Here is a 144,179-nt window from a genome sequence, read left to right as displayed (position 1 = left end):
GGTTTCCTCCGGGTGCTCCGGTTTCCTCCCACAGTCCAAAGACGTGCAGGTTAGGTGGATTGGCCATGATAAATTGCCCTTAGTGTCCAAAAAGGTTAGATGGGGTCATTGGGTGACTGGGATAGGGTGGGAGTGAGAGCTTTAGTGGGTCGGTGCAGACTCGGTGGGCCGAATGGCCTCCTTCTGCACTGTATGTTTTATGTTCTAGAGGCCCCCCCTCGTGGAGAGGACCCCCTCGAGTACTGGACCCTCCTCGTGCCCAGGCCCACCCCCCCCCCCCCCCCCTGTACAGGACCCCCCCCTGTACAGGACTCCCCCCCCCCCTGTACAGGACTCCCCCCCCCCCCCTGTACAGGACTCCCCCCCCCCTGTAACAGGACTCCCCCCCCCTGTACAGGACTCCCCCCCCCTGTACAGGACTCCCCCCCCCTGTACAGGACTCCCCCCCCCCCCTGTACAGGACCACTCCCCTGTACAGGACCACTCCCCTGTACAGGACCCCCCCCTGTACAGGACCCCCCCCCCCCCTGTACAGGACCCCCCCCCCCTGTACAGGACCCCCCCCCTGTACAGGACCCCCCCCCCTGTACAGGACCCCCCCCCCTGTACAGGACCCCCCCCCCTGTACAGGACCCCCCCCCCTGTACAGGACTCTCCCCCCTGTACAGGACCACTCCCCTGTACAGGACCACCTCCCCTGTACAGGACCACTCCCCTGTACAGGACACCCACCTCATGTAAAGGACCCCCTCGAGGACAGAACACTGCCCTTTGAGGACAGGACCCCCCTCTTATGTACAGCACCCTCTATGTGGAGAGCACCCCACTCACTCACGTACTGGACAGCCCCCCATGTACATGAGCCCCCTCCGGTACAGGGTCCCCCCTCGGTGTACTGGACCCTCCTCGTGTCCAGGACCCCCGTGAGCCTCATGTACTGGCCCTACACCCCCTTGTGTACAGGAACAACCCCCCCCCCTCCCGTGTGCAGGTCCCCCTCTTCGAGAAGAGGACCCCCCCATCGAGTACAGGATCCCCCTCGTGTACAGGACCCTTTCTAGAGTACAGGAATCTCCTCCGCTGTCTAGAGGCCACTCACTCCTGTAGAGGACCCCCCTCTCGTGTCATTATCCCCCCTTCATATACAGGCCCCACACCCCTTGTGTACAGGAATCTCCTCCTGTAGAGAACGCTCCTCGTGTAGGGCCCCCCCCCCATCATGTACAGGACACCCCCCCCCCTCGTGTATAGGACCCTGCTTGTGTAGAGGATCACCTTTGGGTAGGACCCTCCTCGTGTACAGGACCCTCCTCGTATAGGGCCCCAACTCATTTACAGGCCCCACATCCCCTCGTGTAGAGTACTCTCCTCGTGTACAGGACCCCCCTCGTGTACAGGAACCCCCCCCACCCCCCCCCCCCCCCGCGTGCAGAGGACCCTCTCGCGTGTAGAGGACCCTCCCGCGTGTAGAGGACCCTCTCGCGTGGAGAGGACCCTCATCGTGGAGAAGACCCTCCTCGTGTACGGGAGCATCTTCATGTACATGCCCCACATCCCCTCATGCACAGGGGCCCCCTCGTGCACAGGGGCCCCCTCGTGCGCAGGGGCCCCCTCGTGCACAGGGGCCCCCTCGTGCACAGGGCCCCCTCCCATATGTACAGGACCACCCCTCATGTACAGGACCCTCCCGGATGTTCAGGACACCCCCCCCTCATGCATGGACCCCCCCCACTCGTGTACAGGACTCTCCTCGTGTAGAAGACCCCCCCCATGTGCATGACCTCCCCTCATGTGCAGGACCCTCCCTCGGAGGAGGACCCCACCCATCGAGTACAGGACCTCCCTCGTGTAGCGAACACCCCCCTCTCCTGTACAGGACCCCTTCTTCATGTACAAGCCACTCCCTCATGTACATGACCCCCCCTTCATGTACATGACCCCCCCTTCATGTACATGACCCCCCTTCATGTACATGGACCCCCCCTTCATGTACATGACCCCCCTTCATGTACATGACCCCCCTTCATGTACATGACCCCCCTTCATGTACATGACCCCCCTTCATGTACATGACCCCCCTTCATGTACATGACCCCCCCCTTCATGTACATGACCCCCCCTTCATGTACATGACCCCCCTTCATGTACATGACCCCCCTTCATGTACATGACCCCCCTTCATGTACATGACCCCCCCTTCATGTACATGACCCCCCCCCTTCATGTACATGACCCCCCTTCATGTACAGGCCCCACACACCCGCATGTACAGGACCATCCTCGTGTCGAGGAGGTCAGCACGGTAGCACAAGTGGTTAGCACTGTGGCTTCACAGCTCCAGGGTCCCAGGTTCGATTCCCCGCTGGGTCCACTGTCTGTGCGGAGTCTGCACATCCTCCCCAGTGTGGGCGTGGGTTTCCTCCGGGTGCTCCGGTTTCCTCCCACAGTCCAAAGACGTACAGGTTAGGTGGATTGGCCGTGATAAATTGCCCTTAGTGTCCAAAAAGGTTAGGAGGGGTTATTGGGTTACGGGGATAGGGTGGAAGTGAGGGCTTAAGTGGGTCGGTGCAGACTCGATGGGCCGAATGGCCTCCTTCTGCACTATGTTTTATGTTCTAGGGGCCCTCCTTGTGTACAGAACCCCCCCCCCCCTCCACATGTACAGGACCCTCCCCCCCCTCGTGTACAGGACTCTTCTCGTGTAGAGGACCCGCCCCATGTGCATGACCTCCTCTCATGTGCAGGACCCCCCCCTCGGGAAGAGGACCCTCCCCCCATCTAGTACAGGACCCCTCATGTACAGGACCCTTTCTCGAGTACAGGAACCTCCTCCGTCGTGTAGCGAACCCCCCTCTCCTGTACAGGACCCCCCTCTTCATGTACAAGACCACCCCCTCTTGTACAGGACCCCCCCCTCGTGTACAGGACCCCCCCCTCGTGTACAGGACCCCCCCCCTCGTGTACAGGACCCCCCCCCTCGTGTACAGGACCCCCCCCCCTCGTGTACAGGACCCCCCCCTCGTGTACAGGACCCCCTCCTCGTGTACAGGACCCCCCCCTCGTGTACAGGACTCCCCCTCGTGTACAGGACCCCCCCCTCGTGTACAGGACTCCCCCCTCGTGTACAGGACTCCCCCCTCGTGTACAGGACTCCCCCCTCGTGTACAGGACTCCCCCCCTCGTGTACAGGACTCCCCCCCTCGTGTACAGGACTCCCCCCTCGTGTACAGGACTCCCCCCTCGTGTACAGGACTCCCCCCTCGTGTACAGGACTCCCCCCTCGTGTACAGGACTCCCCCCTCGTGTACAGGACTCCCCCCTCGTGTACAGGACTCCCCCCTCGTGTACAGGACTCCCCCCTCGTGTACAGGACTCCCCCCTCGTGTACAGGACTCCCCCTCGTGTACAGGACTCCCCCCTCGTGTACAGGACTCCCCCCTCGTGTACAGGACTCCCCCCTCGTGTACAGGACTCCCCCTCGTGTACAGGACTCCCCCCTCGTGTACAGGACTCCCCCCTCGTGTACAGGACTCCCCCCTCGTGTACAGGACTCCCCCTCGTGTACAGGACTCCCCCCCTCGTGTACAGGACTCCCCCCTCGTGTACAGGACTCCCCCCTCGTGTAGAGGGACTCCCCCCTCGTGTACAGGGACTCCCCCCTCGTGTACAGGACTCCCCCCTCGTGTACAGGACTCCCCCCTCGTGTACAGGACTCCCCCCTCGTGTACAGGTCCCTCCTCGTGTACAGGTCCCTCCTCGTGTACAGGTCCCTCCTCGTGTACAGGACCCACCTCGAGTATAGGATCTCCCTCGTGTCCAGGACACACTTGGGCCTCGTGTACAGGCCCCACACCCCCTCGTGTACAGGGCCCACACCCCCTCGTGTACAGGGCCCACACCCCCTCGTGTACAGGGCCCACACCCCCTCGTGTACAGGGCCCACACCCCCCTCGTGTACAGGGCCCACACCCCCCTCGTGTACAGGGCCCACACCCCCTCGTGTACAGGCCCCACACCCCCTCGTGTACAGGCCCCACACCCCATCGTGTACAGGCCCCACACCCCCTCGTGTACAGGCCCCACACCCCCCTCGTGTACAGGCCCCACACCCCCTCGTGTACAGGCCCCACACCCCCTCGTGTACAGGCCCCACACCCCCTCGTGTACAGGCCCCACACCCCCCTCGTGTACAGGGCCCCAAAACCCCTCGTGTACAGGCCCCAAAACCCCTCGTGTACAGGCCCCACACACACTCGTGTACAGGCCCCACACACACTCGTGTACAGGCCCCACACTCCCCCCTGGTGTACAGGGCTCCCCCCCTGGTGTACAGGGCTCCCCCTTGGTGTACAGGTTCAACCCCCTCGTGTACAGGTTCAACCCCCTCGTGTACCGGTCCCTCCTCGTGTACCGGTCCCTCCTCGTGTACCGGTCCCTCCTCGTGTACCGGTCCCTCTCGTGTACCGGTCCTCCTCGTGTACCGGTCCCCTCCTCGTGTACCGGTCCCCTCCTCGTGTACCGGTCCCTCCTCGTGTACCGGTCCCTCCTCGTGTACCGGTCCCTCCTCGTGTACAGGTCCCTCCTCGTGTACAGGTCCCTCCTCGTGTACAGGTCCCTCCTCGTGTACAGGTCCCTCCTCGTGTACAGGTCCCTCCTCGTGTACAGGTCCCTCCTCGTGTACAGGTCCCCTCCTCGTGTACAGGTCTCCCCCCTCGTGTACAGGTCTCCCCCCTCGTGTACAGGTCTATCCCCCTCGTGTACAGGTCTATCCCCCTCGTGTACAGGTCTCCCCCCTCGTGTACAGGTCCTCCCCCCTCGTGTACAGGGTCTCCCCCCTCGTGTACAGGTCTCCCCCTCGTGTACAGGATCATCCCCTCGTGTACAGGATCATCCCCTCGTGTACAGGATCACCCCCTCGTGTACCGTCCCTCCTCGTGTACCGGTCCCTCCACGTGTACCGGTCCCTCCTCGTGTACAGGTCCTCCTCGTGTACAGCACCCTCCTCGTGTACAGCACCCTCCTCGTGTACAGCACCCTCCTCGTGTACAGCACCCTCCTCGTGTACAGCACCCCTCCTCGTGTACAGCACCCTCCTCGTGTACAGGACCCACCTCGAGTATAGGATCTCCCTCGTGTCCAGGACACCCTTGGGTCTCGTGTACAGGCCCCACACCCCCTCGTGTACAGGCCCCACACCCCCTCGTGTACAGGGCCCACACCCCCTCGTGTACAGGGCCCACACCCCCCTCGTGTACAGGGCCCACACCCCCTCGTGTACAGGGCCCACACCCCCTCGTGTACAGGGCCCACACCCCTCGTGTACAGGGCCCACACCCCCTCGTGTACAGGGCCCACACCCCCTCGTGTACAGGGCCCACACCCCCCTCGTGTACAGGCCCCACACCCCCTCGTGTACAGGGCCCACACCCCCCTCGTGTACAGGGCCCACACCCCCTCGTGTACAGGCCCCACACCCCCTCGTGTACAGGCCCCACACCCCCTCGTGTACAGGCCCCACACCCCCTCGTGTACAGGCCCCACACCCCCTCGTGTACAGGCCCCCACACCCCCTCGTGTACAGGCCCCACACCCCCTCGTGTACAGGGCCCACACCCCCTCGTGTACAGGGCCCACACCCCTTTGTGTACAGGCCCCACACCCCCTCGTGTACAGGCCCCACACCCCCTCGTGTACAGGCCCCACACCCCCTCGTGTACAGGCCCCACACCCCCTCGTGTACAGGCCCCACACCCCCTCGTGTACAGGCCCCACACCCCCTCGTGTACAGGCCCCACACCCCCTCGTGTACAGGCCCCACACCCCCTCGTGTACAGGGCCCCGACACCCTCTCGTGTACAGGCCCCACACCCTCTCGTGTACAGGCCCCACACCCTCTCGTGTACAGGCCCCACACCCCCCCTCGTGTACAGGCCCCACACCCCCCTCGTGTACAGGCCCCCACACCCCCTCGTGTACAGGCCCCACACCCCCTCGTGTACAGGTCCCACACCCCCTCGTGTACAGGTCCCACACCCCCCTCGTGTACAGGCCCCACACCCCCTCGTGTACAGGGCCCCACACCCCCCTCGTGTACAGGCCCCACACCCCCTCGTGTACAGGCCCCACACCCCCTCGTGTACAGGCCCCACACCCCCTCGTGTACAGGCCCCACACCCCCTCGTGTACAGGGCCCACTTCCCCTCGTGTACAGGCCCCACACCCCCCTCGTGTACAGGCCCCACACCCCCTCGTGTACAGGCCCCACACCCCCCTCGTGTACAGGCCCCACATCCCCTCGTGAACAGGCCCCACACCCCCTCGTGTACAGGGCCCACACCCCCTCGTGTACAGGCCCCACACCCCCCTCGTGTACAGGCCCCACACCCCCTCGTGAACAGGCCTCACACCCCCTCGTGTACAGGCCCCACACCCCCTCGTGAACAGGCCTCACACCCCCTCGTGTACAGGCCCCACACCCCCTCGTGAACAGGCCCACACCCCCTCGTGTACAGTCCCCCACACCCCCTCGTGTACAGGCCCCACACCCCCTCGTGAACAGGCCCCACACCCCCTCGTGTACAGGGCCCACACCCCCTCGTGTACAGGGCCCACTCCCCCTCGTGTACAGGGCCCCACTCCCCCTCGTGAACAGGCCCCACACCCCCTCGTGAACAGGCCCCACACCCCCCCGTACCCTTTCTCGAGAACAGGAACATCCTCTGTTGTGTAAAGCCCCTCCCCCCTTGTGTAGAGGACCCCCCCCTCTCGTGTACAGGACCACCCCCCATCATGTAGAGGACCCCATCTCTCATGTGCAGGGCTCTCCCCTCATGTACATGACCCCTCCCCCTCATGTACAGGCTCCACACCCCCTCATGTACAGTCCTCACATCCCCTCGTGTACAGGACCCCCACTCATGCACAGGATCCCCCCACATGTACAGGACCTCCCTCATCTACATGACACTCCCCTCATGCACGGACCCTCCCCTCGTGTGCAGGACTCTCCTCGTATAGAGGACCACCCCATGTGCAGGACCCCCCTCGGGAAGAGGAACCCCCCAGCGAGTACTGGACCGCCCTTGTGTACAGGATCCTTTCTCGAGTACAGGAACCTCTTCCGTCGTGTAGATGCCCCCCCCCCCTCATGTAGCGAACCCCCTCTCATATACATGACCTCCCCCCCTTCATGTACAGGCCCCACATCCCCTCGTGAACAGGCCCCACACCCCCTCGTGTAGAGGTCAGCACAGTAGCACAAGCGGACAGCACTGTGGCTTCAACACCGCCAGTGTCCCAGGTTCGATTCTCGCTGGGTCACTGTCTATGCGGAGTCTGCACGTTCTCCCCGTGTCTGTGTGGGTTTCCTCCAGGCGCTCCAGTATTCTCCTACAGACGTGCAGGTTAGGTGGATTGGCCGTGATAAATTGCCCTTAGTGACCAAAAGGTTAGGAGGGGTTATTGGGTTGCGGGGATAGGGTGGAAGTGAGGGCTTAAGTGGGTCTGTGCAGACTCGATGGGCCGAATGGCCTCCTTCTGCACTGTATGTTCTATGTTCTAGAGGCCCTCCTCGTGTACAGGACCGTCCTCGTGTAGGACCCCACATCCAATCATAGACAGGACACCCACCTCGTATATAGGACACTCTTCATGTGGGGGACCCCCCTCGGGTAGGACCCTCCTTGTGTAGGACCCCCCTCATGTACAGGACAACCCACTAGTGTACAGGACCCTCCTCGTGTAGGGCCCCACCTCATGTACAGGCCCCAATCTCCTCGTGTACAGGACTCCCCTCGTGTAGAGGACCCCCCTCACTCGTGTACTGGACCCCCCCCAAATGTACATGACCCCCCTCGAGTACGGGACCCCCTCCCCATGTGCAGTACCCCTTCTCGTGTACAGGACCCCCCTCTCTCGTGTACAGGACCCCCCTCTCTCGTTTACTGGACCCCCCTCATGTACAGACCCCACATCCCCTCGTGGACAGGACACCCCCCTCGTGTAGAGACACCCCCCCTCGTGTACAGGACCCCTCCATCATGTAGAGAACCCCCCCCCCCACCCTCAACTCCTGTTGAGGACCCCCCTCACTAGTGTAAAGGACCACCCTTTCATGTACAGGACCCAACCCTCATGTACAGGACCCTCCCACTCGAGTACTCAGGATTTTCCCCCCAGGGTAGCCATGCCCAGCACCCAAGCTGAGCACAGAAGCTGTCCTGGCTCAGCACTGGCATCTACAGCTCGGGTATTAGTCCTGGGCCACAGAGAGATCTTTCCAAACGGAATGTTCCCCACTGCCCCGTACGATCCAACTCTGATCTCCAATTTATAATATTACTGAGACTGCTCCATCCTCTCCAACATGTGGCAGGACCTCGCATCACTGCTCACAATTCACAGAATCCCTACAGTGCAGAAGGAGGCCATTCAGCCCATCAAATCTACGCCGACCCTCCGAAAGAGCACCCTACCTCGGCCCACTCCCTCACCCTGTAACCCCACGAACCTGCACATTTTGGGCTGTGGGAGGAAACTGGAGCACCCAGAGGAACCCCACGCAGCCACGGGGAGAAAGTGCAAACTCTACACAGACAGTGACCCAAGGTCTGAATTGAACCCGGGTCCCTGGCGCTGAGGCAGCAGTGCTAACCACTGTGCCACCCGGGTCCCTGGCGCTGAGGCAGCAGTGCTAACCACTGTGCCACCCGGGTCCCTGGCGCTGTGAGGCGGCGGTGCTAACCGCTGTGCCACCCGGGTCCCTGGCGCTGTGAGGCAGCAGTGCTAACCGCTGTGCCACCCGGGTCCCTGGCGCTGTGAGGCGGCGGTGCTAACCGCTGTGCCACACGGGTCCCTGGCGCTGAGGCAGCAGTGCTAACCGCTGTGCCACCCGGGTCCCTGGCGCTGTGAGGCGGCGGTGCTAACCGCTGTGCCACCCGGGTCCCTGGCGCTGAGGCAGCAGTGCTAACCGCTGTGCCACCCGGGTCCCTGGCGCTGTGTGTTGGAGTTGTTAAAACAAACCTGTCTGGTCTCTGAAGATGGAACTTCAGCCTCTCACTTGTCTCAGTCATTCTCTAAATGAAACTGGATTATTACATATATTCATTGAAATACAATATATTCCTCATGTCATTATAAACTGCAGCATTTCAAACTGCCCTGGTCCAGCCAGAGTGGAGAGAGGTCACTCCTCAATTGTCAATCTGCAGCCCCAACAACCGGTTCAGAGCAGAGGGGGAAGAGTTCACACTGGGCCCACACCCTGCCAGCGAGGGAGTCTGCAGCTACTTCAGTCCCCAGTTGTGACCTACTGGTTGACTGTAGGGGGTTAAGATCATCTAACAACCTCCCACCCACAAAACATCTTACACCACAAGTCATTTTACTCAGAAACATAATGACTCTAATCAACTTCAGCCTGTTCCACAGTTTGAAATGAAAAAAGTTTATACTGTACCTGGCCACTGGGCTTTGGCTGAATGAGCGCCTGGTGCTGTATGGACTGACCGATCGCCTCCTGCTGTATGGACTTGGTGATCTCCCACTATAGTCATACGAGCTGCTGTGTCTGTCGTAGCTGGGTGATCGGTGCCTACTGTAGGGGCTTGAAGACCGTTGCCTCCTGGCATAAGGACTCGGTGATCGCATGTTATACCCGCTTTGGTATGCAGCGGGCTCCCTGGAACCATAATATGGCGGACTTGCCGACTGCTTCCGGCCGGAATCACCAGGACTTCGCCGGTAGCCATCATAATTACTAGACGTCCGTGACCTGTAAACAGGACTGGCATCGTACCCTTTGCTGTACGTCCCAATGGGGCTGTCCTCCCTGTTCGGGCTTGATGAGCGTTTCCGTCTCGGACTTCCGCTTTTCTTTTTTGGACTGGCGGATGTTCGATAACCTCGTGGAGTTTCCTTACTTTTCTTTTGACTCTTCGGTCGTTCCTTATGTGTCAAACGGTCCTCTTTCTCTCGCTTACCCCTCTCTTTGTACGATTTGGCAGACTTTAAATCCTTGCTGCTGTGCTTCAAGAATGGCGACGTGTGCTCCTTCTTCCCACAGTCCTCATCCTCCATCACCTGCCTTTTGGAAGAAGTCCTTTCTCTGCTGGTGCTGGACTTGCCAGATTCTGGCCTCCTGCCCCGGTCTTTAACCCGTTCTGTCTCCTTTGACTTGTGATGCTCCTTAACTCGTTTGTGTGGGTGGTGATGGTGATGTTTGTGAACTTTAACCGATTTGTCCGAACTCATTCGCTCTTCCTTGTCCCTCCGTTCAGAGCGGACAGTGACCTCGGAGAAAGTGTCGGAGTCCGAGCTGATGTCATCGTACTCCACCAGAGACTTCACCTTGGTGAGCGGCGTGTGCACGGTGGCCGGGGAGTCTCTGCTGTGCTTGGCTCGGTGTCGCTTGTGCCTGGATGCTGCTTTCCGCCGTTCTCTGCCGCTGCTGGAGCCGGGCTGCAGGGAGCCCAGACCACCGCCTCCGTCCACTTTAGTCCCGGCTCTCTCCGAGCCTGGCATCCCCCAGGAAACACAGCCAAACGCCAGCGGAACGCCCGGATCCCCCGATCCTCTCCGCAGTCACCTCAACTTCATCGGCATCGCTCCAGGGGGAGGGGGCCCTGCCCCCGAGTGGGTGTCACTCACTGCCCGGGGGGGGGGTTGGGGTGAGGGTCTGGCCGGAGGATCCGGCCGGGTGGGGTCTGGCCAGAGGGTCCGGCCCGGGGGGGGGGGGGGGGGGGGTCTGGCCAGGGGTTCTAGCTGGTGGGTCTGGCCAGAGGGTCCGCCAGGGGGAGGGGGCCCTGCCCCCGAGTGGGTGTCACTCACTGCCCGGGGGGGTTGGGGTGAGGGTCTGGCCGGGGGATCCGGCCGGGTGGGGTCTGGCCAGAGGGTCCGGCCGGGGGGGGGGGGGGTCTGGCCAGGGGTTCTAGCTGGTGGGTCTGGCCAGAGGGTCCGCCGGGGGGGGGGGGGGGGGGGGGGGGGGGGGGGGGTCTGGCCAGAGGATTCCGGCCGGCGGGATGGGGGGGGGTCTAACCGGTGGGTCTCTGGCCAGAGGGTCCGGCCCGGGGGGGGGGAGGGGGAGGGCCAGGGGGGGGGGTCTGGCCGGGGGGGGGGGGTCTGGTCCTGTGGGTCTGGCCAGGCAGGGGGCCAGGCAGGGGGCGGCTCCTGGAGGGTTTTACTGGGTGGGCGCCGTTTCCAACATTAAAAAGTTATTTTATTGGTTTTGAGCTGATTTGGGATCCGGAAAATTGGAGGTAAAAAACTTGTCTGAGGTTTCTAAGTTTTGCTGGAGGATCTGGCGGTGACTCGGGGCCTGGGCCTGTCAGCGGCTCCCGCACACATCCGCTGCCGCCTCACTCGGCTTGGGGCCCGCTCCGTCCGCCGCTCAGCCCGATGGCGGCGGATTCCCGGCGGCTGTCCGCCTTCAGATCGCAAAACACCGGCGCCATTGCGGCTTCAGCACCGGAAACACAGCTCGCAGGTCAAACATCCACTTCCGGGCCCCTGTAGTACCTCCTTCTGGACACCGTGTGGCGCTGTCCGCGCCTGCAGTACCTCCTCCGGGACACCGTGTGGCGCTGTCCGCGCCCGCAGTACCTCCTCCGGGACACCGGGTGGCGCTGTCCGCTCCTGCAGTACCTCCTCCGGGATACCGGGTGGCGCTCCCCTACTGCAGTGTCTGCTGCTGGACACCGGGTGGCGCTCCCCCGCTGCAATACCTGCTGCTGGACACCGGGTGGCGCTCCCCCGCTGCAATACCTGCTGCTGGACACCGGGTGACGCTCCCCCGCTGCAGTACCTGCTACTGGACACCGGGTGACGCTCGCCCCCTGCAATACCTGCTACTGGACACCGGGTGACGCTCCCCCCTGCAATACCTGCTACTGGACACCAGGTGGCGCTCCCCCGTTGCAATACCAGCTGCTGGACACCGGGCGGCGCTCCCCCGCTGCAGTACCTGCTGCTGGACACCGGGTGACGCTCGCCCCCTGCAATACCTGCTACTGGACATCAGATGGCGCTCCCCCGCTGCAGTACCTGCTGCTGGACACCGGGAGGCGCTCCGCTGCCAGTCTCAGTCAGTCTGGATTAAACATTCCAGAAATTGTTCCTTTTTCAATCAAATTCTGGAAATAAAGACAAAAAAAATCTGATACACGAGGAGTCTGAACAACAACAATGTTTATTTATAAAGCAACTTGAATTAAAAATAGAACATAGAAAATACAGCACAGAACAGGCCCTTCGGCCCATGATGTTGTGCCGAACCTTTGTCCTAGATTAATCATAGATTATCATTGAATTTACAGTGCAGAAGGAGGCCATTCGGCCCTTTGAGTCTGCACCAGCTCTTGGAAAGAGCACCCTACCCAAACTCAACACCTCCACCCAACACCAAGGGTAATTTGGACATTAAGGGCAATTTATCATGGCCAATCCACCTAACCCGCACATCTTTGGACTGTGGGAGGAAACCGGAGCACCCGGAGGAAACCCACGCAGACACGGGGAGGACGTGCAGACTCCGCACAGAGAGTGACCCAAGCCGGAATCGAACCTGGGACCATGGATCTGTGAAGCAATTGTGCTATCCACAATGCTACCCGTGCTGCCCTTAAGAACAAATAAATCTACACTATATCATTTTACCGTAATCCATGTACCTATCCAATAGCTGCTTGAAGGTCCCTAATGTTTCCGACTCAACTACTTCCACAGGCAGTGCATTCCAGGATGAAGGCCAAATACCCTCGGCCTTCATCCTGGACAAATCCAGGAAAAGTGCAGGGAGCAGTATCAACCTCTGTCCATGGTGACCTTCTTCAATCTCAACCGTGAGGGATTGTGGAACAACCTCCAAGCGGGAAACTGTTCAACCTCCGATGCCTCCAGGCCAGAACCAAGGCCACCTCAGCCTCTGTCATTGAGCTGCAGTACGCAGACCATCGTTGACACATTCACCGACAGATATGAGAGAATGGGCCTTGGACTAAACATCTGGAAAACAAAGGTTCTCTACCAGTCCGCTCCTGCCACACAAAACTGACCCCTGACCATCAAGACCCACGGTGAGCACTTTGAACAATGCGGATCGTTTCCCAGGCCTCAGGAGCCTCGTCTCAGTGCGGGCAGACATTAATGATCAAATCGAACATCGACTCCAATGCGCCAGTGCAGTCTTCCGATGCCTGAGGAACAGAGTGTTCGAAGACCGAGACCTCAAACCCAGCATCAAGCTCATGGTGTACAGAGCAGCCGTGGTCCCCGCCCTCCTGTGTGCATCAGAAAGATGGACAATGTACAGCAGACACCTCAGATCCTTGCAGAGAAATCACCAACGCTGCCTCCGTAAAATCCTGCAAATCCACTGGCAGGACAGGTGTACCAACGCGAGTGTCCTCTCCCAGGCCAATATCCCCAGTCTCGAGGCAGTGGTCACACTCAACCAGCTGCGATGGGTGGGTCACATTGTCCACGTGCCCAAGATTTCTGAAACAGGTGCTCCACTCTGAGCTCCGCAGTGGCGATCACTAGGAGGGCAGAGGAAACTCTATGAGGACACGCTTTTTTAAAAAGTACTTTTATGCAACAAATTTTCAACATTTTCACAATACAAAAACAACCCCAAACAAAAGAAACAACTAACTCTTCCCCTCAGCAGTCAATGGTAACCAACTCCCGAAAGTGCAGGATGAACAAACCCCAACGATTGTAGAACCCCTCATTAGCCCCCCCCCCTCAGAGCAAACTTCACCTTTTCCAGGGTCAGAAATTCCAGCAAGCCCCCCCCCCACCCCCACCGAGGCATAGGGTGGAGAAGCTGACCTTCACCCCAACAAGCGAGCGACCAGCGAGGCGAAGGCGAAGACATCTTCCCCCGCTCCCACCTGCAGCTCCGGCTGCTCCGACACCCCGAATATGGCTTCTAGTGATATGGTTCCACATCCCCCAAGATTGCACTGAACACCACCCTCCAAAACCTTCCCGCTTTCCAGGACCAAAACATTTGAACCTGGTTCGCAGGGCACCTCCCACATCGCTCACAGACATTCTCCACCCCCTCGAACAGCCAGTTCATCCTCGCCCTAGTCAGGTGCACCCTTTACACTACATTTGGCTGCATCAGTCCCAACCTCGCACATGAAGTCGAGGCATTCACCCTCCGCAGCACCTCACACCGCAGTCCCGCATCTAACCCCAACTTCTCCTCCCATTTCACCTTAATCCCCCCCATCGACACGTTATCATCCTCGAGAATCCCCCTGTAGATCACCGTATGACCCCCCCTCTCAATGCCACCCCCCCCCCCCCCCCCCCCCCCCCCCCTGCTGACATCACTGTCTCCAGCAAAGAGGCTCTGTTGGGAAGGTTGGGGAAACCTTCTCTTGCGGAGTCATGAACCTGCATGTACCTCGGTAGCACAGTGGTTAGTACTATGGTTTCACAGCACCAGGGTCCCAGGTTCGATTTCCGGCTGGGTCACTGTCTGTGCGGAGTCTGCACGTTCTCCCCGTGTCTGCGTGGGTTTCCTCCGGGTGCTCCAGTTTCCTCCCACAAGTCCCGAAAGACGTGCTGTTAGGTGAATTGGACATTCTGAATTCACCCTAAGTGTACCCGAACAGGCGCCGGAATGTGGCGACTAGGAGATTTTCACAGTAGCTTCATAATAATAATAATAATCGCTTATGGGACTTCCGGTGGCGGCTCTGAGGGAGCAGGTCGCACATTTGGTGGCTCCCATTTTGGTCGGACTTTTGGACCTTTTCCCCCGACTTTTCTGTGCTTTTGAGCGCGGAACTGGAAAGCAATAGTACTCAGGCACAGGACCCATACAGAATTGTCTGGACCTAAGAAGCCGGAGGGACCGTAAACAGCAGAGGAAGTGGTTGAGTAAGGGCACAGAGGAGGCTGTGAGAGCGAGCAGCATGGCTGGTGTTCAGAGCGAGGAGCCGACAGCCCAGCCCACAATGCAGCAGCTGCTGCAGACGATGCAGGAGGGCCTTTTGGCTCTGAAGCTTGACAACTTGGAGCCGCTTCAGAAGTCGATTGATCGGATGGGAAAAAGGCTGGATGATCAGGCTGAGAAGCTCCAGCAGTTGGAGAAGTCAGTGGAGGAGCAGGCTGACTTTCAAACAGTGGCGGATGTGGAAATTCGGAGATTGAGGGACCAGCAAAAAGTGCTTCTGGAAAGGCTGGAGGACCTGGACAACAGATCTCGTCAGCAGAACATGAGAACCGTGGGCCTCCCGGAGGGGGCAGAGGGGCAGGACGCTGCGGCATATGTGGCGGGTCTGTTTCAGAAGTTGCTGGGGGACGAGGTGTTCCCGCGCCCGCCGGTGGTGGACGGGGCACACAGAGTGCAGGTGAGGCAGCCGCGACGAGGGGGTCCCCCACGAGCGATGGTGGTACGCTTTCACAGGTACCTGGACAAGGAGCGGGTGCTGCAATGGGCAAAGAGCACACAAAGCTGTATTTGGGACAATGCCACCCTGCGTGTTTACCAAGCGCAGAGCGCGGAGGTCGCCAGGAGGAGGGGAGGCTACAGGCAGGTGAAGGAGATACTGTATAAAAACAAGGAGAAATTCGGGCTGCTTTTTCCGGCGCGACTGTGGGTTACGGATGAGGGTCAGCACCACTATTTCGAGGAATCCGAAGAGGCGATGGACTTGGTTAAGAAGCAAGGCCCTGAGCTGAGGACGTTTGGACTCATGTTAGAGCTTTTCAGTATATGTGGTGTCTCTCCCGTTTTGGGATGTATCTTTTTTGGGGGGGTTTTTGCGTGTTTTTTGCGTGGCTTACCTGAATGTTTCCTGTTTGGGCTCTTTGCTTAGTTGGAGTTTGGCTGGGGGGGTAATTAATAAAGAAAACAGTTAAAAGGGTTGGGTTAAAATGGATGCTTCAAGGGAACTTTGTGCAATTTGTTTTCCTGTGTCTCTTTGGGAAGAGCTGAAGAGGGCCGGTTATTTCTTATCTCTTTTTTTCTTGTTTAACTTGAATTGTGCTGTTGTGGGGGTTGTTTCTGACTTGTACAGAGTGTTTGCTTAGGTAGGGCTGATCTGGGGAAGTGGTGTGGAGGGGTCGGGGGAGGGGTGACTGGGAACAATGGCTGGGAGACGCGCTGGCGCCGAGGCTGGGAGCACCAGGCTAGCTGAGTGCAGCGAGTCAACGGTAGCCGAGGTGGGGGGTGTGCATATAGTTAGATTAGAGCAGGGGTTAGGTGATAGGAGGGTGTTGCTGGGGGGGGGGGAGGGGAGTTGTTCTGCAGACGGGGATGGAAACTGGGCATGGTAACAGTGAGGAGGTCATGGGTGGAGCCAGCCAGGGGGCGGGCCAGAGGAAGCGCGACACATGGCTGGGGAGCTGGCTAAGGAAAGGGGATGGCTGATCGGCAAAGGGGCGGGGTGAAGTGCCCCCCCAACCAGGCTGATCACCTGGAATGTTAGAGGGTTAAACGGGCCAGTGAAGAGGGCGCGTGTGTTTGCGCATCTGCGGGTTCTGAAGGCGGACAGAGTCTTTGTTATAACCTGCCTACTGACGATTGGCTGGGGACTAATGACTATCCCACAATCCTATGGGAGTATGAACTTCCCCAATGAGGGGGGCGGAGAAACTCCTACTATAAATAAGCTGGCCAGTCCAGGAACCAGGAGGAAGGAGAAGGTAGCAAGGGAAGTTACTGCTACTGTTATGTATATATTGTTATAGTAAATAAACGTTATTATTTTGTATCCTTAAAACTCGTGCTGGATTCTTCGGGGCCCTCACAAAACTGGCGATGAGGGTTAAAGTGAATAGCTGTCTACACTGCTGAAGCCACCTCCCTGGATTTTTGTTGGATACAGGTTGGAAGTTGTTTTCTATTACACCATGCCTCTGTACGGACGTTTGGATGTTTTTGATGCTGCGCTGGAAAGCTGGAACCAGTACACACAACGGATGCGTTACTATTTCCGGGCAAACAATATCACCGAAAACGAGCGCCAGGTGGTCATATTGCTCACCGCCTGCGGGCCGCATACGTTTGGGGTGATTAGGAGCCTTACGTACCCAGCTGCGCCGGACACCAAAACGTTTGATGAACGTGTGAATATAGTGGGGCAACATTTTAACCCAACCCCGTCCATGATAGTCCAGCGTTACCGGTTTAATACCGCTGAGAGGACCCCTGGAGAATCCCTTGCCGATTTTTTATCCAGGCTACGCGGGATTGCGGAGTACTGTGACTATGGTGAGACCTTGTCAGAAATGTTACGCGACCGTTTGGTTTGCGGTATTAACAATGCGGCCACCCAGAGAAAGTTGTTAGCGGAGCCAACGTTGACTTTTCAACAGGCAATACAAATAGTATTGTCCCGAGAGAGCGCAGAGCGAGGAGTACAGGAGCGACAGGGAATGGAAGTGCATGCCTTGGGGCGCAACCCTTTCCGCCCAAAACCGTCCCCCCGCACTCCTGCGGTACCTTGGGCGAGGCAACGACCAGACCGACGCCAGTGGCCGTCGGACATTCCTCCCCGAAGGGAGCCTTCTCCAGAACCAATGGATGAGGAGCCATGTCCGTGTCAGACTTGTGGGCGCCGACCCCGTCGCGGACGGCGGTCCTGGGGATGCCAGAGGCGTCGTCGTTCCGACCGAAACTGGGACCAGCCCAGGGGCCGTAACTGGGACCAGCCCAGAGGCCGTACCTTCCATGTGGATGAACCTGCGGCGACCACTCCTGAGGACGTGGAGACGGAGGACGACTGCCTGCAGCTGCATTGTGTGGCAGCTCCCCGTGTGGCCCCCATTAAGGTGACAGTACGGGTCAATGGCCACCCGCTGGAGATGGAGTTGGATACTGGCGCAGCGGTCTCCGTGATCGCCCAGAGGACATTCGACCGCATCAAGCAGGGTATACAGACCCTTACATTAACCGACTCACAGGCCAGGTTGGCCACCTACACGGGGGAACCACTGGACATTGCAGGAACTACAATGACCCCTGTTGTCTATGGACGCCAGGAGGGGCGTTTCCCACTTATCGTAGTGCGTGGCCATGGGCCCAGCCTGTTGGGTCGGGACTGGTTGCGCCATTTGTGGTTGCAATGGCAGCACATCCTCCGAACAGTTTCTGGAGGGTTGACTGAGGTGCTAGGACGATACCCAGAGGTATTCCAGCCTGGTTTGGGGAAAATAAAAGGGGCCGTAACCCGTATCCAAGTTGAACCAGGAGCCACGCCGCGCTATTTCCGGGCGCGCCCAGTGCTTTACGCTTTGCTCGAGAAGGTAGATGGGGAGCTCACTCGTTTGGAGAGTTTGGGTATTATCAGGCCCATCCGTTTTGCTGACTGGGCAGCACCAATTGTACCAGTAATGAAGCCAGATGCCACAGTTCGCTTGTGTGGCGACTATAAACTTACAGTGAATACAGTTTCCCGACTCGACCGATACCCAATGCCTCGCATAGAGGATCTCTACGCGAAACTTGCAGGTGGACTCTCATTCACAAAATTAGATATGAGTCACGCCTACCTGCAGTTGGAGCTGGACCCTGCCTCCCGACCATATGTAACGATTAATACACACCGGGGCCTGTATGAATATACACGGTTGCCCTTTGGAGTATCCTCTGCCTGCGCAATTTTTCAACGTGTTATGGAGGGCATTTTGAGAGGTTTACCACGTGTGGCTGTCTACCTAGATGACGTGTTGATTACAGGGACGTCGGAGCAAGAGCATTTGGAAAATCTGGATGCTGTCCTTAGACGCTTTTCAGAGGCTGGAGTCCGTTTACGTCACACAAAGTGCGTATTTCAGGCAAAAGAAGTAGTCTACCTAGGTTATCGGGTGGACCGCGAGGGTCTGCACCCCGTCGCAGAGAAGGTGCGTGCGATTCAACATGCCCACACCCCGACTGACACTTCGCATCTTCGTTCTTTTCTCGGTCTCGTAAACTATTACGGGAAGTTCCTCCCCAATCTGGCAACTACGCTGGCCCCCTTACACCTGCTGCTAAAGAAAAATCACACCTGGGTTTGGGGTCAGCCGCAAGAAACCGCTTTCCGGCGGGTAAAGCAACAATTGTCGTCGTCCGGGTTACTAACCCACTATGATCCTGGAAAGCCTTTGCTCGTCACATGTGATGCATCCCCGTATGGTATTGGGGCCGTCCTGTCCCACAAGATGGAGAACGGGGCCGAGCGACCGATAGCTTTCGCCTCCCGCACATTGACTGCAGCGGAGAAAAAGTACGCGCAGATCAAGAAGGAGGGCCTGGCAGTGGTTTTTGCGGTGATACGCTTCCACCAGTATGTGTACGGCCGCCATTTCATTATCGTGACTGATCATAAGCGCCTGCTGGGACTCGTCAGAGAGGATAAGCCAATACCGCCCATTGCTTCTGCACGGATCCAGCGCTGGGCTTTGTTGCTTGCTGCATATGAGTATTCTCTGGAGCACAAACCAGGTACACAGATAGCAAATGCCGACGCACTGAGCCGATTGCCTTTATCGACCGGCCCCATGTCGACCCCCACGACCGGTGAGGTGGTCGCAACCCTAAATTTTATGGACACCTTGCCTGTCACGGCATCTTAGATCCGTGAGTAGACCCAGACGGAGCCAGTCTTGTCAAAGGTTCGGCACATAGTCCTGTATGGTGGGCAGCATAGACAGCTCCCAGGCGAGTTGCGGGCATTTTCCTCCAAGCTGTCAGAGTTCAGCGTGGAAGACGGCATCCTCTTGTGGGGGACGCGTGTGATTGTCCCGGAAAAAGGCCAGGAGCTGATATTATCAGACTTGCACAATGGGCATCCGGGCGTGACCAAGATGAAAATGTTGGCCCGGAGTTATGTCTGGTGGCCAGGCCTCAACACCGACATTGAGAAGGTGGCCCAAAACTGCTCCATTTGCCAGGAGCATCAGAAGCTTCCGCCCGCCGCGCCCCTACATCACTGGGAATGGCCAGGGCGGCCTTGGGCACGCTTACATGCAGATTTCGCAGGCCCTTTTCAGGGATCCATGTTCCTTCTACTAATTGACGCCCAGTCCAAATGGCTGGAGGTGCATAAGATGCAGGGGACAACATCCTGCGCAACAATTGAAAAAATGCGTTTATCATTTAGTACGCATGGCCTCCCCGAGGTGCTGGTCACGGATAATGGCACTCCATTCACGAGTGAGGAGTTTGCTAGATTTACAAAGATGAACGGCATCCGCCATATCCGCACTGCCCCTTACCACCCGGCTTCAAATGGGTTGGCAGAGCGCGCAGTGCAGACATTCAAAAGAGGCCTAAAGAAGCAGTCTTCCGGATCAATGGACACGAGACTGGCTCGCTTTTTGTTTACGTACAGGACCACCCCCCATGCGGTGACTGGGGTAGCTCCCGCAGAACTCCTCATGGGCCGAAGACTTCGCACCCGCCTTAGTATGGTCTTCCCGGACATTGGCGCAAAAGTACGCCGCACACAAGAACGACAGGGACCGGGATTGTCTCGGCATCGGCCGATTCGGCAGTTTGCGCCCGGTGACCCAGTGTTCGTTCGGAATTTTGCTGGTGGTGCCCAATGGGTTCCTGGTGTAATCTTTCGCCAAACGGGCCCTATATCGTACCAAGTGCAAGCCCAGGGTCGTCTCCAGCGAAAACATGTAGACCACGTCCGGTCCAGAAGATCATCCCCGCAAAAGATTCCCCGCCCCCGGAGCTCAGTTCAACAGCGGCAAAGACCAGAAACAAGGGAAGGTAGTCCTCCAAATCTTCCACTGGTGCCTCACTCGAAGCCTGCGCAGGTCGTGACGGGACCGAATGGGGTTGGAGACGCTGACATGACGGAGGCAGCAGACTCTGACTCCGAGATGGAGACACAGGATGAATCAGAGGGGGAATCCTCGGGTCCACAGGCCGTGGATGTACAACCGCGCCGTTCATCACGGAAGCGCCGGTCTCCGTCTCGTTATACGCCGCCTGATCCAGCGCCGCGTGCAAATGGCGTCCGGCCTGCGGCCAAACGAGTTTGACGCCTTCCTTCGCCAGGGCCTACGGTGGATTCCTTGGACTTTGGGGGGGAGGGATGTTATAACCTGCCTACTGACGATTGGCTGGGGACTAATGACTATCCCACAATCCTATGGGAGTATGAACTTCCCCAATGAGGGGGGCGGAGAAACTCCTACTATAAATAAGCTGGCCAGTCCAGGAACCAGGAGGAAGGAGAAGGTAGCAAGGGAAGTTACTGCTACTGTTATGTATATATTGTTATAGTAAATAAATGTTATTATTTTGTATCCTTAAAACTCGTGCTCGATTCTTCGGGGCCCTTACAAAAGTCTTATTGCAGGAGACGCACCTGAAAGTGGCAGACCAGGTTAGGTTAAGGAAGGGCTGGGTCAGTCAGGTCTTTCATTCGGGGCTGGATTCTAAGACGAGGGGGGTTGCGATCCTGATTAATAAAAGGGTACAATTTGAGGCGGAGGGCACAGTCGTGGATGGGGGTGGCAGGTTTGTTATGGTGAGGGGTAAGCTCGAAGGGGTGAGAGTAGTCCTGGTTAGTGTGTATGTCCCTAATTGGGACGATGTGGATTTTATTAGGACGATGCTGGGGAAGATCCCCGACTTGGACTCGGGTAAGCTGATCATGGGCGGGGACTTTAATACAGTCCTGGACCCGAGCCTGGACCGGTCATGCTCAAGAACGGGCAGGTTGCCGGCGATGGCAAAGGAACTGAGAGGGTTCATGGAGCAAATGGGGGGAGCAGATCCGTGGAGACTTAGCCGGTCAACGGCGAGGGAGTCCTCGTACTACTCCCACGTCCACAAGGTGTATTCCCGAATTGACTACTTTGTTGTGAGTCGGGACCTGCTGGCCGGAATGGTGGGGGCAGAATATTCGGCAATTGCCATATCGGACCCTGCTCCGTACTGGGTAGACCTGCAGTTTTGTAAGGACAGCTTTCAGCGCCCACCATGGAGGCTGGAAGTTGGATTACTCGCGGGCGAGGCGGTGTGCGAGAGGCTGAGAATTACCTGCAGGTGAACGATACTGGAGAAGTCTCGGCAGCGGTGCTCTGGGAGGCACTGAAGGCAGTGGTGAGAGGGGAGCTGATTTCAATCCGGGCGTACAGGGACAGGACAGATAGGGCAGAGACAGACCGACTGATTAAGGAAATTCTACGGACGGACAGGAGTTACGCGGAATACCTGAGGCCAGATTTACTCAGGAAACGACAGAGGCTGCAGGCCGAATTTGGGGTGCTGACTACAGGCAAGGCTGTAGAGCAGCTTAGAAAGGTAAAAGGTGCGATTTGTGAGTATGGGGAGAAGGCCAGTAGAATGCTTGCACAGCAATTGAGCAAGAGGGAAGCGGCCAGGGAAATAGGGAGGGTAGTGGATGGGGAGGGTAATCTAGTGGGTGACCCGGCAGGGCTGAACAAGGTCTTTAGGGACTTTTATAGGAAGCTGTACACTTCGGAACCACCCGGGGGACCGGGGGCGATGAGGCGATTCTTGGACGGACTGACCTTCCCAAGAGTGGGGAGGGGGTTGATGGACGGACAGGGGGCCCTGGTCAGGATTGAAGAGGTATTGGGGGGGGCCTGAAGGTCATGCAGCCGGGTAAAGCCCCAGGGCCGGACGGGTATCCGGTGGAGTTTTACAAAATATTTGCTGGGATAGTGGGGCCGGTGCTGGTCAGGATCTTCAACGAGGCAAGAGACAGAGGGAGTTTACCCCCGATGATGTCGCAGGCCACCATCTTGCTCATTCTGAAACGGGATAAGGACCCGGAGGCCTGTGGGTCACACAGGCCGATCTCTTTGATCAACGTAGACTCCAAGTTACTGGGCAAGATCTTGGTGACTAGAATTGAGGACTGTGTCCCGGATGTAATTGTGGAGGATCAAACCGGGTTTGTAAAGGGGAGGCAGCTGGTGGCCAACCTAAGAAGGCTGCTCAACGTGATTATGATGCTCCCGGAGAGGAGGGAGGTAGAGATAGTGGTAGCCATGGATGCTGAAAAGGCTTTTGACCGGGTCGAGTGGGATTATCTGTGGGAGGTACTAGGACAGTTCGGGTTCGGGGCGGGGTTCATCGACTGGGTTAGGCTATTGTATCAGGCCCCGGAGGCGAGTGTAAGGACGAACAGGACGACATCGGACTACTTTAGACTGCACCGTGGGACAAGACAGGGCTGCCCGCTCTCCCCACTGCTGTTTGCGCTGGCCATAGAGCCGCTGGCAATTGCACTGAGAGCTTCTAGGGGCTGGAAAGGGCTGGTCCGGGGGGGGGGCGAGTGGAACATAGAGTCTCGTTATACGCGGATGATCTGCTGTTATATATATATCGGACCCAATGGTGGGAATGGACGGTATTATGGCAACCCTGAGGGAGTTTGGCCGGTTCTCTGGATACAAACTGAACATGGCTAAGAGGGAGTTGTTTGTAATTCAGGCGAGGGGGCAGGAGAGTGGGCTGAAGGGGTTGCCGTTCAGGCTAGTGGGGGAGAGTTTCCGATGTTTGGGGATTCAGGTGGCACGGGACTGGGGCAGGTTGCATAAGCTTAACCTGTCCCGACTGGTGGAACGAGTGAGGGAGGAGTCCGGAGGTGGGATGCGCTCCCGCTGTCATTGGCAGGGAGGGTGCAGACTGTTAAGGTGACGATTCTCCCGCGGTTCTTGTTTGTTTTTCAGGGTCTCACAATCTTTATCCCGCGGTCCTTCTTTAAGAGGCTGAATAAAATTATTCTGGGATTTGTATGGGATGGGAAGTCCCCGCGGGTGATGCTTGAAAGAAACAGAGGAGAAGGGGGGCTGGCGTTGCCGAACTTCAGCAACCATTACTGGGCGGCCAACATAGCGATGATAAGGAAATGGATGGTGGGTGCGGGGTCGGTTTGGGAGCGGATGGGGGCCGCTTCGTGCAGGGGCACTAGCTTAGCAGCCCTGGTCACGGCGCCACTCCCGCTTTCGCCGGCACGGTACTCCACCAGCCCGATAGTGGTGGCGGCTCTTCGGATCTGGGGCCAGTGGAGGAGGCATGTCGGGGAGGTAAGAGCATCGGTGTGGACCCCAATCTGCGGCAACCACCGATTTGCCCCGGGGAACATGGGCGGGGGGTATCGACTGTGGAGGAGGGCGGGGATTGTGAGGATTTGGGATCTGTTCCTGGAAGGGAGCTTTCCGAGCATGAGGGCGCTGGAGGAGAAGTTTGGGCTGACGAGAGGGAACGACTTTAGATACTTGCAGGTGAGGGATTTTGTACGCAGACTGGTGTCGTTCTTCCCACGTCTCCCGCCGAAGGGGAGGCAGGACAGGGTAGTTTCTGGGGGAGAGGTGGGAGAGGGTAGAGTTTCAGATGTCTACAAGGAACTAATGAGAGCTGAGGATACGAGGACCTGAAGCTTAAGTGGGAGGAGGAGCTCGGGGGAGAGATGGAGGACGGTATCTGGGCAGAAGCCCTGAGCAGAGTAAACACAACCGCAACATGCACCAGACTCAGCCTGATCCAGTTTAAGGTCGTGCACCGGGCCCACATGACGGTGGCCCGGATGAGCAGATTCTTCGGGCTGGAGGACAAGTGTGCGAGATGCTCCGGAGGGCCGGCTAACCATGTACACATGTTCTGGTCGTGCCCTAAACTCGGGGTATTGGCAGGGATTCGCAGATGTCATGTCCCGGGTATTGAAAACTGGGGTGGTAATGAGCCCGGGGGTGGCAATCTTTGGGGTTTCGGAGGACCCGGGAGTCCAGGAAGGGAGGCCGACGTTCTGGCCTTTGCTCCCCTGGTAGCCCGGCGACGTATACTGTTAGCATGGAGGGACTCAGTGCCCCTGAGGGCTGAGGTATGGCTCTCGGACATGGCGAGCTTTCTTGGCCGAGAGAAAGTCAAGTTCGCCTTGAGAGGTTCGCTACTAGGGTTCGCCCGAAGGTGGCAGCCATTTATTGACTTCTTCGCAGAGGAGTAAGCGTCAGCGGGGGCGGTGGGGGTGGGGGGTGCTAGGGTAGGGTAGAGTAGAGTAGAGTAGGGGGATATTGAGGCAGGTCCGTGCGTGAACAGAGCCGTGGTTTGCATTATGTTTAATGTGTAATTTCTTTTTTTGTTTGTACTGTACAATGTCATCTTTTCTATATGCCTAAAATACCCTCAATAAAATTGTTTGTTAAAAAAAAAGAAGATTCACTTATTGTCACAAGTCGGCTTCAATGAAGTGACTGTGAAAAGCCCCTAGTCGCCACATTCCGCCGCCTGTTCGGGGAGGCTGGTCCGGGTTGCAGTGTTAATGTGCCCGAATTCTCTCCCAACTTCTCTAAACTCGCAAATTACTCCCCGAGGAACAAATCCTTCTTTTCCTCAAACGAAACCTCGCATTATCCTCCCGGCTCAAACCCATCATTCGCTACAAGGACACTCTGAAAGCCTCCCTAAAGAAATAAAACATCCCCATCGGCTCATGGCAACCGTCTGGCGGACAACACAAACTGGAGACGGACCATCCGCGTTGGTGCCAATCACCTCCGGCGTCGCGGGGTGGACCATGTGGCGGGTAATCAGCGGAGAGCCTCCACCCACCTCATCCCGGATTGGACTATTCAGCCTCCGGAGGACCCACCTCCCCGCAGGGGAAGCACGTTACCCTCCACCCTGAGGGACTGCCCAAGAGAGAAGAGAAGACCTCACCCGACACACAGGGCGGCGCTCCGCCGCTGCAGTACCTCCTAGGAACACCGGGTGGCGCTCCGCCGCTGCAGTACCTGCTGTTGGTCACTGTGTGGCGCTCCACCATTGCAGTACCTCCTCGTGGACTCCGGGTGGCGCACTGCCGCTGCAGTACCTCCTCTGGGACACTGGGTGGCGCTCCGCCACTGCAGTACGTCGTCCTGGACTCCGGGTCGCGCTGTCCATGCCTGCAGTACCTCCTCCGGGTGGCGCTCCGCCGCTGCAGTAACTCCTCCCGGACACCGGGTGGCGCAGTCTGTGCCAGCAGTACTCTTCCGGAACACCGGGTGGCGCTCCACCATTGCAGTACCTTCTCCTGCACTCCGGATGGCGCTCCGCTGCTGCAGTACCTCCTCCGGGACACTGTGTGGCGCTCTGCCGCTGCAGTACCTGCTGTTGGTCACTGTGTGGCGCTGTCCGTGCCGTCACTACCTCCTCCTGGACACCTGGTGGCGCTCCGCTGCTACAGCACTTCCTCCGGGACACTGTGGCGCTCTGCTGCCAGTCACAGGTCAAACATCCACTTCCAGGTCCCCCTGCAGTACCTCCTCCTGGACACCGGGTGGCACTCCGCAGCTGCAGTATCGGCTGCTGGACACCGGGTGGCGCTGTCCGCACCTGCAGTACCTCCTCCGGGACACATGGTGGCGCTCCGTCGCTGCAGGGCCTCCTCCGGGACACCGGGTGGCGCTGTCCCACTGTAATACCTCCTCCGGGGCAGGGGTGGCGCTCCCTCACTGCAGTACCTCCTCCTGGACACCGGGTGGCGCTCCGCCGCTGCAGTACCTCCTCCTGATCACCGGGTGGTGCTGTCCACTGCTGCAGTACCTGCTGCTGGACACCGGACGGCGCTCTCCCGCTGCAGTACCTGCTGCTGGACACCAGGCGGCGCTACCCCGCTGCAGTACCTGCTGCTGGACACCGGGCGGCGCTCCCCCGCTGCAATACCTGCTGCTGGACACCGGGCGGCGCTCCCTCGCTGCAATACCTGCTGCTGGACACCGGGCGGCGCTCCCCCGTTGCAATACCAGCTGCTGGACACTGGGCGGCGCTCCCCCGCTGCAATACCTGCTACTGGACACCGGGCGGCGCTCCCCCGCTGCAGTACCTGCTGCTGGACATCGGGAGGCGCTCCCCCGCTGCAATACCTGCTGCTGGACACCGGGTGGCGCTCCCCCGCTGCAGTACCTGCTGCTGGACACCGGGTGACGCTCCCCCTGCAATACCTGCTACTGGACACCAGGTGGCGCTCCCCCGCTGCAGTACCTGCTGCTGGACACCGGGTGACGCTCGCCCCCTGCAATACCTGCTACTGGACACCAGGTGGCGCTCCCCCGCTGCAGTACCTGCTGCTGGACACCGGGAGGCGCTCCGCTGCCAGTCTCAGTCAGTCTGGATTAAACATTCCAGAAATTGTTCCTTTTTCAATCAAATTCTGGAAATAAAGACAAAAAAAATCTGATACACGAGGAGTCTGAACAACAACAATGTTTATTTATAAAGCAACTTGAATTAAAAATACCCCCGGTCTTCATCCTGGAGTGAAGGAATGAAGTGATTGAAAAACCCAAAGTCAAACACAAAGAAACTCTGAATACGTCCGGTTATAACGTACATCATGGTGCATATACACACTGATGGACAGGGCGGCAAGGTGTGTCCGGCCTGCCGCCACTGAGCCCCCGAGGATGCCCGCCAGGGGCACCAAAGGCCACGGGACGAGGTAAGCAGCTGGCTAATTAACTACGATTGCTAATTCCCTATTAGCACCCGAGGCCTCGGCAGTCAGTGGGGGTTATGGGTGGTGGGTGGGGTGGGTGGGCAGGGACAGGTGTTTCCCCCGGGACGGGTACACACGATCGAGGAGGTGGCATGGTGGTGCCGTGAGCGGTTGCCCCCCCCCCAGCACCTCCCCCCTGTATTCCCACGGTGGCCCACCCTTGTGGAGGGTCCCCCACCCCTAGCTGGGGCCAGGCCCCACCACCCCCCTCCCCCCAGCCGAGAGGGCCCCACCCTCAGCTGAGCACTGGGGCAGCAAGTCCAGTGCCCCCGGGCTCTTTGCCCGCGAGCAAAGATGGCCACTCCCACCTCGGCTCCCCACAGAAGCCCTTCCGCCAGGTCCATGTTTTCCAAAAGCAGTATTAATTGGCGGCAGCGTGAGCACTCGCTGGGGAGGCGGCTGAATGACGGGAGGCCGCTGGATATGGGGCGGCTCCCGTTAATTGTATGGAAAAGGAAGTGATGATGATTGTTTTCTCGCCCCGCTACAGCGAGATCCTGATTTGGCCAATGGGAGCGGCCGGTTACATCGCTAACTGTTTGGTGACCAGTGCGGTTCTCGTTTTTTCCTCTCTCGCTATTCACCGGCCACATATTGTTCGAGCGAGAGGGCAACAAGGCCAGAGAATCGCACCAACACGCTCACCACACCCATACCCTCCCCCACTCATACCCCCTCCTCTACCCCCACTCACATAATGGACGCAAGCATGAAACACGAACACACAAAACACACAGAGACTGACGCCTCCGGCCAACACACAGATAAACAAATGGATATAAATGGTGCACACAAACTGACAAACACCGTGCTGGTCTCCACAGGGGGACCAACACTCCCAGGAAGTCAGACATGTTCTCTGTGTTTTACTGTCCAATCATCACTTGATTTGGCACCAAAGAGGTTAAACTGGCTCGTTCTCAGTCCCTGATTCTAATCCTAAACAGGAGGAAGGAAGCAACTGCCGCCCCGGTTGGACAGTTCCGGATCTTACTCAGCAATTTGTACCGTCCCTTTCCTGCTGTTTTTCCTGCTTCATCAGAATGTCAGCAGTTAGCAAATCTGTCCCAACTGGGAAGTGTTCGGAGAGATTTGGATCTGCAGTTGAAGTATCTCATGGTCTTTTCCTCCCACAACTTGCATCAGCTCTTCAAGTCTATAAAAACCCAAGTCAGACACAATCAGCATTCAAAATCTTTCATTCAAACTGGAGCAGCGGGTGATGGGACTGGGTGTTTGAGAGAAATCATCCCCCCCAATGCTGGAGGGGAACTCACCATTGCCAAACAAGGCAGCTTCAACCTGTGTCTAACCCCGTGCTGTAACTGTCCTGGGAGTGTTTGATGGGGACAGTGTAGAGGGAACTTTACTCTGTATCTAACCCCGTGCTGTACCTGTCCTGGGAGTGTTTGATGGGGACAGTGTCGAGGGAGCTTTACTCTGTATCTAACCCCGTGCTGTAACTGTCCTGGGAGTGTTTGATGGGGACAGTGTAGAGGGAGCTTTACTCTGTATCTAACCCCGTGCTGTACCTGTCCTGGGAGTGTTTGATGGGGACAGTGTCGAGGGAGCTTTACTCTGTATCTAACTCCGTGCTGTAACTGTCCTGGGAGTGTTTGATGGGGACAGTGTAGAGGGAGCTTTACTCTGTATCTAACCCCGTGCTGTACCTGTCCAGGGAGTGTTTGATGGGGACAGTGTAGAGGGAGCTTTACTCTGTATCTAACCCCATGCTGTGCCTGTCCTGGGAGTGTTTGATGGGGACAGTGTAGAGGGAGCTTCACTCTGATTTGGAGGAAAATGTAACTGGTCTGATTAGTAAGTTTGCAGACGACACAAAGGTTGGTGGAATTGCGGATAGCGATGAGGACTGTCAGAGGATACAGCAGGATTTAGATCGTTTGGAGATTTGGGCAGAGAGATGGCAGATGGAGTTTAATCCGGACAAATGTGTGGTAATGCATTTTGGAAGGTCTAATGCAGGTAGGGAATATACAGTGAAGGTAGAACCCTCAAGAGTATTGAAAGTAGAGAGATCTAGGTGTACATGTCCACAGGTCACTGAAAGGGGCAACACAGGTGGAGAAGGTAGTCAAGAAGGCATACGGCATGCTTGCCTTCATTGGCCGGGGCATTGAGTATAAGAATTGGCAAGTCATGTTGCAGCTGTGTAGAACCTTAGTTAGGCCACACTTGGAGTATAGTGTTCAATTCTGGTCGCCACACTACCAGAAGGATGTGGAGGCTTTAGAGAGGGTGCAGAAGAGATTTATCAGGATGTTGCCTGGTATGGAGGGCATTAGCTATGAGGAGCGGTTGAATAAACTCGGTTTGTTCTCACTGGAATGACAGAGGTTGAGGGGCGACCTGATAGAGGTATACAAAATTATGAGGGGCATAGACAGAGTGGATAGTCAGAGGCTTTACCCCAGGGTAGAGGGGTCAATTACTAGGGGGCATAGGTTTAAGGTGAGAGGAGCAAGGTTTAGAGTAGATGTACGAGGCAAGTTTTTTACACAGAGGGTAGTGGGTGCCTGGAACTCGCTACCGGAGGAGGGGGTGGAAGCAGGGATGATAGTGACATTCAAGGGGCATCTTGACAAATACATGAATAGGATGGGAATAGAAGGATACGGACCCAGGAAGTGTAGAAGATTGTAGTTTAGTCGGGCAGTATGGTCGGCGCGGGCTTGGAGGGCCGAAGGGCCTGTTCCTGTGCTGTACATTTCTTTGTTCTTTGTTCTTTGTTCTGTATCTAACCCCGTGCTGTAGGGGGGAGATTTGGGCCGAGGGGGGCATTTGGGCTGGGGGTGGGGGGTGGAGGGGGGGGGATTTGGGGCGGGATGGGATCCCCTAATTCAACTGGTCAGCTGGAACGTAAGGGGATTGGTTGGCCCAGTGAAGAAATGAGAGTCTTTTCCCATCTAAAGAATGTAAACGCTGATGTTGTTTCTGCAGGAGATCCATTTGTGGGTGCGGGACCAGACCAATCGCGGGAAGGGGGTGGGCGGGGCACCTGCTCCTTTCGGCCTTCAAGTTAGAGCCCAAGCGATTTTGATTAATAAGCGAGTGTCTTTTTCGACCACTGGGATTGCGGCTGACCGTAACGGCAGCAATGTAACAGTGAGTGGGTACTTGGCAGGTACTCTGGGAGTTATGGTGAGTGTCTCTGCCCTGAACTGGGGCAATGTAGCAATTATCAAGGATTTGCTAGCCTCCAACCCTGATTTGGCCACACATCGGATGATCTTGGGCGGGGACTTTAACTGTGTTTTGGACCAAAATGGACCAATGGAAACCCAAATCTTTTGGGGAACTGTCTGTCCAACATGGCACCGGCCCGGCAAAACCTGCCCCCCTGTAACACCCCTCGTCACCCCAGGACCACCCCCAGCAGTGCCCCAGCCCCCACCAAAGCTCCCCTCCGGCTGGTGGTGCTGGACTCAGTCCGCACTCTGCAGGCGAGGTTCCCGAACGTTGTACGGCCACATGTCTCATGTCGGGGAAGTCGGCCCATTGGGGGAAAGCCTCAGGTGACGCGCTGAGGCCGTCCGTACTGTGCGGCGGACTCCCCAGGAACGCTGTGTTTGAGGGGGCGAAGCATCACAAAAGTGGCGCTGACCCCGATTTCGGCCCAAACAGAGATTTTCCGGCCAATCGGCAATCGTGATTTCGGCGTCGGAGATTGGAGAACCCAGCCCTTCCCATTGGCTGAGAAGGGGTTCTGCGATCACATTGCCACGCCCATTGAGGAGTGTGTCAGGTTTAACAGCAATAGATCGAACTGTCCCTCCTCACAATGGGAGGCTCTTAAACAGGTGATCTCATATAAAACACACTTAGACCAGGCAGTGAGGGAGGAACGGCAGCATTGAGTCGGGGAGATCCTGGAAACAGACCCTCGCTGCTCAGAGGCTCCTCTCCCGGAGCTGTTTGCAACCAGGAAGCGGCTCCAGCTGTAGTTTGACGGGATGTCGACTGGAAGGCGGTGAAGCAGCTACGACACGCGAGGGGCGTAGCACATGAGCACGGGGAGAAGGCAGGCCATTTGTTGGCACATCAGCTGAGGCGGCAGGTGGCCTTGTGGGACATGGTGCAGGTCAGGTGGTTTAGTGACTGCGCTGAGAGACGTCAGTGCAGCTTTCTACAGAGATCTGCACAGGTCGGAGCGACTGGAGGGGTGTCAGATATGATGGAGTTTCCGGAATTGGGGACCAAATGCAATGTGTCCAAGTTTGCAGACGACACTAAGATAAGTGGTAAAGCAAAAAGTGCAGAGGATACCGGAAGTCTGCAGAAGGATTTGGATAGGTTAGGTGAATGGGCTAGGGTCTGGCAGATGGAATTCAATGTTGCCAAGTGTGAGGCTGTCCATTTTGGGAGGAATAACAGCAGAATGGATTATTATTTAAACGGTAAGATGTTAAAACATGCTGCTGTGCAGAGGGATCTGGGTGTGCTGGTGCACGAGTCGCAAAAAGTTGGTGTGCAGGTGCAACAGGTGATTAAGAAGGCTAATCGAGTTTTGTCTTTCAATGCTAGAGGGATGGAGTTTAAGACTAGGGAGGTTATGCTGCAATTGTATAAGGTGTTGGTGAGGCCGCATCTGGAGTATTGTGTTCAGTTTTGGTCTCTTTACCTGAGAAAGGACATATTGGCACTGGAGGGAGTGCAGAGGAGATTCACTAGGTTAATCCCAGAGTTGAGGGGATTAGATTATGATGAGAGGTTGAGTAGACTGGGACTGTACTCATTGGAGTTCAGAAGGATGCGGGGAGATCTTATAGAAACATATAAAATTATGAAGGGAATAGATAGGATAGATGCGGGCAGGTTGTTTCCACTGGTCTGGGAAAGCAGAACTAGGGGGCATAGCCTCAAAATAAGGGGAAGTAGATTTAGGACTGAATTTAGGAGGAACTTCTTCACCCAAAGGGTTGTGAATCTCTGGAATTCCTTGCCCGGTGAAGCAGTTGAGGCTCCTTCTTTAAACATTTTTAAGAAAAAGATAGATACCTGTAGCGCACAAAGACTCACGAGAGACGAATAGAGATGAAGTCGATGAGGCTTTATTAAGCGTGACTTGTTCCCCTCAGTTCAGCAACAGACTGGCCTGCGGGGGAGAACTCCTGGTTTTTATACTCCGCCTTCAGGGCGGAGCTAGAGATCAACAGCCAACCAGGACCCGGGATCTGTCAGCCAATGACATCACGGCTTCACAGTCCCACATGACCCCTAATGCATACTACCACATTCACCCCTTGTTAAAAATGAACCCGGCGGGGTGGTGCTTCGCATGGTGGTAGGGGTTTACAAGGCTGGTCCTGGGAGGAAAAAAAAACTTTTGCATGTCATCACAGTGCCCTACACTGGGCTATGTACAGGGTTTTTTTGTTTTGAACTATTTACAGTATTCGTAAGAGGGAAAAAGGAAAAAAAATTCTCGTTAAAGTCCACAACATTCTATTGTTACACCGATGCCACGAGTCGGTCGGGCGGTCTGGTCGTCCTTGTCGATCGCCTCAGCCCCGGTGGTGGTGGTGCTTGTTCCAGTGTTGTCGTCTCCGGGAGCTTTATGGTTTCTGCTTCAGCTTCACTTCTGGTCGGACCTGGGAGGAGGACCGATCCTCCCGGGAAGGGGGCGGTCGCGGGGTGCGCCGGTGGCAGGGAGGGGGTGATTGGTGTCGGGGGGGGGTGTGCGTGTTGCCGGCGGGCGCCAGGTCTCGCAGGGAGACCGTGTCCTGTCGGCCGTCGGGGTACTCCACGTAGGCGTACTGCGGGTTCGCGTGGAGGAGGTGAACCCTCTCGACCAACGGGTCCGACTTGTGCGCCCGCACATGTTTCCGGAGCAAGATGGGTCCTGGGGCCGCCAGCCAGGTCGGCAGCGACGTTCCAGAGGAGGACTTCCTGGGGAAGACAAGGGGGCGCTCATGAGGCGTTTGGTTAGTGGTGGTACACAGCAGCGACCGGATGGAGTGGAGGGCGTCCGGGAGGACCTCCTGCCACCGTGAAACTGGGAGATCCCTGGACCGTAGGGCCAGTAGGACGGTCTTCCAGACCGTGCCGTTCTCCCTCTCTACTTGCCCGTTCCCCCGGGGGTTGTAGCTGGTCGTCCTGCTCGAGGCTATACCCTTGCTGAGCAGGAACTGGCGCAGCTCGTCACTCATGAAGGAGGACCCCCTGTCGCTGTGGACGTATGCGGGGCAACCGAACAGTGTGAATATGGTGTTAAGGGCTTTAATGACTATGGCCGCTGTCATGTCAGGGCAGGGGATGGCGAAGGGGAAACGGTAGTACTCGTCCACCACATTCAGGAAGTATGTGTTGCGGTCGGTGGAGGGGAGGGGCCCTTTGAAATCCAGACTGAGGCGTTCAAAGGGACGGGAAGCCTTGATCAGGTGCGCACTATCCGGCCTGAAAAAATGCGGTTTGCACTCTGCGCAGATGTGGCAGTTCCTTGTGACTGTACGGACCTCCTCCACGGAGTAGGGGAGGTTGCGGGACTTTATAAAATGATAGAACCGAGTGACCCCCGGGTGGCAGAGGTCCTCGTGGAGGGCTTGGAGGCGGTCAATTTGTGCGTTGGCACATGTGCCGCGGGATAGGGCATCGGACGGCTCGTTCAGCTTTCCGGGACGGTACAAGATCTCGTAGTTGAAGGTGGAGAGCTCGATCCTCCACCTTAAGATCTTGTCATTTTTAATTTTGCCCCGCTGTGCATTATCGAACATGAAGGCTACCGACCGTTGGTCAGTGAGGAGAGTGAATCTCCTGCCGGCCAGGTAATGCCTCCAATGTCGCACAGCTTCCACTATGGCTTGGGCTTCCTTTTCCACTGAGGAGTGGCGGATTTCTGAGGCGTGGAGGGTTCGGGAGAAAAAGGCCACGGGTCTGCCCGCTTGGTTAAGGGTGGCCGCTAGAGCTACATCGGATGCGTCGCTCTCGACCTGGAAGGGGAGGGACTCGTCGATGGCGCGCATCGTGGCCTTTGCGATATCCGCTTTGATGCGGCTGAAGTCCTGGCAAGCCTCTGTCGACAGGGGGAAGGTCGTGGTCTGTATTAGGGGGCGGGCCTTGTCTGCGTACTGGGGGACCCACTGGGCGTAATATGAAAAGAACCCCAGGCAGCGTTTTAGGGCTTTGGAGCAGTGCGGTCGGGGAAATTCCATGAGGGGCGCATACGTTCGAGGTCGGGGCCTATTATCCCATTGCGCACTACATATCCCAAGGTGGCTAGCCGGTTTGTGCTGAAAACGCACTTGTCCTCGTTGTATGTGAGGTTCAAGGCTTTAGCGATCTGGAGGAATTTTTGGAGGTTGGCGTCGTGGTCCTGCTGATCGTGGCCGCAGATGGTTACGTTGTCGAGATACGGGAACGTGGCCTGCAACCCGTGTTGATCAACCATTCGGTCCATCTCTCGTTGGAAGACCGAGACCCCGTTTGTGACGCCAAATGGGACCCTTAGGAAGTGGTATAGACGCCCGTCTGCCTCGAAGGCTGTGTACTTGCGGTCACTTGGGCGGATGGGGAGCTGATGGTAGGCGGACTTGAGGTCCACGGTGGAGAAGACCTTATATTGGGCAATCCGATTGACCATGTCGGATATGCGGGGGAGAGGGTACGCATCTAGCTGTGTGTACCTGTTGATGGTCTGGCTATAGTCTATGACCATCCTTTGCTTCTCCCCTGTCTTTACTACTACCACCTGTGCTCTCCAGGGACTAATACTGGCCTGGATTATGCCTTCCTTCAGTAGCCGCTGGACTTCGGACCGAATGAATGTCCGGTCCTGGGCGCTGTACCGTCTGCTCCTAGTGGCGACGGGTTTGCAATCCAGGGTGAGGTTTGCAAACAAGGATGGGGGCTCAACCTTGAGGGTTGCGAGGCCGCAGATAGTGAGTGGGGGTATTGGGCCGCCGAATTGGAAAGTTAGGCTCTGCAGATTGCACTGGAAGTCTAATCCCAGTAATGTGGGGGCGCAGAGTTGGGGAAGGACGTAGAGCCTGTAGTTTTTGAACTCCCTCCTTTGCACCGTTAGGGTAACTATGCAGAAGCCTTTGATCTGTACGGAGTGGGATCCTGCAGCTAGGGAAATCTTTTGCGCGCTGGGACGGATGGTCAAAAAACAGCGTCTTACCGTGTCGGGGTGGATGAAGCTTGCTGTGCTCCCGGAGTCGACCAGGCATGGTGTCTCGTGCCCGTTGATCAGCACCGTTGTTGTCGTCGTCTGGAGCGTCCGGGGCCGTGCTTGGTCCAGCGTCATTGAGGCCAGACGTGGTCGTAGTGCTTGAGCGTCTTCCTCGAACCCCGTGGAGCCGTCGTCGATGCTGGGGTCCATTGTTGCCGTCCAAGATGGCGGCAGGGGTGAACAAAATGGCCGCCCCCATGCATCGCACATGGCTGGGGGGTCACAAGATGGCGGCGGGGGTGGACAAAATGGCCGCCCCCATGCGTCGCACAGGGCTGGGGGTCCCAAGATTGCGGCGCCCCTCCTCCCCTCGTGGTGGCCGGGACCCAAAATGGCGGCGCCTGCGGATCGCACATAGGGCGCTGGGGGGGTTGGGGAGCGTTTGAAACGCGCAGGACTCCTTCTTCTCCGGGGACAGCGGCGACCCCCCGGGACCAGCACACAGCCGCGAAATGGCCCTTTTTCCCGCAGCTCTTGCAAATCGCTGCGCGGGCCGGGCAGCGCTGCCGGGGGTGTTTCGCCTGGCCGCAGAAATAGCAGCGGGCTCGACTTGGTGTCTGAACCGCGCAAGCCTGTGGGGGGGGGGGGGGTTTGTCGCGACGGGGGTCCACGGAGCCAAGGGGCTGCCGCGCGGTCGGGGCCGTAGGCGCGGGCGTTTCGCGCGGCCACATCTAGGGAGGCTGCGAGGGTCCGTGCCTCTGAGAGTCCTAGTGACTCTTTTTCTAAAAGTCTTTGGTGGATTTGGGGAGAGTTCATACCAGTCACAAACGCATCGCGAATTAACATGTCCGTGTGTTCAATCGCGTTTACCGGCGGGCAGCTGCAGGCCCGTCCCAAAATTAGCAGCGCGGCGTAGAATTCGTCTAGCGATTCTCTGGGACTTTGCCGTCTCGTTGCGAGTTGGTAGCGTGCGTAGATCTGGTTCACTGGGCGAACATAGATGCTCTTTAGTGCTGCGAACGCCGTCTGGAAATCCTCTGCGTCTTCTATGAGAGGGTAAATTTCCGGGTTTACCCTCGAGTGCAGGACCTGTAGTTTCTGGTCTTCTGTGACCCGGCCGGGGGCCGTTCTGAGGTAGGCCTCGAAACAAGTCTGCCAGTGTTTAAAAACTGCTGCTGAGTTCACTGCGTGGGGGCTGATCCTCAGGCATTCCGGGACGATCCTGAGCTCCATAGTCCTTTAAGGACGCTTAATAAATTGTAGCGCACAAAGACTCACGAGAGACGAATAGAGATGAAGTCGATGAGGTTTTATTAAGCGTGACTTGTTCCCCGCAGTTCAGCAACAGACTGGCCTGCGGGGGAGAACTCCTGGTTCTTATACTCCGCCTTCAGGGCGGAGCTAGAGATCAACAGCCAACCAGGACCCGGGATCTGTCAGCCAATGACATCACGGCTTCACAGCCCCACATGACCCCTAATGCATACTACCACAATACCTTTCTAAAGAATAAAGGGATTCGGGGATATGGTGTACGGGCCGGAGAGTGGAGCTGAGTCCACAAAGATCAGCCATGATCTCATTGAATGGTGGAGCAGGGGTGGGGGGGCGGGCGAAGGAACATAGGGTGTCGTTTTATGCTGACGACCTGCTCCTGTATGTCACAGATCCGGTCTCCTCTATCGATGAAGTGAAATGAAATGAAAATCGCTTATTGTCACAAGTCGGCTTCAATGAAGTTACTGTGAAAAGCCCCTAGTCGCCACATTCCGGCGCCTGTTCGGGGAGGCTGGTACGGGAATTGAACCGTGCTGCTGGTCTGCTTTAAAAGCCAGCGATTTAGCCCAGTGTGCTAAACCAGCCCCTGAGATTATAAGACTGCTGAGGGACTTTCCCTTCTTCTCGGACTGTAAGTTAAATCTGGGGAAGAGTCAGTACTTACTGGTTAATCCCGCAGGGAGGGGGGGCAATCGGGGGTATTACCCTTTCACTGGGTCAGAGCTCGCTGCCAGTATCTGGGTATCCAAGTGACATATGATTGGAATAGGCTTTCAGAAGTTAAACTTTCTGTTTGTTAGACAAGGTGAGAGTTGATTTGCAGAGATGGAGCCTACTTCCTGGCAGAGTTCAAATCATCCAAATGAACATTCTGCCGAGGTTTCTATTTTTGTTCCAATGCTTTCTTATTTTTCTCATTAAATCGTTCTTTTCCAGGAAGAACAAGTTAGTGAATTTCTGTATATGGGGGGTAGGGGGCCAAGAATTCTCAAGGAGTACCTCCAGAGGGGCTTGGCGCTACCCAATGTCCTCATGTATTACTGGACGGCCGAGGTGGAGAAGGTGTTGGGGTGGTGCAAAGAATCAGACACCATATGGGGAGGGTGGAGGCACATTTCTGTCAAGGGTCGAGCCTGTGGGTCCCCGTAACCTTTCCCACTCTCTCCAACCCAGTGCTGATCTCCACCTTGAAGATATGGAGGCAGCTCAGAAAACATGACAAGCTGATGGCCATGTCATTATTGCTCCTATAAATGTTAACTATTTGTTTGTTCCATCGGGTTTGGATTGAAATTTAGAGGTTGATGCACGCTCAATTGCACAAAGACTCAAGTTGGGTACAACTATGGCTTTATTACAGTCAGATGCGTGGCCTCCTGCTCCAGCTGGCGAAATGGCAGGGCACTGGAGGTCATGCATATTTATACAATTCTCCGTGGGCAGAGCCAGCCGGCAGGACCAACCGGCGAACCTGTAGTGCAGGTCCTACCTTACATCTCCTATTACAGTGGTTCACCACATTCACCCCCTGTTAAAAATGAGTCCGGCGGGGGTGACGTGAAACTATATACAATTAGTGGAATTATGTACAGTGGTAGGGAAAGAAAAGTCCATGTTGACGGTTCGGAGTCCGTCAAAGGTTCAGCCGGTCCGGTGCTTTGGTGCTTCGTTGGGAGCGGCGTAACGGTGGCGCCGAAGTCGGTGCTGGCGGTGGTGGAGGTGGCACCGATGGCGGTGGTGGCGGTGCTGATGTTGGCCAGTCATCGGGGAACTCCGGGAGCATGCCGAAGTCCTCTTTGTCCTCTTGTGCGGAAAAGGGGAGGGGGGGGTGGTCTGGCGGGGTCAATATTGGCGGCGCGGTGGAAGGTGAGAGGTGGGGGGGGGGCGCATGGGTGGGGGGGGGGTGTTGGGGTGGAACCTGACGGTGCCAGGTCCCTGAGTGAGGCAGTATCTTGGCGGCCGTCGGGGAACTCAACGTAGGCATATTGGGGGTTGGCGTGGAGCAGGTGAACCCAGTCCACCTAGGGGTCCGCCTTGTGAAGTCGGACGTGCCTACGGAGAATGACCGGTCCTGGAGCAGGGAGCCAAGTCGGGAGCAACATCCCGGACGTGGACTTCCTGGGGGAAGGTAAAAACACGTTCATGGGGTGTGTTATTAGTGGCGGTGCACAATAGTGACCGGATGGAGTGTAGAGCGTCAGGGAGGACCTCCTGCCAGCGAGAGGCTGGGAGGTTCCTGGACCGTAGGGCCAGCTGGACGGCCCTCCAAACCGTCCCATTCTCCCATTCTACTTGCCCGTTTCCCCGGGGGTTGTAGCTGGTCGTCCTGCTGGAGGCTATACCCCTGCTGAGCAGGAACTGACGCAGCTCATCGCTCATGAATGAGGATCCCCTGTCACTGTGGATGTAGGCGGGGAAACCGAACAGAGCGAAGATGGTGCTGAGGGCCTTGATGACGGTGGCAGACGTCATATCGGGGCATGGGATGGCAAAGGGGAATCTGGAGTACTCGTCGACCACACTGAGAATGTACGTGTTACGGTCGGTGGAGGGGAGGGGCCCTTTGAAATCCACGCTGAGGCGTTCAAAGGGGTGGGAAGCCTTCACCAGGCGCACACGGTCCGGCCGGTAGAAGTGCGGCTTGCACTCCGCACAGACCTGGCAGTCCCTGGTGACTGTCCTTACTTCCTCGACGGAGTAGGGCAGATTGCGAGCTTTGACCAGATGGTACAATCGAGTGACCCCCGGGTGACAAATGCTGTCGTATAGGGCCCGGAGTTAGTCCACTTGTGCGCTGGCACATGTACCTCGGGAGAGGGCGTCTGGGGGCTCGTTGAGTTTGCCAGGGCGATACAAGATCTCGTAATTATAGGTGGAGAGCTCGATCCTCCACCGCAAGATTTGATCATTTTTGATCTTGCCCCGCTGTGTGTTGTTGAACATGAAGGCTACCGACTGTTGGTCCGTAAGGAGAGTGAATCTCTTACCGGCCAGGTAATGTCTCCAATGCCGCACAGCTTCAACGATAGCTTGGGCCTCCTTCTCGACGGATGAGTGTCGAATTTCCGAGGCATGAAGGGTGCGGGAAAAGAATGCCACGGGTCTGCCTGCCTGGTTTAGTGTGGCGGCAAGGGCGACGTCTGAAGCGTCGCTTTCTACTTGGAAAGGCAGTGACTTGTCCACTGCGCGCATCCCGGCCTTGGCGATGTCTGCTCTGAGGCGGGCGAAAGCGTGTTGTGCCTCGGCCGCGAGGGGGAATTGGGTGGACTGGATGAGTTCGGGCCTTGTCCGCATAGTTTGGGACCCACTGGGCGTAGTAGGAAAAGAACCCCAGGCAGCGTTTGAGGGCCTTTGGGCAGTGGGGGAGGGGAAGTTCCATGAGGGGGCGCGTGCGGTCGGGGTCAGGCCCGAGAAGTCCGTTTTGGACTATATAGCCGAGAATGGCTAACCGGGTCATGCTGAACACACACTTCTCTTTGTTATAGGTCAGGTTGTGAAGAGTGGCAGTGCGGAGGAATTTATCGAGGTTGGCATCGTGGTCCTGCTGGTCATGGCCGCAGATGGTAACATTATCTAAATGCGGAAAGGTGGCCGCAAACCGTACTGGGAAGACCACGCATCTGACTGTAATAAATTGAGGCACGATCCATTGCACAAAGACTAAAGTTGGGTACAACTGTGGCTTTATTCCAGTCAGATGCGTGGCCTCCTGCTGCAGCTGGCGAAATGGCAGGGCACTGGAGGTCATGCATATTTATACAGTTCTCCGTGGGCGGAGCCAGCCGGCAGGAGCTACCGGCGAACCTGTAGTGCAGGCCCGACCTTACATTTCCTATTACAGTGGTTCACCACAGAGGTGTGGGAAGGGAAGGAGCGAGACGGCTTCAGAGACCGGTTTATAGGGAAGGGAAGGGGCGAGGGGCTTCAGAGACCGGTTTATAGGGAAGGGAAGGGGCGAGGGTGCTTCAGAGACCGGTTTATAGGGAAGGGAAGGGGCGAGGGGCTTCAGAGACAGGTTTATAGACGGATGGTTCGCCAGTTGGAAGGAGTTCTTGGCAAAATCTCAACTATCAGGGTCATACCTATTTCGATATTTTCAATTGTGCAACTTAGTCCGTGGGGCTTGCCCTGCGCTTCCCTCGACATCGCAGCTTTCCTATTGGAGGAAATCATACTGTTGGCGAGGACTGGGGGTGGGGGAGGATCTCAAACAGCCGTGAGAGGAACATCTCATTGGAATCTGTGTCACTTCATCGGGTAAAGGTGAAATGGGAGGAGGAGGAGTTGGGACCCCTCCAAGATGAGGATGTGTGGAATGAGGCCCTCTATAGGATGAATTCCACCTCATCCTGCACGTGGCTCCGCCTAATCCAACTCAAGGATGTTCACAGAGCTCATCTCACCAAAACTAGCATGAGCGGGTTCTTTGCCAAAGTGGAGGACAGGTGTGAGCGATGTTCCCGTGGGCCCGCCAACCATACCACATGTTCTGGTCCTGTCCAAAGATGGTGAGCTTTTGGGTCTCATTCTTTAGCACCATGTCAGCGGTTCCTAACATTGATCTGGAGGCTTGTCCATTGGTGGCCATTTTCAGGGTGTCAGACTCGGCGGGGCTGCAGACGGGGGTGGGGGTGGACGTGCTCACATTTGCCTCTCTGATAATCGAAGGCGGGTTCTGCTGGGATTGGAGAACGTCCTCTCCACCCAGTGCCTGGGCCTGGTTTGACGACCTTACGGACTTTTTGTACCTGGAAAAGGTCAAGTACACCGTCAGGGGGATCGGTGCAGAGATTCTCCCTGAGAGGGACGGTATTTATCTCTACTTTAAAGAGTTAATTACCAGCAGCTGCTGAGAGGGAGGTAGGGATATGGGAGGGGTTATGGGGATACGGGGGGTAGCTTTTGTTGTGCATTTTTCTATATCTCTGATTTATTGTGTTGTTAACACAACAACTGGGCCTTGTATGAATAATTTTTATAGTTCTATTGTAGTTTAGTTCATGTTTCATCATAGAATTTACAGTGCAGAAGGAGGCCATTCGGCCCATTGACTCTGCACCGGCCCTTGGAAAGTGCACCCTACTGAAGCCCACGCCTCCACCCCATCCCCATAACCCAGTGACTCCACCTAACCTTTGGACACTAAGGGCAATTTATCATGGCCAATCCACCTAACCTGCACATCTTTGGACTGTGGGAGGAAACCGGAGCACCCGGAGGAAACCCACACAGACTCCGCACAGACTGTGAGCCAGCGGGGAATCGAACCTGGGACCTGGAGCTGTGTGGCAGCAGTGCTAACCACTGTGCTACCGTGCTGCCTGTCTGTTAAATATGAAACCGTTAATAAAATTTAATTAAAAAAAAATTAGTAGGGAAAAAGTCTTACTATTGTTACCAATGTTAGGTGAACCATTAAAAGCAAGATTTTGTGGGCCTTATCAAATTGAAAGGGATTTGAGTGAGGTGCATTATTTGATAAGAATGCCAGACAGAAGGAAAACTCACAGTGTGTCATTTTAATATGTTCAAAATGTATTTTGACAGTGAAGGTAAGAATGAGGATATGTTTGTCATTGTAGCTCAGGGAGAAGAGATAAATCCAGATGATTTTGAAATTGATTGAATAATGAGGAAGTATTAAGAAATTGGGAAAAAAGTTTGAGTTACCTTCCGGATGAAAATCAAAATGACCTGAAAGAGTTATTCCAGTCACATAGAGCTGTATGTGGGAATAAATTAGGAAATACAAAAGTAATTATGGATAATGTAAATGTAGGAAATGCTATTCCCGTTAAACAACATCCATACAGGCTCAATCAACTAAAGTTGGCACAGGTACAAAAGGAGATTGAAGCATGCTTAAGAATGATATCATTGAAGTGAGTTGCAGCGATTGGAGCTCACCTATTGTGATGGTACTAAAACTGGATGGAACACAACGATTGTCTGTGGACTGTAGAAAAGTCAACGCAGTTACAAAGTTAGATTTGTATTCTATTCCTTGTCTGGACACCTGCCCAAGGTGTCTCTCCAAAAACCCTGCTTCCGGTGAGTTCTGTATTTTCAAAACGACAGAGAACCTGAAAGAATGAATCTCCTGAGAAGGCTAAAGACTAAGACTTTAATCTGCAAGTTTGCTGTAAAATAAAGTGAGCTAAAAGAACCATCACCTGAAGCAGAGACTCTTGGGCGGTATTCTCTGGTCCGCCAGCCATGTGTTCCTCGGTGCCGAATCCTCGCCAGCAGTGGGATTCTCCATTCCTGCCACCTGCCACCTGCCAATGGAATTTCCCATCCCACCCCACACCGCTGGGAAACCCAGGAGCGTGGGTGTGCTGCCGACACAACGGAGAATCCTGCTGGCAGAGAATCCCGCTCCTTATCATTTGACTTTTATCCTTATTATATTTCACCCCTTCCCCCCCTCTGTGTTTATAATGATAATCTTTATTGTCACAAGTAGGCTTACATTAACATTGCAATGATGTTACTGTGAAAATCCCCCCGTCGCCACATTCCAGCTCCTGTTCGGGTACACAGAGGGAGAATTCAGAATGTCCAATTCACCTAACAGCACGTCTTTCGGGACTTGTGGGAGGAAACCGGAGCTCCCGGAGGAAACCCACGCAGACACGGGGAGAACATGCAGACTCCGCACAGACAGTGACCCAAGCCAGGAATCGAACCTGGGACCCTGGCGCTGTGAAGCAACTATGCTAACTACTGTGCTAGCATGTTGCTGTCTGTCTTGTGTATGTGGGTAGAGGGAGGGACTGGTGAAGGGGGCAGTAGGTATTAGCTTGTTGCTATCTAGTTGTATTTACTGTATATTTCACTATAGTTCTTGTTATAAACAAACAGTAATTGTGTTTACATTTACAAACCTGGTGACTGTAATTATTGGGCAGCCAAGGGCTGAAGCCTTCGGGTATTTTTCTAAGAATTATTGGCCAATTCACTCGTGTTGTGACCCTGGGGCAAGTGGGGCAGGAATTGACCGCACACTAGCCCAGGGTGTCGTAACAATATAGAGGCAAGTGGACTTCCAATGGTGGCCATGAGCTGATTGGTCCCCTTGAGAACTTCAATTCAGGCCCTTTTAACCCGTTGATTGGATACAAAAAATAACAAACTTTCCCCCATCCTCACCCCCAAACTAACAACCAATCAAAGAAATACCTCTCATGGATTGAGCAGTTGGTGGAGCTTCTTTCAAAGACCTACAGAAACAGAGGGGCTCGTGAAGGAGGACCTCTTGGTGGCCATGAGGGCAGCCACGGAAACTGCTCCAGCCCCCATTCACAAAGCGTTGGACAGAATGGAGAGGAGACTGGAGGCCCAGGAAGTGACGGTGCGGGACCTGGAGAAAGCAGCCACTGACCAGAAGGAGTGGATCGCCTCGCTTGAGGCCGAGGTGGCAATGTTGGTAACAACCCAGAGAGCACTTACGGGGAAGTTTGATGATTAGAAGAACGGGTCCTGCCGGCAGAACCTGAGGATCGTCGGGCTACCGAAGGGCACAGAGGACAGAAACCTGACCGAGTTTGTCGTGAGGATGCTCAGGAAGCTGGTCTGAGGGGAAGGCTTCACCAAACCCCCAATGGTGGACCAGGCCCACAGGCTGTTCCGACAGAGGCCCAAATCAGGAGATCCACCGCTGGCAATTATAGCAAAACTACACATATTTCATAGAATTTACAGTGCAGAAGGAGGCCATTCGGCCCATCGAGTCTGCACCGGCCCTTGGAAAGAGCACCCTCCCCAAGCCCACACCTCCACCCTATCCCCATAACCCAGTAACCCCACCCAACACTAAGGGCAATTTTGGACACTAAGGGCAATTTATCACGGTCAATCCACCTAACCGGCACATCTTTGGACTGTGGGAGGAAACCGGAGCACCCGGAGGAAATCCACGCACACACGGGGAGGATGTGCAGACTCCGCACAGACAGTGACCCAAGCTGGAATCGAACCTGGGACCCTGGAGCGGTGAAGCAATTGTGCTAACCACAAGGCTACCGTGCTGCCCACTTTCAGGACAAAGAGTAGGTGCTGAACTGGGTGAGGAACACACGCTCATGGAGATGGGAGGAACATACAATCTGCATCTACCAGGACAAATTCATCCAGAAAACGGGCAGGGAAGGCAGCAAAAATGGACAAGGGTGAGGGGCGGGGAGGGGGAGGGGGGAGGGCGCGGGGGTGTGGGGGTGCAGGGGCGGGGAGAAGTACACTGAAATGAGAAGGGAGGTGGGGGAGGACAAAATGGGCTGAGGGAAAAACAGCTGCTCCGGGGGGAGCCACCACACTGGCTAGTGAATAAAAAGAGGGGGGGGGGCGGGACGCAGGGCCCAAAAGTGAAGGAGTGCCTGGCAGAGGAGGGGGGGGGGGGTTGCAAAACTGCGAGCCGGGGAGAGGGGGTGGCAAGGGGTAAAGGGGGTTATGTAAGGGGGAGGAAATAGAGTTACAGGAAAAGAGAAGGTGGTATGACAAGGGTAGATGGGCCGGGGGGGGGGGGGGGGGGGGGGTCTCAGGGATTAAGTGGGGGGAGGGGCAGAATGCTGGTTACAATGGGGCAGTTAGGGGCGGCTGGAATAAAGGAGACAATGGCAGCCATCTTGGATCGCCCTCAAACAAAGGGGACCCCCAGTGTGCAGGGGCATGTCCACGTGATGAGTATGGCTGACCCCACAGAGTGGGAGGACCAGAAACCCCCCATCAGAATAGTCTTCTGGGGTGTCAGGGGACTCAACAGTGCAAAGATCCAGAGCCTTCGCCCATCTGAAAAGCCTGAGGGCCGACAGTGTTCCTTCAAGCCACATGCCTGAGGGAGGAGGACCGAGGATGTGGGTGGCACCGGCTGTGTCAGCATTTATTGCCCATCCCTAATTACCCTTGAGGAGACAGTTATGGGTCAACCCCATTGCTGTGGGTCTGGAGTCACGTGTAGGCCAGGCCAGGTAAGGACGGCAGATTTCCTTCCCTAAAGGACATTAGTGAACCTGGTGGATTTTTACGACAATCCACAATGGTTTCGTGGTCACCTTTTAGATTTTTATTTCCTCATTTTTATTGAATTTTATTGAATTCAAATTACATTATCTGCCAGGACGGGATTCGAACCTGTATCCCCAGATCATTACCCTGGGTGTCTGGATTACTAGACCAGGGACAATATCACTACGCCACTGCCTCCCCATACATGTGCTACGGGATGAGGGCGAGAGGGGTGGTCATACTGTTTCAAAAAGGGATGACATTTACAGTGACCGACACGGTGATGGGCCCAGGGGGTTGGTAGGCAATGGTTAGCGGCGCTCTGAAAGGGACATCAGTGCTTCTTGTAAACATGTCCACTCCTAACAATAGCATGGTAGAGATCCCTGAGCTAGACTCCCACCATGTCATCATGGGGGGGATACAACGCTTCACAAGACTCAACGACGGACAAATCAGGGAAACAATCAGCTACGGCAAAGGAACTGAACAGCTTTGTGCAGCAGATGGGAGGGAGTTAACCTATAGAGGCTCAACCATCCGAGGGAGCAGGAGATCTCCTTCTTATCCTAGCTTCAGAGAGTATCTTCCAGCATCAACTTCTTTGTAATGGGTAAATCAATGCTTCCAGGGGTGGTAGGGGCAGAATATTCCGCAATAGTAATCTTGGACCATGCTCCACACTACATGAACAAAGAACAAAGAAAAGTACAGCACAGGAACAGGCCCTTCGGCCCTCCAAGCCCGTGCCGACCATGCTGCCCGACTAAACTACAATCTTCTACACTTCCTGGGTCCGTATCCCTCTATTCCCATCCTATTCATGTATTTGTCAAGATGCCCCTCAAATGTCACTATCGTTCCTGCTTCCACCACCTCCTCCGGCAGCGAGTTCCAGGCACCCACTACCCTCTGTGTAAAAAACTTGCCTCGTACATCTCCTCTAAACCTTGCCCCTCGCACCTTAAACCTATGCCCCCTAGTAATTGACCCCTCTACCCTGGGGCAAAGCCTCTGACTATCCACTCTGTCTATGCCCCTCATAATTCTGTAGACCTCTATCAGGTCGCCCCTCACTCTCTGTCGTTCCAGTGAGAACAAACCGAGTTTATTCAGCCGCTCCTCATAGCTAATGCCCTCCATACCAGGCAACATTCTGGTAAATCTCTTCTGCACCCTCTCTAAAGCCTCCACATCCTTCTGGTAGTGTGGCGACCAGAATTGAACACTATACTCCAAGTGTGGCCTAACTAAGGTTCTATACAGCTGCAGCATGGCTGTGAGGTTGGAGACTGGCCGGGCCCAGCGCCCCCCATGGAGGCTGGACACAGCGCTCCACGCCAACAAGGGGTTCTGTGAAAAAATGTCACAAGCCATTGATGGGTATGCAACCTGCAACCAGAATGGGGAGGTGTCACCCTCCACAACCTGGGAGGACTGAAGACGGTGATTAGGGGGAAACAATAGAGTAGAGGGCACTGGGAGACAGGAAGAAGAGGGCGGCCAGGCAGCAGCTGGTCAACTCCATATTGGAAGTGGATCTGCTGGCGGAGAAGAAAAAACTACAATTGGAAAGCAGTGAACCAGCTCCACCAGACACAGGGGCCTTCTACAAGCACAGAGACAAGGCTAGCCACCTACTGGCACACCAGCTAACGAAGCAGGCAGCCACGAGGTAGATAGTGCAGGAACAGTAACAAGTCACAACGCCAGATAAAATCAATGAGGCCTTTGTGACCTTTTACTGGGAACTGTTCACCTGGAGGTTGACTTGAGGGTGAAACGGTTTCTCGACGGGCTGGAGCAGCCGTGGTGGAGGAATTGAAACAAGGTCTGGAAACACCATTAAACTGGGGGAAGCCATGTAGAGAATCCACTCCATACAGTTGGGGAAGGCACCGGGTTGCCCAGGTTGGCACAGGTCTCGATATCACTGATCCCTAAAACAGGCAAAAACGCAATGGAGTCGTGGCCATACAGACCCATCTCTCTCCTGAACACTCACGCCAAGGTCCTGACGAAGTGACGAGAGCTGCTTGCCAGAAGTAATTGAGAAATTACGGGGTTTGTCAAGGGCAGGCAGCTAACGGCAAAGATCAGAAACCTGCTGAATGTGACTATGCCCCCACCCGGGAGAGGAAACCAGGAGTGATCATCTCCCTGGACGTAGAGAAGGTCTTTGAGAGAGCAAATTAAGGTACCTCACTGGAATGGTTTGGGTTTGGGACTGGGTTCACCTTCTGGGTGAAACTATTTGCAGCGCTCCCATGGTGAGCAAAGAATCAAACACCAGCAGCTCTGAATACTTTCAGCTGCCCAGCGGCATGATGCAGGGCTGCCCACTGTTCCCACTGCTGTTTGAGCAATTGAGCCACTGACTATCGGGTCAACAAAGGGTGGAGAGGCATCCAGAGAGGAGACAGTGAGAACAGAGTCTCACCATGTAGATGACCTGCTCCTCTACGTCTCAAACCCCCTGGCCTGCGTGGAACCCTTGAGGCGGTTCGGAGCCTGCTCAGGATACAAACTCAACCTTAGCAAGAACGCACCCTTCCCTGTGAAGTGGAGGAATCAAAGCTGGCGAAGCTGCTGTTGAAGCTGGCCCAAACCATATTGCGATAGCTGGGGATCCAGATAGCCCACTACTGGACAAGGATCCGTAAGTGGAACCTATCAAGTCTGGTGGGAGAGGTAAAGAGAGACCTGCGGAGGGGGACTCGCTGCCATTCTCCCTGGCAGGAAGAATGGAGACAATTAGAACAAACGCACTGCCAAGATTTCTCCCAATCTTCTTCCCCAACGTATTCTTCACCAAAGTAGACAAACTAATCATGACTTTTGTGTGGCCTGGGGGGACCTGAGGAACCAGAAGAGCATCCTACAAAGATGGGGGAATATGGGGGGCCTGGCCCTCCTGAACCTTCTATTCTACCACTGGGCGGCTAACGCAGAAAGAGTACGGGGATGAATCAGAGAGCCGGAGGGGGAATGGGTGTGAATGGAGGAGAGCTCTCACACGGGGACATTCCCCCGAGCACTGTCCACAGCCCCACTCCCATTTCCCCAGCCAAGTACTGGAGAGGTCCGGTGGTGGTGGCCACACTAAGGACTTGGATTGCGATCAGGCACCGTTTCAACCTGGGTGCAATGTCCACTATGGCCCCCTTCTGCAAAAACCATAAATTCACCTCGGCAACGATAGACGTCTCCTTTAAAAAGTGGAGGCAGGACAATGGGGTACTGACGGCAGGTGGCCTTTATGTGGACGGCAGAGTAGCGACCCTAGGGGAAAATTACAGACAAGCTCCAGCTCCTGAATGGGAACGGGGTGCGGTACATGCAACTAAGAAGCTTCCTCCGAACGGAGACCGAGACATTCTCCCAACTACCCAGACACACGCTACTGGACAGACGTCTAACATAGAACATAGAACAGTACAGCACAGAATGAACTAGGGCACGGTAACTACACTGACATGTACGGGCAGCCCTCGAGGAGGTAAGGACCCTGCTGGACGAGACCAGGGAAAAGTGGGAGGAGGAGCTGGGCATGGCGATAGGGGAGGACTCTGGATCGAAGCATTGCACAGGGCTGAGCCTAACGCAGCTAAAGGTGGTGCACAGGGCACACTTGACCAGAACACGCATGAGCGGGTTCTTCCTGGAGGTGGAAGAGAAATGTGAACAGTGCCAGGGAGGCCCGGCCAACCACACCCACATGTTCTGGTTCTGTCCCAGACTTGTCAGGTGAGGCACGATCAATTTGGCTGGAGACGAAGTTGAATTCAAACTGAGGCTTTATTAGTATCAGATGTGTGGCCTCCCACAGCAGCTGACGAAATGGCTGCGTGCTGGAGGCCACACATATTTATAACCTGGCTCTTGGGCGGAGCTAGCATGCAGGGGCCCAGGTGAACCTGTAGTGCAGGTTCTACCGTACAACCCTTAATATCAGAGCACAGTGGTTTACCACATTCACCCCCTGTTAAAATTGAGTCCGGCGGGGGTGGTGGATAACTATATACAATTCGCAATCTTTAATAATTACAGAACGGTAAAAAAAAATGTCTCTGGTCACCCGGTGGGCCGGTCAGAGGTTCAGCCGGTCCGGCGCCTTGATCGTCCTCTGGGATCGACGAAGTGGAGCCGGCGATGTTGGTGCTGTCGTGGTCGAAGTTGACTCTGGGAGCGTGCCAAAATCTTCATCAACGGGGGTGGGCAGGGGGAGGACGGACGGTCCTCAGGGGGGTGATGGGGGTGGCGGGGGAGGAGAGGGTAGCGCTGGGGGTGACGGGGGTGGTGTGGGGGTGGAACCTGCTGGTGCCAGGTCTCTGAGGGAGATGGTATCCTGGCGGCCGTCGGGGAACGCCACGTAGGCGCACTGGGGGTTTGCGTGGAGCAGGTGCACCCTTTCCACCAACGAATCCGCCTTGTGGAGCTGCACATGTTTACGGAGAAGCACGGTTCCCGGAGCTGTGAGCCAAGTTGGGAGCGATACCCCGGATGTGGACTTCCTGGGGAAGGCAAAAAGACGTTTGTGTGGTGTACTGTTAGTGGCAGTGCAGAGCAATGAGCGAATGGAATGTAGTGCATCAGGGAGGACCTCTTGCCAGCGGGAGGCCGGGAGATTTCTGGACCGTAGGGCCAGCTGGACGGCCCTCCATACCGTCCCATTCTCCCTTTCTACCTGTCCGTTTCCCCGGGGGTTGTAGCTCCACGTTCTGCTGGAGGCGATACCCCTGCTGAGCAGGAACTGACGTAGCTCATCACTCATGAATGAGGATCCCCTGTCATTGTGGATGTAGGTGGGGGAAGCCAAACAGAGTGAAGATAGAATTAAGGGCTTTAATGACGGTGGCAGACGTCATGTCGGGGCATGGGATGGCGAAGGGAAAACGGAAGTATTCATCGATCACACTGAGGAAATACGTGTGTCGGTCGGAGGAGGGGACGGGCCCTTTGAAATCCCCGCTGAGGCGTTCAAAGGAGCGGGAGGCCTTCACCAGGCGCGCGCGGTCCGGCCGGTAGAAGTGCGGCTTGCACTCCGCACAGACCTGGTAGTCCTTGGTAATTGTCCTCACTTCCTCGACGGAGTAGGGCAAATGTTGTGCCTTAATGAAATGGTACAACCGAGTGACCTCTGGGTGACAAAGGCTGTCGTGCAGGGCCCGGAGTCTGGGGGCTCGTTGAGTTTGCCGGGGCGATGCTTAATCTCATAGTTATAGGTGGAGAGCTCGATTCTCCACCGCAAGATTTTATCATTTTTGATCTTGCCCCGCTGTGTGTTGTTGAACATGAAAGCTACCAACCGTTGGTCAGTGAGGAGAGTGAATCTCCTGCCGGCCAGGTAATGTCTCCAATGTCGCACAGCCTCAACGATAGCCTGGGCCTTCTTTTCGACGGATGAGTGCCGAATTTCAGAGGCGTGGAGGGTGCGAGAAAAGAATGCCATGGGCCTGCCTGCTTGGTTGAGGGTGGCGGCAAGGGCGACGTCTGATGCGTCGGTTTCTACTTGGAAAGGAAGTGTTTCGTCTACAGCGTGCATTCCAGCTTTGGCAATATCAGCTCTGATCCGGGCGAAAGCCTGTTGGGCCTCGGCCGTCAGGGGGAAATGAGTGGACTGTATGAGTGGGCGGGCCTTGTCCGCAACGTTTTGGACCCACTGCGCGTAATACGAGAAGTACCCCAGGCAGCGTTTGAGGGCCTTGGGGCAGTGGGGGAGGGGAAGCTCCATGAGGGGGCGCATGCGGTCGGGATCGGGCCCCAGAACTCCGTTCTGGACCACGTAGCCGAGGATGTCTAAGCGGTTTGTACGGAACACACACTTCTTGTTATACGTGAGGTTGAGGAGAGTGACGGTGCGGAGAAATTTAGCGAGGTTGGCGTCGTGGTCCTGCTGATCATGGCCGCAGATGGCCACATTGTCTAGGTACGGAAACGTGGCCCGCAAGCCGTACCGGTCGACCATTCGGTCCATCTCCCTTTGGAAGACCGAAACCCCGTTGGTGACGCCGAAGGGGACCCTGAGGAAGTGATATAGCCAGCCGTCTGCCTCGAAGGCGGTGTATGGACGGTCGATTTACAGATGGGGAACTGGTGGTAAGCGGATTTCAGGTCCACCGTTGAGAAGACCCGGTACTGTGCAATCTGCTTAACCATGTCAGATATGCGTGGGAGGGGGTACGCGTCGAGCTGTGTGTACCTGTTGATGGTCTGGCTGTAGTCCACGACCATTCGGTTTTTCTCCCCAGACTTAACCACTACCACTTGAGCTCTCTAGGGGCTGTTGCTGGCCTCGATGACTCCCTCCCGAAGCAACCGCTGGACCTCGGATGAAGGCCTTATCCTGGGTGCTGTACCGTCTGCCCCTGGTGGCGACGGGTTTGCAATCTGGAGTTAGTTTGGCAAAGAGGGAAGGAGGATCGACCTTTAGGGTCGTAAGGGTCCACCAAATTTAAGGGTCAGGCTCTGGAGGTTGCACTGAAAATCCAGGCCGAGGATAACTGCAGCGCAGAGGTTAGGGAGGACGTAGAGGCGAAAACCGTGGAACTCTACGCCTTGGACAGTGCAGTACCCCCGGATCACTACGTGATGGGATCCGGAGGCCAGGGAGATACTTTGATTGGGAGGGTGTACCTTAAGGGAGAAGCGCCTTACCGTATTTGGATGTACAAAGCTCTCGGTGCTCCCGGAGACCAATAGGCATGAGGTCACATGACCGTTGACTTTCACGCTGGTGGATGCGTTGGTCAGAGTGTGTGGTCAGGACTGGTCGATTGCCATGGATGCGAGTCGTGGTTGATCGTCGGATAGTGAGGTGGTCGTTGAATTGAGGTCCTGAAACGCCGTTGGTCTCCATGTGCTGGGGGGTGGACAAGATGGCGGCGCCCGGAGGTCCTGGGGATCACAAAATGGCGGCGCCCATGGAACGCACATTGCGGGGGTGGAGCAAGATGGCGGCACCCATGAAACGCACGTGTTGTGCGGGGGAGAAGATGGCGGCGCCCATTGCTCGCACATGGCCTGGGGAGGAGGGGAGGATAGCGGCGCCCATTGCCCGTGACCGGGGGGGGGGGGGGTGCGCGACTGCTGCCGCTGAGCGGGCCTGGCACACCGATGCGTAGTGGCCCTTCTTCCCGCAGGCCTTACAGAGGGCAGCGCGGGCCGGGCAGCATTGGCGGGGGTATCTTTGTTGGCCGCAATAATAGCATCGGGGCCCCCCGGAGATCACTGGTTGGCGCGTACGCAGGCGTATTGGGTGGGTAGCGCCCCCGCTGTGGCGGCTGCGTGTGGGGCCCATGAAGCGTAGGAGGAGGGGGCCGCGCGGTTGGGGGCGTAGGACTGGACATTGCGCAGGGCGACCGTCATGGAAAGCGCTAGTGTTTTAGTCTCTGCGAGGTCGCGCGTGGCCCCTTCTAGGAGCCGCTGCCTGGTAACATCAGACCCAATCCCAGTTACAAAAGCGTCCCGCATAAGGAGATCTGAGTGCTGCTTAGCTGTAACGTCCTGGCAGTCACAGTCCCGAACTAGTGGGATCAGGGCCCTGCAGAAGTCCTCGATTGACTCACCAGGTAGTTGAGTACGCGTTGCAAGCGCGTGTCTGGCAAAGAGCGTGTTCGTCTTCTGCTCATAATTTCCTTTGAGTCGAGTCATGGCATCAGCGTAATTGGGCGCATCCTGGATCAGCGGGAAGATTTTAGAGTTGAGTCTGGAGAACAATATTTGAATCTTCTGAGCCTCTGGAACAGGGGTTGGCGCCCCGTTGATATACGCTTCAAAACAAGCGAGCCAGTGCTGGAAGTCCTTTCTGGCGTCGCTTGCGTGTGGATCCAGCTGCAGGCGATCTGGTTTAATCCGGAGGTCCATCTTCTGAATCTGATACTAATAAATTGAGGCACGATCAATTTGACTGGAGACGAAGTTGAATTCAAACTGAGGCTTTATTAGTATCAGATGTGTGGCCTCCCACAGCAGCTGACGAAATGGCTGCGAGCTGAAGGCCACGCATATTTATAACCCTGCTCCTGGGCGGAGCTAGCATGCAGGGGCCCAGGCGAACCTGTAGTGCAGTTTCTACCGTACAACCCTTAATATCAGAGCACAGTGGTTTACCACACCGGGAACTGAACCGCCTTTTTTGAGGCCATGTGGAAGATTATAACGGTGCGGATGGAGTCATGCCTCCTAGTGGCCGTCTTTGGGGTGTTGGAACAGCCAGAAGTTTCTGGGAGAGGGGAAGCTGCTCTAACCTTTGCCTCTCTGATCGCCCACTGGAGAATCCTGCAGGCTGGCTGGCCGACTGAGCAGAATCTCTCAAAAGGAGAAGATAAAATTCGCCACTCAAGGATCGGAAGATGCCGGCCAGAATATACGGCAGCAATTTAACAATCTGCTCGAGGACCTGGAACCAATAAGGGAGGTGAGGGGGAGCAAGGAGGGAATGAAGGTGAGGGGGAAATGAACCAGACAAAGGGAACAAAAAGAGGGAGGGAGGTGAGGGAAGGGAGGAGGGGCACCATCCAGAGAGCAAAGAAAGTAGGTGCGGAGAAACTCAGGGAAAGAAAGTCGGAAACCCCCCCCCCCCCCCCCCGGTATGGGGGCAACATGTAGATAGTTAATAATAGTTGTAACAACCGATTAACATTAATATGTCTGGTCCGTGTACATGTGTCTGTGTGTACAAACATGTTTATTCTCCTTTTTTTCTTGTGTCCCTTTCCTTGTACAAATACATACAAAAATCATTAAAAATATTTTACAAAATACATATACAAGTATGCTACATTACGTCAGCCACACAGGCAGATAAAGGAATAATCGCTTATTGTCACAAGTAGGCTTCAATGAAGTTACTGTGAAAAGCTCCTAGTTGCCACATTCCGGCGCCTGTTCGGGGAGGCTGGTACGGGAATTGAACCCACGCTGCTGGCCTTGTTCTGCATTACAAGCCAGCTGGTATGTGATAGAATACGCCGCCCCCTCAGAACGCAGGGCCTGAGGCTGAGCCTGGGGTGTTGATTTCCTGCCAAATCCATGTTCAGCAGCACCAGGCCTAATCAAACCGTCATCACAGACAATAAGGAAATAAAACAATGAGAGTTTGAGGGAAAGTTTCCATTTATTCTGTTCAGACAAAGTCTCCAGATCCACTGCTGATTGATCTCACTCTTCTTCATGGATCAGGGCATGAGATCCCAACAATAATAAAATTCCATTTTCCCCAAGATTCACAGGAACAACAACATTTGAATTTATACAGTTTTTAAATGGAGAAAAGCTTGATGTGCCGCAGAGTCAGGAAAAATGGACAAGGGTCTAAAGAACAGGACATTCGGCCAAGTGATAAACGGCTTGATCAAAAAGAAGGATTATAAGAGAGGAGACAGCGATCGAGAGACACATGAGTTCAAGGAGAGTTTCCCAGATGTTTGAAGGCACAGGGTGAGAGATGGAGGATGGACAAGAGGCAAGTCACACAAAACAGATTTTAGAAAGGGGGCAGTTTCATAGGTTGGAACACAGAACAGAGATAAGGAACAACAAGACCAAGGAGAGATTTAAACGCAAAGATGAGAATTTTAAAATTGAAGTATGAGGAGGTGAGGACCAGGACAGTATAAGTCAGCAACGACTGGGGCGCTGATGAATAGGACTTGGTTAGTTGGTAAACTGTTGGATGAGCTGAAGTTGATGGTGAAAGATGTAAAAGCAGCCAGAAATGCAGTGGAATTGACAAGTCTGGAAATGGCAAGACATGGGTGGTGTTCGTAATGGAGTGAATATGCAATCAGAAGGTCATCATGGATTCAGGTAGAATATGGTTGCAAAAGGTCTGGTGGAGTTTGGACAGTCGCCTGAGCGAGGAAAGGAGTCAGTGACGAGCTCACACAGCTTCTGGCAGGGACTAAATTCAATGACTTCAGTCTTTCCAATATTTAATTGGCAAAATTGCAGCTCACCCAAGAATGGACATGAGATAAATGGTGACAGCAAGAGGTGATGGGGTGGTGAAGCTGGATGTTGACAGCATAAATGAGGCTGGTGTCTCGAATCAGCAGTTGATGCTGCAGAGGGTAAGTTTCCTGGTGATGCAGGAGATGGCTAAAGTAGGTGAAAGAGGAGGGTTATGACTGGATGGGTAACATTGAATCCCAAAGCATTTTATTCATATGTAAAAAGCTAGAGGGTGACCAGGGAAAGGATTGGACCACTTAAGGACAGTGGGGGGAATCTATGTGTTGAGCCAGAGGAAATGGGAGAGGTACTAAATGAGTACTTTGCATCAGTGTTCACCAAAGAAAAGGACTTTGTGGAAGATGATTCTTGGGTAGGGTGTGTGGACCGTCTGGATCATGTTGACATTGAAAAGGAGGAGGTATTGGGTCTTTTAAAAGATATTAAGGTAGATAAATCTCCTGGGCCGAATGGGATTTACCCCAGAACACTGAGGGAAGCAAGGGAGGAAATTGCTGGGGCCTTGACTGACATCTTTCTATCCTCATTGGCTACAGGTGAGATCCTAGAGGACTGGAGAATAGTGAATGTGGTCCCGCTGTTTAAGAAAGGTAGCAGGGATAATCCTGGAAGCTATAGGCCGGTGAGCCTCACGTCGGAGTAAGTAAATTATTGGAGAGAATTCTCAGGGTCAGGATTTATACCCATTGGAAACAAATGGACTGATTAGCGATAGACAGCTTGGTTTTGTGAAGGGGAGGTCGTGCTTCACTAACTTGATCAAGTTTTTTGAGGAGGTGACAAAGATGATTGATGAGGGGAGGGCAGTGGATGTTGTTTACATGGACTTCTGTAAAGCCTTTGACAAGGTGCCTCATGGCAGACTGGTACAAAAGGTGAAGTCACGCGGGATCAGAGGTGAGGTGGTAAGATGGATACAGAACTGGCTCGGTCACAGAAGGCAAAGGGTAGCAGTAGAAGGGTGATTTTCTGAATGGAAGGTTGTGACCAGTGGTGTTCCACAGGGATCTGTGCTGGGACCTCTGTTGTTTGTAGTGTACATAATGATTTGGAGGGAAATGTAGCGGTCTGATCAGTAAGTTTGCGGATAACACCAAGGTTGGTGGAGCGGCAGATAGTGTTGAGGATTGTCAGAGGATACAGCAAGACATAGATAGGTTGGAGATTTGGGCAGAAAAATAGTAAATGTTTAATCGGGACAAATGTGAGGAAATGCATTTTGGGAGGTCCAACATAGAGGGGAAATATACCGTAAATGGCAAAACTCTTAGGAATATAGAAAGTCAGAGAGATCTGGGTGTGAAGGTCCACAGATCTTTGAAGGCGGCAGCACAAGTGGATGAGGTCGTCAAGAAAGCAGGCGGAATGCTCGCCTTCATTGGACGGGGCATCGAGTATAAAAACTGGCAAGTCATGCTATAGAACCTTGGTAAGGCGGCACTTGGAATATTGCGCACAATTCTGGTCGCCACACTACCAGAAGGATGTGGAGGCTTTGGAGAGGGTGCAGAGGAGGTTCACCAGAATGGTGCCTGGTCTGGAGGGTGTTAGCTATGCGGAGAGGCTGAATAGACTCGAAAGAAAGACAGAGGTTGAGGGGTGTCCTGATAGAGGTCTACAAGATGGGCAGTCTAGTGGGCAGCATGGTAGCACAGTGGTTAGCATTGTGGCTTCACAGCACCAGGGCCCCAGGTTCGATTCCCTGCTAGGTCACTGTCTGTGTGGAGTCTGCACGTTCTCCCCGTGTCTGCGTGGGTTTCCTCCGGGTGCTCCGGTTTCCTCCCACAGTCCAAAGACGTGCAGGTTAGGTGGATTGGCCCTGAGTGACCAAAAAGGTTAGATGGGGTTATTGGGTTACGGGGATAGGGTGGAAGTGAGGGCTGAAGTGGGTCGGTGCAGACTCGATGGGCCGAATGGCCTCCTTCTGCACTGTATGTTCTATGTTCTATGTTCTAAGATTATGAGGGGCATGGAGAGAGTGGATGGGCAGGCACTCTTTCCCAGGGTGGAGGGGTCAGTCACCAGGGGGAATAGGTTTAAGGTCCGTGGGGCAAAGTTTAGAGAAGATGTGCGAGGCAGGTTTTTTACGCACGGGGTGGTGAGTGCCTGGAACGCGTTGCCAGGGGAGGTTGTGGAAACAGATACATTAACGGCGTTCAAAAGGCATCTTGACAAACACATGGACAGGATGGGTATAGAGGGATACGGCACAAGGAAGTGCGGAAGGTTTTGGCAAAGGTTGGTATCATGACCGGTACAAGCTTGGAGGGCCGAAGGGCCTGTTCCTGTGCTGCATTGTTCTTCGTTCTTTGAAAGTATTTGAGCGAAGACTCACTCAGATGATAAATGGCGGAGAGGCATTGGAGAGAAGGATGTAGTTAAAAATGTCCAAGGTTTCAGAGAGTTTCAGAAGATGGAAGGAAAGTGCAATAGGCTACAGAGTAACAGAATGAGCAGAGAGGCAGCGCATCAGGAGGAATATTGGGAAATATAAACAGATTGGATATTGCAATAGAAATGAGGGCGGGATACAGGGCTGATAAAAATGGCTCACATTAATGGGCCACATCTATTTTTTGGCATTAGCTTCAGTGTTCTTGCTGCACCAAACGACCATCATCACCATGATGGGAATGATGCAGATTGGAGCAATTACCAGCCCCAGCACAACGCTTTCCGGAGGGTCAATCAATGCCTGATTCTCCAACATGTAGCAATCCTTAAAGTAATGACTGTGCACCAGAATGAAGAAACTTTCACCAACTTCATTGGGCCAATAGGATCGAGCATATTCCATCACATGTTCCGAGCAGGATGTCAGATCACTGTAAAAACTGAAGAAAAGAGACGGGGTTCATTAATAAACTTGTCCAGTTACACAGTGAGTGATCCACACCCTGAATAAACCGTAACTCTGTACAGTTACACAGTGAGTGATCCACACCCTGAATAAACAGTGACTCTGTACTGTTACACAGTGAGTGATCCTCACCCTGAATAAACAGTGACTCTGTACAGTTACACAGTGAGTGATCCTCACCCTGAATAAACAGTGACTCTGTACAGTTACACAGTGAGTGATCCTCACCCTGAATAAACAGTGACTCTGTACAGTTACACAGTGAGTGATCCTCACCCTGAATAAACAGTGACTCTGTACAGTTACACAGTGAGTGATCCTCACTCTGAATAAACTGTGACTCTGTACAGTTACACAGTGAGTGATCCTCACCCTGAATAAACAGTGACTCTGTACAGTTACACAGTGAGTGATCCTCACCCTGAATAAACAGTGACTCTGTACAGTTACACAGTGAGTGATCCTCACACTGAATAAACAGTGACTCTGTACAGTTACACAGTGAGTGATCCTCACCCTGAATAAACAGTGATTCTGTACAGTTACACAGTGAGTGATCCTCACCCTGAATAAACAGTGACTCTGTACAGTTACACAGTGAGTGATCCTCACACTGAATAAACAGTGACTCTGTACAGTTACACAGTGAGTGATCCTCACCCTGAATAAACAGTGACTCTGTACAGTTACACAGTGAGTGATCCTCACCCTGAATAAACAGTGACTCTGTACAGTTACACAGTGAGTGATCCTCACCCTGAATAAACAGTGACTCTGTACAGTTACTCAGTGAGTGATCCTCACCCTGAATAAACAGTGATTCTGTACAGTTACACAGTGAGTGATCCTCACCCTGAATAAACAGTGACTCTGTACAGTTACACAGTGAGTGATCCTCACCCTGCTGAATAAACAGTGACTCTGTACAGTTACACAGTGAGTGATCCTCACCCTGAATAAACAGTGACTCTGTACAGTTACACAGTGAGTGATCCTCACCCTGAATAAACAGTGACTCTGTACAGTTACACAGTGAGTGATCCTCACACTGAATAAACAGTGACTCTGTACAGTTACACAGTGAGTGACCCTTATGCTGAATAAACATCGACTCTGTACAGTTACACAGTGAGTTATCCTTACCCTGAATAAACAGTGACTCTGTACAGTTACACAGTGAGTGATCCTCACCCTGAATAAACAGTGACTCTGTACAGTTACACAGTGAGTGATCCTCACCCTGCTGAATAAACAGTGACTCTGTACAGTTACACAGTGAGTGATCCTCACCCTGAATAAACAGTGACTCTGTACAGTTACACAGTGAGTGATCCTCACCCTGAATAAACAGTGACTCTGTACAGTTACACAGCAAGTGATCCTCACCCTGCTGAATAAACAGTGACTCTGTACAGTTACACAGTGAGTGATCCTCACCCTGCTGAATAGACAGTGACTCTGTACAGTTACACAGTGAGTGATCCTTACCCTGAATAAACAGTGACTCTGTACAGTTACACAGTGAGTGATCCTCACCCTGCTGAATAAACAGTGACTCTGTACAGTTACGCAGTGAGTGATCCGTACCCTGAATAAACAGTGACTCTGACAGTTACACAGTGAGTGATCATTACCCTGAATAAACAGTGACTCTGTACAGTTACAGAGTGAGTGATCCTCACCCTGAATAAACAGTGACTCTGTACAGTTACACAGTGAGTGATCCTCACCCTGAATAAACAGTGACTCTGTACAGTTACAGTGAGTGATCCTTACCCTGAATAAACAGTGACTCTGTACAGTTACACAGTGAGTGATCCTTACCCTGAATAAACAGTGACTGTACAGTTACACAGCGAGTAATCCTCACACTGAATAAAGAGTGACTCTGTACAGTTATACAGCGAGTGGTCCTCACCCTGAATAAACAGTGACTCTGTACAGTTACACAGTGAGTGATCCTCACCCTGTATAAACAGTGCCCCTGTACAGTTATACAGCGAGTGACCCTCACCCTGAATAAACAGTGACTGTACCGTTACACAGTGAGTGACCCTCACTCTGAATAAACAGTGACTCTGTACAGTTACACAGTGAGTGATCCTTACCCTGAATAAACAGTGACTGTACAGTTACACAGCGAGTGATCCTCACACTGAATAAACAGTGACTCTGTACAGTTATACAGCGAGTGATCCTCACCATGAATAAAAAGTGACTGTACAGTTACACAGCGAGTGATCCTTACCCTGAATAAACAGTGACTCTGTACAGTTACACAGTGAGTGATCCTCACCCTGAATAAACAGTGACTCTGTACAGTTACACAGTGAGTGATCCTCACCCTGTATAAACAGTGTCCCTGTACAGTTATACAGCGAGTGATCCTCACCCTGAATAAACAGTGACTGTACCGTTACACAGTGAGTGACCCTCACTCTGAATAAACAGTGACTCTGTAGTTACACAGTGAGTGATCCTCAACCTGTATAAACAGTGACCCTGTACAATTATACAGCGAGTGATCCTCACCCTGAATAAACAGTGACTCTGTACAGTTACACAGTGAGTGATCCTCACCCTGAATAAACAATGACTCTGTACAGTTACACAGTGAGTGATCCTCACCCTGAATAAACAGTGACTCTGTACAGTTACACAGTGAGTGATCCTCACACTGAATAAACAGTGACTCTGTACAGTTACACAGTGAGTGATCCTCACTCTGAATAAACAGTGACTCTGTACAGTTACTCAGTGAGTGATCCTCACCCTGAATAAACAGTGATTCTGTACAGTTACACAGTGAGTGATCCTCACCCTGAATCAACAGTGACTCTGTACAGTTACACAGTGAGTGATCCTCACCCTGCTGAATAAACAGTGACTCTGTAAGTTTCACAGTGAGTGATCCTCACCCTGAATAAACAGTGACTCTGTACAGTTACACAGTGAGTGATCCTCACCCTGAATAAACAGTGACTCTTCACAGTTACACAGTGAGTGATCCTCACACTGAATAAACAGTGACTCTGTACAGTTACACAGTGAGTGATCCTTATGCTGAATAAACATCGACTCTGTACGGTTACACAGTGAGTGATCCTTACCCTGAATAAACAGTGACTCTGTACAGTTACACAGTGAGTGAACCTTACCCTGAATAAACAGTGACTCTGTACAGTTACACAGTGAGTGATCCTCACCCTGAATAAACAGTGACTCTGTACAGTTACACAGTGAGTGATCCTCACCCTGCTGAATAAACAGTGACTCTGTACAGTTACACAGTGAGTGATCCTCACCCTGAATAAACAGTGACTCTGTACAGTTACACAGCGAGTGATCCTCACCCTGCTGAATAAACAGTGACTCTGTACAGTTACACAGTGAGTGATCCTCACCCTGCTGAATAGACAGTGACTCTGTACAGTTACACAGTGAGTGATCCCCACCCTGAATAAACAGTGACTCTGTACAGTTACACAGCGAGTGATCCTCACCCTGCTGAATAAACAGTGACTCTGTACAGTTACACAGCGAGTGATCCTCACCCTGCTGAATAAACAGTGACTCTGTACAGTTACACAGTGAGTGATCCTCACCCTGCTGAATAGACAGTGACTCTGTACAGTTACACAGTGAGTGATCCTCACCCTGAATAAACAGTGACTCTGTACAGTTACACAGTGAGTGATCCTCACCCTGCTGAATAAAAAGTGACTCTGTACAGTTACGCAGTGAGTGATCCGTACCCTGAATAAACAGTGATTCTGACAGTTACACAGTGAGTGATCCTTACCCTGAATAAACAGTGACTCTGTACAGTTACACAGTGAGTGATCCTCACCCTGAATAAACAGTGACTCTGTACAGTTACACAGTGAGTGATCCTCACCCTGAATAAACAGTGACTCTGTACAGTTACAGTGAGTGATCCTTACCCTGAATAAACACTGACTCTGTACAGTTACACCGTGAGTGATCCTCACCCTGATTAAACAGTGACTCTGTACAGTTACACAGTGAGTGATCCTCACCCTAAATAAACAGTGACTCTGTACAGTTACTCAGTGAGTGATCCTCACCCTGAATAAACAGTGATTCTGTACAGTTACACAGTGAGTGATCCTCACCCTGAATAAACAGTGACTCTGTACAGTTACACAGTGAGTGATCCTCACCCTGCTGAATAAACAGTGACTCTGTAAGTTTCACAGTGAGTGATCCTCACCCTGAATAAACAGTGACTCTGTACAGTTACACAGTGAGTGATCCTCACCCTGAATAAACAGTGACTCTGTACAGTTACACAGTGAGTGATCCTCACGCTGAATAAACAGTGACTCTGTACAGTTACACAGTGAGTGATCCTTATGCTGAATAAACATCGACTCTGTACGGTTACACAGTGAGTGATCCTTACCCTGAATAAACAGTGACTCTGTACAGTTACACAGTGAGTGAACCTTACCCTGAATAAACAGTGACTCTGTACAGTTACACAGTGAGTGATCCTCACCCTGAATAAACAGTGACTCTGTACAGTTACACAGTGAGTGATCCTCACCCTGCTGAATAAACAGTGACTCTGTACAGTTACACAGTGAGTGATCCTCACCCTGAATAAACAGTGACTCTGTACAGTTACACAGCGAGTGATCCTCACCCTGCTGAATAAACAGTGACTCTGTACAGTTACACAGTGAGTGATTCTCACCCTGCTGAATAGACAGTGACTCTGTACAGTTACACAGTGAGTGATCCCCACCCTGAATAAACAGTGACTCTGTACAGTTACACAGTGAGTGATCCTCACCCTGCTGAATAGACAGTGACTCTGTACAGTTACACAGTGAGTGATCCTCACCCTGCTGAATAAACAGTGACTCTGTACAGTTACACAGTGAGTGATCCTTACCCTGAATAAACAGTGACTCTGTACAGTTACACAGTGAGTGATCCTCACCCTGAATAAACAGTGACTGTGTACAGTTACACAGTGAGTGATCCTCACCCTGAATAAACAGTGACTCTGTACAGTTACAGTGAGTGATCCTTACCCTGAATAAACACTGACTCTGTACAGTTACACCGTGAGTGATCCTCACCCTGATTAAACAGTGACTCTGTACAGTTACACAGTGAGTGATCCTCACCCTAAATAAACAGTGACTCTGTACAGTTACACAGTGAGTGATCCTTACCCTGAATAAACAGTGACTGTACAGTTACACAGCGAGTAATCCTCACACTGAATAAACAGTGACTCTGTACTGTTATACAGCGAGTGATCCTCACCATGAATAAACAGTGACTCTGTACAGTTACACAGTGAGTGATCCTCTCCCTGAATAAACAGTGACTCTGTACAGTTACACAGTGAGTGATCCTCACCCTGAATAAACAGTGACTCTGTACAGTTACACAGTGAGTGATCCTCACACTGAATAAACAGTGACTCTGTACCGTTACACAGTGAGTGATCCTCACCCTGAATAAACAGTGACTGTACCGTTACACAGTGAGTGATCCTCACCCTGCTGAATAGACAGTGACTCTGTACAGTTACACAGTGAGTGATCCTCACCCTGAATAAACAGTGACTCTGTACAGTTACACAGCGAGTAATCCTCACCCTGCTGAATAAACAGTGACTCTGTACAGTTACACAGTGAGTGATCCTCACCCTGAATAAACAGTGACTCTGTACAGTTACACAGTGAGTGATCCTCACCCTGAATAAACAGTGACTCTGTACAGTTACACAGTGAGTGATCCTCACACTGAATGAACAGTGACTCTGTACAGTTACACAGTGAGTGATCCTTATGCTGAATAAACATCGACTCTGTACAGTTACACAGTGAGTGATCCTTACCCTGAATAAACAGTGACTCTGTACAGTTACACAGTGAGTGAACCTTACCCTGAATAAACAGTGACTCTGTACAGTTACACAGTGAGTGATCCTCACCCTGAATAAACAGTGACTCTGTACAGTTACACAGTGAGTGATCCTCACACTGAATGAACAGTGACTCTGTACAGTTACACAGTGAGTGATCCTTATGCTGAATAAACATCGACTCTGTACAGTTACACAGTGAGTGATCCTTACCCTGAAGAAACAGTGACTCTGTACAGTTACACAGTGAGTGAACCTTACCCTGAATAAACAGTGACTCTGTACAGTTACACAGTGAGTGATCCTCACCCTGAATAAACAGTGACACTGTACAGTTACACAGTGAGTGATCCTCACCCTGCTGAATAAACAGTGACTCTGTACAGTTACACAGTGAGTGATCCTCACCCTGAATAAACAGTGACTCTGTACAGTTACACAGTGAGTGATCCTCACCCTGAATAAACAGTGACTCTGTACAGTTCCACAGTGAGTGATCCTCACCCTGAATAAACAGTGACTCTGTACAGTTACACAGCGAGTGATCCTCACCCTGCTGAATAAACAGTGACTCTGTACAGTTACACAGTGAGTGATCCTCACCCTGCTGAATAGACAGTGACTCTGTACAGTTACACAGTGAGTGATCCTCACCCTGAATAAACAGCGACTCTGTACAGTTACACAGTGAGTGATCCACACCCTGAATAAACAGTGACTCTGTACAGTTACACAGTGAGTGATCCTCACACTGAATAAACAGTGACTCTGTACAGTTACACAGTGAGTGATCCTTATGCTGAATAAACATCGACTCTATACAGTTACACAGTGAGTGATCCTTACCCTGAATAAACAGTGACTCTGTACAGTTACACAGTGAGTGAACCTTACCCTGAATAAACAGTGACTCTGTACAGTTACACAGTGAGTGATCCTCACCCTGAATAAACAGTGACTCTGTACAGTTACACAGTGAGTGATCCTCACCCTGCTGAATAAACAGTGACTCTGTACAGTTACACAGTGAGTGATCCTCACCCTGAATAAACAGTGACTCTGTACAGTTACACAGTGAGTGATCCTCACCCTGAATAAACAGTGACTCTGTACAGTTACACAGTGAGTGATCCTCACCCTGAATAAACAGTGACTCTGTACAGTTACACAGCGAGTGATCCTCACCCTGCTGAATAGACAGTGACTCTGTACAGTTACACAGTGAGTGATCCTCACCCTGCTGAATAGACAGTGACTCTGTACAGTTACACAGTGAGTGATCCTCACCCTGAATAAACAGTGACTCTGTACAGTTACACAGCGAGTGATCCTCACCCTGCTGAATAAACAGTGACTCTGTACAGTTACGCAGTGAGTGATCCGTACCCTGAATAAACAGTGACTCTGACAGTTACACAGTGAGTGATCCTTACCCTGAATAAACAGTGACTCTGTACAGTTACACAGTGAGTGATCCTCACCCTGAATAAACAGTGACTCTGTACAGTTACACAGTGAGTGATCCTCACCCTGAATAAACAGTGACTCTGTACAGTTACAGTGAGTGATCCTTACCCTGAATAAACAGTGACTCTCTACAGTTACACCGTGAGTGATCCTCACCCTGATTAAACAGTGACTCTGTACAGTTACACAGTGAGTGATCCTCACCCTAAATAAACAGTGACTCTGTACAGTTACACAGTGAGTGATCCTTACCCTGAATAAACAGTGACTGTACAGTTACACAGCGAGTAATCCTCACACTGAATAAACAGTGACTCTGTACAGTTATACAGCGAGTGATCCTCACCATGAATAAACAGTGACTCGGTACAGTTACACAGTGAGTGATCCTCACCCTGAATAAACAGTGACTCTGTACAGTTACACAGTGAGTGATCCTCACCCTGTATAAACAGTGCCCCTGTACAGTTATACAGCGAGTGACCCTCACCCTGAATAAACAGTGACTGTACCGTTACACAGTGAGTGACCCTCACTCTGAATAAACAGTGACTCTGTACAGTTACACAGAGAGTGATCCTTACCCTGAATAAACAGTGACTGTACAGTTACACAGCGAGTGATCCTCACACTGAATAAACAGTGACTCTGTACAGTTATACAGCGAGTGATCCTCACCATGAATAAACAGTGACTGTACAGTTACACAGCGAGTGATCCTTACCCTGAATAAACAGTGACTCTGTACAGTTACACAGTGAGTGATCCTCACCCTGAATAAACTGTGACCCTGTACAGTTATACAGCGAGTGATCCTCACCCTGAATAAACAGTGACTGTACCGTTACACAGTGAGTGACCCTCACTCTGAATAAACAGTGACTCTGTACAGTTACACAGTGAGTGATCCTCAACCTGTATAAACAGTGACCCTGTACAATTGTACAGCGAGTGATCCTCACCCTGAATAAACAGTGACTGTACCGTTACACAGTGAGTGATCCTCACCCTGCTGAATAGACAGTGACTCTGTACAGTTACACAGTGAGTGATCCTCACCCTGAATAAACAGTGACTCTGTACAGTTACACAGCGAGTGATCCTCACCCTGCTGAATAAACAGTGACTCTGTACAGTTACACAGTGAGTGAACCTCACCCTGCTGAATAGACAGTGACTCTGTACAGTTACACAGTGAGTGATCCTTACCCTGAATAAACAGTGACTCTGTACAGTTACACAGTGAGTGATCCTCACCCTGCTGAATAAACAGTGACTCTGTACAGTTACGCAGTGAGTGATCCGTACCCTGAATAAACAGTGACTCTGACAGTTACACAGTGAGTGATCCTTACCCTGAATAAACAGTGACTCTGTACAGTTACACAGTGAGTGATCCTCACCCTGAATAAACAGTGACTCTGTACAGTTACACAGTGAGTGATCCTCACCCTGAATAAACAGTGACTCTGTACAGTTACAGTGAGTGATCCTTACCCTGAATAAACAGTGACTGTACAGTTACACCGTGAGTGATCCTCACCCTGATTAAACAGTGACTCTGTACAGTTACACAGTGAGTGATCCTCACCCTAAATAAACAGTGACTCTGTACAGTTACACAGTGAGTGATCCTTACCCTGAATAAACAGTGACTGTACAGTTACACAGCGAGTAATCCTCACACTGAATAAACAGTGACTCTGAACTGTTATACAGCGAGTGATCCTCACCATGAATAAACAGTGACTCTGTACAGTTACACAGTGAGTGATCCTCTCCCTGAATAAACAGTGACTCTGTACAGTTACACAGTGAGGGATCCTCACCCTGAATCAACAGTGACTCTGTACAGTTACACAGTGAGTGATCCTCACACTGAATAAACAGTGACTCTGTACAGTTACACAGTGAGTGATCCTCACCCTGAATAAACAGTGACTCTGTACAGTTACTCAGTGAGTGATCCTCACCCTGAATAAACAGTGATTCTGTACAGTTACACAGTGAGTGATCCTCACCCTGAATAAACAGTGACTCTGTACAGTTACACAGTGAGTGATCCTCACACTGAATAAACAGTGACTCTGTACAGTTACACAGTGAGTGATCCTCACCCTGAATAAACAGTGACTGTACCGTTACACAGTGAGTGATCCTCACCCTGCTGAATAGACAGTGACTCTGTACAGTTACACAGTGAGTGATCCTCACCCTGAATAAACAGTGACTCTGTACAGTTACACAGCGAGTGATCCTCACCCTGCTGAATAAACAGTGACTCTGTACAGTTACACAGTGAATGATCCTCACCCTGACTAAACAGTGACTCTGTACAGTTACACAGTGAGTGATCCTTATGCTGAATAAACAGTGACTCTGTACAGTTACACAGTGAGTGATCCTCACACTGAATAAACAGTGACTCTGTACAGTTACACAGTGAGTGATCCTTATGCTGAATAAACATCGACTCTGTACAGTTACACAGTGAGTGATCCTTACCCTGAATAAACAGTGACTCTGTACAGTTACACAGTGAGTGAACCTTACCCTGAATAAACAGAGACTCTGTACAGTTACACAGTGAGTGATCCTCACCCTGAATAAACAGTGACTCTGTACAGTTACACAGTGAGTGATCCTCACCCTGCTGAATAAACAGTGACTCTGTACAGTTACACAGTGAGTGATCCTCACCCTGAATAAACAGTGACTCTGTACAGTTACACAGTGCGTGATCCTCACCCTGAATAAACAGTGACTCTGTACAGTTACACAGTGAGTGATCCTCACCCTGAATAAACAGTGACTCTGTACAGTTACACAGCGAGTGATCCTCACCCTGCTGAATAAACTGTGACTCTGTACAGTTACACAGTGAGTGATCCTCACCCTGCTGAATAGACAGTGAATCTGTACAGTTACACAGCGAGTGATCCTCACCCTGCTGAATAAACAGTGACTCTGTACAGTTACACAGTGAGTGATCCTCACCCTGAATAAACAGTGACTCTGTACAGTTACACAGTGAGTGATCCTCACCCTGAATTAACAGTGACTCTGTACAGTTACAGTGAGTGATCCTTACCCTGAATAAACAGTGACTCTGTACAGTTACACCGTGAGTGATCCTCACCCTGATTAAACAGTGACTCTGTACAGTTACACAGTGAGTGATCCTCACCCTAAATAAACAGTGACTCTGTACAGTTACACAGTGAGTGATCCTTACCCTGAATAAACAGTGACTGTACAGTTACACAGCGAGTAATCCTCACACTGAATAAACAGTGACTCTGTACAGTTATACAGCGAGTGATCCTCACCATGAATAAACAGTGACTCTGTACAGTTACACAGTGAGTGATCCTCACCCTGAATAAACAGTGACTCTGTACAGTTACACAGTGAGTGATCCTCACCCTGTATAAACAGTGCCCCTGTACAGTTATACAGCGAGTGACCCTCACCCTGAATAAACAGTGACTGTACCGTTACACAGTGAGTGACCCTCACTCTGAATAAACAGTGACTCTGTACAGTTACACAGTGAGTGATCCTCAACCTGTATAAACAGTGACCCTGTACAATTGTACAGCGAGTGATCCTCACCCTGAATAAACAGTGACTGTACCGTTACACAGTGAGTGATCCTCACCCTGCTGAATAGACAGTGACTCTGTACAGTTACACAGTGAGTGATCCTCACCCTGAATAAACAGTGACTCTGTACAGTTACACAGCGAGTGATCCTCACCCTGCTGAATAAACAGTGACTCTGTACAGTTACACAGTGAGTGAACCTCACCCTGCTGAATAGACAGTGACTCTGTACAGTTACACAGTGAGTGATCCTTACCCTGAATAAACAGTGACTCTGTACAGTTACACAGTGAGTGATCCTCACCCTGCTGAATAAACAGTGACTCTGTACAGTTACGCAGTGAGTGATCCGTACCCTGAATAAACAGTGACTCTGACAGTTACACAGTGAGTGATCCTTACCCTGAATAAACAGTGACTCTGTACAGTTACACAGTGAGTGATCCTCACCCTGAATAAACAGTGACTCTGTACAGTTACACAGTGAGTGATCCTCACCCTGAATAAACAGTGACTCTGTACAGTTACAGTGAGTGATCCTTACCCTGAATAAACAGTGACTCTGTACAGTTACACCGTGAGTGATCCTCATCCTGATTAAACAGTGACTCTGTACAGTTACACAGTGAGTGATCCTCACCCTAAATAAACAGTGACTCTGTACAGTTACACAGTGAGTGATCCTTACCCTGAATAAACAGTGACTGTACAGTTACACAGCGAGTAATCCTCACACTGAATAAACAGTGACTCTGTACAGTTATACAGCGAGTGATCCTCACCATGAATAAACAGTGACTCTGTACAGTTACACAGTGAGTGATCCTCACCCTGAATAAACAGTGACTCTGTACAGTTACACAGTGAGTGATCCTCACCCTGTATAAACAGTGCCCCTGTACAGTTATACAGCGAGTGACCCTCACCCTGAATAAACAGTGACTGTACCGTTACACAGTGAGTGACCCTCACTCTGAATAAACAGTGACTCTGTACAGTTACACAGAGAGTGATCCTTACCCTGAATAAACAGTGACTGTACAGTTACACAGCGAGTGATCCTCACACTGAATAAACAGTGACTCTGTACAGTTATACAGCGAGTGATCCTCACCATGAATAAACAGTGACTGTACAGTTACACAGCGAGTGATCCTTACCCTGAATAAACAGTGACTCTGTACAGTTACACAGTGAGTGATCCTCACCCTGAATAAACTGTGACCCTGTACAGTTATACAGCGAGTGATCCTCACCCTGAATAAACAGTGACTGTACTGTTACACAGTGAGTGAACCTCACTCTGAATAAACAGTGACTCTGTACAGTTACACAGTGAGTGATCCTTACCCTGAATAAACAGTGACTGTACAGTTACACAGCGAGTGATCCTCACACTGAATAAACAGTGACTCTGTACAGTTACACAGTGAGTGATCCTCACCCTGAATAAACTGTGACCCTGTACAGTTATACAGCGAGTGATCCTCACCCTGAATAAACAGTGACTGTACCGTTACACAGTGAGTGACCCTCACTCTGAATAAACAGTGACTCTGTAGTTACACAGTGAGTGATCCTCAACCTGTATAAACAGTGACCCTGTACAATTATACAGCGAGTGATCCTCACCCTGAATAAACAGTGACTCTGTACAGTTACACAGTGAGTGATCCTCACCCTGAATAAACAATGACTCTGTACAGTTACACAGTGAGTGATCCTCACCCTGAATAAACAGTGACTCTGTACAGTTACACAGTGAGTGATCCTCACACTGAATAAACAGTGACTCTGTACAGTTACACAGTGAGTGATCCTCACTCTGAATAAACAGTGACTCTGTACAGTTACTCAGTGAGTGATCCTCACCCTGAATAAACAGTGATTCTGTACAGTTACACAGTGAGTGATCCTCACCCTGAATCAACAGTGACTCTGTACAGTTACACAGTGAGTGATCCTCACCCTGCTGAATAAACAGTGACTCTGTAAGTTTCACAGTGAGTGATCCTCACCCTGAATAAACAGTGACTCTGTACAGTTACACAGTGAGTGATCCTCACCCTGAATAAACAGTGACTCTTCACAGTTACACAGTGAGTGATCCTCACACTGAATAAACAGTGACTCTGTACAGTTACACAGTGAGTGATCCTTATGCTGAATAAACATCGACTCTGTACGGTTACACAGTGAGTGATCCTTACCCTGAATAAACAGTGACTCTGTACAGTTACACAGTGAGTGAACCTTACCCTGAATAAACAGTGACTCTGTACAGTTACACAGTGAGTGATCCTCACCCTGAATAAACAGTGACTCTGTACAGTTACACAGTGAGTGATCCTCACCCTGCTGAATAAACAGTGACTCTGTACAGTTACACAGTGAGTGATCCTCACCCTGAATAAACAGTGACTCTGTACAGTTACACAGCGAGTGATCCTCACCCTGCTGAATAAACAGTGACTCTGTACAGTTACACAGTGAGTGATCCTCACCCTGCTGAATAGACAGTGACTCTGTACAGTTACACAGTGAGTGATCCCCACCCTGAATAAACAGTGACTCTGTACAGTTACACAGCGAGTGATCCTCACCCTGCTGAATAAACAGTGACTCTGTACAGTTACACAGCGAGTGATCCTCACCCTGCTGAATAAACAGTGACTCTGTACAGTTACACAGTGAGTGATCCTCACCCTGCTGAATAGACAGTGACTCTGTACAGTTACACAGTGAGTGATCCTCACCCTGAATAAACAGTGACTCTGTACAGTTACACAGTGAGTGATCCTCACCCTGCTGAATAAAAAGTGACTCTGTACAGTTACGCAGTGAGTGATCCGTACCCTGAATAAACAGTGATTCTGACAGTTACACAGTGAGTGATCCTTACCCTGAATAAACAGTGACTCTGTACAGTTACACAGTGAGTGATCCTCACCCTGAATAAACAGTGACTCTGTACAGTTACACAGTGAGTGATCCTCACCCTGAATAAACAGTGACTCTGTACAGTTACAGTGAGTGATCCTTACCCTGAATAAACACTGACTCTGTACAGTTACACCGTGAGTGATCCTCACCCTGATTAAACAGTGACTCTGTACAGTTACACAGTGAGTGATCCTCACCCTAAATAAACAGTGACTCTGTACAGTTACTCAGTGAGTGATCCTCACCCTGAATAAACAGTGATTCTGTACAGTTACACAGTGAGTGATCCTCACCCTGAATAAACAGTGACTCTGTACAGTTACACAGTGAGTGATCCTCACCCTGCTGAATAAACAGTGACTCTGTAAGTTTCACAGTGAGTGATCCTCACCCTGAATAAACAGTGACTCTGTACAGTTACACAGTGAGTGATCCTCACCCTGAATAAACAGTGACTCTGTACAGTTACACAGTGAGTGATCCTCACGCTGAATAAACAGTGACTCTGTACAGTTACACAGTGAGTGATCCTTATGCTGAATAAACATCGACTCTGTACGGTTACACAGTGAGTGATCCTTACCCTGAATAAACAGTGACTCTGTACAGTTACACAGTGAGTGAACCTTACCCTGAATAAACAGTGACTCTGTACAGTTACACAGTGAGTGATCCTCACCCTGAATAAACAGTGACTCTGTACAGTTACACAGTGAGTGATCCTCACCCTGCTGAATAAACAGTGACTCTGTACAGTTACACAGTGAGTGATCCTCACCCTGAATAAACAGTGACTCTGTACAGTTACACAGCGAGTGATCCTCACCCTGCTGAATAAACAGTGACTCTGTACAGTTACACAGTGAGTGATCCTCACCCTGCTGAATAGACAGTGACTCTGTACAGTTACACAGTGAGTGATCCCCACCCTGAATAAACAGTGACTCTGTACAGTTACACAGTGAGTGATCCTCACCCTGCTGAATAGACAGTGACTCTGTACAGTTACACAGTGAGTGATCCTCACCCTGCTGAATAAACAGTGACTCTGTACAGTTACACAGTGAGTGATCCTTACCCTGAATAAACAGTGACTCTGTACAGTTACACAGTGAGTGATCCTCACCCTGAATAAACAGTGACTCTGTACAGTTACACAGTGAGTGATCCTCACCCTGAATAAACAGTGACTCTGTACAGTTACAGTGAGTGATCCTTACCCTGAATAAACACTGACTCTGTACAGTTACACCGTGAGTGATCCTCACCCTGATTAAACAGTGACTCTGTACAGTTACACAGTGAGTGATCCTCACCCTAAATAAACAGTGACTCTGTACAGTTACACAGTGAGTGATCCTTACCCTGAATAAACAGTGACTGTACAGTTACACAGCGAGTAATCCTCACACTGAATAAACAGTGACTCTGTACTGTTATACAGCGAGTGATCCTCACCATGAATAAACAGTGACTCTGTACAGTTACACAGTGAGTGATCCTCTCCCTGAATAAACAGTGACTCTGTACAGTTACACAGTGAGTGATCCTCACCCTGAATAAACAGTGACTCTGTACAGTTACACAGTGAGTGATCCTCACACTGAATAAACAGTGACTCTGTACCGTTACACAGTGAGTGATCCTCACCCTGAATAAACAGTGACTGTACCGTTACACAGTGAGTGATCCTCACCCTGCTGAATAGACAGTGACTCTGTACAGTTACACAGTGAGTGATCCTCACCCTGAATAAACAGTGACTCTGTACAGTTACACAGCGAGTAATCCTCACCCTGCTGAATAAACAGTGACTCTGTACAGTTACACAGTGAGTGATCCTCACCCTGAATAAACAGTGACTCTGTACAGTTACACAGTGAGTGATCCTCACCCTGAATAAACAGTGACTCTGTACAGTTACACAGTGAGTGATCCTCACACTGAATGAACAGTGACTCTGTACAGTTACACAGTGAGTGATCCTTATGCTGAATAAACATCGACTCTGTACAGTTACACAGTGAGTGATCCTTACCCTGAATAAACAGTGACTCTGTACAGTTACACAGTGAGTGAACCTTACCCTGAATAAACAGTGACTCTGTACAGTTACACAGTGAGTGATCCTCACCCTGAATAAACAGTGACTCTGTACAGTTACACAGTGAGTGATCCTCACACTGAATGAACAGTGACTCTGTACAGTTACACAGTGAGTGATCCTTATGCTGAATAAACATCGACTCTGTACAGTTACACAGTGAGTGATCCTTACCCTGAAGAAACAGTGACTCTGTACAGTTACACAGTGAGTGAACCTTACCCTGAATAAACAGTGACTCTGTACAGTTACACAGTGAGTGATCCTCACCCTGAATAAACAGTGACACTGTACAGTTACACAGTGAGTGATCCTCACCCTGCTGAATAAACAGTGACTCTGTACAGTTACACAGTGAGTGATCCTCACCCTGAATAAACAGTGACTCTGTACAGTTACACAGTGAGTGATCCTCACCCTGAATAAACAGTGACTCTGTACAGTTCCACAGTGAGTGATCCTCACCCTGAATAAACAGTGACTCTGTACAGTTACACAGCGAGTGATCCTCACCCTGCTGAATAAACAGTGACTCTGTACAGTTACACAGTGAGTGATCCTCACCCTGCTGAATAGACAGTGACTCTGTACAGTTACACAGTGAGTGATCCTCACCCTGAATAAACAGCGACTCTGTACAGTTACACAGTGAGTGATCCACACCCTGAATAAACAGTGACTCTGTACAGTTACACAGTGAGTGATCCTCACACTGAATAAACAGTGACTCTGTACAGTTACACAGTGAGTGATCCTTATGCTGAATAAACATCGACTCTATACAGTTACACAGTGAGTGATCCTTACCCTGAATAAACAGTGACTCTGTACAGTTACACAGTGAGTGAACCTTACCCTGAATAAACAGTGACTCTGTACAGTTACACAGTGAGTGATCCTCACCCTGAATAAACAGTGACTCTGTACAGTTACACAGTGAGTGATCCTCACCCTGCTGAATAAACAGTGACTCTGTACAGTTACACAGTGAGTGATCCTCACCCTGAATAAACAGTGACTCTGTACAGTTACACAGTGAGTGATCCTCACCCTGAATAAACAGTGACTCTGTACAGTTACACAGTGAGTGATCCTCACCCTGAATAAACAGTGACTCTGTACAGTTACACAGCGAGTGATCCTCACCCTGCTGAATAGACAGTGACTCTGTACAGTTACACAGTGAGTGATCCTCACCCTGCTGAATAGACAGTGACTCTGTACAGTTACACAGTGAGTGATCCTCACCCTGAATAAACAGTGACTCTGTACAGTTACACAGCGAGTGATCCTCACCCTGCTGAATAAACAGTGACTCTGTACAGTTACGCAGTGAGTGATCCGTACCCTGAATAAACAGTGACTCTGACAGTTACACAGTGAGTGATCCTTACCCTGAATAAACAGTGACTCTGTACAGTTACACAGTGAGTGATCCTCACCCTGAATAAACAGTGACTCTGTACAGTTACACAGTGAGTGATCCTCACCCTGAATAAACAGTGACTCTGTACAGTTACAGTGAGTGATCCTTACCCTGAATAAACAGTGACTCTCTACAGTTACACCGTGAGTGATCCTCACCCTGATTAAACAGTGACTCTGTACAGTTACACAGTGAGTGATCCTCACCCTAAATAAACAGTGACTCTGTACAGTTACACAGTGAGTGATCCTTACCCTGAATAAACAGTGACTGTACAGTTACACAGCGAGTAATCCTCACACTGAATAAACAGTGACTCTGTACAGTTATACAGCGAGTGATCCTCACCATGAATAAACAGTGACTCGGTACAGTTACACAGTGAGTGATCCTCACCCTGAATAAACAGTGACTCTGTACAGTTACACAGTGAGTGATCCTCACCCTGTATAAACAGTGCCCCTGTACAGTTATACAGCGAGTGACCCTCACCCTGAATAAACAGTGACTGTACCGTTACACAGTGAGTGACCCTCACTCTGAATAAACAGTGACTCTGTACAGTTACACAGAGAGTGATCCTTACCCTGAATAAACAGTGACTGTACAGTTACACAGCGAGTGATCCTCACACTGAATAAACAGTGACTCTGTACAGTTATACAGCGAGTGATCCTCACCATGAATAAACAGTGACTGTACAGTTACACAGCGAGTGATCCTTACCCTGAATAAACAGTGACTCTGTACAGTTACACAGTGAGTGATCCTCACCCTGAATAAACTGTGACCCTGTACAGTTATACAGCGAGTGATCCTCACCCTGAATAAACAGTGACTGTACCGTTACACAGTGAGTGACCCTCACTCTGAATAAACAGTGACTCTGTACAGTTACACAGTGAGTGATCCTCAACCTGTATAAACAGTGACCCTGTACAATTGTACAGCGAGTGATCCTCACCCTGAATAAACAGTGACTGTACCGTTACACAGTGAGTGATCCTCACCCTGCTGAATAGACAGTGACTCTGTACAGTTACACAGTGAGTGATCCTCACCCTGAATAAACAGTGACTCTGTACAGTTACACAGCGAGTGATCCTCACCCTGCTGAATAAACAGTGACTCTGTACAGTTACACAGTGAGTGAACCTCACCCTGCTGAATAGACAGTGACTCTGTACAGTTACACAGTGAGTGATCCTTACCCTGAATAAACAGTGACTCTGTACAGTTACACAGTGAGTGATCCTCACCCTGCTGAATAAACAGTGACTCTGTACAGTTACGCAGTGAGTGATCCGTACCCTGAATAAACAGTGACTCTGACAGTTACACAGTGAGTGATCCTTACCCTGAATAAACAGTGACTCTGTACAGTTACACAGTGAGTGATCCTCACCCTGAATAAACAGTGACTCTGTACAGTTACACAGTGAGTGATCCTCACCCTGAATAAACAGTGACTCTGTACAGTTACAGTGAGTGATCCTTACCCTGAATAAACAGTGACTGTACAGTTACACCGTGAGTGATCCTCACCCTGATTAAACAGTGACTCTGTACAGTTACACAGTGAGTGATCCTCACCCTAAATAAACAGTGACTCTGTACAGTTACACAGTGAGTGATCCTTACCCTGAATAAACAGTGACTGTACAGTTACACAGCGAGTAATCCTCACACTGAATAAACAGTGACTCTGAACTGTTATACAGCGAGTGATCCTCACCATGAATAAACAGTGACTCTGTACAGTTACACAGTGAGTGATCCTCTCCCTGAATAAACAGTGACTCTGTACAGTTACACAGTGAGGGATCCTCACCCTGAATCAACAGTGACTCTGTACAGTTACACAGTGAGTGATCCTCACACTGAATAAACAGTGACTCTGTACAGTTACACAGTGAGTGATCCTCACCCTGAATAAACAGTGACTCTGTACAGTTACTCAGTGAGTGATCCTCACCCTGAATAAACAGTGATTCTGTACAGTTACACAGTGAGTGATCCTCACCCTGAATAAACAGTGACTCTGTACAGTTACACAGTGAGTGATCCTCACACTGAATAAACAGTGACTCTGTACAGTTACACAGTGAGTGATCCTCACCCTGAATAAACAGTGACTGTACCGTTACACAGTGAGTGATCCTCACCCTGCTGAATACACAGTGACTCTGTACAGTTACACAGTGAGTGATCCTCACCCTGAATAAACAGTGACTCTGTACAGTTACACAGCGAGTGATCCTCACCCTGCTGAATAAACAGTGACTCTGTACAGTTACACAGTGAATGATCCTCACCCTGACTAAACAGTGACTCTGTACAGTTACACAGTGAGTGATCCTTATGCTGAATAAACAGTGACTCTGTACAGTTACACAGTGAGTGATCCTCACACTGAATAAACAGTGACTCTGTACAGTTACACAGTGAGTGATCCTTATGCTGAATAAACATCGACTCTGTACAGTTACACAGTGAGTGATCCTTACCCTGAATAAACAGTGACTCTGTACAGTTACACAGTGAGTGAACCTTACCCTGAATAAACAGAGACTCTGTACAGTTACACCGTGAGTGATCCTCACCCTGAATAAACAGTGACTCTGTACAGTTACACAGTGAGTGATCCTCACCCTGCTGAATAAACAGTGACTCTGTACAGTTACACAGTGAGTGATCCTCACCCTGAATAAACAGTGACTCTGTACAGTTACACAGTGCGTGATCCTCACCCTGAATAAACAGTGACTCTGTACAGTTACACAGTGAGTGATCCTCACCCTGAATAAACAGTGACTCTGTACAGTTACACAGCGAGTGATCCTCACCCTGCTGAATAAACTGTGACTCTGTACAGTTACACAGTGAGTGATCCTCACCCTGCTGAATAGACAGTGAATCTGTACAGTTACACAGCGAGTGATCCTCACCCTGCTGAATAAACAGTGACTCTGTACAGTTACACAGTGAGTGATCCTCACCCTGAATAAACAGTGACTCTGTACAGTTACACAGTGAGTGATCCTCACCCTGAATTAACAGTGACTCTGTACAGTTACAGTGAGTGATCCTTACCCTGAATAAACAGTGACTCTGTACAGTTACACCGTGAGTGATCCTCACCCTGATTAAACAGTGACTCTGTACAGTTACACAGTGAGTGATCCTCACCCTAAATAAACAGTGACTCTGTACAGTTACACAGTGAGTGATCCTTACCCTGAATAAACAGTGACTGTACAGTTACACAGCGAGTAATCCTCACACTGAATAAACAGTGACTCTGTACAGTTATACAGCGAGTGATCCTCACCATGAATAAACAGTGACTCTGTACAGTTACACAGTGAGTGATCCTCACCCTGAATAAACAGTGACTCTGTACAGTTACACAGTGAGTGATCCTCACCCTGTATAAACAGTGCCCCTGTACAGTTATACAGCGAGTGACCCTCACCCTGAATAAACAGTGACTGTACCGTTACACAGTGAGTGACCCTCACTCTGAATAAACAGTGACTCTGTACAGTTACACAGTGAGTGATCCTCAACCTGTATAAACAGTGACCCTGTACAATTGTACAGCGAGTGATCCTCACCCTGAATAAACAGTGACTGTACCGTTACACAGTGAGTGATCCTCACCCTGCTGAATAGACAGTGACTCTGTACAGTTACACAGTGAGTGATCCTCACCCTGAATAAACAGTGACTCTGTACAGTTACACAGCGAGTGATCCTCACCCTGCTGAATAAACAGTGACTCTGTACAGTTACACAGTGAGTGAACCTCACCCTGCTGAATAGACAGTGACTCTGTACAGTTACACAGTGAGTGATCCTTACCCTGAATAAACAGTGACTCTGTACAGTTACACAGTGAGTGATCCTCACCCTGCTGAATAAACAGTGACTCTGTACAGTTACGCAGTGAGTGATCCGTACCCTGAATAAACAGTGACTCTGACAGTTACACAGTGAGTGATCCTTACCCTGAATAAACAGTGACTCTGTACAGTTACACAGTGAGTGATCCTCACCCTGAATAAACAGTGACTCTGTACAGTTACACAGTGAGTGATCCTCACCCTGAATAAACAGTGACTCTGTACAGTTACAGTGAGTGATCCTTACCCTGAATAAACAGTGACTCTGTACAGTTACACCGTGAGTGATCCTCATCCTGATTAAACAGTGACTCTGTACAGTTACACAGTGAGTGATCCTCACCCTAAATAAACAGTGACTCTGTACAGTTACACAGTGAGTGATCCTTACCCTGAATAAACAGTGACTGTACAGTTACACAGCGAGTAATCCTCACACTGAATAAACAGTGACTCTGTACAGTTATACAGCGAGTGATCCTCACCATGAATAAACAGTGACTCTGTACAGTTACACAGTGAGTGATCCTCACCCTGAATAAACAGTGACTCTGTACAGTTACACAGTGAGTGATCCTCACCCTGTATAAACAGTGCCCCTGTACAGTTATACAGCGAGTGACCCTCACCCTGAATAAACAGTGACTGTACCGTTACACAGTGAGTGACCCTCACTCTGAATAAACAGTGACTCTGTACAGTTACACAGAGAGTGATCCTTACCCTGAATAAACAGTGACTGTACAGTTACACAGCGAGTGATCCTCACACTGAATAAACAGTGACTCTGTACAGTTATACAGCGAGTGATCCTCACCATGAATAAACAGTGACTGTACAGTTACACAGCGAGTGATCCTTACCCTGAATAAACAGTGACTCTGTACAGTTACACAGTGAGTGATCCTCACCCTGAATAAACTGTGACCCTGTACAGTTATACAGCGAGTGATCCTCACCCTGAATAAACAGTGACTGTACTGTTACACAGTGAGTGAACCTCACTCTGAATAAACAGTGACTCTGTACAGTTACACAGTGAGTGATCCTTACCCTGAATAAACAGTGACTGTACAGTTACACAGCGAGTGATCCTCACACTGAATAAACAGTGACTCTGTACAGTTATACAGCGAGTGATCCTCACCATGAATAAACAGTGACTGTACAGTTACACAGCGAGTGATCCTTACCCTGAATAAACAGTGACTCTGTACAGTTACACAGTGAGTGATCCTCACCCTGAATAAACTGTGACCCTGTACAGTTATACAGCGAGTGATCCTCACCCTGAATAAACAGTGACTGTACCGTTACACAGTGAGTGACCCTCACTCTGAATAAACAGTGACTCTGTACAGTTACACAGTGAGTGATCCTCAACCTGTATAAACAGTGACCCTGTACAATTGTACAGCGAGTGATCCTCACCCTGAATAAACAGTGACTGTACCGTTACACAGTGAGTGATCCTCACCCTGCTGAATAGACAGTGACTCTGTACAGTTACACAGTGAGTGATCCTCACCCTGAATAAACAGTGACTCTGTACAGTTACACAGCGAGTGATCCTCACCCTGCTGAATAAACAGTGACTCTGTACAGTTACACAGTGAGTGAACCTCACCCTGCTGAATAGACAGTGACTCTGTACAGTTACACAGTGAGTGATCCTTACCCTGAATAAACAGTGACTCTGTACAGTTACACAGTGAGTGATCCTCACCCTGCTGAATAAACAGTGACTCTGTACAGTTACGCAGTGAGTGATCCGTACCCTGAATAAACAGTGACTCTGACAGTTACACAGTGAGTGATCCTTACCCTGAATAAACAGTGACTCTGTACAGTTACACAGTGAGTGATCCTCACCCTGAATAAACAGTGACTCTGTACAGTTACACAGTGAGTGATCCTCACCCTGAATAAACAGTGACTCTGTACAGTTACAGTGAGTGATCCTTACCCTGAATAAACAGTGACTGTACAGTTACACCGTGAGTGATCCTCACCCTGATTAAACAGTGACTCTGTACAGTTACACAGTGAGTGATCCTCACCCTAAATAAACAGTGACTCTGTACAGTTACACAGTGAGTGATCCTTACCCTGAATAAACAGTGACTGTACAGTTACACAGCGAGTAATCCTCACACTGAATAAACAGTGACTCTGAACTGTTATACAGCGAGTGATCCTCACCATGAATAAACAGTGACTCTGTACAGTTACACAGTGAGTGATCCTCTCCCTGAATAAACAGTGACTCTGTACAGTTACACAGTGAGGGATCCTCACCCTGAATAAACAGTGACTCTGTACAGTTACACAGTGAGTGATCCTCACACTGAATAAACAGTGACTCTGTACAGTTACACAGTGAGTGATCCTCACCCTGAATAAACAGTGACTCTGTACAGTTACTCAGTGAGTGATCCTCACCCTGAATAAACAGTGATTCTGTACAGTTACACAGTGAGTGATCCTCACCCTGAATAAACAGTGACTCTGGACAGTTACACAGTGAGTGATCCTCACCCTGCTGAATAAACAGTGACTCTGTACAGTTACACAGTGAGTGATCCTCACCCTGAATAAACAGTGACTCTGTACAGTTACACAGTGAGTGATCCTCACACTGAATAAACAGTGACTCTGTACAGTTACACAGTGAGTGATCCTCACCCTGAATAAACAGTGACTGTACCGTTACACAGTGAGTGATCCTCACCCTGCTGAATAGACAGTGACTCTGTACAGTTACACAGTGAGTGATCCTCACCCTGCTGAATAAACAGTGACTCTGTACAGTTACGCAGTGAGTGATCCGTACCCTGAATAAACAGTGACTCTGACAGTTACACAGTGAGTGATCCTTACCCTGAATAAACAGTGACTCTGTACAGTTACACAGTGAGTGATCCTCACCCTGAATAAACAGTGACTCTGTACAGTTACACAGTGAGTGATCCTCACCCTGAATAAACAGTGACTCTGTACAGTTACAGTGAGTGATCCTTACCCTGAATAAACAGTGACTGTACAGTTACACCGTGAGTGATCCTCACCCTGATTAAACAGTGACTCTGTACAGTTACACAGTGAGTGATCCTCACCCTAAATAAACAGTGACTCTGTACAGTTACACAGTGAGTGATCCTTACCCTGAATAAACAGTGACTGTACAGTTACACAGCGAGTAATCCTCACACTGAATAAACAGTGACTCTGAACTGTTATACAGCGAGTGATCCTCACCATGAATAAACAGTGACTCTGTACAGTTACACAGTGAGTGATCCTCTCCCTGAATAAACAGTGACTCTGTACAGTTACACAGTGAGGGATCCTCACCCTGAATAAACAGTGACTCTGTACAGTTACACAGTGAGTGATCCTCACACTGAATAAACAGTGACTCTGTACAGTTACACAGTGAGTGATCCTCACCCTGAATAAACAGTGACTCTGTACAGTTACTCAGTGAGTGATCCTCACCCTGAATAAACAGTGATTCTGTACAGTTACACAGTGAGTGATCCTCACCCTGAATAAACAGTGACTCTGGACAGTTACACAGTGAGTGATCCTCACCCTGCTGAATAAACAGTGACTCTGTACAGTTACACAGTGAGTGATCCTCACCCTGAATAAACAGTGACTCTGTACAGTTACACAGTGAGTGATCCTCACACTGAATAAACAGTGACTCTGTACAGTTACACAGTGAGTGATCCTCACCCTGAATAAACAGTGACTGTACCGTTACACAGTGAGTGATCCTCACCCTGCTGAATAGACAGTGACTCTGTACAGTTACACAGTGAGTGATCCTCACCCTGAATAAACAGTGACTCTGTACAGTTACACAGCGAGTGATCCTCACCCTGCTGAATAAACAGTGACTCTGTACAGTTACACAGTGAATGATCCTCACCCTGACTAAACAGTGACTCTGTACAGTTACACAGTGAGTGATCCTCACCCTGAATAAACAGTGACTCTGTACAGTTACACAGTGAGTGATCCTCACACTGAATAAACAGTGACTCTGTACAGTTACACAGTGAGTGATCCTTATGCTGAATAAACATCGACTCTGTACAGTTACACAGTGAGTGATCCTTACCCTGAATAAACAGTGACTCTGTACAGTTACACAGTGAGTGAACCTTACCCTGAATAAACAGTGACTCTGTACAGTTACACAGTGAGTGATCCTCACCCTGAATAAACAGTGATTCTGTACAGTTACACAGTGAGTGATCCTCACCCTGCTGAACAAACAGTGACTCTGTACAGTTACACAGTGAGTGATCCTCACCCTGAATAAACAGTGACTCTGTACAGTTACACAGTGAGTGATCCTCACCCTGAATAAACAGTGACTCTGTACAGTTACACAGTGAGTGATCCTCACCCTGAATAAACAGTGACTCTGTACAGTTACACAGCGAGTGATCCTCACCCTGCTGAATAAACAGTGACTCTGTACAGTTACACAGTGAGTGATCCTCACCCTGCTGAATAGACAGTGAATCTGCACAGTTACACAGCGAGTGATCCTCACCCTGCTGAATAAACAGTGACTCTGTACAGTTACACAGTGAGTGATCCTCACCCTGAATAAACAGTGACTCTGTACAGTTACACAGTGAGTGATCCTCACCCTGAATTAACAGTGACTCTGTACAGTTACAGTGAGTGATCCTTACTCTGAATAAACAGTGACTCTGTACAGTTACACCGTGAGTGATCCTCACCCTGATTAAACAGTGACTCTGTACAGTTACACAGTGAGTGATCCTCACCCTAAATAAACAGTGACTCTGTACAGTTACACAGTGAGTGATCCTTACCCTGAATAAACAGTGACTGTACAGTTACACAGCGAGTAATCCTCACACTGAATAAACAGTGACTCTGTACAGTTATACAGCGAGTGATCCTCACCATGAATAAACAGTGACTCTGTACAGTTACACAGTGAGTGATCCTCACCCTGAATAAACAGTGACTCTGTACAGTTACACAGTGAGTGATCCTCACCCTGTATAAACAGTGCCCCTGTACAGTTATACAGCGAGTGACCCTCACCCTGAATAAACAGTGACTGTACCGTTACACAGTGAGTGACCCTCACTCTGAAAAAACAGTGACTCTGTACAGTTACACAGTGAGTGATCCTCAACCTGTATAAACAGTGACCCTGTACAATTGTACAGCGAGTGATCCTCACCCTGAATAAACAGTGACTGTACCGTTACACAGTGAGTGATCCTCACCCTGCTGAATAGACAGTGACTCTGTACAGTTACACAGTGAGTGATCCTCACCCTGAATAAACAGTGACTCTGTACAGTTACACAGCGAGTAATCCTCACCCTGCTGAATAAACAGTGACTCTGTACAGTTACACAGTGAGTGAACCTCACCCTGCTGAATAGACAGTGACTCTGTACAGTTACACAGTGAGTGATCCTTACCCTGAATAAACAGTGACTCTGTACAGTTACACAGTGAGTGATCCTCACCCTGCTGAATAAACAGTGACTCTGTACAGTTACGCAGTGAGTGATCCGTACCCTGAATAAACAGTGACTCTGACAGTTACACAGTGAGTGATCCTTACCCTGAATAAACAGTGACTCTGTACAGTTACACAGTGAGTGATCCTCACCCTGAATAAACAGTGACTCTGTACAGTTACACAGTGAGTGATCCTCACCCTAAATAAACAGTGACTCTGTACAGTTACAGTGAGTGATCCTTACCCTGAATAAACAGTGACTGTACAGTTACACCGTGAGTGATCCTCACCCTGATTAAACAGTGACTCTGTACAGTTACACAGTGAGTGATCCTCACCCTAAATAAACAGTGACTCTGTACAGTTACACAGTGAGTGATCCTTACCCTGAATAAACAGTGACTGTACAGTTACACAGCGAGTAATCCTCACACTGAATAAACAGTGACTCTGAACTGTTATACAGCGAGTGATCCTCACCATGAATAAACAGTGACTCTGTACAGTTACACAGTGAGTGATCCTCTCCCTGAATAAACAGTGACTCTGTACAGTTACACAGTGAGGGATCCTCACCCTGAATAAACAGTGACTCTGTACAGTTACACAGTGAGTGATCCTCACACTGAATAAACAGTGACTCTGTACAGTTACACAGTGAGTGATCCTCACCCTGAATAAACAGTGACTCTGTACAGTTACTCAGTGAGTGATCCTCACCCTGAATAAACAGTGATTCTGTACAGTTACACAGTGAGTGATCCTCACCCTGAATAAACAGTGACTCTGTACAGTTACACAGTGAGTGATCCTCACCCTGCTGAATAAACAGTGACTCTGTACAGTTACACAGTGAGTGATCCTCACCCTGAATAAACAGTGACTCTGTACAGTTACACAGTGAGTGATCCTCACACTGAATAAACAGTGACTCTGTACAGTTACACAGTGAGTGATCCTCACCCTGAATAAACAGTGACTGTACCGTTACACAGTGAGTGATCCTCACCCTGCTGAATAGACAGTGACTCTGTACAGTTACACAGTGAGTGATCCTCACCCTGAATAAACAGTGACTCTGTACAGTTACACAGCGAGTGATCCTCACCCTGCTGAATAAACAGTGACTCTGTACAGTTACACAGTGAATGATCCTCACCCTGACTAAACAGTGACTCTGTACAGTTACACAGTGAGTGATCCTCACCCTGAATAAACAGTGACTCTGTACAGTTACACAGTGAGTGATCCTCACACTGAATAAACAGTGACTCTGTACAGTTACACAGTGAGTGATCCTTATGCTGAATAAACATCGACTCTGTACAGTTACACAGTGAGTAATCCTTACCCTGAATAAACAGTGACTCTGTACAGTTACACAGTGAGTGAACCTTACCCTGAATAAACAGTGACTCTGTACAGTTACACAGTGAGTGATCCTCACCCTGAATAAACAGTGACTCTGTACAGTTACACAGTGAGTGATCCTCACCCTGCTGAATAAACAGTGACTCTGTACAGTTACACAGTGAGTGATCCTCACCCTGAATAAACAGTGACTCTGTACAGTTACACAGTGAGTGATCCTCACCCTGAATAAACAGTGACTCTGTACAGTTACACAGTGAGTGATCCTCACCCTGAATAAACAGTGACTCTGTACAGTTACACAGCGAGTGATCCTCACCCTGCTGAATAAACAGTGACTCTGTACAGTTACACAGTGAGTGATCCTCACCCTGCTGAATAGACAGTGAATCTGTACAGTTACACAGCGAGTGATCCTCACCCTGCTGAATAAACAGTGACTCTGTACAGTTACACAGTGAGTAATCCTCACCCTGAATAAACAGTGACTCTGTACAGTTACACAGTGAGTGATCCTCACCCTGAATTAACAGTGACTCTGTACAGTTACAGTGAGTGATCCTTACCCTGAATAAACAGTGACTCTGTACAGTTACACCGTGAGTGATCCTCACCCTGATTAAACAGTGACTCTGTACAGTTACACAGTGAGTGATCCTCACCCTAAATAAACAGTGACTCTGTACAGTTCCACAGTGAGTGATCCTTACCCTGAATAAACAGTGACTGTACAGTTACACAGCGAGTAATCCTCACACTGAATAAACAGTGACTCTGTACAGTTATACAGCGAGTGATCCTCACCATGAATAAACAGTGACTCTGTACAGTTACACAGTGAGTGATCCTCACCCTGAATAAACAGTGACTCTGTACAGTTACACAGTGAGTGATCCTCACCCTGTATAAACAGTGCCCCTGTACAGTTATACAGCGAGTGACCCTCACCCTGAATAAACAGTGCCTGTACCGTTACACAGTGAGTGACCCTCACTCTGAATAAACAGTAACTCTGTACAGTTACACAGTGAGTGATCCTTACTCTGAATAAACAGTGACTGTACAGTTACACAGCGAGTGATCCTCACACTGAATAAACAGTGACTCTGTACCGTTATACAGCGAGTGATCCTCACCATGAATAAACAGTGACTGTACAGTTACACAGCGAGTGATCCTTACCCTGAATAAACAGTGACTCTGTACAGTTACACAGTGAGTGATCCTCACCCTGAATAAACTGTGACCCTGTACAGTTATACAGCGAGTGATCCTCACCCTGAATAAACAGTGACTGTACCGTTACACAGTGAGTGACCCTCACTCTGAATAAACAGTGACTCTGTACAGTTACACAGTGAGTGATCCTTACCCTGAATAAACAGTGACTGTACAGTTACACAGCGAGTGATCCTCACACTGAATAAACAGTGACTCTGTACAGTTATACAGCGAGTGATCCTCACCATGAATAAACAGTGACTGTACAGTTACACAGCGAGTGATCCTTACCCTGAATAAACAGTGACTCTGTACAGTTACACAGTGAGTGATCCTCACCCTGAATAAACAGTGACTGTACCGTTACACAGTGAGTGACCCTCACTCTGAATAAACAGTGACTCTGTACAGTTACACAGTGAGTGATCCTCAACCTGTATAAACAGTGACCCTGTACAATTATACAGCGAGTGATCCTCACCCTGAATAAACAGTGACTCTGACAGTTACACAGTGAGTGATCCTTACCCTGAATAAACAGTGACTCTGTACAGTTACACAGTGAGTGATCCTCACCCTGAATAAACAGTGACTCTGTACAGTTACACAGCGAGTGATCCTCACCCTGAATAAACAGTGACTCTGTACCGTTACACAGTGAGTGACCCTCACTCAGAATAAACAGTGACTCTGTACAGTTACACAGTGAGTGATCCTCAACCTGTATAAACAGTGACCCTGTACAATTATACAGCGAGTGATCCTCACCCTGAATAAACAGTGACTGTACCGTTACACAGTGAGTGATCCTCACCCTGCTGAATAGACAGTGACTCTGTACAGTTACACAGTGAGTGATCCTCACCCTGAATAAACAGTGACTCTGTACAGTTACACAGCGAGTGATCCTCACCCTGCTGAATAAACAGTGACTCTGTACAGTTACACAGTGAGTGAACCTCACCCTGCTGAATAGACAGTGACTCTGTACAGTTACACAGTGAGTGATCCTTACCCTGAATAAACAGTGACTCTGTACAGTTACACAGTGAGTGATCCTCACCCTGCTGAATAAACAGTGACTCTGTACAGTTACGCAGTGAGTGATCCTCATCCTGAATAAACAGTGACTCTGTACAGTTACAGTGAGTGATCCTTACCCTGAATAAACAGTGACTGTACAGTTACACCGTGAGTGATCCTCACCCTGATTAAACAGTGACTCTGTACAGTTACACAGTGAGTGATCCTCACCCTAAATAAACAGTGACTCTGTACAGTTACACAGTGAGTGATCCTTACCCTGAATAAACAGTGACTGTACAGTTACACAGCGAGTAATCCTCACACTGAATAAACAGTGACTCTGAACTGTTATACAGCGAGTGATCCTCACCATGAATAAACAGTGACTCTGTACAGTTACACAGTGAGGGATCCTCACCCTGAATAAACATAGAACATAGAACATAGAACATAGAAAATACAGCACAGAACAGGCCCTTCGGCCCACGATGTTGTGCCGAACCTTTGTCCTAGATTAATCATAGATTATCATTGAATTTACAGTGCAGAAGGAGGCCATTCGGCCCCCCGAGTCTGCACCAGCTCTTGGAAAGAGCACCCTACCCAAACTCAACACCTCCACCCAACACCAAGGGCAATTTGGACATTAAGGGCAATTTATCATTGGCCAATTCACCTAACCCGCACATCTTTGGACTGTGGGAGGAAACCGGAGCACCCGGAGGAAACCCACGCAGACACGGGGAGGACGTGCAGACTCCGCACAGACAATGACCCAAGCCGGAATCGAACCTGGGACCATGGATCTGTGAAGCAATTGTGCTATCCACAATGCTACCGTGCTGCCCTTAAGAACAAATAAATCTACACTATATCATTTTCCCGTAATCCATGTACCTATCCAACAGCTGCTTGAAGGTCCCTAATGTTTCCGACTCAACTACTTCCACAGGCAGTGCATTCCATGCCCCCACTACTCTCTGGGTAAAGAACCTACCTCTGATATCCCTCCTATATCTTCCACCTTTCACCTTAAATTTATGTCCCCTTGTAATGGTGTGTTCCACCTGGGGAAAAAGTCTCTGACTGTCTACTCTATCTATTCCCCTGATCATCTTATAAACCTCTATCAAGTCGCCCCTCATCCTTCTCCGCTCTAATGAGAAAAGGCCTAGCACCCTCAACCTTTCCTCGTAAGACCTACTCTCCATTCCAGGCAACATCCTGGTAAATCTTCTTTGCACCTTTTCCAGAGCTTCCACATCCTTCCTAAAATGAGGCGACCAGAACTGTACACAGTACTCCAAATGTGGCCTTACCAAAGTTTTGTACAGCTGCATCATCACCTCACGGCTCTTAAATTCAATCCCTCTGTTAATGAACGCGAGCACACCATAGGCCTTCTTCACAGCTCTATCCACTTGAGTGGCAACTTTCAAAGATGTATGAACATAGACCCCAAGGTCTCTCTGCTCCTCCACAATGCCAAGAACTCTACCGTTAACCCTGTATTCCGCATTCATATTTGTCCTTCCAAAATGGACAACCTCACACTTTTCAGGGTTAAACTCCATCTGCCACTTCTCAGCCCAGCTCTGCATCCTATCTATGTCTCTTTGCAGCCGACAACAGCCCTCCTTACTATCCACAACTCCACCAATCTTCGTATCGTCTGCAAATTTACTGACCCACCCTTCAACTCCCTCATCCAAGTCATTAATGAAAATCACAAACAGCAGAGGACCCAGAACTGATCCCTGCGGTACACCACTGGTAACTGGGATCCAGGCTGAATATTTGCCATCCACCACCACTCTCTGACTTCTATCGGTTAGCCAGTTCGTTATCCAACTGGCCAAATTTCCCACTATCCCATGCCTCCTTACTTTGTGCAGAAGCCTACCATGGGGAACTTTATCAAATGCCTTACTAAAATCCATGTACACTACATCCACTGCTTTACCTTCATCCACATGCTTGGTCACCTCCTCAAAGAATTCAATAAGATTTGTAAGGCAAGACCTACCCCTCACAAATCCGTGCTGACTATCCCTAATCAAGCAGTGTCTTTCCAGATGCTCAGAAATCCTATCCTTCAGTACCCTTTCCATTACTTTGCCTACCACCGAAGTAAGACTAACTGGCCTGTAATTCCCAGGGTTATCCCTAGTTCCTTTTTTGAACAGGGGCACGACATTCGCCACTCTCCAATCCCCTGGTACCACCCCTGTTGACAGTGAGGACGAAAAGATAATTGCCAACGGCTCTGCAATTTCATCTCTTGCTTCCCATAGAATCCTTGGATATATCCCGTCAGGCCCGGGGCTCTTGTCTATCCTCAAGTTTTTCAAAATGCCCAACACATCTTCCTTCCTAACAAGTATTTCCTCGAGCTTACCAATCTGTTTCACACTGTCCTCTCCAACAATATCGCCCCTCTCATTTGTAAATACAGAAGAAAAGTACTCATTCAAGACCTCTCCTATCTCTTCAGACTCAATACACAATCTCCCGCTACTGTCCTTGATCGGACCTACCCTCGCTCTAGTCATTCTCATATTTCTCACATATGTGTAAAAGGCCTTGGGGTTTTCCTTGATCCTACCCGCCAAAGATTGTTCATGCCCTCTCTTAGCTCTCCTAATCCCTTTCTTCAGTTCCCTCCTGGCTATCTTGTATCCCTCCAATGCCCTGTCTGAACCTTGTTTCCTCAGCCTTACATAAGTCTCCTTTTTCCTCTTAACAAGACATTCAACCTCTCTTGTCAACCATGGTTCCCTCACTCGACCATCTCTTCCCTGCCTGACAGGGACATACATATCAAGGACACGTAGCACCTGTTCCTTGAACAAGTTCCACATTTCACTTGTGTCCTTCCCTGCCAGCCTATGTTCCCAACTTATGCACTTCAATTCTTGTCTGACAACATCGTATTTACCCTTCCCCCAATTGTAAACCTTGCCCTGTTGCACGTACCTATCCCTCTCCATTACTAAAGTGAAAGTCACAGAATTGTGGTCACTATCTCCAAAATGCTCCCCCACTAACAAATCTATCACTTGCCCTGGTTCATTACCCAGTACTAAATCTAATATTGCCCCTCCTCTGGTTGGACAATCTACATACTGTGTTAGAAAAGCTTCCTGGACACACTGCACAAACACCACCCCATCCAAACTATTTGATCTAAAGAGTTTCCACTCAATATTTGGGAAGTTAAAGTCGCCCATGACTACTACCCTATGACTTCTGCACCTTTCCAAAATCTGTTTCCCAATCTGTTCCTCCACATCTCTGCTACTATTGGGGGGCCTATAGAAAACTCCTAACAAGGTGACTGCTCCTTTCCTATTTCTGACTTCAACCCATACTACCTCAATAGGGTGATACTCCTCGAACTGCCTTTCTGCAGCTGTTATACTATCTCTAATTAATAATGCTACCCCCCCACCTCTTTTACCACCCTCCCTAATCTTATTGAAACATCTATACCCAGGGACCTCCAACAACCATTTCTGCCCCTCTTCTATCCAAGTTTCCGTGATGGCCACCACATCGTAGTCCCAAGTACCGATCCATGCCTTAAGTTCACCCACCTTATTCCTGATGCTTCTTGCGTTGAAGTATACACACTTCAACCCATCTCCGTGCCTGCAAATACTCTCCTTTGTCAGTGTTCCCTTCCCCACTGCCTCATTACATGCTTTGGCGTCCTGAATATCGGCTACCTTAGTTGCTGGACTACAAATCCGGTTCCCATTTGTGACTCTGTACAGTTACACAGTGAGTGATCCTCACACTGAATAAACAGTGACTCTGTACAGTTACACAGTGAGTGATCCTCACCCTGAATAAACAGTGACTCTGTACAGTTACTCAGTGAGTGATCCTCACCCTGAATAAACAGTGATTCTGTACAGTTACACAGTGAGTGATCCTCACCCTGAATAAAGTGACTCTGTACAGTTACACAGTGAGTGATCCTCACCCTGCTGAATAAACAGTGACTCTGTACAGTTACACAGTGAGTGATCCTCACCCTGAATAAACAGTGACTCTGTACAGTTACACAGTGAGTGATCCTCACACTGAATAAACAGTGACTCTGTACAGTTACACAATGAGTGATCCTTATGCTGAATAAACATTGACTCTGTACGGTTACACAGTGAGTGATCCTTACCCTGAATAAACAGTGACTCTGTACAGTTACACAGTGAGTGAACCTTACCCTGAATAAACAGTGACTCTGTACAGTTACACAGTGAGTGATCCTCACCCTGAATAAACAGTGACTCTGTACAGTTACACAGCGAGTGATCCTCACCCTGCTGAATAAATAGTGACTCTGTACAGTTACACAGTGAGTGATCCTCACCCTGCTGAATAGACAGTGACTGTACAGTTACACAGTGAGTGATCCTCACCCTGAATAAACAGTGACTCTGTACAGTTACACAGCGAGTGATCCTCACGCTGCTGAATAAACAGTGACTCTGTACAGTTACACAGCGAGTGATCCTCACCCTGCTGAATAAACAGTGACTCTGTACAGTTACACAGTGAGTGATCCTCACCCTGAATAAACAGTGACTCTGTACAGTTACAGTGAGTGATCCTTACCCTGAATAAACACTGACTCTGTACAGTTACACCGTGAGTGATCCTCACCCTGATTAAACAGTGACTCTGTACAGTTACACAGTGAGTGATCCTCACCCTAAATAAACAGTGACTCTGTACAGTTACACAGTGAGTGATCCTTACCCTGAATAAACAGTGACTGTACAGTTACACAGCGAGTAATCCTCACACTGAATAAACAGTGACTCTGTACAGTTATACAGCGAGTGATCCTCACCATGAATAAACAGTGACTCTGTACAGTTACACAGTGAGTGATCCTCACCCTGAATAAACAGTGACTCTGTACAGTTACACAGTGAGTGATCCTCACCCTGTATAAACAGTGCCCCTGTACAGTTATACAGCGAGTGACCCTCACCCTGAATAAACAGTGACTGTACCGTTACACAGTGAGTGACCCTCACTCTGAATAAACAGTGACTCTGTACAGTTACACAGTGAGTGATCCTTACCCTGAATAAACAGTGACTGTACAGTTACACAGCGAGTGATCCTCACACTGAATGAACAGTGACTCTGTACAGTTATACAGCGAGTGATCCTCACCATGAATAAACAGTGACTGTACAGTTACACAGCGAGTGATCCTTACCCTGAATAAACAGTGACTCTGTACAGTTACACAGTGAGTGATCCTCACCCTGAATAAACTGTGACCCTGTACAGTTATACAGCGAGTGATCCTCACCCTGAATAAACAGTGACTGTACTGTTACACAGTGAGTGACCCTCACTCTGAATAAACAGTGACCCTGTACAGTTATACAGCGAGTGATCCTCACCCTGAATAAACAGTGACTGTACTGTTACACAGTGAGTGACCCTCACTCTGAATAAACAGTGACTCTGTACAGTTACACAGTGAGTGATCCTTACCCTGAATAAACAGTGACTGTACAGTTATACAGCGAGTGATCCTCACCATGAATAAACAGTGACTGTACAGTTACACAGCGAGTGATCCTTACCCTGAATAAACAGTGACTCTGTACAGTTACACAGTGAGTGATCCTCACCCTGAATAAACTGTGACCCTGTACAGTTATACAGCGAGTGATCCTCACCCTGAATAAACAGTGACTGTACCGTTACACAGTGAGTGACCCTCACTCTGAATAAACAGTGACTCTGTACAGTTACACAGTGAGTGATCCTCAACCTGTATAAACAGTGACCCTGTACAATTGTACAGCGAGTGATCCTCACCCTGAATAAACAGTGACTGTACCGTTACACAGTGAGTGATCCTCACCCTGCCGAATAGACAGTGACTCTGTACAGTTACACAGTGAGTGATCCTCACCCTGAATAAACAGTGACTCTGTACAGTTACACAGCGAGTGATCCTCACCCTGCTGAATAAACAGTGACTCTGTACAGTTACACAGTGAGTGAACCTCACCCTGCTGAATAGACAGTGACTCTGTACAGTTACACAGTGAGTGATCCTTACCCTGAATAAACAGTGACTCTGTACAGTTACACAGTGAGTGATCCTCACCCTGCTGAATAAACAGTGACTCTGTACAGTTACACAGTGAGTGATCCTCACCCTGAATAAACAGTGACTCTGTACAGTTACACAGTGAGTGATCCTCACCCTGAATAAACAGTGACTCTGTACAGTTACAGTGAGTGATCCTTACCCTGAATAAACAGTGACTGTACAGTTACACCGTGAGTGATCCTCACCCTGATTAAACAGTGACTCTGTACAGTTACACAGTGAGTGATCCTCACCCTAAATAAACAGTGACTCTGTACAGTTACACAGTGAGTGATCCTCACCCTGAATAAACAGTGACTGTACTGTTACACAGTGAGTGACCCTCACTCTGAATAAACAGTGACTCTGTACAGTTACACAGTGAGTGATCCTTACCCTGAATAAACAGTGACTGTACAGTTACACAGCGAGTGATCCTCACACTGAATAAACAGTGACTCTGTACAGTTATACAGTGAGTGATCCTCACCCTGAATAAACAGTGACTGTACTGTTACACAGTGAGTGACCCTCACTCTGAATAAACAGTGACTCTGTACAGTTACACAGTGAGTGATCCTTACCCTGAATAAACAGTGACTGTACAGTTACACAGCGAGTGATCCTCACACTGAATAAACAGTGACTCTGTACAGTTATACAGCGAGTGATCCTCACCATGAATAAACAGTGACTGTACAGTTACACAGCGAGTGATCCTTACCCTGAATAAACAGTGACTCTGTACAGTTACACAGTGAGTGATCCTCACCCTGAATAAACTGTGACCCTGTACAGTTATACAGCGAGTGATCCTCACCCTGAATAAACAGTGACTGTACCGTTACACAGTGAGTGACCCTCACTCTGAATAAACAGTGACTCTGTACAGTTACACAGTGAGTGATCCTCAACCTGTATAAACAGTGACCCTGTACAATTGTACAGCGAGTGATCCTCACCCTGAATAAACAGTGACTGTACCGTTACACAGTGAGTGATCCTCACCCTGCTGAATAGACAGTGACTCTGTACAGTTACACAGTGAGTGATCCTCACCCTGAATAAACAGTGACTCTGTACAGTCACACAGCGAGTGATCCTCACCCTGCTGAATAAACAGTGACTCTGTACAGTTACACAGTGAGTGAACCTCACCCTGCTGAATAGACAGTGACTCTGTACAGTTACACAGTGAGTGATCCTTACCCTGAATAAACAGTGACTCTGTACAGTTACACAGTGAGTGATCCTCACCCTGCTGAATAAACAGTGACTCTGTACAGTTACGCAGTGAGTGATCCGTACCCTGAATAAACAGTGACTCTGACAGTTACACAGTGAGTGATCCTTACCCTGAATAAACAGTGACTCTGTACAGTTACACAGTGAGTGATCCTCACCCTGAATAAACAGTGACTCTGTACAGTTACACAGTGAGTGATCCTCACCCTGAATAAACAGTGACTCTGTACAGTTACAGTGAGTGATCCTTACCCTGAATAAACAGTGACTGTACAGTTACACCGTGAGTGATCCTCACCCTGATTAAACAGTGACTCTGTACAGTTACACAGTGAGTGATCCTCACCCTAAATAAACAGTGACTCTGTACAGTTACACAGTGAGTGATCCTTACCCTGAATAAACAGTGACTGTACAGTTACACAGCGAGTAATCCTCACACTGAATAAACAGTGACTCTGAACTGTTATACAGCGAGTGATCCTCACCATGAATAAACAGTGACTCTGTACAGTTACACAGTGAGTGATCCTCTCCCTGAATAAACAGTGACTCTGTACAGTTACACAGTGAGGGATCCTCACCCTGAATAAACAGTGACTCTGTACAGTTACACAGTGAGTGATCCTCACACTGAATAAACAGTGACTCTGTACAGTTACACAGTGAGTGATCCTCACCCTGAATAAACAGTGACTCTGTACAGTTACTCAGTGAGTGATCCTCACCCTGAATAAACAGTGATTCTGTACAGTTACACAGTGAGTGATCCTCACCCTGAATAAACAGTGACTCTGTACAGTTACACAGTGAGTGATCCTCACCCTGCTGAATAAACAGTGACTCTGTACAGTTACACAGTGAGTGATCCTCACCCTGAATAAACAGTGACTCTGTACAGTTACACAGTGAGTGATCCTCACACTGAATAAACAGTGACTCTGTACAGTTACACAGTGAGTGATCCTCACCCTGAATAAACAGTGACTGTACCGTTACACAGTGAGTGATCCTCACCCTGCTGAATAGACAGTGACTCTGTACAGTTACACAGTGAGTGATCCTCACCCTGAATAAACAGTGACTCTGTACAGTTACACAGCGAGTGATCCTCACCCTGCTGAATAAACAGTGACTCTGTACAGTTACACAGTGAGTGATCCTCACCCTGAATAAACAGTGACTCTGTACAGTTACACAGTGAGTGATCCTCACCCTGAATAAACAGTGACTCTGTACAGTTACACAGTGAGTGATCCTCACACTGAATAAACAGTGACTCTGTACAGTTACACAGTGAGTGATCCTTATGCTGAATAAACATCGACTCTGTACAGTTACACAGTGAGTGATCCTTACCCTGAATAAACAGTGACTCTGTACAGTTACACAGTGAGTGAACCTTACCCTGAATAAACAGTGACTCTGTACAGTTACACAGTGAGTGATCCTCACACTGAATAAACAGTGACTCTGTACAGTTACACAGTGAGTGATCCTCACCCTGCTGAATAAACAGTGACTCTGTACAGTTACACAGTGAGTGATCCTCACCCTGCTGAATAAACAGTGACTCTGTACAGTTACACAGTGAGTGATCCTCACCCTGAATAAACAGTGACTCTGTACAGTTACACAGTGAGTGATCCTCACCCTGAATAAACAGTGACTCTGTACAGTTACACAGCGAGTGATCCTCACCCTGCTGAATAAACAGTGACTCTGTACAGTTACACAGTGAGTGATCCTCACCCTGCTGAATAGACAGTGAATCTGTACAGTTACACAGCGAGTGATCCTCACCCTGCTGAATAAACAGTGACTCTGTACAGTTACACAGTGAGTGATCCTCACCCTGAATAAACAGTGACTCTGTACAGTTACACAGTGAGTGATCCTCACCCTGAATAAACAGTGACTCTGTACAGTTACAGTGAGTGATCCTTACCCTGAATAAACAGTGACTCTGTACAGTTACACCGTGAGTGATCCTCACCCTGATTAAACAGTGACTCTGTACAGTTACACAGTGAGTGATCCTCACCCTAAATAAACAGTGACTCTGTACAGTTACACAGTGAGTGATCCTTACCCTGAATAAACAGTGACTGTACAGTTACACAGCGAGTAATCCTCACACTGAATAAACAGTGACTCTGTACAGTTATACAGCGAGTGATCCTTACCCTGAATAAACAGTGACTCTGTACAGTTACACAGTGAGTGATCCTCACCCTGTATAAACAGTGCCCCTGTACAGTTATACAGCGAGTGACCCTCACCCTGAATAAACAGTGACTGTACCGTTACACAGTGAGTGACCCTCACTCTGAATAAACAGTAACTCTGTACAGTTACACAGTGAGTGATCCTTACTCTGAATAAACAGTGACTGTACAGTTACACAGCGAGTGATCCTCACACTGAATAAACAGTGACTCTGTACCGTTATACAGCGAGTGATCCTCACCATGAATAAACAGTGACTGTACAGTTACACAGCGAGTGATCCTTACCCTGAATAAACAGTGACTCTGTACAGTTACACAGTGAGTGATCCTCACACTGAATAAACAGTGACTCTGTACAGTTACACAATGAGTGATCCTTATGCTGAATAAACATTGACTCTGTACGGTTACACAGTGAGTGATCCTTACCCTGAATAAACAGTGACTCTCTACAGTTACACAGTGAGTGAACCTTACCCTGAATAAACAGTGACTCTGTACAGTTACACAGTGAGTGATCCTCACCCTGTATAAACAGTGCCCCTGTACAGTTATACAGCGAGTGACCCTCACCCTGAATAAACAGTGACTGTACCGTTACACAGTGAGTGACCCTCACTCTGAATAAACAGTAACTCTGTACAGTTACACAGTGAGTGATCCTTACTCTGAATAAACAGTGACTGTACAGTTACACAGCGAGTGATCCTCACACTGAATAAACAGTGACTCTGTACCGTTATACAGCGAGTGATCCTCACCATGAATAAACAGTGACTCTGTACAGTTACACAGTGAGTGATCCTCACCCTGAATAAACAGTGACTCTGTACAGTTACACAGTGAGTGATCCTCACCCTGTATAAACAGTGCCCCTGTACAGTTATACAGCGAGTGACCCTCACCCTGAATAAACAGTGACTGTACCGTTACACAGTGAGTGACCCTCACTCTGAATAAACAGTGACTCTGTACAGTTACACAGTGAGTGATCCTTACCCTGAATAAACAGTGACTGTACAGTTACACAGCGAGTGATCCTCACACTGAATGAACACTGACTCTGTACAGTTATACAGCGAGTGATCCTCACCATGAATAAACAGTGACTGTACAGTTACACAGCGAGTGATCCTTACCCTGAATAAACAGTGACTCTGTACAGTTACACAGTGAGTGATCCTCACCCTGAATAAACTGTGACCCTGTACAGTTATACAGCGAGTGATCCTCACCCTGAATAAACAGTGACTGTACTGTTACACAGTGAGTGACCCTCACTCTGAATAAACAGTGACTCTGTACAGTTACACAGTGAGTGATCCTTACCCTGAATAAACAGTGACTGTACAGTTACACAGCGAGTGATCCTCACACTGAATAAACAGTGACTCTGTACAGTTATACAGCGAGTGATCCTCACCATGAATAAACAGTGACTGTACAGTTACACAGCGAGTGATCCTTACCCTGAATAAACAGTGACTCTGTACAGTTACACAGTGAGTGATCCTCACCCTGAATAAACTGTGACCCTGTACAGTTATACAGCGAGTGATCCTCACCCTGAATAAACAGTGACTGTACCGTTACACAGTGAGTGACCCTCACTCTGAATAAACAGTGACTCTGTACAGTTACACAGTGAGTGATCCTCAACCTGTATAAACAGTGACCCTGTACAATTGTACAGCGAGTGATCCTCACCCTGAATAAACAGTGACTGTACCGTTACACAGTGAGTGATCCTCACCCTGCTGAATAGACAGTGACTCTGTACAGTTACACAGTGAGTGATCCTCACCCTGAATAAACAGTGACTCTGTACAGTTACACAGCGAGTGATCCTCACCCTGCTGAATAAACAGTGACTCTGTACAGTTACACAGTGAGTGAACCTCACCCTGCTGAATAGACAGTGACTCTGTACAGTTACACAGTGAGTGATCCTTACCCTGAATAAACAGTGACTCTGTACAGTTACACAGTGAGTGATCCTCACCCTGCTGAATAAACAGTGACTCTGTACAGTTACGCAGTGAGTGATCCGTACCCTGAATAAACAGTGACTCTGACAGTTACACAGTGAGTGATCCTTACCCTGAATAAACAGTGACTCTGTACAGTTACACAGTGAGTGATCCTCACCCTGAATAAACAGTGACTCTGTACAGTTACACAGTGAGTGATCCTCACCCTGAATAAACAGTGACTCTGTGCAGTTACAGTGAGTGATCCTTACCCTGAATAAACAGTGACTGTACAGTTACACCGTGAGTGATCCTCACCCTGATTAAACAGTGACTCTGTACAGTTACACAGTGAGTGATCCTCACCCTAAATAAACAGTGACTCTGTACAGTTACACAGTGAGTGATCCTCACCCTGAATAAACAGTGACTGTACTGTTACACAGTGAGTGACCCTCACTCTGAATAAACAGTGACTCTGTACAGTTACACAGTGAGTGATCCTTACCCTGAATAAACAGTGACTGTACAGTTACACAGCGAGTGATCCTCACACTGAATAAACAGTGACTCTGTACAGTTATACAGTGAGTGATCCTCACCCTGAATAAACAGTGACTGTACTGTTACACAGTGAGTGACCCTCACTCTGAATAAACAGTGACTCTGTACAGTTACACAGTGAGTGATCCTTACCCTGAATAAACAGTGACTGTACAGTTACACAGCGAGTGATCCTCACACTGAATAAACAGTGACTCTGTACAGTTATACAGCGAGTGATCCTCACCATGAATAAACAGTGACTGTACAGTTACACAGCGAGTGATCCTTACCCTGAATAAACAGTGACTCTGTACAGTTACACAGTGAGTGATCCTCACCCTGAATAAACTGTGACCCTGTACAGTTATACAGCGAGTGATCCTCACCCTGAATAAACAGTGACTGTACCGTTACACAGTGAGTGACCCTCACTCTGAATAAACAGTGACTCTGTACAGTTACACAGTGAGTGATCCTCAACCTGTATAAACAGTGACCCTGTACAATTGTACAGCGAGTGATCCTCACCCTGAATAAACAGTGACTGTACCGTTACACAGTGAGTGATCCTCACCCTGCTGAATAGACAGTGACTCTGTACAGTTACACAGTGAGTGATCCTTACCCTGAATAAACAGTGACTCTGTACAGTTACACAGTGAGTGATCCTCACCCTGCTGAATAAACAGTGATTCTGTACAGTTACGCAGTGAGTGATCCGTACCCTGAATAAACAGTGACTCTGACAGTTACACAGTGAGTGATCCTCACCCTGAATAAACAGTGACTCTGTACAGTTACACAGCGAGTGATCCTCACCCTGCTGAATAAACAGTGACTCTGTACAGTTACACAGTGAGTGAACCTCACCCTGCTGAATAGACAGTGACTCTGTACAGTTACACAGTGAGTGATCCTTACCCTGAATAAACAGTGACTCTGTACAGTTACACAGTGAGTGATCCTCACCCTGCTGAATAAACAGTGATTCTGTACAGTTACGCAGTGAGTGATCCGTACCCTGAATAAACAGTGACTCTGACAGTTACACAGTGAGTGATCCTTACCCTGAATAAACAGTGACTCTGTACAGTTACACAGTGAGTGATCCTCACCCTGAATAAACAGTGACTCTGTACAGTTACACAGTGAGTGATCCTCACCCTGAATAAACAGTGACTCTGTACAGTTACAGTGAGTGATCCTTACCCTGAATAAACAGTGACTGTACAGTTACACCGTGAGTGATCCTCACCCTGATTAAACAGTGACTCTGTACAGTTACACAGTGAGTGATCCTCACCCTAAATAAACAGTGACTCTGTACAGTTACACAGTGAGTGATCCTTACCCTGAATAAACAGTGACTGTACAGTTACACAGCGAGTAATCCTCACACTGAATAAACAGTGACTCTGAACTGTTATACAGCGAGTGATCCTCACCATGAATAAACAGTGACTCTGTACAGTTACACAGTGAGTGATCCTCTCCCTGAATAAACAGTGACTCTGTACAGTTACACAGTGAGGGATCCTCACCCTGAATAAACAGTGACTCTGTACAGTTACACAGTGAGTGATCCTCACACTGAATAAACAGTGACTCTGTACAGTTACACAGTGAGTGATCCTCACCCTGAATAAACAGTGACTCTGTACAGTTACTCAGTGAGTGATCCTCACCCTGAATAAACAGTGATTCTGTACAGTTACACAGTGAGTGATCCTCACCCTGAATAAACAGTGACTCTGTACAGTTACACAGTGAGTGATCCTCACCCTGCTGAATAAACAGTGACTCTGTACAGTTACACAGTGAGTGATCCTCACCCTGAATAAACAGTGACTCTGTACAGTTACACAGTGAGTGATCCTCACACTGAATAAACAGTGACTCTGTACAGTTACACAGTGAGTGATCCTCACCCTGAATAAACAGTGACTGTACCGTTACACAGTGAGTGATCCTCACCCTGCTGAATAGACAGTGACTCTGTACAGTTACACAGTGAGTGATCCTCACCCTGAATAAACAGTGACTCTGTACAGTTACACAGCGAGTGATCCTCACCCTGCTGAATAAACAGTGACTCTGTACAGTTACACAGTGAGTGATCCTCACCCTGAATAAACAGTGACTCTGTACAGTTACACAGTGAGTGATCCTCACCCTGAATAAACAGTGACTCTGTACAGTTACACAGTGAGTGATCCTCACACTGAATAAACAGTGACTCTGTACAGTTACACAGTGAGTGATCCTTATGCTGAATAAACATCGACTCTGTACAGTTACACAGTGAGTGATCCTTACCCTGAATAAACAGTGACTCTGTACAGTTACACAGTGAGTGAACCTTACCCTGAATAAACAGTGACTCTGTACAGTTACACAGTGAGTGATCCTCACACTGAATAAACAGTGACTCTGTACAGTTACACAGTGAGTGATCCTCACCCTGCTGAATAAACAGTGACTCTGTACAGTTACACAGTGAGTGATCCTCACCCTGAATAAACAGTGACTCTGTACAGTTACACAGTGAGTGATCCTCACCCTGAATAAACAGTGACTCTGTACAGTTACACAGTGAGTGATCCTCACCCTGAATAAACAGTGACTCTGTACAGTTACACAGCGAGTGATCCTCACCCTGCTGAATAAACAGTGACTCTGTACAGTTACACAGTGAGTGATCCTCACCCTGCTGAATAGACAGTGAATCTGTACAGTTACACAGCGAGTGATCCTCACCCTGCTGAATAAACAGTGACTCTGTACAGTTACACAGTGAGTGATCCTCACCCTGAATAAACAGTGACTCTGTACAGTTACACAGTGAGTGATCCTCACCCTGAATAAACAGTGACTCTGTACAGTTACAGTGAGTGATCCTTACCCTGAATAAACAGTGACTCTGTACAGTTACACCGTGAGTGATCCTCACCCTGATTAAACAGTGACTCTGTACAGTTACACAGTGAGTGATCCTCACCCTAAATAAACAGTGACTCTGTACAGTTACACAGTGAGTGATCCTTACCCTGAATAAACAGTGACTGTACAGTTACACAGCGAGTAATCCTCACACTGAATAAACAGTGACTCTGTACAGTTATACAGCGAGTGATCCTTACCCTGAATAAACAGTGACTCTGTACAGTTACACAGTGAGTGATCCTCACCCTGTATAAACAGTGCCCCTGTACAGTTATACAGCGAGTGACCCTCACCCTGAATAAACAGTGACTGTACCGTTACACAGTGAGTGACCCTCACTCTGAATAAACAGTAACTCTGTACAGTTACACAGTGAGTGATCCTTACTCTGAATAAACAGTGACTGTACAGTTACACAGCGAGTGATCCTCACACTGAATAAACAGTGACTCTGTACCGTTATACAGCGAGTGATCCTCACCATGAATAAACAGTGACTGTACAGTTACACAGCGAGTGATCCTTACCCTGAATAAACAGTGACTCTGTACAGTTACACAGTGAGTGATCCTCACACTGAATAAACAGTGACTCTGTACAGTTACACAATGAGTGATCCTTATGCTGAATAAACATTGACTCTGTACGGTTACACAGTGAGTGATCCTTACCCTGAATAAACAGTGACTCTCTACAGTTACACAGTGAGTGAACCTTACCCTGAATAAACAGTGACTCTGTACAGTTACACAGTGAGTGATCCTCACCCTGTATAAACAGTGCCCCAGTACAGTTATACAGCGAGTGACCCTCACCCTGAATAAACAGTGACTGTACCGTTACACAGTGAGTGACCCTCACTCTGAATAAACAGTAACTCTGTACAGTTACACAGTGAGTGATCCTTACTCTGAATAAACAGTGACTGTACAGTTACACAGCGAGTGATCCTCACACTGAATAAACAGTGACTCTGTACCGTTATACAGCGAGTGATCCTCACCATGAATTAACAGTGACTGTACAGTTACACAGCGAGTGATCCTCACCCTGAATAAACAGTGACTCTGTACAGTTACACAGTGAGTGATCCTCACACTGAATAAACAGTGACTCTGTACAGTTACACAATGAGTGATCCTTATGCTGAATAAACATTGACTCTGTACGGTTACACAGTGAGTGATCCTCACCCTAAATAAACAGTGACTCTGTACAGTTACACAGTGAGTGATCCTTACCCTGAATAAACAGTGACTGTACAGTTACACAGCGAGTAATCCTCACACTGAATAAACAGTGACTCTGTACAGTTATACAGCGAGTGATCCTCACCATGAATAAACAGTGACTCTGTACAGTTACACAGTGAGTGATCCTCACCCTGAATAAACAGTGACTCTGTACAGTTACACAGTGAGTGATCCTCACCCTGTATAAACAGTGCCCCTGTATAGTTATACAGCGAGTGACCCTCACCCTGAATAAACAGTGACTGTACCGTTACACAGTGAGTGACCCTCACTCTGAATAAACAGTGACTCTGTACAGTTACACAGTGAGTGATCCTTACCCTGAATAAACAGTGACTGTACAGTTACACAGCGAGTGATCCTCACACTGAATAAACAGTGACTCTGTACAGTTATACAGCGAGTGATCCTCACCATGAATAAACAGTGACTGTACAGTTACACAGCGAGTGATCCTTACCCTGAATAAACAGTGACTCTGTACAGTTACACAGTGAGTGATCCTCACCCTGAATAAACTGTGACCCTGTACAGTTATACAGCGAGTGATCCTCACCCTGAATAAACAGTGACTGTACCGTTACACAGTGAGTGACCCTCACTCTGAATAAACAGTGACTCTGTACAGTTACACAGTGAGTGATCCTCAACCTGTATAAACAGTGACCCTGTACAATTGTACAGCGAGTGATCCTCACCCTGAATAAACAGTGACTGTACCGTTACACAGTGAGTGATCCTCACCCTGCTGAATAGACAGTGACTCTGTACAGTTACACAGTGAGTGATCCTCACCCTGAATAAACAGTGACTCTGTACAGTTACACAGCGAGTGATCCTCACCCTGCTGAATAAACAGTGACTCTGTACAGTTACACAGTGAGTGAACCTCACCCTGCTGAATAGACAGTGACTCTGTACAGTTACACAGTGAGTGATCCTTACCCTGAATAAACAGTGACTCTGTACAGTTACACAGTGAGTGATCCTCACCCTGCTGAATAAACAGTGACTCTGTACAGTTACGCAGTGAGTGATCCGTACCCTGAATAAACAGTGACTCTGACAGTTACACAGTGAGTGATCCTTACCCTGAATAAACAGTGACTCTGTCCAGTTACACAGTGAGTGATCCTCACCCTGAATAAACAGTGACTCTGTACAGTTACACAGTGAGTGATCCTCACCCTGAATAAACAGTGACTCTGTACAGTTACAGTGAGTGATCCTTACCCTGAATAAACAGTGACTGTACAGTTACACCGTGAGTGATCCTCACCCTGATTAAACAGTGACTCTGTACAGTTACACAGTGAGTGATCCTCACCCTAAATAAACAGTGACTCTGTACAGTTACACAGTGAGTGATCCTTACCCTGAATAAACAGTGACTGTACAGTTACACAGCGAGTAATCCTCACACTGAATAAACAGTGACTCTGAACTGTTATACAGCGAGTGATCCTCACCATGAATAAACAGTGACTCTGTACAGTTACACAGTGAGTGATCCTCTCCCTGAATAAACAGTGACTCTGTACAGTTACACAGTGAGGGATCCTCACCCTGAATAAACAGTGACTCTGTACAGTTACACAGTGAGTGATCCTCACACTGAATAAACAGTGACTCTGTACAGTTACACAGTGAGTGATCCTCACCCTGAATAAACAGTGACTCTGTACAGTTACTCAGTGAGTGATCCTCACCCTGAATAAACAGTGATTCTGTACAGTTACACAGTGAGTGATCCTCACCCTGAATAAACAGTGACTCTGTACAGTTACACAGTGAGTGATCCTCACCCTGCTGAATAAACAGTGACTCTGTACAGTTACACAGTGAGTGATCCTCACCCTGAATAAACAGTGACTCTGTACAGTTACACAGCGAGTGATCCTCACCCTGCTGAATAAACAGTGACTCTGTACAGTTACACAGTGAGTGATCCTCACCCTGAATAAACAGTGACTCTGTACAGTTACACAGTGAGTGATCCTCACCCTGAATAAACAGTGACTCTGTACAGTTACACAGTGAGTGATCCTCACACTGAATAAACAGTGACTCTGTACAGTTACACAGTGAGTGATCCTTATGCTGAATAAACATCGACTCTGTACAGTTACACAGTGAGTGATCCTTACCCTGAATAAACAGTGACTCTGTACAGTTACACAGTGAGTGAACCTTACCCTGAATAAACAGTGACTCTGTACAGTTACACAGTGAGTGATCCTCACCCTGAATAAACAGTGACTCTGTACAGTTACACAGTGAGTGATCCTCACCCTGCTGAATAAACAGTGACTCTGTACAGTTACACAGTGAGTGATCCTCACCCTGAATAAACAGTGACTCTGTACAGTTACACAGTGAGTGATCCTCACCCTGAAAAAACAGTGACTCTGTACAGTTACACAGTGAGTGATCCTCACCCTGAATAAACAGTGACTCTGTACAGTTACACAGCGAGTGATCCTCACCCTGCTGAATAAACAGTGACTCTGTACAGTTACCCAGTGAGTGATCCTCACCCTGCTGAATAGACAGTGAATCTGTACAGTTACACAGCGAGTGATCCTCAGCCTGCTGAATAAACAGTGACTCTGTACAGTTACACAGTGAGTGATCCTCACCCTGAATAAACAGTGACTCTGTACAGTTACACAGTGAGTGATCCTCACCCTGAATAAACAGTGACTCTGTACAGTTACAGTGAGTGATCCTTACCCTGAATAAACAGTGACTCTGTACAGTTACACCGTGAGTGATCCTCACCCTGATTAAACAGTGACTCTGTACAGTTACACAGTGAGTGATCCTCACCCTAAATAAACAGTGACTCTGTACAGTTACACAGTGAGTGATCCTTACCCTGAATAAACAGTGACTGTACAGTTACACAGCGAGTAATCCTCACACTGAATAAACAGTGACTCTGTACAGTTATACAGCGAGTGATCCTCACCATGAATAAACAGTGACTCTGTACAGTTACACAGTGAGTGATCCTCACCCTGAATAAACAGTGACTCTGTACAGTTACACAGTGAGTGATCCTCACCCTGTATAAACAGTGCCCCTGTACAGTTATACAGCGAGTGACCCTCACCCTGAATAAACAGTGACTGTACCGTTACACAGTGAGTGACCCTCACTCTGAATAAACAGTAACTCTGTACAGTTACACAGTGAGTGATCCTTACTCTGAATAAACAGTGACTGTACAGTTACACAGCGAGTGATCCTCACACTGAATAAACAGTGACTCTGTACCGTTATACAGCGAGTGATCCTCACCATGAATAAACAGTGACTGTACAGTTACACAGCGAGTGATCCTTACCCTGAATAAACAGTGACTCTGTACAGTTACACAGTGAGTGATCCTCACCCTGAATAAACTGTGACCCTGTACAGTTATACAGCGAGTGATCCTCACCCTGAATAAACAGTGACTGTACCGTTACACAGTGAGTGACCCTCACTCTGAATAAACAGTGACTCTGTACAGTTACACAGTGAGTGATCCGTACCCTGAATAAACAGTGACTGTACAGTTACACAGCGAGTGATCCTCACACTGAATAAACAGTGACTCTGTACAGTTATACAGCGAGTGATCCTCACCATGAATAAACAGTGACTGTACAGTTACACAGCGAGTGATCCTTACCCTGAATAAACAGTGACTCTGTACAGTTACACAGTGAGTGATCCTCACCCTGAATAAACAGTGACTGTACCGTTACACAGTGAGTGACCCTCACTCTGAATAAACAGTGACTCTGTACAGTTACACAGTGAGTGATCCTCAACCTGTATAAACAGTGACCCTGTACAATTATACAGCGAGTGATCCTCACCCTGAATAAACAGTGACTCTGACAGTTACACAGTGAGTGATCCTCACCCTGCTGAATAGACAGTGAATCTGTACAGTTACACAGCGAGTGATCCTCAGCCTGCTGAATAAACAGTGACTCTGTACAGTTACACAGTGAGTGATCCTCACCCTGAATAAACAGTGACTCTGTACAGTTACACAGTGAGTGATCCTCACCCTGAATAAACAGTGACTCTGTACAGTTACAGTGAGTGATCCTTACCCTGAATAAACAGTGACTCTGTACAGTTACACAGTGAGTGATCCTCACCCTGATTAAACAGTGACTCTGTACAGTTACACAGTGAGTGATCCTTACCCTGAATAAACAGTGACTGTACAGTTACACAGCGAGTAATCCTCACACTGAATAAACAGTGACTCTGTACAGTTATACAGCGAGTGATCCTCACCATGAATAAACAGTGACTCTGTACAGTTACACAGTGAGTGATCCTCACCCTGAATAAACAGTGACTCTGTACAGTTACACAGTGAGTGATCCTCACCCTGTATAAACAGTGCCCCTGTACAGTTATACAGCGAGTGACCCTCACCCTGAATAAACAGTGACTGTACCGTTACACAGTGAGTGACCCTCACTCTGAATAAACAGTAACTCTGTACAGTTACACAGTGAGTGATCCTTACTCTGAATAAACAGTGACTGTACAGTTACACAGCGAGTGATCCTCACACTGAATAAACAGTGACTCTGTACCGTTATACAGCGAGTGATCCTCACCATGAATAAACAGTGACTGTACAGTTACACAGCGAGTGATCCTTACCCTGAATAAACAGTGACTCTGTACAGTTACACAGTGAGTGATCCTCACCCTGAATAAACTGTGACCCTGTACAGTTATACAGCGAGTGATCCTCACCCTGAATAAACAGTGACTGTACCGTTACACAGTGAGTGACCCTCACTCTGAATAAACAGTGACTCTGTACAGTTACACAGTGAGTGATCCTTACCCTGAATAAACAGTGACTGTACAGTTACACAGCGAGTGATCCTCACACTGAATAAACAGTGACTCTGTACAGTTATACAGCGAGTGATCCTCACCATGAATAAACAGTGACTGTACAGTTACACAGCGAGTGATCCTTACCCTGAATAAACAGTGACTCTGTACAGTTACACAGTGAGTGATCCTCACCCTGAATAAACAGTGACTGTACCGTTACACAGTGAGTGACCCTCACTCTGAATAAACAGTGACTCTGTACAGTTACACAGTGAGTGATCCTCAACCTGTATAAACAGTGACCCTGTGCAATTATACAGCGAGTGATCCTCACCCTGAATAAACAGTGACTCTGACAGTTACACAGTGAGTGATCCTTACCCTGAATAAACAGTGACTCTGTACAGTTACACAGTGAGTGATCCTCACACTGAATAAACAGTGACTCTGTACAGTTACACAGCGAGTGATCCTCACCCTGAATAAACAGTGACTCTGTACCGTTACACAGTGAGTGACCCTCACTCTGAATAAACAGTGACTCTGTACAGTTACACAGTGAGTGATCCTCAACCTGTATAAACAGTGACCCTGTACAATTATACAGCGAGTGATCCTCACCCTGAATAAACAGTGACTGTACCGTTACACAGTGAGTGATCCTCACCCTGCTGAATAGACAGTGACTCTGTACAGTTACACAGTGAGTGATCCTCACCCTGAATAAACAGTGACTCTGTACAGTTACACAGCGAGTGATCCTCACCCTGCTGAATAAACAGTGACTCTGTACAGTTACACAGTGAGTGAACCTCACCCTGCTGAATAGACAGTGACTCTGTACAGTTACACAGTGAGTGATCCTTACCCTGAATAAACAGTGACTCTGTACAGTTACACAGTGAGTGATCCTCACCCTGCTGAATAAACAGTGACTCTGTACAGTTACGCAGTGAGTGATCCGTACCCTGAATAAACAGTGACTCTGACAGTTACACAGTGAGTGATCCTTACCCTGAATAAACAGTGACTCTGTACAGTTACACAGTGAGTGATCCTCACCCTGAATAAACAGTGACTCTGTACAGTTACACAGTGAGTGATCCTCACCCTGAATAAACAGTGACTCTGTACAGTTACAGTGAGTGATCCTTACCCTGAATAAACAGTGACTGTACAGTTACACCGTGAGTGATCCTCACCCTGATTAAACAGTGACTCTGTACAGTTACACAGTGAGTGATCCTCACCCTAAATAAACAGTGACTCTGTACAGTTACACAGTGAGTGATCCTTACCCTGAATAAACAGTGACTGTACAGTTACACAGCGAGTAATCCTCACACTGAATAAACAGTGACTCTGAACTGTTATACAGCGAGTGATCCTCACCATGAATAAACAGTGACTCTGTACAGTTACACAGTGAGGGATCCTCACCCTGAATAAACAGTGACTCTGTACAGTTACACAGTGAGTGATCCTCACACTGAATAAACAGTGACTCTGTACAGTTACACAGTGAGTGATCCTCACCCTGAATAAACAGTGACTCTGTACAGTTACACAGTGAGTGATCCTCACCCTGAATAAACAGTGACTCTGTACAGTTACACAGTGAGTGATCCTCACCCTGAATAAACAGTGACTCTGTACAGTTACACAGTGAGTGATCCTCACCCTGAATAAACAGTGACTCTGTACAGTTACACAGTGAGTGATCCTCACACTGAATAAACAGTGACTCTGTACAGTTACACAATGAGTGATCCTTATCTGAATAAACATTGACTCTGTACGGTTACACAGTGAGTGATCCTTACCCTGAATAAACAGTGACTCTGTACAGTTACACAGTGAGTGAACCTTACCCTGAATAAACAGTGACTCTCTACAGTTACACAGTGAGTGATCCTCACCCTGAATAAACAGTGACTCTGTACAGTTACACAGTGAGTGATCCTCACCCTGCTGAATAAACAGTGACTCTGTACAGTTACACAGTGAGTGATCCTCACCCTGAATAAACAGTGACTCTGTACAGTTACACAGCGAGTGATCCTCACCCTGCTGAATAAACAGTGACTCTGTACAGTTACACAGTGAGTGATCCTCACCCTGCTGAATAGACAGTGACTCTGTACAGTTACACAGTGAGTGATCCTCACCCTGAATAAACAGTGACTCTGTACAGTTACACAGCGAGTGATCCTCACCCTGCTGAATAAACAGTGACTCTGTACAGTTACACAGCGAGTGATCCTCACCCTGCTGAATAAACAGTGACTCTGTACAGTTACACAGTGAGTGATCCTCACCCTGCTGAATAGACAGTGACTCTGTACAGTTACACAGTGAGTGATCCTCACCCTGAATAAACAGTGACTCTGTACAGTTACACAGTGAGTGATCCTCACCCTGCTGAATAAACAGTGACTCTGTACAGTTACGCAGTGAGTGATCCGTACCCTGAATAAACAGTGACTCTGACAGTTACACAGTGAGTGATCCTTACCCTGAATAAACAGTGACTCTGTACAGTTACACAGTGAGTGATCCTCACCCTGAATAAACAGTGACTCTGTACAGTTACACAGTGAGTGATCCTCACCCTGAATAAACAGTGACTCTGTACAGTTACAGTAAGTGATCCTTACCCTGAATAAACACTGACTCTGTACAGTTACACCGTGAGTGATCCTCACCCTGATTAAACAGTGACTCTGTACAGTTACACAGTGAGTGATCCTCACCCTAAATAAACAGTGACTCTGTACAGTTACACAGTGAGTGATCCTTACCCTGAATAAACAGTGACTGTACAGTTACACAGCGAGTAATCCTCACACTGAATAAACAGTGACTCTGTACTGTTATACAGCGAGTGATCCTCACCATGAATAAACAGTGACTCTGTACAGTTACACAGTGAGTGATCCTCTCCCTGAATAAACAGTGACTCTGTACAGTTACACAGTGAGTGATCCTCACCCTGAATAAACAGTGACTCTGTACAGTTACACAGTGAGTGATCCTCACACTGAATAAACAGTGACTCTGTACAGTTACACAGTGAGTGATCCTCACCCTGAATAAACAGTGACTGTACCGTTACACAGTGAGTGATCCTCACCCTGCTGAATAGACAGTGACTCTGTACAGTTGCACAGTGAGTGATCCTCACCCTGAATAAACAGTGACTCTGTACAGTTACACAGCGAGTGATCCTCACCCTGCTGAATAAACAGTGACTCTGTACTGTTATACAGCGAGTGATCCTCACCATGAATAAGCAGTGACTCTGTACAGTTACACAGTGAGTGATCCGCACCCTGAATAAATGGTGACACTGTATAGTTAAACAGTGAGTGATCCTCACCTGAATAAACAGTGACTCTGTACAGCTACACAGTGAGTGACCCTCACTCTGAATAAACAGTGACTCTGTACAGTTACACAGTGAGTGATCCTCACCCTGAATAAACAGTGTCTCTGTACTGTTACACAATGAGTGATGCTCACCCTGAATAAACAGTGACTATACTGTTACACAGTGAGTGATCCTCACCCTGAATAAACAGTGACTCTGTACAGTTACACAGTGAGTGATCCTCACCCTGAATAAATAGTGACTCTGTACAGTTACACAGTGAGTGATCCTCAACGTGAATAAACAGTGACTCTGTACAGTTACACAGTGAGTGATCCTCACCCTGAGTAAACAGTGACTCTGTACAGTTACACAGTGAGTGATCCTCACCCTGAATAAACAGTGACTCTGTACAGTTACACAGTGAGTGATCCTCACCCTGAGTAAACAGTGACTCTGTACAGTTGCACCGTGAGTGATCCTCACCCTGAATAAACAGTGACTCTGTACAGTTACACAGTGAGTGATCCTCACCCTGAATAAACAGTGACTCTGTACAGTTACACAGTGTGTGATCCTCACCCTGAATAAACAGTGACTCTGTACAATTACACAATGAGTGATCCTCACCCTGAATAAACTGTGTCTCTGTACAGTTACACAGTGAGTGATCCTCACGCTGAATAAACAGTGACTCTCCAGTTACACAGTGAGTGATCCTCACCCTGAATAAACAGTGACTTTGTACAGTTACACAGTGAGTGATCCTCACCCTGAATAAACAGTGACTCTGTACAGTTACACAGTGAGTGATCCTCACCCTGAATAAACAGTGACTCTGTACAGTTACACAGTAAGTGATCCTCACCCTGAGTAAACAGTGACTCTGTACAGTTACACAGTGAGTGATCCTCACCCTGAATAAACAGTGACTCTGTACAGTTACACAGTGAATGATCCTCGCCCTGAATAAACAGTGAGTCTGTACAGTTACACAGTGAGTGATCCTCGCCCTGAATAAACAGTGACTCTGTACAGTTACACAGTGAGTGATCCTCACCCTGAATAAACAGTGACTCTATACAGTTACACAGTGAGTGATCCTCACCCTGAATAAACAGTGACTCTGTACAGTTACACAGTGAGTGATCCTCACCCTGAATAAATAGTGACTCTGTACAGTTACACAGTGAGTGATCCTCAACCTGAATAAACAGTGACTCTGTACAGTTACACAGTGAGTGATTCTCACCCTGAGTAAACAGTGACTCTGTACAGTTACACAGTGAGTGATCCTCACCCTGAATTAACAGTGACTCTGTACAGTTACACAGTGTGTGATCCTCACCCTGAGTAAGCAGTGACTCTGTACAGTTGCACCGTGAGTGATCCTCACCCTGAATAAACAGTGACTCTGTACAGTTACACAGTGAGTGATCCTCGCCCTGAATAAACAATGACTCTGTATAGTTACACAGTGAGTGATCCTCACCCTGAATAAACAGTGACTCTGTACAGTTACACAGTGAGTGACCCTGCTGAATAAACAGTGACTCTATACAGTTACACAGTGAGTGATCCTCACCCTGAATAAACAGTGACTCTTTACAGTTACACAGTGAGTGATCCTCACCCTGAATAAACAGTGACTCTGTACAGTTACACAGTAAGTGATCCTCACCCTGAATAAACAGTGACTCTGTACAGTTACACCGAGTGATCCTCACCCTGAGTAAACAGTGACTCTGTACAGTTACACAGTGAGTGATCCTCACCCTGAATAAACAGTGACTCTGTACAGTTACACAGTGAGTGATCCTTACCCTGAATAAACAGTGACTCTGTACAGTTACACAGTGAGTGATCCTCACCCTGAATAAACAGTGACTCTGTACAGTTACTCAGTGAGTGATCCTTACCCTGAATAAACAGTGACTCTGTACAGTTACACAGTGAGTGATCCTCACCCTGAGTAAACAGTGACTCTGTACAGTTACACAGTGAGTGATCCTCACCTTGAATAACAAGGAGTTGGGTCCAGTGCAATTTCACATAATGAAGGTATATTTTCCAAATCACTCACCTGGCAATTGCTGTCCAGTTACACCACTGTTGTTGCCCAATATTCTGCGTCTGTTCTTCAAATACTTTGCCACAGTGGTCACGAACCATGTTGAACAAGTATCCTAAGTTGGAAATAAATGATCAGTCATCACAGTAGATGGCAAAGTGACTCTTGTAGAAATAAGGAATATATCCTGTTGAAATCCTGTCCAGCGAGAGGTGGGGGTGGGGGCGGAATATAAGCAAGAGAACAATGAACAAAGAATAATACAGCACAGGAACAGGCCCTTTGGCCCTCCAAGCCCGTACCGGCCATGATACCAACCTTTGCCAAAACCCTCCATATCCCTCATAATCTTCCAGGCATCCATCAGTTCACCCCCTCAATCTCTGTCTTTCTAATGAAAACAGTCGAGTCTATAGAGTCTCTCCGCATAGCTAACACCCTCCAGACCAGGCAACATCCTGGTAAACCTCCTTTGCACCCTCTCCAAAGTCTCCACATCCTTCCGGTAGTGTGGCGACCAGAATTGTGCGCAATATTCCAAGTGCGTACTTACCAATGTTCCATAGAACTGCAGCATGACTTGTCAGTTTTTATACTCGATGCCCCGTCCAATGAAGACAAGCATTCCGTATGCTTTCTTGACGACCTTGTCCACTTGTGTTGCCGCCTTCAAAGATCTGTGGATCTTCACACACAGGTCTCTCTGACTTTCTACATTCCTAAGAGTTTTAACGGTGTCATCCGCAAACTTTTACCAGTGTTATCCGCGAACTTATTAATCAGACCTGCTACATTTTCCCCACAATCGTTTATATACACTACAAACAACAGAGGCGCCAGCACAGATCCCTATGGAACACCACTTGTCACAAATTTTCATTCAGAAAACAACAATCTACTGCTACCCTTTGCCCTCTGTGACCAAGCCAGTTCAGTATCCATCTTATCACTTCCTGTGTGACTTGACCTTTTGTACCAGTCTGCCATGAGGCACCTTGTCAAAGGCTTTACTGAAGTCCACGTAAACAACATCCACCACCCTCCCCTCATCAATCATCTTTGTCACCTCCTCAAAACGTGATCACGTTAGTGAGGCACGACTTCCCCGTCACAAAACCATGCTGTCTATCGCTAATGAGTCCATTTGTTTCCAAGTGGGTATAAATCCTGTCCCTGAGACTTCTCTCCAATAAATTACATACTACTGACGTGAGGCTCACCGGCCTATTGTTTCCTGGATTATCCCGGGGAATATAACCGAGAGAGAGGAATATAACCGAGAGAGAGGAATATAACCGAGAGAGAGGAATATAACCGAGAGAGGGGAATATAACCGAGAGAGGGGAATATAACCGAGAGAGGGGAATATAACCGAGAGAGAGGAATACAACCGAGAGAGTGGAATATAACCGAGAGAGGGGAATATAACCGAGAGAGAGGATACAACCGAGAGAGTGGAATAGAACCGAGAGAGAGGAATATAACCGAGAGAGGGGAATATAACCGAGAGAGGGGAATATAACCGAGAGAGGGGAATATAACCGAGAGAGGGGAATATAACCGAGAGAGGGGAATATAACCGAGAGAGAGGAATACAACCGAGAGAGTGGAATATAACCGAGAGAGGGGAATACAACCGAGAGAGAGGATACAACCGAGAGAGTGGAATAGAACCGAGAGAGAGGAATATAACCGAGAGAGGGGAATATAACCGAGAGAGGGGAATATAACCGAGAGAGGGGAATATAACCGAGAGAGGGGAATATAACCGAGAGAGAGGAATACAACCGAGAGAGTGGAATATAACCGAGAGAGGGGAATACAACCGAGAGAGAGGATACAACCGAGAGAGTGGAATAGAACCGAGAGAGAGGAATATAACCGAGAGAGGGGAATATAACCGAGAGAGGGGAATATAACCGAGAGAGGGAAATATAACCGAGAGAGGGGAATACAACCGAGAGAGAGGAATACAACCGAGAGAGAGGATACAACCGAGAGAGGGGAATATAACCGAGAGAGGGGAATATAACCGAGAGAGGGGAATATAACCGAGAGAGAGGAATATAACCGAGGGAGGGGAATATAACCGAGAGAGGGGAATATAACCGAGAGAGAGGAATATAACCGAGAGAGGGGAATATAACCGAGAGAGGGGAATATAACCGAGAGAGGGGAATATAACCGAGAGAGGGGAATATAACCGAGAGAGAGGAATATAACCGAGAGAGGGGAATATAACCGAGAGAGGGGAATATAACCGAGAGAGGGGAATATAACCGAGAGAGGGGAATATAACCGAGAGAGGGGAATATAACCGAGAGAGAGGAATATAACCGAGAGAGGGGAATATAACCGAGAGAGGGGAATATAACCGAGAGAGGGGAATATAACCGAGAGACAGGAATACAACCGAGAGAGCAGAATATAACCGAGAGAGAGGAATATAACCGAGAGAGTGGAATATAACCGAGAGAGTGGAATATAACCGAGAGAGGGGAATACAACCGAGAGAGAGGAATATAACCGAGAGAGGGGAATATAACCGAGAGAGGGGAATATAACCGAGAGAGAGGAATATAACCGAGAGAGGGGAATACAACCGAGAGAGAGGAATACAACCGAGAGGGAGGAATATAACCGAGAGATGGGAATATAACCGAGAGAGGGGAATACAACCGAGAGAGAGGAATATAACCGAGAGGGAGAAATATAACCGAGAGAGAGGATACAACCGAGAGAGGGGAATATAACCGAGAGAGGGGAATATAACCGAGAGAGGGGAATATAACCGAGAGAGAGGAATATAACCGAGAGAGGGGAATATAACCGAGAGAGGGGAATATAACCGAGAGAAGGGAATATAACCGAGAGAGGGGAATATAACCGAGAGAGGGGAATATAACCGAGAGACAGGAATACAACCGAGAGAGCAGAATATAACCGAGAGAGAGGAATATAACCGAGAGAGTGGAATATAACCGAGAGAGTGGAATATAACCGAGAGAGGGGAATACAACCGAGAGAGAGGAATATAACCGAGAGAGGGGAATATAACCGAGAGAGGGGAATATAACCGAGAGAGAGGAATATAACCGAGAGAGGGGAATACAACCGAGAGAGAGGAATACAACGAGAGGGAGGAATATAACCGAGAGATGGGAATATAACCGAGAGAGGGGAATACAACCGAGAGAGAGGAATATAACCGAGAGGGAGAAATATAACCGAGAGAGAGGATACAACCGAGAGAGGGGAATATAACCGAGAGAGGGGAATATAACCGAGAGAGGGGAATATAACCGAGAGAGAGGAATATAACCGAGAGAGGGGAATATAACCGAGAGAGGGGAATATAACCGAGAGAAGGGAATATAACCGAGAGATGGGAATATAACCGAGAGAGGGGAATACAACCGAGAGAGAGGAATACAACCGAGAGAGAGGAATATAACCGAGAGGGAGAAATATAACCGAGAGAGAGGATACAACCGAGAGAGGGGAATATAACCGAGAGAGGGGAATATAACTGAGAGAGGGGATTATATCCGAGAGAGGGGAATATAACCGAGGGAGGGGAATACAACCGAGAGAGAGGAATACAACCGAGAGGGAGAAATATAACCGAGAGAGAGGATACAACCGAGAGAGGGGAATATAACCGAGAGAGGGGAATATAACCGAGAGAGGGGATTATATCCGAGAGAGGGGAATATAACCGAGGGAGGGGAATACAACCGAGAGAGAGGAATACAACCGAGAGAGAGGAATATAACCGAGAGGGAGGAATATAACCGAGAGAGAGGAATATAACCGAGAGAGGGGAATATAACCGAGAGATGGGAATATAACCGAGAGAGGGGAATACAACCGAGAGAGAGGAATACAACCGAGAGAGAGGAATATAACCGAGAGGGAGGAATATAACCGAGAGAGAGGATACAACCGAGAGAGGGGAATATAACCGAGAGAGGGGAATATAACTGAGAGAGGGGATTATATCCGAGAGAGGGGAATATAACCGAGAGAGGGGAATATAACCGAGAGAGGGGGGAATATAACCAAGAGAGAGGGGATTATAACTGAGAATATTAAAAAGGAGATGTCTTATTCTTTAACTATGCCCCCTACTCTCCCACATTATTGAAAACATCTTCTCAGAATCCACCTGATTTGATTTATTGGCACATGTATCGAAGTACAGGGGAAAGTATTTTTCTGCAGCCAACGGAACGTACACAGTCTGTGCATCGTAGACAAAAATAATCGACAGAGAACATTGACAAATGGTACATCGGCAGTGATTGGTTACAGTGCGGAACAAGCGGCCAAACAAAGCGAATACGTGAGCAAGCCCTCCAATCTTCCGTATTTGAGGATGATTCCTCTGAACTCCAATGTAAAGGACCAAACCGCCCAACCTTCCCTCCTAACATATAAGCCCTTCATTTTGGGAATGAGTTACGTGAATTTCTCTGAACTGCTTCTTATACAATTACACCCTGTTTCAAATAAGGAGACCAAAATTGTACAAGTATTCCAGGTGTGCTCTCACCAACACCCTGTACCACTGCAGTGAATCTTCCTCACTTTTATATTCAAGTCTCCTTGCAATAAACACCATCATTCCATTTGCCTTCCTGTAGCACTCCACCCAGTTCCCTCTGTACCTCAGAGTTCGTCAAACTCTCTCCATTTAAGGAATTTGCTGCTTTTCTATTCTTCCTGCCAAAGTGGACAAGTCCGGACTTCCCACATTCTAATCTATCTGCCAAATTTCTGCCCACTCGCTAAACCTATTTGTATCCTTTTGCTGACTCGTGACAAACAACTTTCCAATCAATCTTGGTATCCATTTGGTCCCTTCATCCAAGTAATTAAAAGAGGCCCCCAACACCAATCCCTGCGCACTGCACTAGTTACAGCTCGCAAACTTGAAAAACACCCATCTATCCCCACTCTCTGCTTCCTGGAGGCGAACCAATTCTCAGTGCATGCTAACCTGTTACCCTCTGCACCACATTGTCTAGTAACGTTTGATACGTAACTTTTCCAAATGCCGTTTGGAAATCCAAGTCCACCACATCTCAATGTTCCCCCCTATCCACCTTGGCCTCTACTAAATGAGTTCCACATGATTCCTCATTCACAAAACTGTGTTGACTCTGCCTGATCCTGCTAAGATTTTTAAATATCCTGTTATCACACCTTAATAATGATTCTAGCAATTTACCTGTGACAGATGTTAGACTAAGGTGAAGGCCCCTCTTTCTATCCAAAATAGATTATAGGATCTCGAATTACATTTTTGATTGAAACAAGTCAAAGGAAGCTGTTATAACCTGCCTGCTTACCACTGGCTGGGGACTAATGACAATCCCACAATCCTGTGGGAGTATGAGCTTCCCCAATGAGGGGGGTGGAGAAATATTTGTTGGATACAGGTTGGAAGTTGTTTTCTATTACACCATGCCTCTGTACGGACGTTTGGATGTTTTTGATGCTGCGCTGGAAAGCTGGAACCAGTACGCACAACGGATGCGTTACTATTTCCGGGCAAACAATATCACCGAAAACGAGCGGCAGGTGGTCATATTGCTCACCGCCTGCGGCCCGCATACGTTTGGGGTGATTAGGAGCCTTACGTACCCAGCTGCGCCGGACACCAAAACGTTTGATGAACTTGTGAACTTAGTGGGGCAGCATTTTAACCCAACCCCGTCCACGATAGTCCAACATTACCGGTTTAATACCGCTGAGAGCACCCCAGGAGAATCCCTTGATGACTTTCTATCCAGGCTACAGAGGATTGCGGAGTCCTGTGACTATGGTGAGACCTTGTCAGAAAAGTTACGCAACCGTTTGGTTTGCGGTATTAACAATGCAGCCACCCAGAGAAAGTTGTTAGCGGAGCCAACATTGACTTTTCAACAGGCCATTCAAATAGTATTGTCCTGAGAGAGCGCAGAACGAGGAGTGCAGGAGCTACAGGGAATGGAAGTGCATGCCTTGGGACACAATCCCTTCTGTCCAAAAGCATCCCCCCGCACCCCTGCGGTACCTTGGACAAGGTGACGTCCGGATCGACGCCAGTGGCCGTCAGACATTCCTCCCCGAAGGGAGCCTTCTCCAGAACCAATTGATGAGGAGCCATGTCCGTGTCAGACTTGTAGGCGCCGATCCCGTCACGGATGCCGGTCCTGGGGGCGCCAGAGACGCCGTCATTCCGACTGAAACTGGGACCAGCCCAGGGGCCATAACTGGGACCAGCCCAGGGGCCGTATCTTCCATGTGGATGAACCTGCGGCGACTACTCCCGAGGACGTGGAGACGGAGGACGACTGCCTGCAGCTGCATTGTGTGGCAGCTCCCCGTGTGGCCCCCATTAAGGTGACAGTACGGGTCAATGGTCACCCGCTTGAGATGGAGTTGGACATTGGCGCAGCGGTCTCCGTGATCGCCCAGAGGACATTCGACCGCATCAAGCAGGGTATACAGACCCTTACATTAACCGACTCACAGGCCAGGTTGGCCACCTACACGGGGGAACCATTGGACATTGCAGGAACTACGATGACCCCTGTTGTTTATGGATGCCAGGAGGGGCGTTTCCCACTTATCGTGGTGCGCGGCCATGGGCCCAGCCTGTTTGGTCAGGACTGGTTGCGCCATTTGCGGTTGCAATGGCAGCACATCCTCCAAACAGGTTCTGGAGGGTTGACTGAGGTGCTAGGACAATACCCAGATGTATTCCAGCCCGGTTTGGTGAAAATAAAAGGGGCCATAGCCCGTATGCAAGTCGAACCAGGAGCCACGCCGCGCTATTTCCGGGCGCGCCCGGTGCCTTATGCCTTGCTCGAGAAGGTAGAAGGGGAGCTCACTCGTTTGGAGACTTTGGGTATTATCAGGCCCGTTCGTTTCGCTGACTGGGCAGCACCAATTGTACCTGTAATGAAGCCAGATGCCACAGTTCGCTTGTGCGGCGACTATAAACTTAGAGTGAATACGGCTTCCCGAGTCGACCGATACACAATGCCTCGCATAGAGGATCTCTAAACGAAGCTTGCAGGTGGACTCTCGTTCACAAAAATAGATATGAGTCATGCCTACCTACAGTTGGAGTTGGACCTTGCCTCCCGACTATATGTAACGATTAATACACACCGGGGCCTGTATGAATATACACGTTTGCCCTTTGGAGTATTCTCTGCCTGCGCTATTTTTCAACGCGTTATGGGGGCATTTTGAGAGGTTTACCACATGTTGCTGTCAACTTAGACGACGTTTTGATTACAGGGACGTCGGAGCAGGAACATTTGGAAAATTTGGAGGCTGTCCTTAGACGCTTTTCGGAGGCTGGAGTCCGTTTATGTCGCACAAAGTGCGTCTTTCAGGCGAAGGAAGTAGTCTACCTGGGTTATCGGGTGGACCGCAAAGGGTTTGCACCCCGTCGCAGAGAAGGTGTGTGCAATTCAACAGGCGCCCGCCCCGACTGACGCTTTGCATCTTCATCCTTTTCTTGGCCTCGTAAACTATTACGGGAAGTTCCTCCCCAATCTGGCAACTACGCTGGCCCCGTTGCATCTTCTGCTGAAGAAGAATCACATCTGGGTTTGGGGTCAGCTGCAAGAAACCGCTTTCTGGCGGGTAAAACAACAATTGTCGTCGTCTGGGTTACTAACCCACTATGATCCTGGGAAGCCTTTGCTTGTCAGTGTTGGGTGGGGTTACTGGGTTATGGGGATGGGGTGGCGGTGTTGGCCTTGGGTAGGGTGCTCTTTCCAAGAGCCGGTGCAGACTCGATGGGCTGAATGGCCTCCTTCTGCACTGTAAATTCTATGATAGTCACATGTGATGCATCCCCGTATGGTATTGGGGCCATCTTGTCCCACAAGATGGAGAACGAGGCCGAGCGGCCGATAGCTTTCGCCTCCCGCACATTGACTGCAGCGGAGAAAAAGTACGCACAGATCGAGAAGGAGGGCCTGGCAGTGGTCTTTGCGGTGAAACGTTTCCACCAGTACGTGTATGGCCGCCACTTCACTATCGTGACTGATCATAAGCCTCTGCTGGGACTTTTCAGAGAGGATAAGCCAATACCGCCCATTGCTTCCGCACGGATCCAGCGCTGGGCTTTGTTGGTCGCTGCATTCGAGTATTCCCTGGAGCACAAACCAGGAACGCAGATAGCGAATGCCGACGCGCTGAGCCGATTGCCTTTATCGACCGGCCCCATGTCGACCTCCACGACCAGTGAGGTGGTTGCAACCCTAAATTTTATGGACACCTTGCCTGTCACAGCATCACAGATCCGTGAGTGGACCCAGATGGAGCCAGTCCTGTCAAAGGTTCGGCACATAGTCCTGTATGGTGGGCAGCAAAGACAGCTCCCAGGCGAGTTGCGGGCATTTTCCTCCAAGCTGTCAGAATTCAGCGTGGAAGACGGCATCCTCTTGTGGGGGACGCGTGTGATTGTCCCGGAAAAAGGACAGGAACTGATACTAACAGACTTGCACAATGGGCATCCAGGTGTGACCAAAATGAAAATGTTGGCCCTGAGTTATGTCTGGTGGCCAGGCCTCAACACCGACATTGAGAAGGTGGCCCAAAACTGCTCCATTTGTCAGGAGCATCAGAAGCTTCTGCCGGCCGCGCCCCTACATCACTGGGAATGGCCAGGGCGGCCTTGGGCACGCTTGCATGCGGATTTCGCCGGCCCTTTTCAAGGATCCATGTTCCTTCTATTAATCGATGCCCAGTCTAAATGGTTAGAGGTGCACAAGATGATAGGCACAACGTCCTGCGCAACAATCGAGAAGATGCTTTTGTCTTTTAGTACGCATGGCCTCCCCGAGGTGCTGGTCATGGATAACGGCACTCCATTCACAAGTGAGGCGTTTGCGAGGTTCATGAAGATGAACGGCGTACGCCATTCCCGTACCAGCCTCCCCGAACAGGCGCTGGAATGTGGTGACTAGGGGCTTTTCACAGTCACTTCATTTGAAGCCTACTTGTGACAATAAGCGATTTTCATTTAATTTCATATCCGCACAACCCCTTACCACCCGGCTTCAAATGGATTGGCGGAGCGCACAGTGCAGACATTCAAACGAGGCCTAAAGAAGCAGTCTTCCATGTCGATGGATCATCTTGTTGCTGATTTTCTCCTTGGTTCAATTGCTCTGTTTTATTACCTTTGCTCTCGAGTTGCCAGGTATCTTTATGATACCGCCACGAGGTGCAAGTCCGAGTAATGATCAATAATCCAACACACCGATTAGTAAGATTCAAATCAAAGCACATTTATTATACACAGTAATCGCTACTCATGCACAAATTCTACGTTTAAGCTACTTCTACAACTAACAGGCCAATACTTAACTTGGAACTGGCCCACCAGGTCAGGGAAACAAATAGCCTTTCGTTCGGGTTCTGAGTCTGCGGGATTCGAAGTTGGTACGGATTGGTAGCTAGGAGCGCCTATCTCGTAGCGAGCGTTGAATTAAGACTTACTTTGTCGGGAGTCACTGCACCGGTCACGGTCAATGTTGGTTCGTGTTGCTGGGCGACCCGGGCAGGACGCAGAGGTGAAGAGAGCTGAAGAGAGTGATTTGAACTTGGGGCTTAACTCTTATAGTCCCCAGGGGCTTCCCGCCTTTCGGGGCGAACCCTGTACCTGGTCCCAAGTGATTGGACTTTGTCCCAATCACTTGGTTCGATTTCTCCAATACTGGAGCGGTTCCCTGATCGATGGGCGGTCTTGAGGTGCTTGTCCACCTCCTTTGTGTTGGCTCCTGCTGGTGCCGAGGAGTCTGGCTTTGCTTTGTGTGTCCAAAATGTTACTTATTGTTCCCGGGGATTGCTCATCAGTATGCAGATGGCTGCTACATTGTTATGCTGATGGTCGCTGGTTTCGATGTTGTCTGGCCTTTTGCAGAGTTAAATACACAGCAAACCTGCAGCCGCTGGTTTCTGTCTGTGTTGGCTGACTTTCCCATCAGCCTTTGCCGTTCGCCATTTTAAATCGGGAGTTGGCCAATTTAGGTGGCTACAATCTCCAGCGCAAACATGTAGACCACGTTCGGTCCAGAAGACTATCCCTTCCAAAGATTCCCCGCCCCCGGAGCTCATTTCTACAGCCGCAGAGACCAGACATAATGGAAAGTATTCCTCACAATCTTCCTCTGGTGCCGCACTCAAAGCCTGCGCAGGTCGTTACAGAACCGCGCGGAGATAGAGACGCCGAGATGATGGAGGCAGCAGACTCCGACTCCGAGATGGAGACACAGGACGCCTCAGAGGGGGAATCCTCGGGCCCACGGGCCGTGGATGTACAACCGTTACGCCGTTCATCACGGAAGCGCCAGTCTCCGTCTCGTTATACGCCGCCTGATCCAGCGCCGCGTGCAAATGGTGTCCGGCCTGCGGCAAAACGAGTTCGACGCCCTCCTTCGCCAGGGTCTTCGGTGGATTCCTTGGACTTTGGGGGGGAGGGATGTTATAACCTGCCTACTTACCATTGGCTGGGGACTAATGACTATCCCACAATCCTGTGGGAGTATGAGCTTCCCCAATGAGGGGGGGCGGAGAAATCATTAGCAGACTCCCTGTATAAATAAAGCTGGCCAGTTTGGAACCAGCAGGAAGTAGTGAGCAGCAAGGAAGTTGCTGCTGCTGTTGTGTGTATATATATATATATATATATATGTTATTGTAAATAAATGTTATTTCTTTGTATCCTTAAAACTCATGCTGGATTCTTCGTGGCCCTCACAAAAGAAGCCTTGTTTGCCCCCTGACCACTTCCACAGGCAATGGATTATGTAAATCAGCACATCTTGTTAGACTAATAGTTCCCAGTTACAGCGAGAGTTTTATTCTGAAAGAAAATGCCACACTCACCCTCTGGATTGTTGTCATGGGTTGTAAATGTTTCTTGTTCTGCATATCCCATTGTAGATTCTGGCTTTGATGCAGGACTGGGATAAGATCCAGGTACCATGGTGGAGCCTGACTCCATGGCTATATTCAATTGGGACAGGTTGGTATTGCTGCTCATGGCTTCAACAAGAGCTGTGAATATAAGGAGTAATGTCACTTTTAGATATTAAGTATTGATAATTAAACAGTAAGCATCAAACATAATGTTACAATTCATCATTCTCATTAGTAGGAACAACACAGAATGACAATTACTTGGAATATACAACAAGAATGGAGGGAATTATGTTGACTGGAAAAAGGCAGAGAGATGGAGAGTTATGATGGAAGAGAGGGTCTGACACACTGACTGTTGTATCTCTGGGTTTCCACAGAGAGTGGTCCTAGGATGAATGTGCTAAATTGGGGGAAGGCTAATTATAACAATATTAGGCGGGAACTGAAGAACATAGATTGGGGGCGGATGTTTGAGGGCAAATCAACATCTGACATGTGGGAGGCTTTCAAGTGTCAGTTGAAAGGAATTCAGGACCGGCATGTTCCTGTGAGGAAGAAGGATAAATACGGCAATTTTCGGGAACCTTGGATAACGAGAGATATTGTAGGCCTCGTCAAAAAGAAAAAGGAGGCATTTGTCAGGGCTAAAAGGCTGGGAACAGACGAAGCCTGTGTGGCATATAAGGAAAGTAGGAAGGAACTTAAGCAAGGAGTCAGGAGGGCTAGAAGGGGTCACGAAAAGTCATTGGCAAATAGGGTTAAGGAAAATCCCAAGGCTTTTTACACGTACATAAAAAGCAAGAGGGTAGCCAGGGAAAGGGTTGGCCCACTGAAGGATAGGCAAGGGAACCTATGTGTGGAGCCAGAGGAAATGGGCGAGGTACTGAATGAATACTTAGCATCAGTATTCACCAAAGATAAGAAATTGGTAGATGTTGAGTCTGGAGAAGGGTGTGTAGATAGCCTGGGTCATATTGAGATCCAAAAAGACGAGGTGTTGGGTGTCTTAAAAAATATTAAGGTAGATAAGTCCCCAGGGCCTGATGGGATCTACCCCAGAATACTGAAGGAGGCTGGAGAGGAAATTGCTGAGGCCTTGACAGAAATCTTTGGATCCTCACTGTCTTCAGGGGATGTCCCGGAGGACTGGAGAATAGCCAATGTTGTTCCTCTGTTTAAGAAGGGTAGCAAGGATAATCCAGGGAACTACAGGCCAGTGAGCCTTACTTCAGTGGTAGGGAAATTACTGGAGAGAATTCTTCGAGGTAGGATCTACTCCCATTTGGAAGCAAATGGACGTATTAGTGAGAGGCAGCATGGTTTTGTGAAGGGGAGGTCGTGTCTCACTAACTTGATAGAGTTTTTCGAGGAGGTCACTAAGATGATTGATGCAGGTAGGGCAGTGGATGTTATCTATATGGACTTCAGTAAGGCCTTTGACAAGGTCCCTCATGGTAGACTAGTACAAAAGGTGAAGTCACACGGGTTCAGGGGTGAGCTGGCAAGGTGGATACAGAACTGGCTAGGTCATAGAAGGCAGAGAGTAGCAATGGAAGGATGCTTTTCTAATTGGAGGGCTGTGACCAGTGGTGTTCCACAGGGATCAGTGCTGGGACCTTTGCTCTTTGTAGTATATATAAATGATTTGGAGGAAAATGTAACTGGTCTGATTAGTAAGTTTGCAGACGACACAAAGGTTGGTGGAATTGCGGATAGCGATGAGGACTGTCAGAGGATACAGCAGGATTTAGATTGTTTGGAGACTTGGGCGGAGAGATGGCAGATGGAGTTTAATCCGGACAAATGTGAGGTAATGCATTTTGGAAGGTCTAATGCAGGTAGGGAATATACAGTGAATGGTAGAACCCTCAAGAGTATTGAAAGTCAAAGAGATCTAGGAGTACAGGTCCACAGGTCATTGAAAGGGGCAACACAGGTGGAGAAGGTAGTCAAGAAGGCATACGGCATGCTTGCCTTCATTGGCCGGGGCATTGAGTATAAGAATTGGCAAGTCATGTTGCAGCTGTATAGAACCTTAGTTAGGCCACACTTGGAGTATAGTGTTCAATTCTGGTCGCCACACTACCAGAAGGATGTGGAGGCTTTAGAGAGGGTGCAGAAGAGATTTACCAGAATGTTGCCTGGTATGGAGGGCATTAGCTATGAGGAGCGGTTGAATAAACTCGGTTTGTTCTCACTGGAACGAAGGACGTTGAGGGGATACCTGATAGAGGTCTACAAAATTATGAGGGGCATAGACAGAGTGGATAGGCAGAGGCTTTTCCCCAGGGTAGAGGGGTCAATTACTAGGGGGCATAGGTTTAAGGTGAGAGGGGCAAGGTTTAGAGTAGATGTACGAGGCAAGTTTTTTACGCAGAGGGTAGTGGGTGCCTGGAACTCGCTCCCGGAGGAGGTGGTGGAAGCAGGGACGATAGTGACATTTAAGGGGCATCTTGACAAATACATGAATAGGATGGGAATAGAGGGATACGGACCCAGGAAGTGTAGAAGATTGTAGTTTAGTCGGGCAGCATGGTCGGCACGGGCTTGGAGGGCCGAAGGGCCTGTTCCTGTGCTGTACATTTCTTTGTTCTTTGTATCCCACTGAGATCCCACTTAAAACGCATAACTCAAAAATCACAGATCCCACTTAGAAACCATAACTCACAGATAAACACAGAACTCAATGAAAAACACAGTACCCACTGTAAAACACATACCTCACTGAAAACACAGAACTCATAGAAAAAACATGGAACCCACTGAAAAAACACAGACCCCACTGAAAAACACAGCACTCACTGAAAACACAAAATCCACTAAAAAAAGCACATAACCCACTGAAAAACACAGCATCCACTGAAAAACAGAGAACCCACTGAAAAACATAGAACCCACTGAGAAACACAGGATCCACTGACAAACACAGGATTGTCTGAAAAACACTCAACCCACAGAAAACACAGAACCCGCTGGAAAACACAGAAGTCACTGAAAAACACAGAATCCACTGAAAAACACAGAATTCACTGGAAAAACAGAGAACCTACTGAAAAACGCAGAACTCACAGAAAGAATACTGGACCAATGAAAAACACTGAGCCATCAGAAAAACACAGAGCCCACTTAAAAATGCAGAACTCATTGAAAAACACAAACCCACTGAAAATCACAGATCCCACTGAAAACAAAGAGCACACTATGCACAGAACACACTAAAAAATACGGAACTCACTGAAAAATATAGCACACACTGAAAAACACACAAACCACTGAAAGAACACTGGACCAATGAAAAACACAGAATCCACTGAAAAACACAGAATCCACTGAAAAACACAGAATCCACTGGAAAAACAGAGAACCTACTGAAAAACGCAGAACTCACAGAAATACACAAAACCCACTGAGAAACACGGGATCCACTGACAAACACAGGATTGTCTGAAAAACACTCAAGCCACAGAAAACACAGAACCCGCTGAAAAACACAGAGGTCACTGAAAAACACAAACTCCACTGAAAAAACACATAATCCCCTGAACAACACAGCATCCACTGAAAAACAGAGAACCCACTGAAAAACACAGGATCCACTGAAAAACATAGGATCCACTAAAAAAATCCAGCACCCACTGTAAAACACACACCCCACTGAAAACACAGAACCACTGAAAAATACAGAACTCAGAGAAAAAACGCAGAACCCACTGAAGAACACAGAATCCACTGAAAATCACAGAATCCACTGACAAACACAGGATTGTCTGAAAAACACTCAAGCCACAGAAAACACAGAACCCGCTGAAAAACACAGAGGTCACTGAAAAACACAAACTCCACTGAAAAAACACATAATCCCCTGAACAACACAGCATCCACTGAAAAACAGAGAACCCACTGAAAAACACAGGATCCACTGAAAAACATAGGATCCACTAAAAAAATCCAGCACCCACTGTAAAACACACACCCCACTGAAAACACAGAACCACTGAAAAATACAGAACTCAGAGAAAAAACGCAGAACCCACTGAAGAACACAGAATCCACTGAAAATCACAGAATCCACTGACAAACACAGGATCGTCTGAAAAACACTGTACCCACAAAAAATACAGAACCCACTGAAAAGCACAGAACCCACTGAACAACACAGAACCCACTGAAAGAACACAGGACCAATGAAAAACACTGAGCCCACAGAAAAACACAGAGCCCACTTAAAAATGCAGAACTCATTGAAAACAACAAACCCACTGAAAATCACAGATCCCACTGAAAACAAAGAGCACACTATGCACAGAACACACTAAAAAATACGGAACTCACTGAAAAATATAGCACACACTGAAAAACACACAAACCACTGAAAGAACACAGAACCTACTGAAAAACACAGAAGTCACAGAAAAATACAAAACCCACCGAGAAGCACAGGATCCACTGCCAAACACAGGATTGTCTGAAAAACACTGAACCCACAGAAAACACAGAACCCTCTGAAAATCACAGAACTCACTGAAACGCAGCATCCACTGAAAAACAGAGAACCCACTGAAAAACACAGGATCCACTGAAAAATACAGGATCCACTGAAAACCTTTGTACCAACTGTAAAACACATACCCCACTGAAAACACAGAACCACTGAAAAACACAGAACTTATAGAAGAAACACGGAACCCACTGAAAAACACAGGATCCACTGACAAACAAAGGATCGTCTGAAAAACACTGAACCCACAAAAAACACAGAACCAACTGAAAAGCACAGAACCCACTGAAAAACACAGGATCCACTGAAAAACACAGAGCCCACAGAAAAACACAGAGCCCACTTAAAAATGTCGAACTCATTGAAAAACACAGATCCCACTGAAAACAAAGAGCCCACTATGCATAGAACACACTAAAAAATACAGAACTCACTGAAAAATATAGGACTCACTGAAAAACACAAAAAAACGCTGAAAAAACACTGGACCAATGAAAAACACAGAACCTACTGAAAAACATAGAAACCACTGAAAAAAAATCACAGATCCCACTTAGAACGCATAACTCACTGAAAAACACAGAACCCAATGAAAAACACAGTCCCCACTGTAAAACACATACCCCACTTAGATACACATAACTACTGAAAAACACAGAACTCATAGAAAAAACATGGAACCCACTTAAAAAACACAGAACCCACTGAAAAACACAGAACCTACTGAAAAACGCAGAACTCACAGAAAAACACAAAATCCACGTAGAAATACAGGATCCACTGACAAACACAGGATCGTCTGAAATCACTCAACCCACAGAAAACACAGAACCCACTGAAAAACACAGAACTCACTTAAAAACACGTAATCCACTGAAAAAACACAACCCACTGTAAAACACAGGATCCACTGAAAAACACAGGATTCACTAAAAAAACCAGTACCCACTGTAAAACACATACCCCACTGAAAACACAGAACCACTGAAAAACACAGAACTCATAGAAAAACACAGGATCCACTGACAAACACAGGATCGTCTGAAAAACACTGAACCCACAAAAAACACAGAACCCACTGAAAAGCACAGAACCCACTGAACAACACAGAACCCAATGAAAAACACAGGATCCACTGAAAAACACAGAACCCACTGAAAAACACAGAACCCACTGAACAGCACAAAACTCACTGAACAACACAAAACTCACTGAACAACACAGGATCCACTGAAAAACACAGAATCCACTGAAAAACACAGAATCCACTGAAAAACACAGGACCCACTGAAAAACACAAGATGCACTGAAAAACAAAGAATCCACTGAAAAACACAAGATGCACTGAAAAACAAAGAATCCACTGAAAAACACAGGATCCCCTGAAAAGGCACAGAACCCTCAGCTACATACAGAATGCACAGAAATGCACATCACCCACAGAAAAACACTGTTAAGACTGAAGGCAAGGACTCCACACGAGGCCAAGTAGACTGGATACAACCCGATTTATTTACTAATTACAATACGTTAATTACCCTACCCTTCTCTCCGCAGGTTCTTCCTCCCCGACCTGGGGTTCCTCCAATCAGGGGTAGGCTCTCCCCCCTCCCCCCCCCCAAAAACCACAAGGGGAGCTTGTACTCCAAGGTGTAGGAGGGGAACCGGATACAATATAGGTTTTGGCCCCTTTGGAGGTCATAACAAGAACAGAACCAACAGAAACCACATCACCCACAGAATCATAGAATCATAGAATCCCCACAGTGCAGAAGGAGCCATTCAGCCCATCAAGTCTCCACCGACCCTCTGAAAGAGCACCCTACCCAAACCCAGTCCCCACCCTATTTCCATAACCCCACCTAACCCTTTTGGACACTAAGGGCAATTTATCATGGCCAATTCACCTAACCTGCACGTCTTTGGACTGTGGGAGGAAACCGGAGCACCCGGAGGAAACCGACGCACACACGTTAACCACTGTGCCAGAATCCCGCAGAAAAACAAATCACCACAGAAAACGCAGTAACCACAGAAAAACACTGATAATTATGAGGGGCACAGATAGAGTAGACAGGAATAAACCTTTTCCCTTGGTGGAGGGGTCAATGACCAGGGGGCACAGATTTAAGGTGAGGGGCAGGAGGTTGAGAGGGGATGTGAGGAAAAACCTTTTCGCCCAGGGGGGGGGGGGGGGGGAGTCTGGAACTCGCTGCCTGAAAGGGGGGTGGAGGCAGAGACATTCAGAACATTTAAGAAGTGCTTAGATGTGAGCTTGTGATGTCAGGGCAGCAACGGCGATGGGCCAAGTGCTGGGAAATGGGTTAGAATAGTTCGGTGGTTGTGTTTGACTGGCACAGATCGATGGGCCTGTTCTGTGCTGGTGACTCTATAACCCAGAGAAAAACACAGAACTCTCAGTTAAAAAAAAATTCGAAATAAAATGCAGGGTTAACAGCAGAACAGGCGGGGTAACAAATGCAAGGTCCGTAACAACAGATTTGAATATGTTGGAAAATATTAGAAAATAGATTCAGAGCAGATACATTATCTTACTGAAACCACAGATAAGAGAATCTCAAAGCTTAGAAAGAGACCATTCAGCCCATCTTCAGTGCTGTCTCAGTATTCCCACTTCCCAACTGATTTCACACCATTCTGCAATATTTTCCACTTCAAATGTTTATCCTATTTCTTTTGAAAGTTACTATTACATACAATCCCTATAGTGCAAAAGGAGCCATTCAGCCCATCGAGTCTGCACCAACCCTCTGAAAGAGCACCCTAGCTAGACCCACTCCCCCGCCTTATCCCCGTAACCCAGTAACCCCACATAACCTTTGGACGCTAAGGGGCAATTATCATAACCAATCCACCCAGCCTGCACATCTTTGGACTGTGGGGGGAAACTGGAGCACCCGGAGGAAACCCACGCAGACACGGGGAGAATGTGCAGACTCCGCATAGACAGTGACCCGAGGCAGGAATTGAACCTGGGACCCTGGAGCTGTGAGGCAGTAATGCTAACCACCGTGCCACCCGGTCCACTGCCGCTGAGAGGTAGCAGTGCTAACCACTGTGCCACCGTGTTGCCCATTGAATCTATTTCCACTGCCCTTCATGTAATGTGTACAAGAAATGGTGTCAGTGTGAGATACTGACCCTCAGCTGTCTCGAAGATGGAACTCAGAGACACCAGCTCAATAAACAGCCCAGCAGCCTGGTCACAAGTTGAGTAATCAAAGTTAAATGGAAGTGGGAACTGGGTCATTGGGATTCATTCACAGAAAGGGAGAGGCGAAGCGATGACTGTGAGTGAAATGTACCAATTGACCCATTGTCCGAGATCTGTGTGAATGGTATAACGCAGCTACCTTCTGAAAGGCAGATTTGGTTATTTAAGTACTTACTTGGTGCCAACAGAAGAGCCAGAATCAGTCTCCCGCAGGCAATGATTTGAACACAGAACATCGTGGCTGTGATGTCTCCTGTCACTGACTGAACAAAGAGTTTAAAACAAACTTGGTCTCAGTGCTGGAAACAGGAAACAGCAGGCGTGTCTCCACCCGGAGAGGAGAATGATCATTAACTAGTAATCTGTTCTTACTGCACATGAACCCCACCACCTGCAGGTTCCCCTCCAATCATTCACCACCCTGACTTGGAAATATATCACCGTTCCTTCACTGTCGCCCGGGCAACATCCTGGAACTCCCTCCCTAACAGCACGGTGGGTGTACCTGCAGCTCAAGGACTGCAGCGGTTCAAGAAGGCAGCTCACCATCACCTTCTGAAGGGCAACTAGGGATGGGCAATAAATGCTGGCCTAACCAGCAACACCCACAACCCATGAAAGTATAGAGGGGTTAAAGGATGTGGGGAACAGGTGGGGAGGTGGATTTGAGACCAGGGAGAGATCAGCCAGATCTGATTGAATGACGGAGCAGGTTCGAGGGGCTGAATTGCTGGATTCTGCTCCTAATTCCTATGTTCCAACGGATAAAAGAGATTTAATTGACTCTTTGAAGAAACCATTCTCAGAGTTCTCTCTGTTATCTTGGGGTCAATATTTATCCCTTAAGTATCATCACTAAATCATACTACCTGATCATTTATCTCACTATTTGTTTGCGATCTGGCTGTGCTCAAACTGGCTGCCATGTTATCTCCATTCGAACATTAGTGTTATAACCTGCCTACTGACGATTGGCTGGGGATTAATGACTATCCCACAATCCTATGGGAGTATGAACTTCCCCAATGAGGGGGGGCGGAGAAACTCCTACTATAAATAAGCTGGCCAGTTCAGGAACCAGGAGGAAGGAGAAGGTAGCAAGGGAAGTTACTGCTACTGTTATGTATATATTGTTATAGTAAATAAACGTTATTATTTTGTATCCTTAAAACTCGTGCTGGATTCTTCGGGGCCCTTACAAAAATTAGATTATTACTTCAGAATGTTTGATTGGGTGTAATGTGCTATGAGGCATGGTGAGAACATGAATTGTGCTGCAGATATGAAAGTCTTTCCTTCCTTTCTCATTCTCAGGACAATGTTAGGTTGCATATGGAAATGAACACCAGAGGCTGAGTTTGGAGGAGTGCAGAGGGAGACTTTGTGAGGGGGAGGGAGATTGAGGAGGGAAATGTTACTCATTCTTACTCTGGGTTTTGTGTTGGGCCAGGAATCACTTGTTGTTGAGTCTGAGTGTGCTGCAACCATTTTGTGAATGTAGTGATGGTAACTATTACTGAGCCATTGGCAGCGCTCCCAGTGTGGACTCGTGTGATGTGTTGTTCAAATTGAGCAACTCAGGGGCTTCTGTGATGGAGTTCAATCTTCTCAAATTCTGTAGTGTTCATTTACTCAATCCTTATAATTAACATCAGGAATCAAATTGCGACCCAGTCACAGGTTCTTTCTCTCGCTATAAAGAGTTGTTTGAGTTTGTGGCTGGCATGGTCATTGAGATAGGTTTTACGTAAACAGGAAGCTGTTTCCTGTGTTTGGAGTTAAACCGTCATTACCAGGCTGTGCATCCCTGATAAATGTGACAGGGTGGGTGTCTAAACATTCTCTGCTGAAACTCCAAATGTGAACAAAAAGATTTGCGCCACAGGCAAAGGTGCTGGTTCCTGGGTAGGACCTCCAGAGCCCAGATTACCAGGTCTTTTTTGTATTAATTCAGGGGGTGTGGGCATCACTATACAGGCAACCTGTAACTAATGCAATGGCTCAGGGATCAGTGTTGGGCCTCAATTATTTACGGTGAAGGTGATTTCGAACCCAAACTCACTGTCTTCAGGATCTGTGACCCGGGCGAGAAATCTTGTGAAAATCAGGAAACTCAATTCTCGCCAAATATCATTTGCGGATCATTGCTACGTGAACGCCACCCCCCCCCCCCCCCTCCTCAATAAACATTCATATCTCATTGACGTGACATCAGTGAGATTTACAACAGGTTTGAGCGGATGCCAGGCAGTCACAGGGATCCCTCCTGGGGGGCAGAGGTAAGTATCGCCATCGGGGTGGTGGGGGGGGGGTGGGGGGGAGAGGGAGTTTTATGTTTGTGTGCTACGATCATAAATGAATCAGTGTACGACACCGCCCTGGTGTTCATTTCCATATGTAACCTAACATTGTCCTCAGAATGAGAAAGGAAGGAAAGACTTTCATATCTGCAGCACTATTCATGTTCTTTATTAGTTATTTAATGTTGAATAAACTTTGGGGTAGACTAAACTATTGCTAACCAAACTGTGGAACTTCTAACCATGCTACTAACAGCTCCTGCAACTCTGATCAAGACTGTTTTTTTTGTCTGGTTCCAGTGTCCCATTCCTCTTGCATGACACCTAGTGGTCGGAGACTATATACACACTGTTACTGCATATCATGACATCCCCTTTCCTTGAGATTTTTTAAATATTCTACACATCATTTCTGTCAACAATGCACATGATATGAGTAACAATGTACTTTACACAATTCACAAATGTTATTGTCCAATCACAGATTCAGCTGCTCCGGTTTCTTTATCTTCCTTGTTGATCTTCTCAAACTTGGTAAGCTTAGTGAACCTGTGTTACTACTTTGAACATCTGTCGGTATATCTGATAAGGTTGTCACTGTTTTGAACGTTATTCTGTATATTCAAGTCTGACCCTTCCAATGTTTGTGTTGGTTCAGATTGATAGAAATCTTCACTAACACCATCGCCTTGCTGTTCTTGAGCAGGTTCTTTTCTTTTCAATCGGACCCGACGATTTCTGAGAATAATAATAATCACTTATTGTCACAAGTAGGCTTCAATGAAGTTACTGTGAAAAGTCCCTAGTCGCCACATTCCGGCGCCTGTTCGGGGAGGCTGTACGGGAATTGAACCTGCGCTGCTGCCTGTTCTGCATTACAAGCCAGCTGTTTAGCCCAGTGTGCTTAACCAGCCCCTCAATGTCTCAATGTCTGTCCTTGTTCTGTCATTACCGTGTATGATCTTGAACCTGCCTCTTGTAGTACAGTAGCTTTTCTAGACTATCCATCAGGATCCTCAATCCTTACAACATCGCTTGGTAACAAAGGTTTAAGACTCCTGGTTGTTCTATCATTGTATGCCTTCTGTTTTACTTCTGAGATTCCAGCTAGAACATAGAACATTACAGTGCAGTACAGGCCCTTTGGCCCTCGATGTTGCGCCGAGCTGTGAAACCACTCCAAAGCCCATCTATACTATTCCCTTATCATCCATATGTCTATCCAATGACCATTTGAATGCCCTTAGTGTTGGCGAGTCCACTACTCTTGCAGGCAGGGCATTCCACGCCCTTACTACTCTCTGAGTAAAGAATCTACCTCTGACATCTGTCCTCTATCTATCTCCCCTCAATTTAAAGCTATGTCCCCTCGTGCTAGACATCACCATCCGAGGAAAAGGCTCTCACTGTCCACCCTATCTAATCCTCTGATCATCTTGTATGGCTCATTTAAGTCCCTCTTAACCTTCTTCTCTCTAACGAAAACAGCCTCAAGTCCTTCAGCCTTCCCTCATAAGATCTTCCCTCCATACCAGGCAACATCCTGGTAAATCTCCTCTGCACCCTTTCCAATGCTTCCACATCCTTCCGATAATGCGGCGACCAGAACTGCACGCAATACTCCAAATGCGGCCGCACCAGAGTTTTGTACAGCTGCAACATGACCTCATGGCTCCGAAACTCAATCCCTCCACCAATAAAAGCTAACACACCGTACGCCTTCTTAACAACCCTCTCAACCTGTGTGGCAACTTTCAGGAATCTATGTACATGGACATCGAGATCTCTCTGCTCATCCACACTACCAAAAATCTTACCATTAGCCCAGTATTCTGTCTTCCTGTTATTCCTTCCAAAATGAATCACCTCACACTTTTTTGCATTAAACTCCATTTGCCACCTCTCAGCCCAGCGTTACAGTTTATCTATGTTTCTCTGTAACTTGTAACATCCTTCCGCACTGTCCACAACTCCACCGACTTTCGTGTCATCTGCAAATTTACTCACCCATCCTTCGACGCCCTCCTCCAGGTCATTTATGCTTGCGTCTTTATGTTTCATTCTGTCTTGTCTCTGTGTGGAACGGCAATGTGGTACGTAACTCTGCAGGTGACAAACCACAGCTTAAAGGTGATGTTCTATAATCAGTAAAGCTGGATACGGATCAGTTTTGCTGTCCATAACCTTATTTAATAGCTGCATCCTTATTCCAACTCCCTTCTCCGCTTTACATTCGATTGTGGGTCTATTGGACTCGAAGTAATGTGTTCAAAATCATATCGCATCGCAAATTCTGCCATTCTTTGCAATTAAAACATGGACAATTATCACTGCCCACAGTTTGAGTTATGCCATGACTAACAAAAGTCGATTTCTCTTGCATTATTACACAACTTGCCGAGGAACTTGGCAGAAGGGCTATTTCTGGAAAATTTGAATATAGTTAACAACCATTAGGTATTCCCTACCATTGAGGTAGAATAAACCCATTCCAACGTTTTGCCACGGAGCTGATGGTATTTCAGCTATCTTCATTGGTTCTTTCGCTTGCTGGTGCTGATAGTTTTGACATGTTTCACATTTCTCTATCTGTCTTGTATATCCTTGTTTATACCAGGCCATTACACAGTGGGCTGGATTCTCTGCCGTCGGGATGCTCCATTTTGCCGGCAGCCCGGGGGCTTCCTGACGGTGTTGGGCTGCCCCACAATAGGAAACCCCATTGACCAGCCGATGAAACGAAGAGTCCCGATGGCGTGCTGAACCAGAAATCGGGTGCGGCGGGACGGAGAATCCCGCCCAGTATCTCTGGCTCTCCGTTTGCACTTCTCAAACCCGAGGTGACCCGCATGAGTTTGTTTTAGCAAATCGCTGCCTAGAGACTGCGGAATCGCAATTCTTTCTTTCCTAAATAGTCGCCCATTTACTACACTCAGCTCGGATCTGATTTCATGATATTTTGTGCATGTACCTTTAGGCCAACCATTGTTAAGGTTTAGTATTTCCATCGACAACACCTGATCTTTTGCTGTCTCTTTGACAATTTGTTTCAACTTGTGTATGACACTAGCAGTGCATCTGTGATCATGTCTATGTGAGAGCTGACATTGTGTGCTGCTGGAGCTCTGGATAACACATCTGCTACCGCTATATGTTTGCCAGGCGTGTATATCAACTCAAAGTCGTATCTTTGAAGCTTCATCATGGGACGCTTTATTTGTGGAGACATTTTGTTGACATTCGTTTTGGTAATCGCAACCAGTGGTCAATGATTCGTCTCAATGGTGAATGTGGGTAGGCCATATATATATACGGAATTTCCCCAAGCCCAGTACCAGGCATTCTTTTTCAATCTGTGCATATCTGCACTCAGACTTCGTCATTGACTGTGAAGTACAGGCCACAGGTTTCCAGTTGTTTCCATCTTCCTGTTGCAGCAATACTGCACCTATACCATCCTTTGATGTATCAGTAGGTATTTTGGTGTTCCTTGATTGGATCAAAAGACATCAGCACTGTCTTACATGAGTATAAGAACTTTCTTTAGCTGGAGCCACTCCTGCTCAAGCTGCTCTGCCCAAGTGAAATCATTCACTTTCCGGTACCGGGATGTCTCTGAGACACGCTGTTTTGGCTGAGAGATTGGGAATGAACTTCCCTATGAAGTTGATCATGCCCATTATTTGTCGTACTCCATTTTTATCCATGGATTGGGGCACGTTTAGTTTGGCATTAATCTTCATTTCATCTGGCTCTATTGCGTGAACAGAAAGCTTGTCCTCCAAACTGGCATTTGACCTTATTGAGCCTCAGCCCATTCCGCCTGATGCTTTGTAAGACCTTGATCAGTCTATCATTGTGTTCCTCTGAGGTGGAACCTTTTACGATAATGTTGTCTACACAGACCTGAACCCCCTCAATGCCCTCAATGATATGTTCCATAGCTCTGTGGAATATCTCGGACGCAGATATAATGCCAAAGGGCTTGCGAAGAAAGCAATATCTGCCAAAAGGAGTATTGAATGTGTAGAACTTCCTTCATCAAGCTTGAGCTGTCAGAATCCCTGCGCTGCATCGAATTTGGTAAAAGATTTCACACCAGACATCTCGCTTGTGGTCTCTTCCCCCTTTGGAATTTGATGATGCTCCTTTTTAATGTTTGCGTTCAAATCCTTGGGATCCAAACAAATCCTGAGATTGTTATTCTTCTTTTTCACACAGACCATTGAGTTGACCCTGATGAATGTGATATAAAATAGTTCCTTTAGAGATATTAGTTACTGTAATGTAGAGATAGGCCAGTCTCATCCTGGTGAGTTCACAGACAAAGGATTTCAGACCGCATGGCAAAGCAAGGAGGAGGTGTGTCCACCAAAGGAGGAGAAAAGGATGCTGGGTAATAGGGGCCATTGGAAGTGAGCCAATCAGAATGTCTGACTAGGTCAGGAGGGGTATAGGATGACCTATGGGAATCGTGTATGTGAAACTTGATACCATTTGAATTGATTTGCAGAGATCCCTTTGTCTCTTTGTCATTCGCTTTCCGGGGTGTAGGAGACTGGATGTGTCTTATGCCTCTGTGAAATGAATCAAGCTTGCAAGCTAAATAAAATAACTAATGCTGTACCTGCAAATCCATCTCGACTTTTATTGAGGCCAGACTGACGGGTAAAGAAATTTGGGATTTGACAATTGGTGCCGAAAACCCGGGATTTCTCAAGACGGTTCTGACCAACTGCGAAATCAGAATTAGACTGATTATGAACAGGAGCATGGGGAAAAAGGGCCCACAATGTACAGCTGGAAAATGACCGCGCATTGATTTTTCCCCTCTTCTTATCGTCTGATTAGTCTGGTCACTCGCAGTTGGTACGGAAAGATCATCTCGACGAAATCAAAGGACAGTCTGGGGATTAGAAATTTAATTGATGGGATTTCATATTGTTGATTCGGCTTGGGTTAGGTTTTGGGTTGATGGGACATCGAAAAGATGATTCAATTCCAAGTATAAGTGTTTTTATGGCTGATGTGACTTCAGTAGATGGAGGTTCAGTCAAGTATAAGTGTTTTAATGGCTGATGTGACTTCAGTAGATGGAGGTTCAGTCAAGTATAAGTGTTTTAATGGCTGATGTGACTTCAGTAGATGGAGGTTCAGTCAAGTATAAGTGTTTTTATGGCTGATGTGACCTCAGGATGAGGGTTCAGTTCAATGAGTGTTTTTAAATCTGAAGATGATTCAATTCCATGTGTGAGTGTTTTAAATCTATAGTTGATTAAGCTAAAAAAAAATTGTACCCTTGGACTGTAGTGGCGAAAAACGCAGTTCTGAGGACTAGTTGAGATTGTGGGGAATTGCTTGGATAAATTTCAAGACAAGAACATCCATACAGCTGAATGCTGCATATTGGTTGAAGCAGAAGTCTCTCAAAGGGTTAACAGCAGCAGCCAAAGTTAAAGACGACAGACAGTGCTTCTCACTCAGGCCTTGAGATAACAGCAGCAGCCTGTAGTGTAATCGGATACCTTTCCTTTGAGTCAGTGAACTCCAGCAAAGTTACGTTTTGAATTAATTAAAGGAAACCAGTGGGTTTCTCCACCTTCTTTGATAAAAGTTATTATTTTCGAAAGCAATTGATTGAAATTGCCAGAATCTTGTTTTACTTACTTGAAATAATGTTTATCTCATTTTATTTGTGAATTAATAGAAACTTAAAGAAGATCACTGACACCATTTTAAAAAGTGTAAATCTGGAGATGATAGTTGACTTTGCCAACATTTTTGTGAATGTAAGAAAAACTTGTTAAAAGAAAAATTGTTAAGATAAAGAATTAATTAAGTTGTAAATGTTATACAAGTTTGTGTTAAGCAAGTCGTAAATTTAGTTCTGAGTTGAGATCAGAGATAAGCTTGCAAGTTGCAGTATTCAATTTGAATTTTCAAACATTTTTAAGTTTTAAAAGAAAACGTGCAAGTAGAGACAGGAAAGGCACGGGTCAAACAAAAGATGAGCTACGTAGTTCAATGGCTGGCCTTGAATTGACAGAAAATGATTAATTCAATAATTTAAAAATGTCAGTAAAAGTTTTGACAGCACCTGTAGCATTGTCTGCACTAATTCCAGAACCACCAGAGTATAATAATTTATATCCAGTCACTGCTCCCCAGATTCCAATCATGCCAGTAACTCCAGCCCTTTTTCGTTGATTGTGTGGGTCCTGATTTACCATCTTCACGATCAGTAGAGAAAGAGGAGCTCTGTTCCGCAAGCCCAGTTAGCTCTAGGACCAGATCTCGGACAGCGAGAGAAGGGCTTGATCCTAACCAAAAAGAATTAAGCATACCACCTAAATCCCTCCAAACCAAGGGGAAACCGCAAATTTCAGAACAAAGGGAGCTGCAACAGATGATTTTGAAGAGAAAGAACTCCCTCTAGTGACAGGGAGGGACGTCGAAGTCTTGGAAGAACCAGAGGAAATAGCTAGAGTGCCCCCTGGTGAGACACGGAGACAGTTGCCGATTAGGAAGATACCAATCACCTGAATTATGCTAGCCACGCCGCACTTCAGCAAGCCCATGCGTTAGACGACGATAGACGGACACAGATCCTGAATGTGTTGAATAGCACATTTCAAAAGCCCATAAATATTTCTGCTATCTTAGACCTAAAACCTAAGAAGACTGAAGAGCCAGAGGAATTTCTGGAGGGTTTTAATGAAATCTACCGTGGGCAGTCAGGCGACTTGCCATATCAAAATGGTCAGAATTCCCCTCAATATTGTGCTATGTTAATGCATTGCCTACCACCTTCTGTGGCTACTACTGTGAAATGTAATAACATGAATTGGACAGAGAACGACCCTTCCCAGATGGCAAGGGCAGTCAGATTTTATTGGAAGGAGGGTGTAGGCCAGGAAGGAGGCTCAGTTACAAAGGTTAAGACTGAGTATGTAATGAAAAAGGATGATCTGCGACCCCAACAAGCGGCAGAAATGGTAGTTTACCAGCAGGAGCCCCAATATTGTGACTTTGGGTGGGTGGATCAGCGAGGGGGAGGATATCAAACCCACCCAAAGGGACCCTCAGCTCCTTTTTATGGCCCACCGTATGCACCAACAGCTTTACAACCGCCGCCCCCTCTGAGGGGCCATTGGTTTACTGGGAGAAGAGGACGGGGCAGATATAGAGGGAGCAATGCATGTTTTAATTGCGGCCGTGCAGATCACTGGCAACAGGAATGCCCCTTTAAAAGACAGGCAGCAGAAGGAGATTATCCAACCCAAAGGAGGGGGTACCCACCAAGGGGAGGACAGACGAGATACACTGACTTCTCCCAGGCAAACCCTTTCCCAACACAGG

At 49.0% G+C, this 144,179-nt stretch overlaps 1 protein-coding gene across 1 annotated transcript; it reads right to left on the bottom strand.

Annotated features, from left to right (window-relative positions):
* Positions 1-54,978: 54,978 nt before the first annotated feature.
* On the bottom strand, positions 54,979-134,801 carry LOC140406354 (receptor activity-modifying protein 1-like). Its single transcript, XM_072494452.1, has 4 exons — positions 134,696-134,801; positions 126,752-126,922; positions 115,862-115,964; positions 54,979-58,688 (listed from the first exon to the last, which is right to left on the bottom strand). The coding sequence occupies exons 1-4, from the start codon at positions 134,754-134,756 to the stop codon at positions 58,424-58,426; spliced, it is 600 nt and encodes a 199-aa protein (XP_072350553.1). The 5' UTR covers positions 134,757-134,801; the 3' UTR covers positions 54,979-58,423.
* Positions 134,802-144,179: the final 9,378 nt, after the last annotated feature.

This window comes from Scyliorhinus torazame, unplaced genomic scaffold (genome assembly GCF_047496885.1).
Source record: "Scyliorhinus torazame isolate Kashiwa2021f unplaced genomic scaffold, sScyTor2.1 scaffold_491, whole genome shotgun sequence".
Classification (NCBI taxonomy): domain Eukaryota; kingdom Metazoa; phylum Chordata; class Chondrichthyes; order Carcharhiniformes; family Scyliorhinidae; genus Scyliorhinus; species Scyliorhinus torazame.
The sequence above is the reverse complement of the archived record's forward strand: the minus strand, read 5'-3'. Positions and strand labels throughout refer to the sequence as shown.

Coding starts and splice junctions, on each gene's coding strand:
- LOC140406354 (XM_072494452.1), bottom strand. CDS start 134,756: ATGTTCTGTGTTCAAATCATTGCCTGCGGGAGACTGATTCTGGCTCTT. Junction 126,923..134,695: donor GGCTCTTCTGTTGGCACCAA/GTAAGTACTTAA, acceptor TTATATTCACAG/CTCTTGTTGAAGCCATGAGC. Junction 115,965..126,751: donor CCATGACAACAATCCAGAGG/GTGAGTGTGGCA, acceptor TTTCCAACTTAG/GATACTTGTTCAACATGGTT.